Raw genomic sequence first — 144,179 nt, 5'->3', positions numbered from 1 at the left:
GATACTTTGTTGAACTCTTCTATTAGTTCCAGTAGTTTTCTTGTGCATTCTTTAGGGTTTTCTGTGTATAAGATCATGTCATCTGCAAATGGAGATACTTTTACTTCTTACCAATTTGGATGCCCTTTATTTCTTTTTCTAGACTAATTGCTCTGGCGAGGAGCTCCAGCACAATGTTAAATAAGAGTGATGATGAAAGGTATCCTTGTCTAGTTTCTGCTTTCAAAGGGAATGCTTTCAGACTGTCTCCCTTAAGACTGATGTTGGCTGTTGGCTTTGTATAAATGCCCTTTACTATGATGAGGACTTTCCCTTCTATTCCTATTTTGCTGAGAGTTTTTATCATCAATACATGTTGGACTTTGTCAAATGCCTCTTTTGCATCAGTCGATAAGATCTTGTGGTTCTTGTCTTTTGTTTTATTTATGTGATGGATTACATTGATTGTTTTTCTAATGTTGAACCACCCCAGCATACCGGGTATGAATCCCACTTGGTCATGGTGAATTATTTTTTTGATATGTTGTTGAATTGTATTGGCTAGAATTTTGTTGAGGATTTTTGCATCTAAGTTCATGAGGGATATAGTTCTGTAATTTTCTTTGTTTTGTGGTGTCTTTACGTGGTTTTGGTATCAGGGATATGCTGGCTTCACAGAATGAGTTTGAGTCTGGGATTATTCTATCCTTTTCTATGCTTTGAAATATCTTTAGTAGTAGTGGTGTTAAGTCTTCTGTGCTGCTTCTGAACTGTCTCTGCCTCCCCCTTCCTTTCAGTCCAATTCCTCAACTTTGCCTGTGATATTTGGGGCTCCTAGATTGCCATATATAATCAATTCATTTGTTTTTTTGGATCTTTGTTGTAAGAGGGACCACAGGAAGCGTCTGACTACTTGGCCATCTTGGCCTCACTTCCTCTAAAACTCAACAGATCCTTCGTTTACTTTTATAGCCCTTGGTCATTTGCTGCCTCAAACCCAATTATCACCATGAACCTGACTTTTTTTTTTTAATTGTACTTTAGATGAAGGTTTACGGAACAAGCTAGTTTCTCATTAAACAGTCAGTACACACATTGTTCCATGACATTGGTTAACAACCCCACAACATGTCAACGTCAACTCTCCCTTTCAACCTTGGGTTCCCGATTACCAGCTTTCCTGTTCCCTCCTCCCTCCTAGTCCCTGCCCCTGGGCTGGTGTGCCCCTTTAGTCTTGTTTTATTTTATGGGCCTGTCTAATCTTTGGCTGAAGTATGAACCTCAGGAGTGACTTCATTACTGAGCTGAAAGGGTGTCCAGGGCCATATTCTCAGAGTTTCTCCAGTCTCTGTCAGGACAGCAAGTCTGTTCTTTTTGAGTTAGAACTTTGTTCTACATCTTTCCCCAGCTCTGTCCAGAACCCTCTATTGTGATCCTTGTCAGAACATGAACCTGACTTAACATTCAAGGATTTTTTGTTTGTTTCTTCCCTCCTAGAAAATTAACCTAAACTTTGAAGTAAACTCTATTTTGTTCCAGCATTCCTCTTCCTACGTTATGCCAAAATTAGAGCATAGCATACATTTAAGATTTGCTCAGTTTTCAGAGAGTGGAGAAACCCTGAGAGTATGGCCCTGGGAAACCCTTTCAGATCAGTAATGAAGGCACTCCTAAGGTTCACCTTTCAGCCAAAGATTGATCGGGCCCATAAGACAAAATGAGACTAAAGGGGCACACCAGCCCTGGGGCAAGGACTAGAAGGCAGGAGGGGATAGAAAAGCTGGTAATAGGGAACCCAAGGTTGAGAAAGGAGAGTGTTGACATGTCATGGGGTTGTTAAACAGTGTCGTAAAATGATATGTGTATTAACTGTTTAATGACAAACGAGTTTGTTCTGTAAACCTTCATCTAAAGTACAATAAAAGTTAAAAAAAAAAAGCATTAAAGAAAAAGATTTGCTCAGTTTTCACTCCATGCTGCTTTTAAAAATAGTATTGTTAACTTATATTCAAATGAAACATCGCAGTTTACTTAGGGCTTTCCCTTCTCTTGCCTTTTTTGGTCCTCCCAGCAATCTCCTAACAACAAGCAGGTAAAACAAGATATCACTACCTTTGTTTTTATAAACGAAGTAACAGAGGCAGGGCTGGAGTAACTGCTTTTCCCAGAGCCATGGAGTAAATAAATGGTAGTGCAGAGCTGACATCTGGGTCTCCCGTTACTCCAGACACACAAGGCAGACAATTTTCAATACCTGTTTCTTCACTTCTGCTTTTAAAAAAATTGATCTTTAGAGAATCACTAAAGAGCTGTGGGATGGTTAAGTGTTCTGCTGCTAACTGAAAGGTTGGTGGCTCTAACCTGTGCAAAGGCTCTTCAGTAGAAAGCTGTGGTGATCTGCTTCCCTGAAGATTATATATAGCCTAGGAAACTATTTTTTTAGGAAACTATATGGGGCAGTCCTACTCTGTCACGTGGGGTTGCCATGAGTTGGAATTGACTTGATGGCATCCAACAATAACAGGGAATCTCTAATACAGTACCTGTTTTGAGATTGTAATTTTCAACATCATAATACCTTTCAACATTCCATATATAATAGACCCTTTATCTATCTATCCATCCATCCATCCATCCATCCATCCATCCATCCATCCATCCATCCATCCATCCATCCACACCCACCCATCCATCCACCCATCCATCCACCCATCTATCATCTATCCATCTATCATCTGTCTATCTATCTATCTATCTATCTATCTATCTATCTATCTATCTATCTATCTATCTATCTATCTATCTATCTATCTATCTATCTATCTATCTATCTATCTATCTATCTATCTATCTATCTATCTATCTATCTATCTATCTATCTATCTATCTATCTATCTATCTATCTATCTATCTATCTATCTATCTATCTATCTATCTATCTATCTATCTATCTATCTAGACTTTCTCTATAGAATCTGGTCTAGATAGATAAATAGATAGATAGTTAGATACAAAACAAAGAAACAAACAAACAAACCTGTTCCTGTTGAGTCGATTCTGACTCATAGTAACCCCATAGGACAGAGTAGAACTGCCCCATAGGGTTTCCAAGGAGCGGCTGGTGGATTCGGACTACTGACCTTTTGGTTAGCAGCCAAGCTCTTAACCACTGTGCCACTAGGGCTCCAGATAGATAAAAAAGTTAACTGATTTCAAATATTTTGTGCCTAGAATTCTAATTTTTCTTAGTGCTTGCCTATTTCTTCTCATTAACAGTATTTATTGTCCCCTATTAGATTTATTCCCCTTCTTTAGACCTACCTGTAGTAGAGCCAGGCCACAGAGAAGTTTCTAAGCCCGTTCATGGCACCAGGATGAAGGAAAGAACAGAGAATTGGAAATGGTCTGAGTTGTCCTACCTTGCAGTAATATTACCCCCATGTGAAAAGCTGATTCTATCTATATACCAGACTCTGACTAATCATATTTTTCTTCTTCCTCTTTGTGAATGCTGAGAGTTCAAAACTGTTCACTCCAACACTCTGCCACCTCCTGGTGTAGTGGGAGGGTTCAGCTCCTCCTTTATAGAATTCGAGAAAAGAGAGATAAGTGATTCCTTTCTAATGGCAAGCTATATTTCCTTCTGGGTATCTTGTCTTGGCATCTCTGTGATTCTCTATTTGCCTCTTATGCCATCTGCATTGAAATCAGCTTTCTAGTCCTGGACTCCAAAGGCTTCTCCACTTCACATTCACAGGCAGCTCTGTGAGTTAGGGAGAGCACCCTAACTAGCTGTCATGGATTGAATTATGTCCCCCGCCCCCAAAATGTGCGTATCAATTAGGCTGGGCCATGATTCCCAGAATTGTGTGATTTTCATATAATGTAAATCCTGCCTGTATTTGTTAATGATGGATGGGCGGCAGTTGTGTTAGTGAGGCAGGACTTAATTTGCAAGATTGCATTGTGTCTTGTAGCAATCTCTTGAGATATAAAAGAAAAAAAGCAAGCAGAGACACAGGGGGACCTCATACCACCAAGAAAGCAGCATCAGGAGCAGAGCGCATCCTTTGGGCCTAGAGTCCCTGCACCTGAGGAGCTCCTTGACCATGGCAAGATTGAGGACAAGGACCTTCCTTCAGAGTTGAGGTACAGAGAAAGCAAATCCCTGGAGCTAAAGCCCAGAATTTGGACTTTCAGCCTACTTTACTGTGAGGAAATAAATTTCTCTTTGTTAAAACCATCCACTTGTGGTATTTCTGTTATAGCAGCACTAGACTACCAAGACACTAGCTATGAGTATGCAATGTGGGGTCAAGGAACTTAATTTTCTGGGCTTGAGTTTTTCATTTGTAACATGATTTCCAACTTTCTCTCTGTAACTATAAGGAGAGCAATTGCTCTTCTCATCCTCATTTTCTGCCTTCTTGGTAAATGAGATAGTTGCCACTTTTTTCCCCTTCACTTTAGACTCTGATCCATGCTATTTCATCATCATGACTTAGCTTGCTCCTTCATCTCTGTTTTTCAGACCCACTCCTGCATCAGCCCTGGAAAACAATTTGTCTCATGGAGCACATTCTTTGGTTTCCCTTCTATACTGAGGCTTCCCTATTCATGGAAATATTAAATTTAAAAATTGGCACAAAGAAAAAAGTGAAACAAAAAAGTAAAGGACCAGAAAACATTATGGCAAATACGAACCAAAATCTACAATTTATTTTTAAATTATCTGGCTTAAATATGCCCTGTATATGTAGCAGGGATGTTATGGCAACTTGGAATGAAGCTCTAAGAGGTCAGGATATTGTATTTAACTCAAATAGTAAAATAGAAAAAAAATCTTAAAAGTTTGGAGAAGCGTGGTTTTAAACTTTTATAAATTTAATGTACAGAAATAGAAAAAATGAGACACCTCACTCCAAAGAAGTAGAAAATGTAGATTTCATTTCATGTAGCAAAACCTTGGAATAAGATTAGAGTACAAATAAGAAAGAAGGTGAAAATGGATTTTGAAAAATATCTGGCAGTGTCCGCCACACCTACAAAAATAACTTGATTGACTGCAAATTCTAAGGTGTAGGATGAAAATGTCAATACGATGATGATCTCCAACTAGATAAACTATTGGCTATAATGATCAGTTATTGTGTATCCAAATGCATTTTATGGGAGCTGTGAAATGTGTGGTTTATTTCCACTAATCATAATGAAGAGAACCACACACTATTTTGATGAATAGTCTTTATTGTGTTTTTGGTCTGTGATGAAGAAAGCAGCTATAAGACAGAAAAATATCCCTTAATTTGGTCTCTAGTACAGAAGACGATAGATTTTTTTCTCTCTAAATTCTGTTTAATACAGAAAGGAATCCAATAACATCAGCTCATAAACATTTGTTTTCTTTTTTCCCCCAGAATATGTCTTATATTTGTTCCCTGATTTGGACTTTATGCGTACTTCATTTTGACACTGGAACATGATATTTGATACAGAAACATCCACCAGAATAATATTATCCTCTCTGCAGAACCATGAAAAATCTCGTCCCAAAGCAAAACTCTTTGGAAATATACCATTTCCTACCCTATTCCCAACTGACAGAGCCTAAAAATATAGATTGCAAAACATAGGAAACAAAGATCTGCCTCCAAGCAAATACCTTGTATGCATTTATTTACATTCTGAATTTAAACTTCCCATTTATTTACAATAGAGCAAAGCTTTGGAAAGCAAAAACCCTTGACTCTCTGTTTCCCTTTAAATATACTCTGATTTTATTGGAAACTAGTGATACAGTATGATATTTTCCATGTAACAGTAGTAGCAGATTCTGTGATAAAATTTGGATTATTAGAATAATGGTTTCTTTGTATTCTCTACGTATCTTTTACACACAAAAAAACTGGAACAACTATTTAAACTTGGAAAGGGTATATGGAATTCAGGAGAAATAAGTAAAAATGGAAATTGGTGTTTCATTCATTCATTAATTCTTCAGAGTTTTATTTAGTTCTTTCTGTGTGTGAAGCATGGTGATAAGAATGATTGGAAAGAAAATGATGAAATAGATATACAGCCTGCCTTTCAAGTTGACGACAGCCTAATTAGGATTAGGACAGGTGGAGTGGGGGTGGGAGAGCAAAATAAAAACAAAAATTTGAGCCTAACTTGTATCTACCATCGTAAGTACAAACAGACGTATCTGACAAACTGGTGGGTTGGCTGGATGTCTGTGTTAGGAGGAACTGTGAGACCTTTTGGAAGTGAGCTTATTTTAGGAGGAAGCCAGACTCACCTGGTAGTGAAACCTTGGTTGTCCTGCAGGAGAAAATAATTTCAATGTGACAGATTCGTTTCTGGTTCAGCCTACCTTGTACTCATGTCCGTAATCTAGGAAGACAAGCCATGAGTAGGCAGCATACATGCTGCTTTTACTAAAAACTGAAGCCCATGAACTAATAATTTGGTGGCCCTATTTTTTTATATCCAAGGGTAATACCAAAGGGGCTTAAAGAATTTTCTCTCTGTTGTACATGGAACATCAGGCAGCTGGTACCTTAAGGGCCCCCAGGTAAACTCAGCTGGTAACTGGTGGGAACCAGAGAAGCAGCAGTGGTACAAAGGAGGAATAATGTATATTAGGGCCAGCAAGGAAATGTTGCATAGTACGTGCCTAGATTAGGGACATTCAGAAACAATTGGTGGTGGTGATAGTAGTCACATGCAAAACTCCTTTGGAGGCAAGTGTGTGTTGGTAGGAAATCGTAAATATCCTAAAAAAGCCATGGATAGAATGCTATGGAAGTTCCCTGAATAGAGAAAGTACCAGCTAAAAGGAGCAATGAAAACCTCATACAGAAGGTAATCTTGAGCTAGGACCTGAGGGATATTTAGAATTTGGGTATTCAGGATTAGAGACTTTGAGCATTGGATTAGATGTTCAGGTAAGTCAATGCAAGTGTTTCAGGAAGATACAAGGAGAATCAAGCAATTTGTTTCAGATGTGAAGGAGAAGAAGTGGGAGAAAATGCCAAAGAGTTAATTGGGGGAGAGGTTATAAATAGAAGGAGTTGTTAACATGGTCAAGTGTTCCAGGAAGAAAAGGAAAAAGACTGAGAGTAATATATTAAATTTCGTTAAAAGACCAAAAAACCAAAACCAAACCTGGTGCCATGGAGTTGATTCCAACTCATAGTGACCCTATAGGACAGAGTAGAACTGCCTTATAGGGTTTCCAAGGAGTGACTGGTGGATTCGAACAGCTGACCTTTTGGTTAGCAGCTGAGGTCTTAATCACTGCACTACCAGGGCTTCTAAGAAAAAAGAGAACTGGTGAAAACACTGCATTAAAAATTGAAAAGTACTGGTCAACGAAGAAGTGTAGGTAATGGATTTTTGAAGGAAAGTCTAATGGCTTTTATTTATTATCATTCTGAATAGTTATTTCTTGAATTTCAGAGTGGCAATGATGAAGAGTGACTAAGTGACAACTATAGATTAGGCAAGGATTTAGGCCAGTTGTCAAAGCCAATGTTCTTACCTCCAGATGACACTGTTTCTTTAAAAGCAGTGCTGTATTAGTTCTTGCCATTTAATAGTCCTTGTCCCACCTATCCAAATAGTGAGGTAGCATTTTAAGACCTAGCAGAAAGAGTGAAGGTGAGGCTCTAAGTTTAATTTAGTAGTAACTAAATTTAACTAAAGTTTTAAAAATAGCTGCTTGAGGGCATTCACCTTATTTAAATAAAGGGAGTTACAACCTGAAAGAAGCGCTGCTGGTGCAGTGGTTAACAGCTCGGCTGCTAGCCAGAAGGTCAGCATTTGGAATCCACCAGCTGCTCCTTGGAAACCCTAGGGGGCAGTTCTACTCTGTCCTGTAGGGTTGCTATGAATCAGAATTGACTTGATGGCAACAGGTTTACATCCTGAAATATTGTCCAGTTAACTTGAAATAATACTTTCTGAAGGGGGCCTACTCTAGTGTGAAGGAGACTTGGTTATACTTAGAAGATTCAAGTTCTAATCCCAGTTCTTTCACTATGTTGCCATAGTTTAAGTTTAGTTTTCCAATGCCTCTGGCTCGGTGTCTATTAAATATATGCTACTATCCACACCCAAACCAAAAAAACCTGTTGCTGTACAGTTGATTACAGCTCATAGCAACCCCAGAGGATAGGGTAGAACTGCCCTTAATGTTTTCGAGGCTGTGTGTGTGGAAGAGATGGAGGGAAGATAAAGCATTTTTTGGAACAAAGCAGAAAATTAATGATAATTAAATATTTATATCATTTTATGGAATTAGCATCCCATATGGTGGATAGTAAAGAGCCCTGGTGGTTAAGTGCTCAGCTGCTAACTGAAAGGTTGGCAGTTGGAACTGCCTAGTGCAAAAGGTCATTTGATTTCTTGACTGCTGCTTCCATGAGCTCTGACTAGGTGGAAAATGCCGGTAGCTGAGAGATTCTGCAGAGGCACCTTCCTTACATAATGTGGTCTCCTGTAGCCTGCTGTCCACTCCTCAGGCCACAGGAAGGGACTCTCAGGCCCCACCCCTATGTAGAATCTGTCATACGTTTTTATCTAGTATGTGGCAATTCACCGCCCAGGCCCACAGCTGCGTATGGGACGAAGTGATAGATTTCAGATTTGAAGAATAGAGAGTAGCATCCTGACTGCTAGGCCCAACTTTGTTTTCTTTCAGGCAATTTTGAAATAAATGAATTATTTGAGCATGCTGAACTTTGCTCAAATGGAAAAGTAGTATAGTTTTAGTGAATCTGACTATTGAACTTCCTTTTTCATTAATTTCCCTTTAAAATAAGCTTGTTGTTAAAAATAGATAGCATTTATAGTGAAGATTACATTTTTGTATTTTAGTCAGACGGTATTACTCATCAACCAGGTCAGCTGAAAAGCAAATAGGTTGATTCTAGTCTTCTGTATTCTAAAATGTTTTATTCATCAACCACATTGCAATTCTAGTAAGAGGCATTTTCTAAACAAGGTTATTTGTGATGCTGAGCTTTACGGGTGGCTTCCTGAGAACTTCTCAGACCAAGGTATATTTTATGTTTACTTGATGATGATAATGAAACAGACTTCTTTTCTCAAAACTCTGATTAAACACTTTCAAAATTTGACATTAAATAAACTTCCTAATTTATTCCATTTTTACTTCAATTGTGGATTCCACAATAGTTTAAATGTGAATAATATGACAGATATATTTAATAGTGATACTTTAACATTGAACTTCTCTTATATTTATGCCTAAAAAGCGTCTTAGATTCTTCCATGATTGTCTATCACACATTGAGCCTGATGCTAGGAAAAAATTTTGGATCGATATAGATGTTGGTCTAAGTTTATTCTCATGGAGATATTAATTCAAAGTTACATTCATCATCTTTGGCCTTGTGTATCTGATCTATGATGACTCAGTTTCATTGCTATTTACAGTTTTCAGTTCAGCTCAGTAGGGTATTATTTGGAAATGGTTGATGCTTTTTAAAATACTCTTAAAAATTTTTTATACGGGCACTTTGTAAAATGAATGTTCTTATCTAGTATGTAATTATACCATACAGCTGTCAAGTAGTACATTAAGTGACTGTTTAATAACACGGTAACAATATACTATTATGCACTTCTTGCTTACCTTATAGTTAGAGTGTAATTATTTATGTTTAAGGTGAAGAGCAGCACTTACTTTCATGCATAAGCAGCTTCGTAACGGAGCATAGAAGAGTTATTCTACAGTCACAGTACTAATCAGTGTATGGATCATTGTTAAACCTACAACCCAATTCACAGATCAATATGCCAATTAGGCTTCCAGGAAAATGAAGAGTTGGCCTAATTTCTCAGTTTCCTGATGTCCTAACTAAATTTTAGAAATCCATCCATATTAGTAGACATTAAAAGCTTTTGCAACTGTTATTGCTTTTTCCTTTCTTTATATATCTGATTACCCATTTTTTTTTTTTTTTTTTTTTACTACTCATGGTGTATTCAACTGTAATACAAGATGCACATGCCTGGAAGAAAAGCAAATTATTTTCATTAGGGCCAGCTAGGATGTGGCAACCAAATCAATAACAAATTTTAATGGAGCACCAATGATTTTCTTAATTGAACAAACTTTCACGGGTATTCTGTCTGTAATGTCAAGATAGGACTTGGAAAGCAGTAACTGCTCATAGATTCCTCCCTTTCCTTTAGCTCTTCCGTTCTTTTTCATGACTTTATATATGTAGTCAACTCTTGATTATCTATAAATACCAGATTGGATCTAATGAGAATCTTTGGGCTGCATCCTATACTGGGTGAATGTTGTCCCATCCCAAATTCAAGTCCAGAATGTGAATTTACCTGGAAATAGGGTCTTTGCAGATATAATTAGTTAAGAGAAGGTCATGTTGGATTAGGGTAATTCCTAAATTCAATGACTGGTGTTTTTATAAGAAGGCCATGTGAAGACAAAGACGGACACAAAAAGGGAAAAAGTTATGTGACTATGGAGGCAGAGATTGGAGTAACGGGTCTCTAAGCCAAGGAACAATAAAGATTGCTGGCAACCACCAGAACCTAAGAGAGAAGCAAGGCACGGGTTCTTCCTCAGAGCCCCCAGAAGGAACCGATCGTGCCAACATCTTGATTTCAGATTTCTAGTCTCCAGAACTGGGAGAGAATAAAAGCCACTTACTTTGAGGTTGTTATAATCTCATGCCCCTACTTTCTAACTATACTGTTGACCACCCACCAAGATAAGTTCTGGGCCACTGTCAATTGGGAAATATCAGCAGGAAGAGGAGTAAGGAAATTATAAATGCTTGGATGCGTATGAGTTTTGTGCTTGAGTTGAGCTGACCAAAACTACAAGTAGTGAGCTGCTAATCATTCTGAAATTCAAGCATAATCTGAATATTCTAGAGATACTTTAGAAAGAATTTCTGCATTGGCTGTGATGTTGAACTTCTGTTGTTGTTGTGTGCTGTCCAGTTGATTCCGACACATAACGACTCCCATAGGACAGCGTAGAACTGTCCTATAGGGTTTCCTAGGCTGTAATCTCTATGGAGTGACCTTGCTAGTATTTGCAATTCCAGTGGTATAGCTTTCAGCATCACAGCAACACGCAAGCCACCACAATATGACAAACTGACACACGGTATGGCAAATTAACAAGACAGGTTTCAGCAGAGCTTCCAGGAGAAAACAGACTAGGAAGATGGGCCTGGCAGTCTACTTCTGAAAAAGCTAGCCAGCGAAAACCTTATGAACAGCAGCAGAACATTGTCTGATATAGTGCCAGAAGATGAGTCCCTCAGGCTGGAAAGCACTCAAAATACTACTGGGGAAGAGCTGCCTCCTCAAAGTAGAGTCGACTTTAATGACATGAATGGAGAAAATCTTTTGGGACCTTCATCTGGTGATGCAATATGACTCAAAATGAGAAGAAACAGTTGCAAATATCCATTAATAATCAGAATAAGGAATCTATGAAGTAAGAATCTAGGAAAACTGGAAGTCGTCAAAAATGTAATGGAACACATAAAGATCTATATCCTAGGCATTAGTGAGCTGAAATGGACTGGTATTGGCCATTTTGAATTGGACAGTCATATAGTCTACTATGCTGTAAAAGAATAAAAAAAGAGGAATGGCAATGCATTGTCAAAAAGAACATTTCAAGCTCTATCCTGAAGTACAGTTCTGTCAATGTTAGGATAATATCCATACTCCTGCAAGGAAGGCCAGTTAATATGACTATTATTCAAATTTACACACCAACTACTAATGCCAAAGATGAAGAAATTGAAGATTTTTACCAACTTCTGCAGTCTGAAATTGATCAAATATGCAATCAAGATTCATTGATGACTATTGGTGATTGGAATGTGAGTTAGAAACTGGGAAGAAGTATTGGTAGTTGGAAAACATGGCCTTGATGATAGAAATGATGCTGGGGATCACATGACAGAATTTTGCAAGACTAATGAGTTTTTCATTGCAAATACCGTTTTCCAACAACATAAATGGTGACTATACATGGGGACCTTGCCAGATGGAATGCACAGGAATCAACTACATCTGTGGAAGGAGATGATGGAAAAGCTCAATATTATTAGTCAGAACAAGGCCAGGGGCCAACTGGGGAACAGACTATCAGTTGCTCACATGCAAGTTGAACTTGAAGCTGAAGAAAATTAAAACAAGTCCATGAGAGCCAAAGTGCAACCCTGAGTATATCCCACCTAAATTTAGAGACATCTTAAGCATACAGTTGATGCATTGAACACTATGACTGAAGATCAGATGAGTTGTAGAATGACATCAAGTTCATCATACATGAAGAAAGCAAAAGGTCATTAAAAAGACAGAAAAGAAAGAAAAGACAAAAAAGGATGTCAGAAGAAACTCTGAAACTTGGCCTTGAATGTAGAGTAGCTAAAGCGAATGGAAGAAATGACAAAGTAAAAGAGATGAACAGAAGATTTCAAAGGGCAGCTTGAGAAGACAAAATAAAGTGTTAGGATAAAATGTGCAAAGACCTAGAGTTAGGAAACCAAAAGGGAAGAACACACTTGGCATTTCTCAAGCTGAAAGGACTGAAGAAAAAATCCAAGCCTCGAGTTGCAATATTGAAGAATTTTATGAGAAAATATTGAATGACACAGGAAGCATCAAATAAAGATGGAAGAAAGGCACAGAGTTATTGCACAAAAAAAAAAAAAAAAAAAAGTTGGTCGACATTCAACCATTTCAAGAGGTAGCACGTGATCAAGAATCTATGGTATTTAAGGAAGAAGTCCAAGCTACCTTGAAGGCATTGGCTAAAAACAAGGCTCTGTGAATTGACAGAATAGAAATTGAAATATTTCAACAAACAGGTGTAATGCTGGAAACACTCACTCATCTTTTAGCGATGAGCTGCCGGTGTTTATAAGAGAAAAGCAGGAGGACAGGTGAATTAGGGTGAGAAGGGGTGATGATGACAAGATGATAGGAGATGATTATTTGTGGACTAGGACTAAGACAGAAGCCCTGGGGGCACAGTGGTTAAGAGCTTGGCTGCTAACCAAAAGGGCAGCAGTTTGAATCCACCAGCTGCTCCTTTGAAACCCTCTGGGGAAGTTCTACTCCATCCTATAGGGTTGCTGTGAGTTGGAATTGACTTGACAGCAATGGTTTTGGTTTTTTAGGACAATGACAATTGAGAGCAAAGGGCCCAGTTTCCTGAAGATAGGATGCAACTCTAGGAGTGCTCACTTGTCTATGCCAAGAAATTTGGAAGACGGTTACCCAGCCAACTGACTGGAAGAGATCCATATCTCTACCTTTCCCAAAGAAAGGTGATCCAACAGAATGTGAAGATTATTGAACAATATCATTAATATCACATGCAAGTAAAGTTTTACTGAAGATAATTAAAAAACGATTGCAGCAGTACATCTACGGGAAGCTGACAGAAATTCAAGCCAGGTTCGGAAGGGGACATAAACTCAAAACAAACCTGTTGCCATAGAATCCATTCTAACTCATAGCCACCCTATAGGACAGAGTAGAACTATCTCATAGAGTTTCCACGGAGTGCCTGATGGATTCAAACTGCCAACCTTTTGGTTAGTATCCATAGCACTTAAGTACTACGCCACCAGGTTTTCTAGAAGGGGACGTGGAACAAGGGATATCATTGCTGATGTCAGATGGATCATGGCTGAAAGCAGAGAATACCAGAAAGATGTTTATCTGTGTTTTATTAACTATGCAAAGGCATTTGACTGCGTGGATCATAAATTATGGATAATATTGCAAAGAACGGGAATTCCCAAACACTGAAATTGTACTCATGAGAAACCTGTATAGAGGCTAAAAAGCAGTCGTTTGGATAGAACAAGGTGATACTGCGTGGTTTAAAATCAGGAAAGGTATGTGTCAGGGTTAAATCATTTCACCATACTTATTCAATCTGTATGCTGAGCAAATAATATAAGAAGCTGGACTATATGAAGAACAGAGCATCAGGATTGGAGGAAGACTCATTAACAACCTGTGATATGAAGATGACCTAACCTTGCTTGCTGAAAGTGAAGATGGCTTGAAGTACTCACTGAGGAAGGTCAAAGGTCAATGTGCTGAGCCTTCAGCATGGGTTACATCTCAACATAAAACAAAAATCTTCACAACTGGACCAACAAGCAACATCAATGATAAATGGAGAAAAGATTGAAGTCAAGGATTTTGTTTTACTTCGATCCACAATTAACGCCCATGGAAACAGAAGTAGAGAAATCGAAAGATGTATTGCACTGGGCAAATTTGCAGCAAAAGACTTCTTTAAAGTGTTAAAAAGCAAAGATGTCATTTTGAGGACTAAGGTGGTCCTGATCCAAGTCATGGTATTTTCAATTGCCTCATATGCATGCAAAAGCTGGACAGTGAATAAGGAAGACCGAAAAAGAATTGATGCCTTTGAATTATGGTGTTGGTGAAGAATATTGAATATATCTTGGAATGCCAGAAATACCAACAATTCTGTCTTGGTAGAAGTACAGCCAGAATGCTCTCTAGAAGTGAGGATGGCTAGACTTTGTCTCTTGTACTATAGTCATGTTATCAGGGGAGATCATTCCCTGGTGAAGGATATCATGCTTGGTAAAGTAGAGGGTCAGTGAAAAAGAGGAAGTCCCTCAATGAAATAGATTGACACAGTGGCTGCAACAAAGGGCTCAAATATAGCAACCATTGTGAGGCTGGTGCAAGATTAGGCAGTGTTTTGTTCTGTTGTACATAGGGTCGCTATGAGTTGAACCGACTCTATGGCCCTTGGCAACAAATCTTTATGGGATCAGATCTTCAAGTGTTTTCTCTCATGGAGCAGCTGGTGGGTTAGAACCTACGACCTTTCATTTAGCAGCCGAGTGCTTAGTCATTGCACGACAGGGTTCCTTTGATATAAATAACAATATCTTATATTTGCATAGCTAGTTATACTTTTTCAAGATTCTTCCATATATTTTCCAATTTGATCTCATAACAATGAGGGGAAGTGCTACCTAGAAAGTATTATGATTTATTTCCACACATGAACAGCCTGAGGATCAGACAGATGAAATGACATGGCCAAGACTAACAGTAAACCAAAAAACCCCAACCCATTGCTGTCCAGTCAATTCCACATGGTGAGCCCATGTGTTACAGAGTAGAACTGCTCCATAGGGTTTCCAAGGCTGTGCCCTTTCAGAAGCAGATTGTCAGGCCTTTCTTCTGAGGCATCTTTGGGTGAATTCCAACTGTCAACCTTTGTCTAGTATTTGAGCACTTAACCATTTGCACCACCCAGGGACTCTGGTTCTGTGACTAGTAAGGCAGAACTAGGATTTGGCTCCAGGCAGTCTGACTTCCAGAATCTGTCTATACTTCCTGACAATGAGTTGTCTTCATTTGATTTAAATTTCCTTGCCTTCCAATTTTCCCAGCCCTTTGCTTCTCCTGCTTCAGTATGACTGCTAGCTTTTTGGTTTCTTCCCTTTTTTGTTCTCCTTTCCCGTTCTTCCTTACTCTGTCCAATGCAACAGTGTACTTACCATTGACAGGAGTCAGCCCCCTTGCCCCCTCCACCTTTCTCTCTTTGGCCAGACTCAATACTAGGTCACTGACCACTTCCTCAGCTGCTCTTTCTTACAAGCCAACCCCTGTGGGGGTAACTCACAAAATTGTATTGAGTGAATGCATTAAAAATTCAAGCTCTATAACCTTATCTGTACTTGCTCTTGCTTAATAAACTGTTTATCCAATCTCAATTACCCTCTTTCATCTCCCTCAGAACAAATGCACCTAAACTTTTCCACATTCCTTAAGTCCTCAACATCCCTTATGCCCCCTTCCAGCAGATGAACTCAGTTCTTATTTTATTGAGAAATAAGTGTGTTATTTAACCTCTCTCAGCCTTAAAATTTTCCTATCTCTTTACATTCTCTCTTTACTTTCCTGTCTCAGAAGAAGGATTCTTCTGTTTTAAGATTGACTTAACCTGTGCTTTTGGTCTATGCCCATGTAAGCTCTTTCTAGGAAGTTGTTTACCAATTATTCTTTGCTGATTTTCCACCTTCCAACCATCTGTTATTGCCAAATAGCAAAGTAACACATTGAGTCACCTTTACTCTGGGAACAAAACAGAGCAGAACCCTCTATACCTTAACCCTTGTGCACCTCATTGTCTTTCTCATCTTTTAACTTCACTTCCCTGGCAATCTTTTAAAATAGTAGTTACCCTCACTGTCGCTTCTTAACATCATTTCTCTTCATTCTCTGCCATAAAGCCAAGGACAATTGGCCTAAGGCCTTCACTCCATGTCTTCTTTTGCCTAGATCTCATTCCGATCTCTCTTTGGGCTTCAAAAACTGGGAATATTGGTCCTCATAAGTTGTCAGAAGTCCCAGCTCATCTTACTGCCCCAGATGCGTGGGTGAAGACAGAATAGAAAAGAGACACTCCAACGAATGCCAAAGGAAGGGCCACAAGAAGGATCTCTCAAATGTAGGCAGTCCACATAGAAGTAAAATCTTTTAAAATCTCCAAAGTCTTTTCCTCTGGTGCAGAAGAATAGCAGTATCTCGGCCTTCACACTAAGTGATGAAACCCAAAACAAAACCAAACCTGTTGCCATTGAGTCAATTCCAACTCCTAGCGACGCTACAGGGCAGAGTAGAACTGCCCTATAGGATTTCCAAGGAGCAGCAGGTGGATTCAAAGTGTGAACCTTTTGGAAACCTGAACTCTCTCTTTAGATAGGAAAGTACCACTGGTCCAAGGTTGTTCCAAACCTAACTAGCCCTAGACAATAATAGATCATCTGCCCAAGAATCTACTTTAATGTTCAGTGGATAACTGGGTAACTTTAGACTATGTCAGGTCCCCAAGTCTTGTTTTGGATAGGCTCATTATTTCTGAAAAAGCACAAGCAGGTAGTCCATTTGGAATTCTGAAGAATATAGGTATGAGTGAAAAGGGTAGGATAAAAAGCTCTCATTTTACCCAATACACTTTGCCCTTTTGGGGCCTTCTGAAGCACAGCTTAACCTCCATGTGTCCCTTACAATCAGGCTGAAGCTATCCTCCACCGGGATTTGCCTGAAAGAGCACCTTTGCTTGGCTTCCATTCTATTATTTCCTACTTCCCCCAGTTCCTTACTGATTTCTCCTGGGAGCACTTTCTCAATAAATCATTTCTACCTCGGTCCTCGTTTTAAGGTCTACTTCTGAGGAATCTGACCTAAATTGGAATATCAAAGTCATAGATATTTTTGAGTAATATTTTGGAAAAATTCCATGTTTTAGAGGGAGATTTTATAAAAAAAGAATCTAATAGTTCTTTTATCATATAATTTCAATTATTTAAAACCTATCGTTCTCTATTTGAAATGCTATGGGAAAATGAAAATGAAGGATAAAGTAATTTAGATATATTCTAAGTTTTGATGAATCCCATTTATAGGCAAAATCATTTAAATATTTAATCTACCATAAATGCAAATGTTTCAGTTTTTCCTAAATAGGGTTTATGAATCTATGAAGATATATATTTTTTCACTGTACTTTAGATGAAGGTTCATAGAAAAAACCAGCTTCTTATTAAACCGTTAGTGCACATATTGTTTTATGACATTGGTTACCAACACCACGACATGCCAACACTCTCTCCTCTCAACTTTATGTTCCCTATTACCAGCTTTCCTGTCCCCTCCTGCCTTCTAGTCCTTGCTCCTGGGCTGGTGTGCCTCACTAGTCTTGTTTTGTTTTATGGGCCTGTTTAATCTTTAGCTGAAAGGTGAACCTAGGGGTGACTTCATTACTGAGTCAAAAAGGTGTCTGTGGGCCATACGCTCGGGGTTTCTCCAGCCTCTTTGAGGCCAGTAAGTCTGGTCTTTTTTTTGTGTTAGAATTTTGTTCTGCATTTTTATAAAAATATTTTTTTAAAGCTGAAAAATTCCAGTAATATTACATGACAGTGTGTGCAACCAAGGCTGAGCTCAATTTCTTTATAAATATTTATGTTGTAGATTTATCATGGATAAACATCTAATTGATTTTGTGTATAGACACTACTTTCAAAAAACTTGCTAAAATTTATTAATTCTAATAATTTGCCTATGTATCTATCATGTTGACAACTATATCTGCAAATAATTTTGTTCCTTTTCAAACTTATACATTTTGTTTCTTTTTCTTATCTTACTACACTGATTTGGACTTTGAGTAGAAAGTTCAATATAGGTGGTGACAGTGGACATCTTTGTTCTTTTTCCAGGTCTTAAAGGAATACCTTCTAATGTTTCACCATTAAGTATACTTTCCTTTGTAGATACCTTTTATTAATGTAATAAAAAATAATGTTCCTTTTATTTCTAATGTGCTAAAAATTATAAAAATTGCAAACGGGTATTGATTTATTGAATTTTTTTGTACATGTATTGAGAAGGTCATTTTTTCCCCTCTCATTTTCTAATGTAATAAACTATATTAATAGATAGCCTAATGTTAAATTATTTATTTATTTAATTAACTTTTATTAAACTTCAAGTGAACGTTTACAAATCCAATCAGTCTGTCACATATAAGTTTACATACATCTTACTCCGTACTCCCATTTGCTCTCCCCCTATTGAGTCAGCCCTTTCAGTCTCTCCTTTCATGACAATTTTGCCAGCCTCCCTCTCTCTCTATCCTCCCATTCCCCCTCCAGACAAGAGATGCCAACACAGTCTCAGGTGTCCACCTGATATAATTAGCTCACTCTTCATCAGCATCTCTCTCCCACCCACTGACCAGTCCCTTTCATATCTGATGAGTTGTCTTCGGGGATGGTTCCTGTCCTGTGCCAACAGAAGGTCTGGGGACCATGGCCGCCGGGATTCCTCTAGTCTCAGTCAGACCATTAAGTTTGGTCTTTTTATGAGAATTTGGGGTCTGCATCCCACTGATCTCCTGCTCCCTCAGGAGTTCTCTGTTGTGCTCCCTGTCAGGGCAGTCATCAATTGTGGCCGGGCACCAACTAGTTCTTCTGGTCTCAGGATGATGTAGGTCTCTGGTTCATGTGGCCCTTTCTGTCTCTTGGGCTCTTAGTTGTCGTGTGACCTTGGTGTTCTTCATTTTCCTTTGCTCCAGGTGGGTTGAGACCAACTGATGCATCTTAGATGGCCGCTTATTAGCATTTAAGACCCCAGACGCCACATTTCAAAGTGGGATGCAGAATGTTTTCATAATAGAATTATTTTGCCAATTGACTTAGAAGTCCCCTCAAACCATGTTCCCCAGACCCCCGCCCTTGCTCCGCTGACCTCTGAAGCATTCATTTTATCCCGGAAACTTCTTTGCTTTTGGTCCAGTCCAATTGAGCTCACCTTCCATGTATTGAGTGTTGTCCTTCCCTTCACCTAAAACAGTTCTTATGTACTGATTAATCAATAAAAAACCCTCTCCCTCCCTCCCTCCCTCCCCCCTTCGTAACCACAAAAGTATGTGTTCTTCTCAGTTTTTACTATTTCTCAAGATCTTATAATAGTGGTCTTATACAATATTTGTCCTTTTGCCTCTGACTAATTTTGCTCAGCATAATGCCTTCCAGGTTCCTCCATGTTATGAAATGTTTCACAGATTCATCACTGTTCTTTATTGATGCGTAGTATTCCATTGTGTGAATATACCACAATTTATTTACCCATTCATCCGCTGATGGACACCTTGGTTGCTTCCAGGTTTTTGTTATTGTAAACAGAGCTGCAATAAACATGGGTGTGCATATATCTGTTTGTGTGAAGGCTCTTGTTTCTCTAGGGTATATTCCTAGGAGTGGGATTTCTGGGTTGTATGGTAGTTCTATTTCTAACTGTTTAAGATAACGCCAGATAGATTTCCAAAGTAGTTGTACCATTTTACATTCCCACCAGCAGTGTATAAGAGTTCCAATCTCTCCGAAGCCTCTCCAACATTTATTATTTTGTGTTTTTTAGATTAATGCCAGCCTTGTTGGTGTGAGATGGAATCTCATGGTAGTTTTAATTTGCATTTCTCTAATGGCTAATGATCGAGAGCATTTTCTCATGTATCTGTTGGCTGCCTGAATATCTTCTTTAGTGAAATGTGTGTTCATATCCTTTGCCCACTTCTTGATTGGGTTGTCTTTTTGTGGTTGAGTTTTGACAGAATCATGTAGATTTTAGAGATCAGGCGCTGGTTGGAGATGTCATAGCTGAAAATTCTTTCCCAGTCTGTAGGTGGTCTTTTTACTCTTTTGGTGAAGTCTTTAGATGAGCATAGGTGTTTGATTTTTAGGAGCTCCCAGTTATCGGGTTTCTCTTCATCATTTTTGGTAATGTTTTGTATTCTGTTTATGCCCTGTATTAGGGCTCCTAGGGTTGTCCCTATTTTTTCTTCCATGATCTTTATCGTTTTAGTCTTTATGTTTAGGTCTTTGATCCACTTGGAGTTAGTTTTTGTGCATGGTGTGAGGTATGGGTCCTGTTTCATTTTTTTGCAAATGGATATCCAGTTATGCCAGCACCATTTGTTAAAAAGACTATCTTTTCCCCAATTAACTGACTCTGGGCCTTTGTCAAATATCAGCTGCTCATACGTGGATGGATCTATGTCTGGGTTCTCAATTCTGTTCCATTGGTCTATGTGCCTGTTGTTGTACCAGTACCAGGCTGTTTTGACTACTGTGGCTGTGTAATAGGTTCTGAAATCAGGTAGAGTGAGGCCTCCCACTTTCTTCTTCTTTTTCAGTAATGCTTTGCTTATCCGGGGCTTCTTTCCCTTCCATATGAAATTGGTGATTTGTTTCTCTATCTCCTTAAAATATGACATTGGAATTTGGATCGGAAGTGTGTTATATGTATAGATGGCTTTTGGTAGAATAGACGTTTTTACTATGTTAAGTCTTCCTATCCATGAGCAAGGTATGTTTTTCCACTTAAGTATGTCCTGTTGAATTTCTTGTAGTAGAGCTTTGTAGTTTTCTTTGTATAGGTCTTTTACATCCTTGGTAAGATTTATTCCTAAGTATCTTATCTTCTTGGGGGCTACTGTGAATGGTATTGATTTGGTGATTTCCTCTTCGGTGTTCTTTTTGTTGATGTAGAGGAATCCAAGTGATTTTTGTATGTTTATTTTATAACCTGAGACTCTGCCAAACTCTTCTATTAGTTTCAGTAGTTTTCTGGAGGATTCCTTAGGGTTTTCTGTGTATAAGATCATGTGATCTGCAAATAGTGGTAACTTTACTTCCTCCTTGCCAATCCGGATACCTTTTATTTCTTTGTCTAGCCTAATTGCCCTGGCTAGGACTTCCAGCACGATGTTGAATAAGAGCGGTGATAAAAGGCATCCTTGTCTGGTTCCCGTTCTCAAGGGAAATGCTTTCAGATTCTCTCCATTTACAGTGATATTGGCTGTTGGCTTTGCATAGATGCCCTTTATTATGTTGAGGAATTTTCCTTCAATTCCTATTTTGTTAAGAGTTTTTATCATAAATGGGTGTTGGACTTTGTCAAATGCCTTTTCTGCATCAATTGATAAGATCATGTGGTTTTTGTCGTTTGTTTTATTTATGTGATGGATTACATTAATGGTTTTTCTGATATTAAACCAGCCTTGCATACCTGGTATAAATCCCACTTGATCAGGGTGAATTATTTTTTTGATGTGTTGTTGGATTCTATTGGCTAGAATTTTGTGGAGGATTTTTGCATCAATGTTCATGAGGGATATAAGTCTATAATTTTCTTTTTTTGTAATGTCTTTACCTGGTTTTGGTATCAGGGAGATGGTGGCTTCATAGAATGAGTTGGGTAGTATTCCGTCATTTTCTATGCTTTGGAATACCTTCAGAAGTAGTGGTGTTAACTCTTCTCTGAAAGTTTGGTAGAACTCTGCAGTGAAGCCGTCCGGGCCAGGGCTTTTTTTGTTGGGAGTTTTTTATTACTGTTTCAATCTCTTTTTTTGTTATGGGTCTATTTAGTTGTTCTACTTCTGAATGTGTTAGTTTAGGTAGGTAGTGTTTTTCCAGGAATTCATCCATTTCTTCTAGGTTTTCAAATTTGTTAGAGTACAATTTTTCGTAATAATCTGAAATGATTCTTTTAATTTCATTTGGTTCTGTTGTGATGTGGTCCTTCTCGTTTCTCATTCGGGTTATTTGTTTCCTTTCCTGTATTTCTTTAGTCAGTCTAGCCAATGGTTTATCAATTTTGTTAATTTTTTCAAAGAACCATCTTTTGGCTTTGTTAATTCTTTCAATTGTTTTTCTGTTCTCTAATTCATTTAGTTCAGCTCTAATTTTTATTATTTGTTTTCTTCTGGTGCCTGATGGATTCTTTTGTTGCTCAGTTTCTATATGTTCAAGTTGTAGGGACAGTTCTCTGATTTTGGCTCTTTCTTCTTTTTGTATGTGTGCATTTATCGATATAAATTGGCCTCTGAGCACTGCTTTTGCTGTGTCCCAGAGGTTTTGATAGGAAGTATTTTCATTCTCGTTGCATTCTATGAATTTCCTTATTCCCTCCTTGATGTCTTCTATAACCCAGTCTTTTTTCAGGAGGGTATTGTTCATTTTCCAAGTATTTGATTTCTTTTCCCTGGTTTTTCTGTTATTGATTTCCATTTTTATTGCCTTGTGGTCTGAGAAGATGCTTTGTAATATTTCGATGTTTTGGACTCTGCAAAGGTTTGTTTTATGACCTAATATGTGGTCTATTCTAGAGAATGTTCCATGTGCGCTAGAAAAAAAAGTATATTTTGTAGCAGTTGGGTGGAGAGTTCTGTAGAAGTCAATGAGGTCAAGTTGGTTGATTGTTGTAATTAGATCTTCCGTGTCTCTGTTGAGCTTCTTACTGGATGTCCTGTCCTTCTCCGAAAGTGGTGTGTTGAAGTCTCCTACTATAATTGTGGAGGTGTCTATCTCACTTTTCAATTCTGTTAAAATTTGATTTATGTATCTTGCAGCCCTGTCATTGGGTGCATAAATATTTAATATGATTATGTCTTCCTGATCAATTGTCCCTTTTATCATTATACAGTGTCCTTCTTTATCCTTTGTGGTGGATTTAAGTCTAAAGTCTATTTTGTCAGAAATTAATATTGCTACTCCTCTTCTTTTTTGCTGATTGTTTGCTTGATATATTTTTTTCCATCCTTTGAGTTTTAGTTTGTTTGTGTCTCTAAGTCTAAGGTGTGTCTCTTGTAGGCAGCATATAGATGGATCGTGTTTCTTTATCCAGTCTGTGACTCTCTGTCTCTTTATTGGTGCATTTAGTCCATTTACATTCAGTGTAATTATAGATAAATAAGTTTTTAGTGCTGTCATTTTGATGCCTTTTCATGTGTGTTGTTGACAATTTCATTTTTCCACATACTTTTTTGTGCTGAGAGGTTTTTCTTAGTAAATTGTGAGATCCTCATTTTCATAGTGTTTGACTTTATGTTAGTTGAGTTGTTACGTTTTTCTTGGCTTTTATCTTGAGTTATGGAGTTGTTATACCTTTTTGTAGTTACCTTATTATTTACCCCTATGTTTCTAAGTAAAAACCTAACTTATATTGTTCTATATCGCCTTGTATCACTCTCCATATGGTAGTTCAATGCCTCCTGTATTTAGTCCCTCTTTTTGATTATTGTGATCTTTTACCTATTGACTTCCATGATTCCCTGTTATGTGTATTTTTTTTTTAATTAATCTTAATTTGTTTGTTTTTGTGATTTCCCTATTTGAGTTGATATCAGGACGTTCTGTTTTGTGACCTTGTGTTGTGCTGGTACCTGATATTATTGGTTTTCTGACCAAACAATATCCTTTAGTATTTCTTGTAGCTTTGGTTTGGTTTTTGCAAATTCTCTAAACTTGTGTTTATCTGTAAATATATGAATTTCGCCTTCATATTTCAGAGAGAGTTTTGCTGGATATATGATCCTTGGCTGGCAGTTTTTCTCCTTCAGTGCTCTGTATATGTCATCCCACTCCCTTCTTGCCTGCATGGTTTCTGCTGAGTAGTCTGAACTTATTCTTATTGATTCTCCCTTGAAGGAAACCTTTCTTTTCTCCCTGGCTGCTTTTAAAATTTTCTGTTTATCTTTGGTTTTGGTGAGTTTGATGATAATATGTCTTGGTGTTTTTCTTTTTGGATCAATCTTAAATGGGGTTCGATGAGCATCTTGGATAGATGTCCTTTCGTCTTTCATGATGTCAGGGAAGTTTTGTGTCAGTAGTTCTTCAACTATTTTCTCTGTGTTTTCTGTCCCCCCTCCCTGTTCTGGGACTCCAATCACCCGCAGGCTATCCTTCTTGACAGAGTCCCACATGATTCTTAGGGTTTCTTCATTTTTTTAAATTCTTTCATCTGATTTTTTTTCAGCTATGTTGGTGTTGATTCCCTGGACCTCCAGATGTCCCAGTCTGCATTCTAATTGCTCGAGTCTGCTCCTCTGACTTCCTGTTGCATTGTCTAATTCTGTAATTTTATTGTTAATCTTTTGGATTTCTACATGGTGTCTCTCTATGGATTCTTGCAACTTATTAATTTTTCCACTATGTTCTTTTTGAGTTCTTCAACAGTTTTATCAGTGTGTTCTTTGGCTTTTTCTGCAGTTTGCCTTATTTCATTTGTGATGTCTTGAAGCATTCTGTAAATTAGGTTTTTGTATTCTGTATCTGATAATTCCAGGATTGTATCTTCATTTGGTAAAGATTTTGATTCTTTTGTTTGGGGGGTTGGAGAAGCTGTCATGGTCTGCTTCTTTAAGTGGTTTGATATGGACTGCTGTCTCCGAGCCATCACTGGGAAACTAGTTTTTCCAGAAAATCCGCTAAAAAAAAAATGCAGTCAGATCCCTATCAGAGTTCTCCCTCTGGCTCAGGCAATTCGGATGTTAATGAAGCCGCCTGACTGGTACGCTGGCTCCAGGCTCTGAAAACAATTGCTGCTTCCCCGTATTTGTTCGTTCTCCGTCTCTAAATCTGTGTTGTTCAGGGTTCGTAGATTGTTATGTATGTGATCGATTCACTTGTTTTTCCGAGTCTTTGTTGCAAGAGGGATCTGAGGTAGCGTCTACCCAGTCCGCCATCTTGGCCCCGCCTTCCGTTAAATTATTTTAATGGTTTAACTTTGTCTTGGTATATTATATATTTTACTTGCTGAATATTTACATTTGCTGGATTTTGCTTGCTAGTATTTTAGGACATTTTCTTGGTTTTAAAATATAAATATTAGGTTACTGGCAGAATTGGATAGAAAAAAAGAAGAAAACAAGTTGATTTAGCTAGTAAAGAGAGGAATTGCCTTAGGAGAAAGATTGTGATTCCCAGAAGGTCCAGTGCATATACAAAAGGTAGAAGGAGTAGCTTCTGCGTTTAATTGCCTTTAAAGAGATTACTTAAAAAGAGATATTTTAATTGTTACTAGATCCTGGAGGTTGTATAAATTAAAAATTTGTGTGTAAAAAGCAATCACAAAATCCCAATAGCATGCAATAACTACTTACTCTTCTTGGTCTATAGGTCTTCTGGGGTTTAGTTGATCTAGACTGGGCTTAGTCAGACAGCTTTACTTTATGCTGTAGGTCTGTGATTTAGCTGGGGCATCTCTGCTCCAAGTATGTACATTCAAGGCCCTGGACAGAAGGGGTTTTGGTTACCTGGGAGAAGCTTTTCTCATAATGATAGCAGAAGTGCATGAGAACAAGCAGATACCCCTTAGGTCTCTTAAGACCTAGGCTTGTAACTGGCACAGTGTCATTTCTACCCCGGTGCCATTGGCCATAACAAGTCACCTGGTCAAACTCAAAGATGCCTATAATGAAGCAATGGCAAGAAGAACTGGACCAATTACTCAGTCCAGCACAGTGATTTGTAGCAGTCAAGAGAGACTAGGATTGGGCAGAAATAGAAGTTGAATTTTGATGCAGTTGCCACAAAGTTCTTAATGGATCCCATAGGGAGCTCTGGAGCAGGTGGGCCCTTCAGAGTGTTCCCAATTTGAGGCAAGGATGCTGGGACTTTGTAGTCGTACAATGAGCAGTCATTGGATATTGGCTGCCTCCTGAGATGGGCCATAACTTGGAAGAAAGCTTCCTTCAGTTGAGGGCCATTCCTGTAGAAGTACTAAGCTGTGAGCCATAGGCAGGTAACATTCTTAGCACCTGGAGAAGTGAGTGCCTTTCTCTTGAGGGGAGATCTGGACAGTTGGTATCCCGTGGCATCCACTCTAGGAAACTAGATCTAGAAAATGTTTGGGAGGCACACTTTTGAAGGTGTAGGTCAATGGTTCTCTCATTATTGAAAATGCTTGAAAAGTTAAAAAAAAATTTTTATACCCAATCCTACAAAAACAGGACAGTGTTTTAAGTCTGCAGAGGTGTACCTAAGTGAAATTTGTGGAAGTCATCTATTCTTTTTTTTTTTTTTTTTTAAGATTCAGGAAAAAAAAAAAGATTAGTAATACAAGGTAAAAGGAAGGGATGCTAAATTTTCTTAGATGCTTGTTACAGTGACACAGCAGCCATCTCTCTACAGGTGTTGCTTCATCGTGTCTACTGTGGTTCCAAAGAAGATATTTTGCATTAGGGGGCTGTCATGTACTCCGGGGAGGGTTCTCCAGGTCTCTCTAGGGCCACATTTAGGGCTAACGAGAGGGAGCTAGGTTTCACTGTGGGAGACTATACGGTCACTCTGGTTTAGAGTGCTAGCTCTGTGCATCTCCCTTTTTTCCCCTCTCTGGCTCCACAGAGCACAGAGTACAGAAAGAGCCGTTTTCTTTCTCTCTTACAGTGTTCTCACCTAGAGCCACAAAAGAGGAACAGCCCTTTCAGAAGAGCTATTTTTTCCATTCTTATCCTCTCTCCCCCACTTTTCATTTCTTTTCGAGGGAGAAAGAATGAATTATATGATTCGTGAAATTGAGGAAAATACTGATCACAAATTGATTAGTCCCTCCTGGACCTAATTTTTCTTAGTCCTTTAATGCCTCAAAGGATGAATGGATGGCCATCCTCTTTTTTTTTTTCTTCCTGTTTCCATGTGCTTGGAACACCTGGATCATCAGGTCCACTTTCAAGAGGTAGGTCTGAAGGACCATTGCTTTTGAACTTACACTCAGGAGAATTCTTGGAAAACAGATGTACAATAGTTGCAACACTGCTGGCAACTGGCTCAGTGAAGGCCTATTTGCAGACCCAACTCTACATGAAAGTGGCTTGAGGGTTACATTTGGAGGTGGAAGGATAGGGAGACTGATTATGGCTGCAGGCCCATGCTAAATTCCATTTTGACCCCCATCTAGCTCCTACACTGACCTATCAATTGGCTTAAAAAAAAACCTGGGAAAGTCAAAGGGAAGGTATATGAGCGGCTCCTCAGAGACCAGAACACATGGTTTATTAGCTGATGAATGTTGAGCAATCTCATCCCTTGAGAGGTATTTTCTGCAGTGGCATAAATCTAGAACATTAATCTTCATTGTAGCTTGGGTAAAACATTCCTCCAGTGAATCCACCAATCTTTCTTTTAATTTCACATTCACCATTTTACTTTCTGAACATTAGTTTAACTTTACATGTACCTTGTTACCTTGAAGAAGGGCTTCTTGTACAGGAAAAGTCTGACCTTCTAGACAAAAATCAGATAGGAATTTCCCCAATTCTAATGAAAAATTTGGCCTATTTTCAACATTAAAAGCTGTGGAAATTCTGATCATCTCTGGGTCTACTGATAGGAGAGACTGAGAACAAGACTAAGCTAGAATTTCCTAACTTCATCGAGGTAATGTTGCCTTGAGAGACCTCTTGGAAACCACACTGGGTGGTATCACTGAACCATTTCCTTACCGTAATAAACCTCTTTCAATCTTTCCAGCTGTGGTAGCCCTTGGGTGAACTCTCGGAGTATAGAATTTGGATAATTTAATATACGGATTTCTCATATAGGCACTTTATCTTTCAAAGGCCCACACAAGCACCAAGTCTAGGGCAAACAAGCTAGGTTAGGGCAAACAGTTCAAATCACTTGTTAGTTGGCTTCCCAGCAAACCAGTCAGAAAGCAAGCAAGGGAACTTGATTAAGCAGTAACGGATGGTTAAACCATTTCACCTGCTGTAACACAACTGCTCTTTCTGTTTTTACACTGACAGAGCTGACGGATTAGGTTGAAAACATTTCAGGCATCTTTATAACTAGGCATTCACCAACTTCACCTTTCTCCCTCACTTCTAAGGCAATTTGGGCTGTTTGAAGACCCAATATCATACTGCCCCCAGAACTCTCCTGATATCTTCTAATCTCTTAGTCAATTAAGATACTTTGTTCTTTTAATGGGTAAAGAATAACCCATTAGTTCTTAGACTGCTTATACAATATTTTAGTAAAAGGTTGGCAGTGCGAATCCAGCAGCCACTCCTTCGAAATCCTATGGGGCAGCTCTACTCTGTCCTATAGGGTCGCTATGAGTCAGAATCGACTTGTTGAGTCAGCAACTGGTTATTCTCACATGTTCAAGCAGGAGTTCTGTTGACTATTATTACCTCTCTCATCCTTCCTTAGTGAGACTGACTCACCTGTAACCCTTGCGCCACAAAGGAGAAAGTTCTAAAGTTGCAGTGGAAGAATGTATGATTCACAAGAAGTACAACATTTGGGAATACAATGATTCCTTTAATTTAGGGAATAAAATGACTCTATAATTCAGTTATGGACTCGTGTTCTAAAGTGATGTAGGCTGATTACGCAATAGCTTCCTGATATGCCAGTCTAAAAACATAATGTTTTAGCATTCTTCTGTTCTTGTGATGTATGCATACCATAGAGTCAACTTCTCTTGATTTCTTCCCCTGTTCTCCCCAACTTTGTTTTGGGCTTCTCTATGTCTGTTCTGCACACTTACACTTGCCTCCTATTTAGACTTCCTTTTCCACTCTCTTCTAATTCATTTGACACATTGCTGCTAAAGTCATAATTCCAGCTCTTTGTGACTTTGAACAAATCACGTCGAGGTTAATAGCATAAACAACAATCATTTTATTATACTAACAAATTTTGTGAATTAGGAATTTTGACAGGGTTTATTGTGTTGACTTACCTCTGCTCTTCGATGTCTGGGGCCTCATCTGAGAATAACGACTAAGGGTTACTCAAATGGCTGGAGGCTTCCTTGTTCACATGTCTGGCTTCTTGGCAGGAAGCCTAAAAGGCCAGGCTCAGCTGGGACTGTTCATAGGAGCACCTACATTTACCTCTTCAGCGTGGTGTACTCATGGTGTACTTGGAGTTCTCACATGATGGTTGGCTTATTTCAGAGTGAGCATTCCAAAAGAATCAGATGGAGGTTACATGGCCTTTTATGACCTCCCTTGGAAGCCAAATAGTACTACTTCTGCCATACTCTGTGGGTTGAAGAAGTCACAACCCTGTCAAGACTTAAGGGGAGGGGACATAGATGCCATGTCTTTCTGGGAGGAGTGTCAAAGAATTTATGGTTCTTTTAACAAATCCACCACAGCAATTTTATAAAACATAAATCTGACCAACGGACTTCCCTGATTAAAATACATCTGTTTCTCCCTCAGCAGTAGAATAAATTCAAACCTTGACATGGATTAAAAATATTTACAATTAAGCTACAATCTCACTACAGACAAAAACCATAAAAAAATAGTACCAAATAAAAATAAACTCCGTATGGTAAAATGTCACAGACAAAGTTAAAAGGCAATAGATAAATACAGGGTAAGTCAATATGTAGAGAGTTCTTCAAAGTTAATAAGAAGAGGACAATATCTCACTAAATAAGTGGGCAAAGGATATGGAGAGATATTCCTCAGGAAAAGAATATACATATAATTAAATGTGCATATGAAAGGCTAACCATTCTCTCTGCTAATTGAAATGCAAATTAGAAAAGAAAAGATGCCTTTTTGCTTCAGCTTGTTTTAACTTAACATTGGGAAAGCTTTAAAGAGTTTTGCTGAAGCTCTGGGGGAAATGAGCATTTCCATACACTGCCTTTGATAGAACACGTTGGAATTAAATTTCTGGAGGACATTTTGTCCGTGTGTATCGAAAATCTGAGAAAATGTATGTGTTTCCATGATCTCATGATTTCAAATTCAGTAATTTATCCTCAGGAATACTTGCAGAGATGGACAAAGATATACATGCAAAGATGTTCCTTGCCACAGTTATTTTATAAAAGCAAAAACTGGTAATGTCTCTCTATGAGGAATTTGCCTAACACATTATGATGCCCTGGTGGCACGGTGATTAAAGCACTTGGCTGTTAACCAAAGGGTCAACTACATAAAAATTAATTCTAGAGATATGGAAGTATCTTGGATTGGATGTGGCACTACCATTATCACCTTCACTCTGCCCCTGACTTGCAATGTGACCTTGGTCAATTCATTTTACCTCTCGAGCTTAGATTTGGAAACCCAAATCTAAATCAAACCAGGAATCCCCACTGGTTTAGTCAATCTGGTTTCTTATTCAGTTTTAGAATCACAGAAGAAAAACTGAATTCCAGAACACTTAATTGTGCTCATGAGGAATCTTTACATAGATAGATCAAGAAGCAGTTGTTTGGACAGAACAAAGGGATAATGATTAGTTTAAAGTCAGGAAAGGTGTACGTCAGGGTTGTATTCTTTCATCATACCTATTTAATCTGTATGCTGAGCAAATAATACGAGAAGCTGGACTATAAGAAGAAGAACAGGGCATCAGGATTGGAGGAAGGCTTGTTAACAACCTGCGTTATGCAGATGACACAACCTTGTTTGCTGAAAGTGAAGAGGACCTGAAGCACTTACTAATGAAGATCAAAGACCACAGCCTTCAGTATGGATTACACCTCAACATAAAGAAAACAAAAATCCTCACAACTGGACCAATGAGCAAAATCGTGATAAATGGAGAAAAGATTGAAATTGTCAAGGATTTCATTTTACTTGGATCCACAATCAACACCCATGGAAGCAGCACCCAAGAAACCAAAATATGCATTGCATTGGGTAAATTTGCTGCAAAGGACCTCTTTAAAGTGTTGAAGAGCAAAGATGTCACCCTGAAGACTAAGGTGCACCTGACCCAAGCCATGGTATTTTCAGTTGCATCATATGCATGTGAAAGCTGGACAATGAATAAGGAAGAAGAGTTGGCCCCTTTGAATTGTGGTGTTGGAGAAGAACATTGAATATACCATGGACTGCCAAATGAACGAACAAATCTATGTTGGAAGAAGTACAGCCAGAATGCTCCTTAGAGGCAAGGATGGTGAGACTGCGTCTTACGTACTTTGGACATGTTGTCAGGAGGGATCAATCCCTGGAGAAGGACATCATGGTTGGCAGAGTACAGGGTCAGTGGAAAAGAGGAAGACCCTCAATGAGGTGGATTGACACAGTGGCTGCAACAATGAGCTCAAGCATAACAATGATTGTAACAGTGGCTCACGACTGGGCAGTGCTACCTCCTGAAATGGTTGAACATCAACCAATTCTTTTTGGTACAGTGACTGTCTGTATTTCTTCAATCTGTTTTTGATGCTTCCTGCGTCATTCAATATTTTACCCATAGAATCCTTCAAAAATGAAATTCGAGATTTGAAATTTTTCCTCAGTTCTTTGAGCTTGAGAAATGCTGAGCATGTTCTTCCTCGTTGATTTTCTAAGTCCAGGTCTTTGCACATTTCAGTATAAGACTCTTCTCTGTCTTCTCGAGCCACCTTTTGAAATCTGTTCAGCTCTTTAACTGCATCATTTCTTCCATTTGCTTTAGCTACTCTACGTTCAAGAGCAAGTTTCAGAGTATCTTCTGACATCCATTCTGGTCTTTTCTTTCTTTCCTGTCTTTTTAATGACCCTTGCTTTCTTCATGTATGATGCCCTTGATGTCTTTCCACAGCTTGTTAGTCTTTGGTCATTAGTGTTCAATGCGTCAAATCTATTTTTGAGGTGGCCTCTAAATTCAGGTGGGATATACTCAAGGTCATAGTTTGGCTCTAGTGGACTTGTTCTAATTTTCTTCAGCTTCAACTTGAACTTGCATATGAGAAATTGATGGTCTGTTCCGCTGTCAGTCCCTGGCCTTGCTTTAACTGATATTGAGCTTTTCCATCGTCTCTTTCCACACGATGTAGTCGATTTGATCCCTGCATATTTCATCCAGCGAGGTCCATGTGTATAGTCACCATTTATGTTGTTGAAAAAAAGTATTTGGTATGAATAAGTTGATGGTCTTGCAAAATTCTATTATGGGGTCTCTGACATTTTTCTATCACCAAGGTCGTAGTTTTCCAACTTCCAATCCTTCTTTTTTGTTTCCAACTTTTGCATTCCAATCATCAGTATTTATCAATGGATCTTGATTGAATGTTTGACCAATTTCAGACTTTAGAATTTGGTAAAATTCTTCAATGTCTTCATCTTTGGCATTAGTGGTTGGTGCGTAAGTTTAAATAGTCATATTAACTTGTCTTCCTTGACAGACAAGTGGTGGAATCTACTTCTACTACTCTAAAACCTAGAGTTAAATAGGTTGAGCTTTCCTAATGAATAGGTTGTATAGGCTGCTATGGGGAATAATAAAAGGCTGCCTTATTTTCATTAGCATCAAGTATCCTCCTTCAACACTAAATACACTATTAAAGACTTGCACTCAAATCTCAAGATAAACAACATATTTAATTGGTGGGTGTTGCTATTTTTTAAAAGTAATTGTTTTCGACCGGTTGTTCTCTCTCTGTGTAATTATCTTCTGATATTTGCTTATCATCTGCATGCTTTTCAGATATCATATTAAAATGTTGTCTCCTCAATGAGGCCTTCCCTAACCACCTGTTGGAAAAGAAATAGAAATAAAGGAACATGCCAATGTTCTTTTGGGTCTTGATTAGCTGATTTAATTATTGACCGTGACCTCCCTCGGTGGCACAAATGGTTAAGCACTGAGAAGATAATCAAAAAATTGGGGGTTAGAGTATACCCAGAGGTGCCTCAGAAGAAAGGTCTGGCAATCTATTTCCCAAAAATCTGCTATTGAAAACCCTAAGGAGTACAGTTCTATTCTGACACACTTAGGGTTTCCATGAGTTGAAATCCACTAGAAGGCAATTGGTATTTTTACTTTTTTATTGAGCAAAACAAATAATCTGAATGCATGCAGTTAGCCAGCACGTGGCTACAAAGCTTTAGTGGATTTTCAGCTCTATTAAATGGAATCACAGCTACATTTGTTACATTTCACCCTGCTTTTATTACAGGTGCCCCCTTCTGAGCCCAGAATAGGGCAAAAATTCAATTCTAGAGTAGAGTAGGGCAGATATTCAATTTGCATCAGTAGTTAAATTGAATTTATTCTCATGTCCTGCTTTTCGTAATTCTTTATCAGGCTTACTGTGACATTGTGTAATTTTATAATTCTTCATTAGTCCTTCTACAATTGCCCCTGACGTGTATCTAGACATATGATTAGTCACATTTTTTAACATTCCTCGGTAATATTAGATTAAGTTTTGTATCCCACATACTTAAAATAGCCAGATAGTTTTTCTCATATGACTTTATGTTAATTTTCTTCATTGAACTTTTTGTTTTCTGGTGTATTTTTTATTTGGCAAATACATGAAATACACAAATATGTGTATTACTCTCTATTAGGTGCTAACCTCAAGTGTCAATCAACAGATGCATGAATACAATTGTGAGTCTACGTTGAAGCTGTAAATTCCAAATCAAAAATAGAGATAACTACACCTGTAGAATGTTAGATATATTTAACTTATATTAAATATATATATATGTATATGCATTTAGATATATTTAAATTTGCTGATAATACATAACTCAAGGAGAACATTTGTTTGCCGGTACCAAGTAAGAAGAAATAGCTTTTAAACACTAATTACTGAATGGAGCATTTGATATACTCTCTGAAAATTAACACTGTGAAACTCTTAATATATTTGTGAAAGGTAAATATATTTTCATTTACCAACAACTATAATCAAGATAATAAGCTTTTCTGAAGCTCTTAGAAATATAGCAATTACTTGACTGTGCAACGTGAACAATCCCAGCATTTGCTGATTGCTTTTCCTTCCTTGGAGTAAGATTCATTCTTAGCTAAATAACTGATACTAAATAATTCACTTAGTTTCAAAGACCATGTCTGACAGAAAAGTGAGATATAATATTAAGTTTATTTAGCTTTTGGTAGAGCAGAACTGGGGCAAATGAGGGGAAAAATAAGGGGAAAAAGTCTTAAAATTTCTGGCTGGACTCTTATGAAGCTATTTTGGACCACTTTGCCACTGTATTTATTTTACTTTCTCTTCCCAGTGCTGATTGAAGATTTTGCTGTCTGCTTTTGAGTCCTGTGTTAGCCATGTTGGTGGTGAGGGAATTTTGCTGGCAAAAGTACAGCCTTTGTTTTGTTCCACTTGTATTTCTTCATGTCCATTCTCAGATGCTGTGACTGAATGACTAGAAAATTGGGCCTTTTGGAAAAATTTAGATCCACGCAAATAACATCTGCAATTGGAAAATTATTCTCTTCCGTGCTCATATGAGAAATAAGTGTAGAGAATTCAGGCTTTATACAGGCTTTTCAGAAACAGCAGTGTGTTTCGATATAAGTTGCAAGATAAGCACATATATAGATTTTCCACACTGTTAATACACGCTGGGCATAAAGGAGATGCCAATATAATAGTAGTATTTATTTGCTTTTTAAATATATTTGGATTTATAGCTTTACTAATGATTATAGAGTCATTTTATGGCAATAATTTACATATATATATATATATTTGTTGTTGTTAGGTACCGCCAGTTGGTTCCAACTCATAGTGACCCCATGTACAATGGAACGAAATATTGCCTAGTCCTGTGCCATCCTCACATTCCTTATTATGGCTTGAGCACATTGTTGCAGTCACTGTGTCAATCCACCTCATTGAGGGTCTTCCTCTTTTCAGCTGGCCCTCTACTTTACCAAGCATGATGTCCTTCTCCAGGGACTGATCCCTCCTCATAACTTGTCTAAAGTATGGGAGACGTAGTCTCACCATACTTGCTTCTAAGGAGGATTCTGGTGTACTTTTTTCAAGACATTTGTTCATTCTTTTGGCAGTCCTTTCAGTATTCTTCACCAACACCACAATTCAAAGGCGTCAATTCTTCTTCGGTCTTCCTTACTTATTGTCCAGCTTTCCCGTGCATATGAGGCAATTGAAAACACGATGGCTTGGGTCAGGTGCACCTTAGTCTTCAAGGTGACATCTTTGCTTTTCAACACTTTAAAGAGATCCTTTGCAGCAGATTTACCCATTGCAATGCATCTTTTGATTTCTTGACTGCTGCTTCCATGGGTGTTGATTGTGGATCCAAGTAAAAGGAAATCCTTGACAACTTCGATCTTTTCTCCATTTATCATGATGTTGCTTATTGGTCCAGTTGTGAGGACTTTTGTTTTCTTTATGTTGAGGTGCAATCCATACTGAAGGCTGTGGTCTTTGATCATCAATAAGTGCTTCAAGTCCCCTTTGCATTCAGCAACCAAGTTGTATCATCTGCATAATGCAGGTAGTTAAAGAGTCTTCCTCCAATCCTGATGCCCCGTTCTTCTTCATATAGTCCAGGTTCTCAGATTAATTGCTCAGCATACAGGTTGAATAGGTATGGTGAAAGGATACAACCCTGACACACACCTTTCCTGACTTTAAACCATGCAGTATTCTCTTGTTCTGTTCGAGTGACTGCCTCTTAATCTATGTACAGGTTCCTCATGGGCACAATTAAGTGTTCTTGAATTGCTATTCTCTGCAATGTTATCTATAACTTGTTATGTTCCACCTAGTTGAATGCCCTTGCATAGTCAATAAAACAAAGGTAAATATCTTTCTGGTATTCTCTGCTTCCAGCCAGGATCCATTTGACATCAGCAGTGATATCCCTCATTCCATGTCCTCTTCTGAATCCAGCTTGAATTTCTGGCAGTTTCCTGTCGATATACTGAGGCAGCTTCTTTTGAATGATCTTCAGCAAAATTTTACTTGTGTGTGATCTTAATGATATTGTTCGATAATTTCCACATTTGGTTGGATCACCTTTTGTGGAACTAGGCATAAACATGGATCTCTGTCAGTTGGTTAACCAGGTAGCTGTTTTCCAAATTTCTTGGCATAGAAGAGTGAGCACCTCCAGCTCTGCATCTGTTTGCTGAAATATTTCAATTAGTATTCCATCAATTCCTGAAGCCTTGTTTTTCCCCAATGCCTTCAGTGCAGCTTGGACTTCTTTGTTCACCACCGTAGTTTCCTGATTGTATGCTGTTTCCTGAAATGGTGGAATGTCAACCAATTCTTTTTGGTATAGTGACTTTCTGTATTCCTTCTATCTTCTTTGGATGCTTCCTGTGTCATTTAATATTTTCCCCATAGAATCCTTCAGTATTGCAACTTGAGGTTGGAATGTTTCCTTCAGTCCTTTCAGCTTTAGAAATGCTAAGTGTGTTCTTCCCTTTTGGTTTTCTAACTGCAGGTCTTTGCACATTTCATTATAATACTTTCCCTCCTTGAGCTGCTCTTCGAAATCTTTTGTTCAGTTCTTTTACTTCATTATTTCTTCCTTGTGCTTCGGCTACTTGATGTTCAAGGGCAAGTTTCAGAGTTTCTTCTGACATCTGTTTTGGTCTTTTCTTTCTTTCCTGTCTTTTTAAAGATCTCTTGCTTTCTTCATGTATGATGTCTTCATGGCATTCCACAACTCATCTGGTCTTCGGTCATTAGTATTCAACCCATCAAATCTATTCTTGAGATGGTCTCTAAACTCAGGTGGGATATACTCAAGGCCATATTTTTGCTCTCGTGAATTTGTCCTAATTTTTTTTCAGTTTCAACTTGAACTTGCATATGGGCAATCCATGGTCTGTTCTGCAGTTGGCCCCTGGCCATGTTCTGACTGATGGTATTGAGCTTTTCTGTCATCTCTTTCCAGAGATGTAATCAATTTGATTCTTGTGTATTCCTTCGGGTGATGTCCGTGTGTATAGTTGCTGTTTATGTTGGTGAAATAAGGTGTTTGCAAAGAAGAAGTTGTTGGTCTTGCAAAATTCTATCATAGCTCATCGGTTCTATCACCAAGGCCATATTATCCAACTACTGATTCTTCTTTGTTTCCAACTTTCGCATTCCAGTCACTGGTAATTATCACGTATCCAGATTGCATGTTCAATCGAATTGAACACGGTAAAGTTGGTAAAAGTCTTCAATTTCTTCATCTTTGGCCTTAATGGTTGGTGTATAAATTTGAATAATGGTCATATTAACTGGTCTTTCTTGTAGGCATATGGATATTATCCTATCACTGACAGCATTGTACTTCAGCACAGATCTTGAAATGTTCTTTCGACTATGAATGCAATGCCATTCCTCTTCAAGTTGTCATTCCAGATATAGTAGATGATATGTTTGTTGGATTCAAAATGACTAACACCAGTTCATTTCAACTCACTAATGCCTAGGATATAGATGTTCGTATGTTCCCTTTCATTTTTGATGATTTCCAATTTTCCTAGATTCATACTTTGTACATACCACATTCTGATTATTAATGGATGTTTGCAGCTATTTCTTCTCATTTTGAGTTGTGCCACTTCAGCAAATGAATGTCGCAAAAGCTTGACTCCATCCATGGCATTAAGGTCAACTGTACTTTGAGGAGGCAGCTCTTCCCCATTAGTATTTTGAGTGCCTTCCAACCTGAGGGACTCATCTTCTGGCACTATATCAGACAATATTCTGCTATTCATAAAGTTTTCACTGCCTAATTCTTTTCAGAAGGAGACCACTGGGTCCTTCTTCCTAGTCTGTCTTAGTTTGGAATCTCAGCTGAAACCTGTCTGCCATGAGTGATCCTGCTGGTATTTGAATACAGCATCACTGCAACAAGCAAGCCCCAACAGTATGACAAACTGACAGATGCATAGAGAATATATATGTGTGTGTATATATATATATATTTATATATATTTATAATATATATATATACAAAAAAAAAAAAAAAAAAGAACCCAAAAACCAAACCTGTTGAAGTCAATTCCAACTCATAGTGACTCTGCAGGACAGAGTGGAACTGTCCCATAGGGTTTCCAAGAAGTGCCTGTTGGATTCGAATGGCCAACCTTTTGGCTAGCAGCCATAGCTCTTAACCACTACGCCACCAGGGTTTCCATATATGTATATATATATATACGTTTAAAAACAAACCTGTTGCAGTTGAATCCATTCAGACTCAAAGCGACCCTATAGGACAGAGGAGAACTGCCCCACAGTGTTTCCAAGGCTGTCATCTTTACAGAAGCAAACTGCCACATCTTTCTCCCAGGGAGTGGCTGGTGGGTTTGAACAGCCAAACTTTCAGTTAGCAGCCAAGCGCTTTAAACACTGCATCACCAGGGATCCTAGTGTCACTATTAAGGCCTGAGAAAATATTGATCTTTATATTTATACACATTTCTGCTTGGCATCCATATAGAAATTAAAGAATTACCTGAAGAACAACTACCGATTCTTTATTTTGCCTCTAAAAAGTTAACTAAATTACTGGAAAAAAAGAGGGAGTCTGAATGGATTGTTTGTGTATTGAAGGGAGAAGTTACAAATACCTCCTTTGATGACTGGGAATGAAGAGAAACTTGACTTTTTCATAGAATTTTGGGGTTATCCATTGTGAAGTGAATAAAACAAAAAAAATTTAAATGTCAGTATGCTGTTGTGGAAATCATTTTGAAGAAAGACGATCTAAACTAAAAAGAAGAGAAAAACAACAGAACAAAACATTGCCAAACACAAAAATCTGTTATGTTTTCACTGCTTGAGGTAAAGAGACTAGCTTTTACACTTTTATTAATACAAAGCAATTATTTGGTTACACAAATAATTATCCCTATTTCTTTCTTTTTTTTAAATTTCTTTTTGTCTAAGCAATCTCAGATACAAACTAAAGAGCAGCTCAAAACAGAGAAAAACTGCGTTTGCTAGATTGTATTGAACCTTCATAGTAATCAGAGAAAGGGAAAGAGTAAGAAAGAGAAAAGGGAGAGTTAGAGGAACAAAGAAGAAAGAGAGAGAGACTGTCACAAAGGGAAGAATGGTAGGCAACAAGGTGTTCTTTCTTTCCAGGCTTCTAACTAGGAGCATCAATAAGTATTTCCTGGGAGTACATCTGAAGCATCAGAAGAAAGCTGTCACTGTCAGAATCTGATATTTATTGAAGGAGAGGAAAGGAATTTGGCGATCGGCCCATTGTATTAGAAGCCTCAGTCATTCAGTTAAGACAAGTGGTAACCTTTAAATGAAACTGCGATAATTTAGAAGCTGACATTTGATTTCCCCCTGTACCCAGTCTCCACCATAGTTTGCTGCCTCTAAACAAGCAGTGAATTGTGTTCAGCTGAAGGTCAGGGTGCAGAAAAAGTGTCTGCCAATTAAAGTAGAAACTGCATTCCAAAAGTTGGCAGGTAGTCCAGTTAATTGAATGGAAAATTGTTGAGAAAAGATTGAAACTGCTTTTATGAACAGAACATTGAAAGGCAACACCATGAAAGGCCACAATGTTTCTTAATTGACACATTAAATCCCCGTGGGACTTTGGTTTAGCCAGTATATTGGACAGTACTGTCAAAAGTCACCTTTCTTCATTAATATTTTTCTTTAATACTACTTTTTGATTTTGCCAGTACTTCAGTGTGGCAGTATTTGAGTGTTCTCATCAGGTATAAATGTTGGTGCCTCTATTCCTGTCTTCCTCTCTTTGTGTGCTCTAGGCGGCTACTCTGTTTCCACCTATACACTGCTGACTGTTGATCTGTTTACTGAGAAATCCTTGACTTGGGCCCTGGGCCCCTTCTCCTCTTGCCTCCTTAGGGACCGCCCCCATTTTCATCACTTTCCCCTGTCTCTTCAGGTTCTTCCTCATTGCTAGTTTCCTTTCATAAGCATTTAAATTTACTAAAATCTCTCCTGTATTAAAACAACAATAACACAAAACAAATTAAAAAAAAAAAATCTTCTTTTACCCTACTTTCAGCTACTACTCTGACTGACTTCTCCTTCCCAGCAAACTTTTTGAACGAGTTGACTCTGCTGTCTTTATACTTCCCACTCCCTTTTGCAGTGACTGCAGTGTGGCTTCAGAGGTCACCTCTCAACTAGAAGCAGGGTGTGCTTTGTGGTCGTGAACCCAGGATAACTGCACAGGGTTCTGTGCTCAGAAGGGGACACCTGCACTTGTAGTTTTATGCTCTGTGGAGGCCATCTTGAATTTTTTCCTAATTATCTTTGAATTTGTGTTTTGTAGGTGAAATATGATGGGACAATGGATTATGCTTTGGAAGGGGGGTTTGGTGTGGCCTCCCTGGGAGTGGCTCTTGGCAGCCTGCTCCTACTCTTGCTCAGCGACTGCTGCCACCCTCAGCCCAGGTGGCAACCAGGTGTCAGGGGCGGAGGCAGAGACTTAACTGGGGGTGCCCTGGGCCTTGCATGTGTGCCCTGGGCGCCACTTGAGGTAGCAGGCCAATTACCAGTTTCTGTTGGCCATCACAAGGAAACCCTAGTGGCCTAGTGTTTAAATGCTATGGATGCTAACCAAAAGGTCAGCAGTTCAAATCTGCCAGGCGCTCCTTGGAAACTCTATGGAGGCAGTTCTTCTCTGTCTATAGGGTCGCTATGAGTCGGAATCGACTCCACGGCAGTGGGTTTTGGTTTTATTGGCCACACAGTTTCCACTGCCAGCTGTGACAGATCATTCACCAATTTAACACTAATTGCCCTAGGCACTATTTTCTGTAGTTAAGCCCATGAGTAGCTGGTGACCAAAGGCTGTATTTGCTTTGCCCTCTGTCCTTTAGGATGGGATTAGGAAGCAGTTCTACTTGTTACTAGTTTCTTCCCATTAGTATTTACATTTACCAAGATCTCTCCTCTATTAAAACAACTACAACAAAAAGCAAACAAAAAAACTTCCTCTTGTCCTATTTCCAGCTAGTGGGCTGTCAGAACCTTGGTGAGTTGGGAGGAGGTTGTAGACGGCGACTTGGCAGCGGCCTGATGTCAGCCCTACATCCAGGTAACTGGTGCCTTCAGGCAGGGGTACTGCAATTCCATGGGGATTGCCTGGTGGCTATGGGATGAGGCTGCAGGCCCATTGAAAGGGGAGGTTAACTTTCCTGCCCCTGGCAGCTGCATGCTCATTATGCATAGAGTCAAACAAATTTTGTAATCGGCCTTGATTGGAAGCCGTTCCCCTCAATGTCACAGGTGCCCTATAGGCTGCTAAATTCAGTGGATCCTCATGCAGTTTGTCTTCCCTAACCTCTCAGGGGGAACCCTGGTGGCATAGTGGTTAAGTGCCACAGCTGCTAACCAAAAGGTCAGCAGTTCGAATCCACCAGGCCCTCCTTGGAAGCTCTGTGGGGGTGGTTCTACTCTGTCCTATAGGGTCGTTATGAGTCAGAACCGACTCAAGAGCAATGGTTTTTTTTTGGAACCTCTCAGGAGAAACCCTGGTGTCGTAGTGGTTAAAGTGCTAGGCTGCTAACCAAAAGGTTGGCAGTTGAACCCAACAGCTGCTTGGCGGGAGAACGATGTGGTAGTCTGCTTCTGTAAAGACTGTGGCCTTGGAAACCCTCTGGGGTAGTTCTACACTGTCCTATAGGGTTGCTATGAGTTGAAATCAACTGGATGGGCAGGGGGGTTGGTTTGGTTTAACCTCAGGAATTTTACCATCTTTGACCACTCCTTCCTCCCTAACCCTGTTCTACCCTGGGCTTCAGTTGCCACCACGGTGTCCCTGGTTCTTCTCCTCTGTCACTCTGTCGGTAGGATTTACAGAATTTCTGACCTCTTGCTTACCGGTTAGTGATTTTGGTTTTGGTCTGAAAATCTCTGCCGTTCACATTCACACACTTCTTTTTCCTAGTGTTCATTTCACTATGTGCTGACTGCCCAATCCACATCTTCCGCTCAGACCTGAGCACCGGCCCTGGCTATGCCACTGCATCCAGCAGGATAAGGTACTGACCGTGTTTTATTTTCCTTCCTGTCCCACAGGACACACACATTCTAATTTTTTAATCTTTCAAAAAAAAAATTATTGCGTTTTAGGTGAAAGTTTATAGTGCGAGTTAGTTTCTTACTCAAAAATTTATACACAAATTGTTTTGTGACATAGGTTCCAATCCCCACAATGTGTCAGCACTGTCTGCCTTTCCCTTTCCACCCTGGGTTCTCTGTGTTCATTCATCCAGTTTTCCTGTCCCTTCCTGCCTTCTCATCTTTGCTTTCAGGCAGGTATTACCCATTCGGTCTTGTATACGTGATTGAACTTAGAAACACATTCCGCATGTGTGTTATTTTTTGTTTTATAGGTCTTTCTAATCTTTGGCTGAAAGGTGGACTTCGGGAATGGCTTCAGTTTTGAGTTAGCAGGGTGTCCAGGGGCTATAGTTTCAGGGCTTCCTCCAGTTTCTGTCAGAATAGTAAGTCTGGTCTTTTTTTTGAAAATTTGAATTTTGTTCTACACTTTTTTTTCGCTCTATCTGTGACCCTCTACTGTGGTCTCTGTCAGAGTGGTCAGTGGTGGTAGCTGGGTACCATCTAGTTCTTCTGGAATCAGGCTAGTGGAGGCTGTGGTTCATGTGGTCCTTTAGACTAATATATTTCCTTGTGTCTTTGATTTTCTTTATTCTCCTTTGTTCTGAATGTGATGGGACTAATAGATATATCTTAGATGGCTGCTCACAAGCTTTAAAAACTCCAGATGCTACTCACCAAAGTAGGATGTAGAACATTTTCTTTATGAATTACGTTATGCCCATTGACCTAGATGTCCCCTGAGATCAAGGTCCCCAGCCTCAGCCCCAGTAACTCCGTTCCCCAAGGTGTTTGGATGTGTCTGTGAAGCTTCTATGACTTTGCCTTGGTCAAGTTTTGCTGACTTCCCCTCCGCTGTGTATTAGGACACACGTGTTCTTCCCAGGTAGCTGAGAAATTTATTTTTTCTAACAGCTGCTGCTTAGTCAGCACTTCCTAAAAGCTAGGCATGGTGTTTATATACTTTAATTCTAGGACTTACACTTATACATCAAAATATTACTATCTACATTTTATAGATGAAGAAATAGATCCTCAGAGAACTTAAGAAACACTCCTAGGGTCATATAACTACTAGATTGTTCTTCAAATATTGGTTAAATGAGGTAACTACTAGAATGTTCTTCCCTTCACTTTCTATAGTTTAATATTGAGCAGATGTTAACCTAAATATACCCCAGGGGGAAATGCATCCTTCTCTCATCAACATTATACCCTTTTTATCATCAGAGGGCTTGTCACTATTTGTAACTATGTATTTATGTCTTCTATGCTTGTTTTTACACAGCAGCATGTATTTCATTTTTTCCAGTGCCCTCCACTGCATCTAAAACACAGTGGATTCTCAGTAGCTGTTTGTTAAACAAGGAGATCTACACTGAAGCTCATTTCAAAGGGAAATATCTCTGTATTTTCCCCACTCTCTTCTTGTTTATGCTGTCTCCATTTGGAGGGCTGGACCGACACTGAAGAGGTACATTTGGAACATTTAGCAATAAAACCACTACAGTGCTTAAAAGCCTATGAATCCCAGTTGAGAGCTCTCTGCTTCTTTTGACCAGCTCTCTGCTAGTTAACTTACAGATCCACCAGGCGAGGCCTTGACACCATCACACTTGGTAGAGTGCTGCAGGGAGACTGGGCACTCCATGGAAGTTAGCACACTGAAATGCTCCTCGACTTGCTTTAGAAGTCAGCACTTTACAGAAAGGAATGGAGGGTTGAGAGGCGTGGCAGAGCTCCCACTTCAGTAAGATGGATGATGGTGCTGGGTTTTGCTGAGGTTAAGGTTGAAGGAAGTGCTGGACCACGACAGGTCACTGAGGATGAGGCAGGCTGCCTATGCATGTCCTGCTGCAAAAGCTCGAGGAGGAGTGATTTTAAAGAAATAGAGGCTTAGCTTCTGAAGCATGCAATCATGCCAGCAAGATTGCTAGTAGGTAAATATATTCTCAGAATCTTTTTGGTAATTGCTTTTCAATTTGTTACTATTTTTTTCACCCCAGTAACTTCAAACATTGGTAGCTTGTTTTATTTTTCAAATGCTCTTAACAAACATGGTGATGAGCCTTAACGGCATTTGTGATGACAGTGGAAGATCTTGCTACACAGTTTTATTAATGAGGCACAGAATGCCTTAAATCTTATGATTTAAATAGAAAAGTAGTTTGCCTCCTCCATTCCCTCCAAGGACTTTGACTTGGAAGGATTCTTGGAGTAAACAAGTTTGCCTTCATGCACAGACCACAAGGTTGGGTCCCCATTTGTGACTTGATATTTAGTTTTGATTAATTAAAAGAGCAGAGCTTTAACTTTGACTGTTGGCGATTTTTGCTTGCTCCAGTTCAGCCTGCGGTGTGTCAGGCACTCCTTGGTCCGTGGCTTGGAATGCTGCTGCAGACGGTTTTGAGGAAGCTGCCCAGCCTGCTGCCCTTTCTTTTGGGGCCCCAGTCTCCAGCTCAACAATGCAAGGTGAGCCAAGTATACCATCTCTGGAATCACTTCCTCGCTTGCCTTTTCAGTCCCTGAAAGTGCTGCTGCAGGAGTTGTGGTCATCGACCCAAGAAGCCCGTGATTCAGAGTGAAAAGTATCAAATGCTATTAGAGGGCTGCCTGTCTCACTGCCCAGCCCTCTCTACAGACAGAAGGGGGTTCCTGTCAAGTAAACTTGTTGAAAATTACCCATTGTTGAAAACAGAGATGCCAGTGATTTCCTAAGAGCTCCTGAAAACTGAATCCCATCCCTGGTCTGTGTCCCTGGCTTTATCACCTGCCCAGAGATCAAAGGAGTCAGGATTTAAGCAACTGACTCTCTTAGTATGCTATTACTATAAATCCTTTATTTGACTTCCTTCTGCCTAAGATTAAAGGCACCCGTCTGCTTCTAAAACCCTGTTATTTCAACTTTTAAATCATACCTGTCAGGATTTCTTAAAGCCTGCTGCATTAGAAATACCTAGGGACTTTGGGGACGCTTCCTGGCCTACTCCTATCTATCAAGACAGATTCAGAAGGAGTGGGGACTAGGAATTTTCATTTTTAACAAGTTTTCACAAGCTCCATGAACATTTGAAACCCACTAAGGTGAATAAGGCACAATGCGTGGCATAAGGTAGATGCCCAATAAGCAGTAACTCTTATATGTTAACCCATTGTTATGAAAACTAATAGGAAATCGGTGGGGGAAAAAAAATTAACCCTTTTTGAATCCTGCAGAGAATTCTGCTTGAGGGTGTGCTTTCTTTAAGCAAGACAGCTAGCTTACTGCCCCTAAATGAATTATTTGATGATAGAATTTAAAATTTCAAAAAAGAAAGGTAGCCGGCAAAACTTGCAATTGAGTGCTGAGGAAAACTAGCAAACACCAAAGGAACTTCTAAAATGACCGCAGGGGTTCTTACGTATTTTTTTAAGGGGAAACTGCAAAAATGTTCCTTTATCATACAAAGAAAATTACATGAAAGTGTAATCATAAAAACCGGTTTTTAAATGCTATCATTACATGAGGAAATTATTCAACACACTTTCTCTTGTTCTGTGTATTATTATATTTTCAAAAGGCATATAATAGAGAAGATCAGGGGGTGGGGTAGCATAGAGGATAAAAGAAATGAGCATAAAGGCATAGAATAGTAAAAGTTTAGTCTCTCCCATTTCTTGGAGTTCATTGGAAGTTAGACGTCACAGGGTTAAAAGAGATATCCAGTAGTGTCTATTAAGGAGACTATTCCCCCAGTTTAGTTACAAAAAGTAGAATATTTCTTAAAATAAAAAACATGAGAGAGGTTGTTTTGAAAATTATTTTTGTTTTTGTCCCTCTATGTGTGTGCCATGGCACAGTGGTTAAGAGCTTGGCTGCTAACCAAAGGTCGGCAGTTCAAATCCATCAGCCTCTCCTTGGAAACCCTATTGGGCAGTTCCATTCTGTCCTATTGGGTCACTATGAATGGGATAAACTCGACCGCCACAGGTTTGGTTTGGTTTTGGTTTAAGTGTGTGCCTCGGTTTACTTACTTCCTTAAAATGTATTATCTGGCTTTTATGGTTATGTTAAAGAGGATAAAATGTTCTACAGAGCTAAATGACTGTGTTGGTGGCTTGGGTATTTCAGTATTTCTCTCCTTTATACCTGTAGAAGTATTTGCTTTTTTCCATGCTTTTGTGGAAAAGAAGAATTGGGTTGTAGAGATAGGTGGCCTCTCTGGTGATATGCGCCTTAAGACTCAAATGACAAGGCCTACCAGGAGAACCTTCAAATGAGGCTTTTCACCATCACGAAACATTAGAATTTTTTATACCAAGTTTCTAAATTCTTGAGACTTTGTAAAATATGTGCCTCTTTTTGAATTAAACCTTGTTAAAGTGATGCTAAAAATCATAATTTGTGCTGGCGCTGTTTAAATGTTGGATTATAAACAACCATTTAGTTTTTCACCCTATTTTTTCTTTTATCAATGCTTACTGAAATTCTATTGAAAGCTTAATATGAAATATATAAAAACCTGTTTTCTCTTTGTTACAAATGATATTAAGAGACTTAGCGAAAGGAAAAATGAAAATTCAATGGTTAAAAATATTGTTTATATTATCAATGGATTTAATTTGCTGATGATTTTTAGTGTGTTTCCCATTAACAGCAGTAACAAAGAGACCTCTGGGCTCAAAGAAAAATATACTGAAAATTAAAATCTCAGGACAAGAATGCTTAAATGATAAAAAAAAAAAAAATTATAAAAATCCATAATACACTAAAAATGTCATTTTTTAATCTAATTGACATTATCCTGAGGATATTGTGAAAGTATTTCATGCCATTAAAACAAAGTAGGTAAATAGTTTCTCCAGCCGGGAATCTGATTCCCTGAATATTCTAGAAATATTTTAGGTCTTGTTGATGTTATGTTGTTAGTTGCTGTCAAGTCCGTTCTAACTCAAAGCGACTATATGTATAACAGAACAAAATGCTGCCCAGTCCTGTGCCATGCTCACAGTCGTTGCTATGTTTGAATCCATAGCTGAAGCCACTGTGTCAATCCATCTTGTTGAGGTCCTAGGCAAACATAATTTTGACATTTGTGGTTTTAACAAGGTTTAAGACAACCTGGAGATTCACAGCATTGAGTAATTTGTTAATCTGCTGAGGCATAAAACTCTTTCTGGTACCAGTCAGTTAGTGGGTTAACCTAGCCCAGCATTCACATTTCATTCAGGTTGAGTTATCTACTCATTGTATTTATGCAGATGTGAGCCTTGGGAAGTCTTGCAGTATTTTAGTTCATGAAAAATAGTCTGAAATGAATGCCTGTGGGTAATATAAACATCACCATCTATGCCTTACACTTAAAAGGGCACGTGACACTGTTCATCAATTTTTGTAGGTATTGTAGATTTAGGTAAGTTCATGGTTAATACTACCATAGTAACGGTATAATGTAAAGTGGGGTAGAATTTATTTGGTGGCAAAATTTATTTTAAAAGCTTTATACATGACTCATTATTAGAGTCAGTTAAATTGTTCAGTTATAATTTACTACCTTAAAGGAGAAAATTACATGTTGTAAAGGTTGTTCATGCTTACATCTGGGAACCGGAAAATGTCTTTGAAGATATTTATCATAATATGTGTCAGGGGCTTTAACAACTTTCCATAAGGAAGTAGCAGCATATTTGAATAAAGCAGAAACTCAAACTTTCAAGAACTATTTTTTTTCCTATAAGGGTGTTTATAAACACTGTGATGCTTCCTGGTGGAAGGCGGGGCATTGCGATGTTGTGGTGAATAACCCCAGGTTAAAAAAAAAAAATATATATGTATATATTTTTTTACCCCAGGTTACTGAAGTTTTAAGATATAGTACCTTAAACCATTTCTGAGAGGAATTTCTATCATCTGGCATTTGTGGTAATTACTGAGATCTTCACACCAGCCATTCCTGGACAGGTCTGGATTACCCAATAAACAAGGTGATCGAAACTCATGTTTTGTATTTACTTTAGTACTTTGACCTTTAAATACCTGTTTGATACACATATATTTTTTTCTTTTAGAAAGTTGTGTGCCATCCACTTAATTCTGACTCATAGCATAAAACTCATACAGTAGAACTGTCCCCATAGAGTTTCTAAGGCTGTAATCTTTATGGAAGCATATTGTCACATCTTTCTCCTGTGGAGCGGCTATTGGGTTTAAGCCACTGACCTTCTGGTTAACAGCCAAGTGTGTAACCACTGTGCCACCAGGGCTTTTTTCTTCCCTTTTTAGGAAGTTACTTCTCCCAAATAAATTGATTGAATTGAAACATTTTTGCTCGTTTCACATAGGACTAGCAGATCAGCACAAAATGGTGCCATTCCCTCGTCTACATAGCAGGGATATGGCCAATAAAGAATTGGATATTGGTGGAAATCTGTAATAGACTGCTGCTACAGGGACTCCCACCCTTGAGGAAATGAGTCCATCCCATGTCCTGCTGTGCAAAAACCATTCTTAGAGGACCTTTAGTCAAGAGTTAACTGTGGCTTTATTTTAATGATGATTTGCTTTATCTTCATCTTCGCCTTTCTTTATCTTGATTATTTCATCTGTCAAAGCCCTTAATATGGTCATGTCACACTACATATATTCAATAAATTTTTTTTGAATGAATGAGTGATACTAGAAGGTCTAGATTTTGGAAGTTCAGATTAAAGGTGAGAGAGGGACCTCTACAATGGGTAAATGATGGTCTGTTAGTTAATATTGAGTTTGCCTTTTGAGTAGTTTAAAACTTTTTTTCTCTAGGTGGAGGAAAAAAAAAACCCCATCTTTTTGTAGAGTACTTTCTTTATTGGATTATATAAGCCTCTCTTTGTATGACATGATTGGTAGCTTTTTTTATTCTTTATTGATTTCCCAAGACTCTTAAGCTGGAAGGCACTAAATGAAAACAATTGAAACAGCACAGTTCAAACTTGCTTTCTGGAACACAGACTCTGAAAGTTTAAGATGATGTATGCTTCTGAGGACAATGTCTCACATGCATGTTTGTATTATCAAGACCAGTTTAATTGCTGAGTTCTTTATGACCCAGAGGGCTTTCCTTCAATCACATCTGTATGAAATATACCACTGCTGTTGAAAGATTACAGCTATTTGCTTGAAACATTTCCTTTACAGTCAAGGGAAAGAGCTGAGAGAAGCTGGAGCAGACTGAGCTGCTTTGGAGCAGTTACTTCGGGCAGGTTCTATCAGACATAGAAGGGGAGCTAGGGGACAGTGCCAACTTCAGGAAACATTCAAAAGAAAACATTTAAGGTCTTTTCAACTTATGTTTTCTCCACTCTCTAAAGGTATAGGATTTTTACCCTGATCTTTGGCTCTCTACCCACCTCTCCTCTTCAACTCCAAACAGCTCTGTCTTTGACCTCTACCCACAGCTGCTTTTTTGGGGAAAAGCTCAAATAGCTTTCACTCATTTTAGCTTCCTTTTAAACCTTTCGTTCTCTGCTCTGCCCTTCTCTTGCCTTCTAAATAAAGCTTTCAGCAAGATATATAAAGAAAAGGAAGCAAATTTGGAATTCAAATAGACTCTAAGTTCAAATTTTGACTTTTTTTTCTCTTATTAGCTCTGTAGGCAAGTAGTATCAAGACCCATAGTTACTGGACGAAGTTCTGCTGTTATTTATATACATAGCAGCAATAGCTGGAAGAAGTTATCAACTCAGTGTATTCCTAGAATCTTGGTTGCAGCTACTTATAAATACACTGAATGCCCAATCTTGTTTGCAGCTACTTAGAGACACACCAGATGTCCAGAAGAGTGCAAACAATTCTTACATATCCCCTTAGGGTCACCTCTTAGAGCTAGTTTCCCTTCATGTGGGCCCTGGACCCCCTCATGCCTCTTTGTCTCTCATCCTCCTTCGTTTTCGTGCCTTCTCCTCAACTAAGTTCTGTTCCCTCTAGCCAAAGCTCATTTAAAAAAAAAAAAAAATTTTTTTTTTTTTTTTTACCTCTAAGAAAATCCAGGTACCGTGAATCTTCACATTCTTCAGCGTAGAGCAACTATAAAAGAAGTACAGTATTCTCTTACTACTATTGATCTCTTTCACAGGCTTGTTTTGATGTATTACTATACATAAGGAACCTCTACCCTCCAGAAGCAAGGATGGGAAGTGACTGAAGAGATAAAGGAAACAGAGAACAGCAGACCCAATAGTGCATTTGGACTGGGGGTAAGGAGATGGGATAAGACAGATGTGTGAAGGGGTACCAAGCCTGGTCCTGCCACATGTATAAAGCACCCACATTCAAGAGATAGTCTAAAAGAAAAAAAACATACCTCATGGCCACCTTTGCAAGTCAGGTATTAGCAAAGGAATCTAATTAAACAAAACTTCTACTAAAGGATTAGAGTAGGGAGTGTAATGGGAAGAAGGAGGGACAGGGCAATTTGCTCTGTATCAGTGCAATCATGTGAGTGCCAAGTGTGAGCAGGGTGGTGAACAAGACAGACAGCGCTCTGCCTTTTTGAAGGCTATAATCCAGAAGACTCAAGGAATCTTTAATCAGTATGGTGTGTGTCTACTGGGTGAAGACATTTAAGTGTATTGTGTCTGTCTTAGTCATCTAGTGCTGCTATAACAGAAATACCACAAGTGGATGGCTTTAACAAAGAGAAGTTTATTCTCTCACAGTGCAGTAGGCTAGAAGTCTGAATTCAGGGCGCCAGCTCCAGGGGAAGGCTTTCTCTCTCTCGGTTCTAGAGGAAGGTCCTTGTTATCAGTCTTCCCTTGGTCTGGGAGCATCTCAGCACAGGAACCTCGGGTCCAAAGGATGCACTCTGCTCCCACCACTGCTTTCTTGGTGGTATGAGGTCCCCCTGTCTCTCTGCTTGCTTTGCTTTTTTATATCTCAAAGAGATTGGCTTAAGACACTATCTAATCTTGTAAATCTCATCAATATAACTGCTGCTAATCCATCTCATTTCATCATAGTGATAGGATTTACAACACATAGGGAAATCACATCAGATGATAAAATAGTAGACAATCATAAAATCATACAGTGGAATCATGATCTAGCCAAGTTGACAGATATTTTGTGGGGACACAATTCAATCCATGACAGTGTTCTACAACAGCTGGGTCATTTTGGAGTTCATGTAGGAAATCTCTATGTCCTTTACTATTAATCCTGAATTACCAGACAAAAATAGGTGTCAGATTTTTTCTAAGTTTTATTTAATTAAGATATTCTACTTTTTAATTTTTAATTAGGATATGTGCTTAGCCTTTATCATTTATAGTGACTTTGATATAATTTCCTATGCTGGACTTAGAGCGACAATTTTCCTAGGCAATATTTGTTGAGTATGATAAAATTGAAGGTCCCTTTCATAAATTACTTATCTGTGGCTTGTGCTTTTTCTTTCTTATTGTAAAATGTTTTCACTTACTCTCAATTTTTTCTTCTTTTTTCCTTTTTTTAAAAAAGATGATCAGTAGCATATCTTTATGCAACTAAGGAAGTTATTCTTTGAACAGTCAGGAAGTGTCAGAAGATACAGACTTTAGTGTACAAAAGTGGTCAAATTGCCTTAGGAACATGAGAAAAGACATTGTGAAGCATTCTATCTGAGGTCTATGACTATAGTTTTCAAAGATTGCTGTAAGATCTCTGTCTCTCTCTGGAATACAAGCACTGTAATCCATCCCACCCCACTTTTGCCCCTATCTCCTCAGGAATAGGAGTTTCCAAAGAGGTATTCTTCACAAAGCAAAATCTTCTATAATGATTGGCACTTTACATAAAAATAGGGAATCTGTGCTTATTCCTTTATTAATGGAGGAAATGTAGTTTAAACCCCAATTTCTACAACAGCTTGGGAATGCTTAATTTTCCCTAATGATGAAAAAACAAAAGTTTTAGGTGAGCGCTTAGAAAATTGATATGATCATAAAAAAATCTGAATAATTATCACTTTCAAGAGTTCTTCATAAAGAATAATAAAACCATAACTATGAAAGACTTCTGCCATGGTGTTGATTTAGATATTTATTATCACCTATTTGGGTTGATGTGCCAACTACCATGCTAGCTGATATATACAAAAAGATGAGGAAATTGTTCCCATCCATGAGAAGCTAAAAAGACAGGTATTAAAAAGAAAAATAAAAACAATTAGATAAAAATACGGCATCTGTTGTAACATGACATGGATAAAATGATGAAAGAGAATAGATTTTAAAAGTGCTTATGTATAGTCATGGGGTAGCTTAGACACTGAATGCCTGGGTCAATGCATACTACTTTAAAAGAGAGCACATCAAATGGTATATGAAGCATTTAAGAGGAATTCTGCATAGGAAATGACAAAGGAAAGTCAAAGATGTTAACGTGCTGGCTCATGCAGGATCATTTGTCAAACCATTCAGTTGTAAACATGTTGGGCAGGGTATGAAATGCCAAAGAAAGATGCTAATGTTAATCTAAGGACATTTTGGAGGAGACAAAATCTGATAAATGAACTGGAGTTCACCAGCACATATCCTTTAAGGAAACACTGGAGTGGAAAATGCCACTAATATTTCTTGCAGCAGTAGTGGAAACTTTCTTGAAATGGTAGACACACTCAACTGGATTTGGATCCCAGCTCTGCTGCTTATTTTCTCTGCAACTTGCTTAACTTCTCTGAAACTCAGTTTCCATGCCTCTGCTTACCACCCACTTCATAGAACTTTTGTGGGTATTTGTTCATTCACAAGTCTACTGGGCATCATGCTAAATGCTTCACTTAATCTAATTCAATCTTCAATATCATTATTAAGCAGATATTATTATCCTAATTTTACAGGTGAGGACACGAAAGTAATTTGCCCAAGAACAACTGCCTACTAAGTTGTAGAGGCAGGAATGGAATCCCAGTCTATCTTGCTCCAAAATCCAAGCTTGTAATAGCTATGTCCTCATTTGACAAACTTATAATGCATAGAGGCATTCAAAAAACTGCTAGTTCTATTAAATTAATCATCCAAATTTTATTTAGCACCTACTGTATTCTAGGCTTTCCTCCAAAAATAAAGGTAAACAAGAACATATGAATGGAGATTTCAGTGTGATTGAAAAAATGATGTGATCTGCTATTTGTCAGAATAGAGAATGATAGACTGAAAGGTCAGACCTCATCTCTCATGGAAGTAATTTTGAAACACTTGGTAATTTTGCTGATGGTTATAAAAAAAAAATTTTTCAAGAAATCAAATTAAGGAATAATTTTTCAGGCCTAAAATCCCACTTATACAACATTAAAAAAGATTCTATGAATATATAGCTATAAATATGCAAGCTACAATATGTGGAGTTTGTAGGTTTATTTCAAACAATGAGAATTCTAAAGATGAGTTCTAGAAAGAATAGAGTTTGTTATATCTACATTATCTATGTCTACATGTATATCTGTTGTTGTTGTTAGCTGCCATTGAGTCTGCCCCTGACTCATGGTGACCCTATGCACAACAGGATCAAATACAATAGGATCAAATTGTTGTAATTTATAGGGTTTTCAATGGCAGATTTTTTGCAAGTAGAGAGCCAGGGCTTTCTTCTTAATCTGACTTAGTCTGAAAGCTCCACTGAAACCTGTTTAGCATCACAGAAACACTCAAGCCACCACTGACAGATGACTGGTGGTGGCCCTTGAAGTGGATTGCCTGGGAATTGAACCCAGGTCTCCTGCATGGAAAGAGAATTCTACCACTGAAGTATTACTACCATCTTTCTATACCTCTGTCTCTACCTAAACCTATATCTATCATCTATATCATCCGTATCTCTCTAAGACAGTGTCAGAATTATGTAGGAAAAAGTTGTGAAGACCTGTTAACATATATCTGAGTTTAAGATAAAAATAGCAGTGCTAATAAAGAATTTTGGGTGTTACAGTTGAAGGATAAACAGGAGTGGGTCAACCAAGTAATAGTTGAAAGGGTGGTCCAAGAAAAGGGAACAGCATAGAGGGAACAGCATGTTTTGTAAAAGGCATGAAAATGTGAAATTAGCATAGCAAATGCAGGCAACTACAATAAATTTGCTATCACTAGAATATGAAGAACAAGGCACTTGTTAGGAAGTGAGCTGCAGAGGCAGAGAGTATATTGTAATTTCATTAGAGGAGATTTACACTGCTGGAATTTTCTTCATTGCATAGACATTGCACTGCAAAGTAGCAAATAGCAACAGAAATAGCCAGAAGCATAGACATAGAAGCATTAACATTGATGCTGGGACTATACTGGAACAATACAGACAAGAAGAGGATAGTGATAGAAAAAGACATCAAAACACACACACAAATGACAAACGAAGAGGATTCATATAAACACTAGTTTGGTTATTATCCTCAAAACTCCTGGTTAAGATCTTTGCTCCTTACTATGGATGGACTGATGATTAACACAATGTTCCTATCATAGTTACGAGTATGTAATATTTTCAATTACATGTGCATATATATACACACATATATCTATTTGTTGAGCATCTACTATATTAGAGACACTAATACTAGGATCTTGGTTTACTATGATGAATAAAAAATGGATCCTGAAATTTTAAATACAGGTGAGGAGCAACAAATGGACCAGGTGAACCCAAAAAAGGCGTGTAATTGCCTGTTTGGCTCTAAAGCATGTGGTTTTGTTCCTTACCTTTCTAGCTCTTCCTGTCCTGACTCATGGCTTTCATGCTCCTTTGATTTTAGCAATCTACAACTCCAGGTGAGAGATGGTTTCCCTTACCAGTTCAGCCTGCAGGATCTTACTTGGAAAGTGGTCCCTAGTTGTCCATTGTGGGGGTGGGGGGGCAGACAAATGACTAAATAAGTTTCAAACTTATTTAACACTCCCAAATAAGGACATGAGGTTTTGATGAAAGCCCTTATTATATTTAGCATGAATTTCCTAAATGCTACCTTAATATAAATTATACTGCATTTTCTCAGATATATAATTACAAGGATTCCGTTTGTAACTTGTTCAGGTGAGACTGAAAAAATGAATTATGCACCCAAATCCTAGATGATATAAATCTAGAGAAAGGATGAAGGCATTTTTCCCTTTTAATAATGAGCAACATAGCTCACATGGATCAATTTTAATTGAAGAGCTGGAATAATAAACCAATTAGCAAAGTCAGCTATTTAAGAGTCAGACATATTCATTTTTTCTGCCTTTACTTGCATTGCTTTTTAAAATACTGAAAATTGTTGCTATCTCATTTAAAAGTAGATTTTTCAACCAGATGAATAAGAATTGATATCCAGTAAAAAATAATCTAAAATGTATGTCATTTTGATGATTAGATTATTTTAAACATTGAACTGATAATTTAATGTTTTAAATTTTTGGTCATAACATTGATAAATATTTTACATATACATCTGGCAGTGGTTTTTTTATATATACTGAAAATGTTTGCTTAGTTTGAAAATAGAAGAAAAGTCACTTCAGGAGAAAGCAATGTTACATAATATGGTTAGAAAAAACATCCTCTGGCTTAAATGATATTTTTTGTATTAACGGAAGAAAACATTAACACAGCTCATTCCGAAACTAAGAAACAGCTGGATTCTTAAGGTAGAACATAACACATCTGTTCTACAGCTTTGCTGCAGGATTATATTACTCAATATGATGACTTTCCAGATAAAACTTCCCAATTGATTTATCCTTCTAAATATATTAGATTTTCTTTTCAGAGAATATTCTAGAAAAGCTTTATTTTCAAATTCTTCCAAAGTCATCACTTGATTGTTAGTGATCAATCATTCCATGTGTTTTTCTTTTACCAAATAATATTTTAATTTTCTCTAAAAAAATGTAGCAACTTGTCACAGATAACTTTAATCATTTAAACATGTTTGATTAAGCACACAAGAAGATGGCCATTGTTGTGAGGCACATGTCACAGGAAAAAAAGTGGCCTTGTGTTCAAATGGGATGTGTATACTGATTGCAGATGGTTTTTTTTTTTTTTACTGCAATCGGTTTCCAGATTAATCATACTAAAATCCTAGTTCACTGTGCCACATATCCACTCAAAAACAGGCAAAGACTGTCTTTGATTATAAATAAGAAAGACCAAAGAAGAACTGACGCCTTTGAATTATGGTGTTGGTGAAGAGTATTGATTATACCATGGACTACCAGAAGAGCAAACAAATCTGTCTTGGAAGAAGCACAGTCAGAATGCTCCTTAGAAGGATGGTGAGACTTCATCTCACATACTTTTTTTTTTTTTTTAATTTTAATTGTGCTTTAAGTGAAAGTTTACAAATCCAGTCAGTCTCTCACACAAAAACTTATACACACTTTGCTACATACTCCCAATTGCTCTCCCCCTAGTGAGACAGCCCACTCCCTCCCTCCACTCTCTCTTTTCGTGTCCATTTTGACAGCTTCTAACCCCCTGTACCCCCTCATCTCCCCTCCAGAGGATCAAGTGTCCACCTGATCCAAGAAGCTCACTCCTCACCAGCAGCCCTCTCCAACCCATTGTCCAGTCCAATCCCTGTCTGAAGAGTTGGCTTCGGGAATGGTTCCTGTCTTGGGCCAACAGAAGGTCTGGTGGCCATGACCACCGGGGTCCTTCCAGTCTCAGTCAGACCATTAAGTCTGGTCTTATGAGAATTTGGGGTCTGCATCCCACTGCTGTCCTGCTCCCTCAGGGGTTCTCTGTTGCGTTCTCTGTCAGGGCAGTCATCGGTTGTAGCTGGGCACCATCTAAATTTTCTGGTCTCAGGCTGATGTAGTCTCTGGTTTATGTGGTCCTCTCTGTCTCTTGGGCTCCTAATTACCTTGTGTCCTTGGTGTTCTTCATTCTCCTTTGATCCAGGTGGGTTGAGACCAATTGATGCATCTTAGATGGCTGCTTCATACCGTTTAAGACCCTAGACACCACTCTTCAAAGTGGGATGCAGAATGTTTTCTTAATAGATTTTATTATGCCAATTGACTTAGATGTCCCCTGAAACCATGGTCCCTAAGCCCCTGCCCCTGCTATGCTGGCCTTCGAAGCATTCAGTTTATTCCAGAACCTTCTTTGCTTTTCATTTAGTCCAGTTGTGCTGACTTCTCCTGTGCTGTGTGTTGTCTTTCTCATCACCTAAAGTAGTTCTTATCTACTATCTAATTAGTGGGTACCCCTCTCCCACCCTCCCTCCCTCCCCCCTCTCATAACAATCAAAGAATATTTTCTTCTCTATTTAAACTATTTCTTGAGTTCTTATAATAGTGGTCTTATACAATATTTGTTCTTTTGCAACTGACTAATTTCACTCAGCATAATACCTTCCAGTTCCTCCATGTTATGAAATGTTTCATAGATTTCTTACGGTTTTTTATCGATGCGTAGTATTCCATTGTGTGAATGTACCGTAATTTATTTATCCATTCATCCATTGATAGGCACCTTGGTTGCTTCCATCTTTTTGCTATTGTAAACAGTACTGCAATGAACATGGGTGTGCATATATCTGTTCATGTAAAGGCTCTTATTTTGTCTCACATACTTGAATCTGTTATCAGGAGGGACCAGTCTGTAGAGAAGGACACCATGCTTGGTAAAGTAGAGGGTTAGTGAAAAAGAGGAAGACTCTCAACGAGATGGGTTGACACAGTGACTGCAACAATGAGCTCAAAAGCAACAACAATTGCAAGGATGGCCCAGAAGTTTCCTTCTGTTGTATATAGTGTCACTATGAGTTGGAACCGACTCGATGGCACCTAACAACAACATCTTTTGATTATTGGATACATCCACATTCTTTTATGTGACATTCAAGATTTTCTGAAACCTAGTTCCAACATAGCTTTCCTGTCAATGTTCACTATCTAGGGACAAACATAAATGTTTGCTGTGGTAGTACATCATAGAAGGTGGGGATTGAAGTGAGTTGAGACCTGGCTCAAGATTCACAAGCAGGACAGGAGCAAGGCAGGAAACAGATCCTACACTAATGAATTGTTCTGGAGGTGGAGTAACTAGGTAGCCTTTGAGAATGCCCAGCCATCTTGGTCATAGTTCTGGAACCAGTTGGTGGAAGATTCAGTTGGGAAGAACCTCTGTGCAGAAAAGACTCCAGTGGTAAATACCAGAGAACTGAGGATGAGGGATTAGAACTGGTTCAAGCTACTAGTTTGAGAGTAATATCAGGTTCTAGTCTATAGGAGGAAGTGTTGGACAATGTAGCTAATCAGAGATAAAGAGAAGAGGCAAGAGACACCCCCCAAAGGAGGTAAAGGACAGAACAGGTGCTTGGGTTTCAACCTGAAGGCTAGGATCAGAATCTTACTGGTAGAAACAGAGCAGTAGTATAGGATCCCAGTGATCATGAAAAGTTACTGGATTTTTGGGTCTGGCTTCTGCATTGGCTTAATTTTAAGTTCCATCAGTAGAAGGGCTTAATGCGATCCAATACAAAAGCCTACTGACAAGCAAAATTTATAGCCACCAAACTTTTTAAGACTAAAAGAGCCAATGAATCGACAAGCACTTACTAAGGTCTTACATACAATGATACGTGGAAAGAAGTTTTAATGTACCGTATCTATACTTGAGTAAATTCTTGCCTTAGTCAACACTGGCTCAGGGACTAGGGTAGGACTGAACACTCCAGAGACGAATTTTCAGAAAAATCAGATGTGGAAAAACAAGAACATCAGAGGAAGGAGAAATGACCAGAAGCTGAGGTTTCCCACCTTACTTCCTACTCTTCCCAAATGCCAACTGACTGTGAGATAACATTTGCCTGTTGTTCCTAGAAGATTCTCTGTACATGCATTCTCCTTTTCCCCATACCTCTATCCATTTTGCGTGGTACTTTCTCTAAATAAAATGTCCTTCCTAATGGTTAACAACTGGATTTAATTCCACAACATAAATTAAGCAAATCCTTCATGCAAAGCATTCTGCTACAGAGATGAAGGGACTCTGTACCTGTTCTTGACAAGCCGTCTAAATTCGACTTGTCTCTAAAATCTACCTCCTGGATCACTTACTGTTTGTCCTTGAGCTTTTTTAACCAGAATGACTTCAGGCATTTTATAGTTTTAGGTATGTGTTGATATTAAACTCGCAACCACGCCCCTTCCCTGCCACTGGAGTGGAACTTACTTAAGTATAGATGTTGTTGCGGGTGCCGTCGAGTCGGTTCCAACTCATAGCGACCCTATGCACAATAGAACAAAATACTGCCCAGTCCTGAGCCACTCTTACAATCGTTGATATGCTTGAGCTCATTGTTGCAGCCACTGTGTCAATCCACCTCATTAAGGGTCTTCCTCTTTTCCGCTGACCCTGTACTTTGCCAAGCATGACGTCCTCCTCCAGGGATTGATCCCTCCTGACAACATGTCCAAAGTATGTAACACGCAGTCTCACCATCCTTGCCTCTAAGGAGCATTCTGGTTGTACTTCTAATACAGATTTGTTCGTTCTTTTGACAGTCCATGGTATATTCAATATTCTTCCCTAACACCACAATTCAAAGGTGTCAGTTCTTCTTCGGTCTTCCTTATTCCTTGTCCAGCTTTCACATGCATATGATGTGATTGAAAATACCATAGCTTGGGTCAGGCGCACCTTACTCTTCAAGGTGACATCTTTGCTCTTCAACACTTTAAAGAGGTCCCTTGCAGCAGATTTACCCAATGCAATGCATCTTTTGATTTCTTGACTGCTGCTTCCATGGGTGTTGATTGTGGATCCAAGTAAAATGAAATCCTTGACAACTTCAATCTTTTCTCCGTTTATCACAATGTTGCTCATTGGTCCAGTTGTGAGGATTTTTTTGTGTTGAGGTGCAATCCATACTGAAGGCTGTGGTCTTTGATCTTCATTAGTAAATTCTTCAAATCCTCTTCACTTTCAGCAAGCAAGGTTGTGTCATCTGCATAATGCAGGTTGTTAATGAGTCTTCCTCCAATCCTGATGCCCTGTACTTTTTCATATAGTCCAGCTTCTCATATTATTTACTCAGCATACAGATTGACTAGGTATGGTGAAAGAATACAACCCCGATGCACACCTTTCCTGACTTTAAACCAATGAGTATCCCCTTGTTCTGTCCGAACAACTGCAAAGTTTCTCATTAGCACAATTAAGTGCTATTTGGAGCCCTGGTTGCACAGTGGTTAAGAATTCGGCTGCTAACCAAAATGTCAGCAGTTTGAATCCACCAACGGCTCCTTGGAAACCCTACGGGGGAGTTCTACCCTGTCCTATAGGGTCACTATGAGTTGGAATCAACTCGACAGCTAAGTATAGATATTGTGCATTAAAACATCTTTCCCAAGTATCATTGTATGTAAGACCTTAGTAAGTGCTTGTTGATTTATTAGCTCTTTTAGTCTTCAAGTTTGGTGGCTATAAATTTTGCTTGTCCCTAGAGTTTTGCATTATTAGATTGTGTTAATATCTATTGAATTTTGTCAGATATTTTAAAAGCCAATTAAGAGAGTTACATTTTAGAGAAAAGTTCCTTTAACTGTGAAAACAGAGGCTCTGTAGTAAACAGTTCTACCTTCAAGATGATATTTATTTATGTCTTTATAATTAATGTAGGGGATGCCTTAATTTTATGATCTAATTGGCACGAGTTTGCTTTCTAGGCCTAACAGTCTACTTAAAACCTGCGGCCCTACAAAGTTGAGAATTACCTAGTCTTTGCATGTGTAATTAAATAGCATGATCTTAATACAGTGTTAATTTGATTTTTTGTTGTTTTGTTTTATTGCCTGTAACATTATTTATTGCCTGTAATGTTAAACTCATGAGTTAGCTTACATTAAAATTTTTAACAATTATTATAATTAGATATTAAAGGAGGCCTGCACAGTCATTAATGAATTATAAAAGAGTTTAAGAAAGAAATGGAGACTCAGATAAACACCTTGGTGAGCTATGGAAAAATTATAATTGGGGAAATATAATCCAACTAGAAGCTGGCTGTATGGGATTCAGTACATAATGCAAAACAATTATGCTGGCCTTCTGAAAAATTATACTTTTTTTTTTCAAATTTAGAATTTTTCCTTAATAATTAATTGTCCTGGTAGTTGAGGCTAGATATTACCAGTACTATTGAATTTGGGTGAGATACTTTCCTTGATAACAAAATATGACTAGTTTTTTAGGTACAATATAATCTTTGAATAGACTTTTCATGGTGTGAAAGCAGTCTGAAAAAATTGTATGACAAAGTTATTCCTATTGGTTGCTGTTATATATAGAATATTGGATAAAACAATCTTCATTGAAACGATGCTCTTTCAGTCCCTTCCACCATAGCTGTGTATATTGTATCTCTCTATACTTTTCTGCAAACTCCAATAAAGGCTCAGGCATAGCACTATTTGAAGGTAATTCATGATACTTGATTTTTACAATAGCTCAGTAAAGATGTCTCCATATTTTTGTGATGAATCCTAGACCAACATGTATATAGCCCCATTTGTCTTTTCAGATGAAGCCTTATTTTTTGAAAATCTCATTTGGACTTTATTCCACAAAAAGTGCTGCTTCAATTTGCATTCTTTTTTATGCAGATAAGTATAGCTGCATATGCTTTATAACAATTATTTCTTTTTGAAATAAAATTGCTCTTCCAGACTCCTATTGTGCCTCTTTCTTTTTTTCTTCTCTCTGTTTATCTAGCAGCTGAGTGGAGGAAGGGATGCTTCTTTTCTCATTTGAGACAGTACTTTGTATTTATTGGGTACTTAAGCGCTCAACTGCTAATCAAAAGGTCGATGGTTTGAACCCCACCAGTGGCTCCATGGCAGAAAGATGTGGCAGTCTGCTTCTGTAAAGATTACAGCCTTGGAAACCCTGTGGGGGCAGTTCTACTCTGTCATATAGGGTCACTATGAGTTGGAATTGACTTGATGGCAGCAGGTTTGGTATTTTTTAAAAATCTTATATTCAGGAGTGTATGGACCATCAACTGCCTGCTATATGCTAGAAAAAGGCAACCCAAATGTGAGGCATGTACAGAATAGGAAGTACTATAATGCGTCATGTTGTTAGGTGCTATGCGGTCAATGTGACCCCATGTGACAAGGAGAACTGTCTCACAGGGTTTTCTAGGTTATAATCTTTATAGGAGCAGATTCCCAGGTCTTTCTCCCACAGAGCTGCTGGGTGGGTTTGAACTGCTAACCTTTGGGTTAGCAGCCAATTACTGAAGTACTTGTGCAACCACGGTTCCTTGGAAGTCAGTGCGTCATTACCTTTAAACCATTACCCATTGCCTTTGAGTGACTGGGACTCATAACGACCCTATATGACAGACTAGAACTGCCCCATAGGGTTTCCAAGGAGCAGCTGGTGGATTCAAACTGCAAACTTTTGGTTAACAGCATTAACTCTTAATCACTGTGCCACAAGGGCATGTCGTTGTTGTTGCTAGGTGCTGTCAAGTTGGTTCCAACTCATAGAGACCCTACATACAACAGAACGAAACACTGCCCAGTCCTGCACCATCACCATGATCAGTGCTAGAGACTATTGTTGCAGTCAATGTGTCAATCCATTTCATTGAGGGTCTTCCTCTTTTTTCACTGACCCTACACTTTACCAAGCATGATGTCCTTCCCCAGGGACTGGTCCCTCTGATAACATGTCCAAAGTATGTGAGATGAAGTCTCATCATCCTCGCTTCTAAAGAGCATTCTGGCTGTACTTCTTCCAAGACAGATTTGTTCATTCTTTTGGCAGTCCATGGTATATTCAATATTCTTCATCAACACCACAAATCAAAGGCGTCAATTCTCCCTCAGTCTTCCTTATTCATTGCCCAGCTTTCCTGTGCATATAAGGTGATTGAAAACACCACAGCTTGGGTCAGGCGCACCTTAGTCCTCAAAGTGACGTCTTTGCTTTTTAACTCTTTGAAGAAGCCTTTTGCAGCAGATTTGCCCAGTGCAATGCGTTGTTTGATTTATTGACTGTGGCTTCCACGGGCATTGATTGTGGATTCAGGTAAAATGAAATCCTTGACAACTTCAGTATTTTTATAGATATAATAACTACTATTTATTGAATGCTTTCTATGTGGCAGGAACTGTACTACATTTTCTCATTTAATTTTCATATCAATCATTTAGGTGTTATCCATATTTCACAGATATAGACCCTGAGGCTAAAGTCAAGCGACTTGAGTAAGGTCACAGTGCCAGCAAAAAGCACAGTTATAGGGCTTTAGAAATTGCAAAGCTATTTTAAGTTCCTTCTTTAAGGAGGGATGGTCTTTTCTCCAACCCTCAAGATCACACCAGGGTAATTGACTCTTAGACTTTGAAAAAGAGATACCTTGCCTGATCTTTCACATCAATGTATCTTCCAACCTCAAGTCTGACTCTTCACCCGTTACAAAGCTTAGGTGCTTCTCTCTCTTGCTTTTCCTATGCTGGCTACTCATGCCCGTGGATTCATCATGTTCTTTTCCCTTTGTGGCTTTCTCTGCCTTTCGCCTTGCTTTTGGCTTCCCCTTTCCTTCTGTTCTCTTTAATATCTTTGTCTCTAGAGAATTTTTGTTTGCATTTATGTTATCCTACCACAAAAGAATCCCTTCTTACTTATCTCTAAACATAAATATGAGAAATCCAACCCTGGTTTTGATGCAGTGGGTGAAGTCATGATTTGAGGGAGTCCAGTAGAACAACTTTATACAGAATGAAAAAAATTCTTTTGTAATTTGAGAAATCACTGCCTAGTTTTAGTCTCAAATGTTAAGGTTTCCTATGCTCATTTACTTGATGGAAATAAAAAATATCTTAAAAATAAGTTTAAAAGAATTGATGATTATATCACTAGTTCAAAGTCAGCATGCTTTAAACCAAATTCATGATCTTCCCCTACCCCACCAACATGCTTCCCCTTTCCTGTATAGACGGCTTCACTAGCTTCATACCTACCTGCATTAGAAAACCAAACCAAACCCACTGCCGTTGAGTCAATTCTGACTCGTAATTACCCTATAGGCAGAGTAGAACTGCCCCATAGAGTTTCCAAGGAGCGCCTGGCAGATTGGAACTGCTGACCTCTTGGTTAGCAGCCATAGCACTTAACCACTACACTACCTGGATTAGAAGCATCAGTAATTATCACTTTCTTTTTGTCCTTCACCCTAACGTTTAAGGTTTCTGTATCCCAAACTTAACTCCCTTTTTCATTCTTAACCCCATTTGTGCTACTCTGTCTTGGTGCAGCATTGTTCTTTCTTTCTCTAACTATTATAATTATCCCTTAAATGACCTTTGTCTCAAACTGTTGCTTCTTCAAATAACCCTCCATAGTTATACTTTCAAAATTGACTCGATAGAGCATATCACTCCCTTACAGAATTGCTTTATGTAGCTCACTGTCTTAGGCTGGGTTCTCTAGAGAAGGAAAACCAGTAGAGCATATAAATAAATAAATATATGTATATATATATATAGAGAGAGAGAGAGAGAGATTTAAATCAAGGAAATGGTTCATGTAGTTATAGAGGCTGAAATGTCCCAAGTCTGTGGGTTAGGATAGAGGCTTCTGCTGATTCACATAGCTGCAGGAGCTGCTAAACCCAAGATCTGCACATGAGAAAGCAGGGCTCTTCCTCACAGGCTGCAAAGATCAACAAATCCCAAGATCGGCAGGCAAGACTGCAGGTAAGCTACTAGCTCAAGTCCCGAGAAATGGAGGTCAGATGAATAGGAACCAGCTGCAAGATCCAGCAAAAGCAAAAAGTCCTGAGCCTTGCCAGAATGTCTGCTTATATTCAATGCAGGCCACATCTCCAAGGCAACACCCTTTCAACTGATGGGCTACTCAGAGCAGATCCCATCATGGGAGTGATCACATATCAAATCTCAACAGGGAAGTGATCATAACATTATACGACTGCCAAAACACTGAGAGTCATGGCCCAGCCAAGTTGACACACAATCTCAACCATCACACTCTCTTTTGCCTACAGAGCAATTAAAGTACAAACTCAAACATGGCTTACAAGGTCCTTTCCAGCCATGCCCAGTCTACCTTCTCAGCACCATCTTCCTTTTTATTTCTCATACACCATATGTTCTGGCCTACATTGAACTTTCTATCATTCCAACAAGCACTTTTATCCCTCTCATTCTCCATTTAACAACTACCTACCCACAATGACCTAAGATATCCATAAGCTCAAAAAAGGGCAGAGAACTAATGAAATCAAGTGATAAGCTCCCAAACACATGTAGCGAGGTCCCTGAACTTGTTATTAGTTGTTGAGTTGCGTCAGACTCATGGTGACCTTATGTACAACAGAACCAAGCATTGCCTGATCCTGTGCCATCTTCATGATCCATTGGTACTTTTGAGTTCATTGTTGCAGCTATTGTGTCAATCCATCTTATTAAAGGTTTTTCTCTTTTTCGATGACCCTCTGCTTTACCAAACATGATGTCCTTTTTTGGTGACTGGTCTTTCCTGAAGATGTGCCTAAAGTAAGCAAGTTGAAGTCTTACCATTCTCACTCTAAGGAGCATTCTGGTTATGTTTCTTCCAAGACTGGTTTGTTCATTCTTTTGCAGTCCATCATATTCAATATTCTTTGCCAACACCACCGTTTGAACTGGAAGAGTGGTCAGCAAAACCTTCATTACATAATGTTTGTGAATAAAATTTAAAACTCTCATGGACAGGCTAGACTTTAGATCCTTTAAGCAATATTCCACTTGTTTTGAGCCTGATGAATTTGCCAGCCCTTGCCAGCAGACTCTCCTTACGTGTCCTTGTCCTCCCCTCCATGACTACCGGCAGAAGTCCTGCTTTAAACCAGAGATAATTCCCTCTCTCTCCATTCCCTTGTTTTATTCCTTGTGGCTATGTTCCACCTTCCACATCAGAATTCTTGGATATATATGCTAACCAGGACTGAGTCCAAGTTCTCTAAGTTTGTAAAGGACATTTGGTTTAATAAGATAACTTAAATCGGTTTCTTGAGGCTTGAAAGTTTTCTTTGTTAAAAGTTATCCCTCACACTTTTAACGCTACCTCTTATCGCTTCTCCTTCCATCACCCCTGCTCTCTCAAAACTAGGGCCCTATCTATGGCAAAGTAATTGCAGGAACAGAATGGAGCCCTGAAATACCTCCCTGCTTCCCTCCCAGCAGCCTTTCTGTCTAGATAATTGCAGTAGAACTTGCCGAATGAGTACAGATGAAATTGTATATAAGACCCTATCACAACAATAGCACTTCAGATGCTTGTCAAACTTGGGCATATTCTTCTTATTCCTTTTTGCTGACTTCTGCATTTATATGTATTTTGGTAATTTGAATAGAAATTTGTTTAGGGGTGTTTACAGTGTCCGAACGCCAGATGTTTATTTATTCATGGGCATGCTATCCAATTCAAAATGCCATTGCTGTTTTCTTTACACCTCCAAAAGAAACCAATTATCTCATCTTAACTTTTTTTCTTTTAATGCTATTTTCAGTCACCGGGAGGAATGCAAAGCCTGTGCTAGTGAATATTCTAGTTTAAGCCTTCTCTTCAATCTTTGAAGGTTTTGCTCACCACTAAGGTAGTTTTTCCTGCTCTGCCCCCTTAAATCCATTTTCACATCGTTCTTTAATGGCAGTTTTATATTTTAAGGGCAGGAGTCATGGTATCATTCTTCACCCGAGTCTAGTAACTATCAGGTAGAGATAATACCCCAGGCAAAGGTTATGGCTCATTTATCTTTACATCTATGGTGCTGAGCACTAGCTTCTGATACATGGTGGGCTTTAAAAATTGTGGGCGAAATTCATGGATCAGAGGCATTCCAGAAAGGGTGTAAATATTTGCACTTGCATCAACAGTTCAAATGTGCTTTACTGATTCATCACCAGTAAACACCGAGTTTTCCCATTTTAAAAGTCTTCCTGCTTTGATACAGGAAAAAAAAAAAAAAAAAGACAGATTACATTATTCCTGTAAAGGTATAACAATTATTCGTATGTTAAATGCCCATTTACATTTATTCTTTATAAGCTGTCTAATGGGTTTTGGGTATTCATTGCCTTTGATACATTTTCCATATCTAATATTGATTTATAAAAGCCTTTATATGTTAAAATGTTATTGCTTTGTTGTATCTGGTATCTATTCCTGTTTCTTTTTCCTCAAGTCTCTAGGTGCTTACAGTGGGAACTATTTCTACTATCTGCAATTTCGCTCACCTCCAGTTTTCTTCTTTCCTGTACCTTATATTTTGCTTCCGTTAATTTTCTTCTTGCATGTCCATAGTCTATGCCCTCAGCATACTCATTTCATCTGTTAGAGCACAGACAGAACATACTTTCATCACTTTTATGCAAACATGTAGTCAATTTTTATTAATAGTACTCCACACAAGGCAATCTTCATTAATTCAGATTATACTTCTGAAATTATGTTATTTCAGACAGTGATTGGATGGGGTAGAGGAAAAACTCACATTTACTGTCTACAATACTACCAAGAACTATGCTCTGTTTCACCTTATTTCACTTAAATTTTCTACAAATAGCATGAATTCAGCAGTATTATTCCTGTTTTTCCAACGTGAAACCTGAGATTCACAATGTTAGATAATTTCTGGAAAGTCACACACTTTAAAGAAACCCATTCAGTTCCCAATGCAGACATTTATAATTTTTGTTATACTCCCTCCTTGTACTTTAAATGATCAAATGTCAATTTTCTCAATTAATAGTGAGAAAAAGATTGTTCAGAGTATATTTAAATTGCTTTAGACATATAAACAATTTTCTATGGTTTGTGGGCATTTCTAAAGTCCATTTTTTCATAGAATGATGCCAGTACAAGTATTACTTTATTGATTAAATCAAGGTGCCCAAAGGACTTATAAAATGTAGTTTAATTACAGGCCTTTGCTGTATCTGAAAATATTAATACTACTTTGCTTGAAAATATCCTGAATCCCTCTTTCCTCAATTTAGGCTGGCTCTACCCTCTTGTCTGAATAAGTGAGCTCTCACCATGCCACTTGACCACTATAGGTAGCCCTGCTCAGAGTTGAAACATAAGGAAGCCAAGTATATTTTGGGGGTAGGTTTAAATTCAAATTCCATTTCCCAATCTGATATGAAATAATTGTAAAGTCTAGAAAAATGCTTAATAGAATATGTCCCATGCTGTTTGGACTACGTTCAATTTTACTTAACTAGATGGCCTGGATGCTACACTCCTCAGTAAATGGGCAGATATTTCCTCAGGTTTTTCTCAACACATTTTATTATCTGGATTCACTGAGAGATGAAGCCTACAGGAATTTAATTTCTCCCCATCTCTAAACCCATGCTCTGTGAAAATAATCTATGGTATTTCCTTAAACTCATTTGAGTCTTTTGAAACTATTTTCAATCAGCTTAAGGCACAGCACAATTAAACAAACTTAACATTGCTACATCAATAAAAATACATGATTATAGTCCTATTTAGAAATAATCCTCTTCACTAAAATGTAAATCAGAATCCCTGAGGATAAAATAGAACTTCAGGTACTATAGGATTAGTTTAGTTAGTTGAGGTTTTAATAATTCTTAGTCCTGGGCACACAGAAGCACAAGTATATTCTAATTTTCTATAAGGAAACTTGTTTATACTAGGTGTTTTTCCACTGTTCTTAGAGGTTGATATGCTTCCCTGGAAAACTAATGAAAAGAAACTAATGAAAGAATCCTAGTGCTAGAAAGACATTTGAATTTTAGTGAGCTATTCAGTAATATGTGTTTGCTTATTCAATGTTTTAATACTTGTTTTTCCTTTAACACTGAAATGTAAGTGTTACATGCAAATATTTAAATGGTTCACAATCTTTCCCTTTTCTCCTTAATACATGTAAATGATGCTGTATCTCAGCACCCATTAAATGATACTTATGGCATTCAAAGTTATTTAAAGTCCCTCCAAAAACAGGCTATCACATTTTGCCCCATTTTATTTTATGGAAGCATAAAATGGAGCTAATAAAGCTCACAGGTTGAGTCTGGACAAATGCACATAAACCATGACAGATGTTATCATAGTTAAAATGCTCGCATTGCTGGTGGCAAGCTTACCTCATTCTAATCTTCTTTTTTAAATCAACACGTGCTAATATAATGACCCTCAGCATAACTATATATATATATATATTTTTTTTTATATATATAGCTAGGACCTATAAAAAAAAAATTTCTTTTTTTTTTGGGGGGATTATATCTGAAAAGCTATTTTATGTCAAATCTCTCACCTGGACAACGGCAATAGCCTTCTAACTGATCTTCCAACATCTATTTTTGTTCCCAAAGATCATTTCCCATACATCAGATAGAATGAACTTTGGAAAATATCCATCAGATCAAACCTTCTCCTTGCTTGAAATCCTCCAATAGATCGCAGTTAGAATATTCTTCAAACTCCTTGCAACCACCTATTAGGCCACACAGGATCCAGTTTGTGTCCACAACCCAAACTTCTTTTCCAGTGACTCCCTCTCACTAACTCTGCCCTGCCCACTCTGACTTTTTGGATCTTCCTGTAAATAGGCCAAAACCCAGCCCATTCCTAGCTTTTTAAAGTTGCTGATGAATCTGTCTTTGAATCCACACATGACTCACTCCTTCAATTCATTTAAGTTTATACTCAAATGTTATTCCCTCAGGGAAGCTTTCCCTGACCACCCATAGAAAACAATTCTTGCTTCCCCATTATATTCTTCCTTCTTAAACCAAACAAACAAACCTACTGCTGTTGAGTAGATTCCAAATCAAAGCGACCCCCTAGGACAGAGTAGAATTGCCCTATAGGGTTTCCAAGGCTGTGAATCCTTATGGAAGCAGACTGGGACATTTTGCTCCTGCAGAGTAGCTGATGGGTTCGAACCACCAACTTTTGGTTAGCAGCCCAGAGCTTTAACCACTGTGCCACCAGGGCTCCTCCTTCCCTCTTACCCTGATTTATTTCTCTATCTAACATTATTTATTGTTAGTTATTGTCTGAAGCTATATCATATTATTGTTTGCTCGCTTATTGTCTGCTTCCTACTAGAATGTAATTACCTTGAGGGTGGGGGGGGCGGTGGGTAACCACTCTATGTCCAGAGCCCAGAACAGTATATAGTGTAGATTGGGGGCTCAGAAATTATCTGGTGAATGAACGGGTCATTCCCATTGAAATAAAATAAACAATGTTGCACTCTCCTGAATCACAAATTGATATTCTGGGCCCCATTTTTTTACTTCTTTAGGGTACTCTCTCACCCAAATTATCCTCTTATATGCTCTTATTCAGTTTCTATTTGAAAGTTTTTTTATCCATTGTCAGATAGTCTCAGTTAGAATCATTTTTCAAGAACTTGCTTTCTAAGACTATTGTTTTTTTAACTTTAAAATAGAAATAGTAATAAAAATTACCTTAATGCTATTGTGAAAATTTATTGTGGGTATTTCTTTATTCTTATGCTACTCAACCTCTCAACAGCATCTGACAGGATGGTAGTGGTGAAGATGATGAGGTGTAATTGGATTCTGAATACGATATGAACGTAAAAACAATGGAATTCCTTGATCATTGTGGGAGGTGAGAGAAGGAGAGCTCAGACCTTTTGTTTTTACTTTTATGTCCAAATATGTCTGGACTATTGTCTTAGTTACCTGCTGTTGCCATTACAAAAAGTATCATAAGTGGGTAGGCTTTAAAAAGAAAGAACAGGAATTTATTATATCACAGTTTTGGAGGTTAGAAGCCCAAATCAGTCTCTAGCAGAGGGTCCTTCCTTGTTGTTAGTCCCAGGAGTTCCTTGGCATCTGTCTTCTCCCTGTGTATATGTATGTCTCTCTGTGTCTATTCTGCTTTTTTTTTTTTTTTTTTAAATAACATATCGTTGAGAAGGGATTAGGTTTAGAACCCATCCCACTCTGGTATGACCTCACTAACATAACAAAAGAAAACCCCTATTTCCAAATTGGGTAATTATTTACAGGTACAGGGCTTAGACTTCAGTCTAACTTTTTTGGGGGACACAATTCAATCCATAACAATTATATTCTTTCTCTTCTGCTTTGTTGCCACCTATCAAATCCAAGTGCTTTTCTTGTCTAGGGTATAACCATCCTCCTAGCTGTTCTCCCTTTGCCTTGTTCTGTTATGTTGGCCTTGGTCTATAATATTTAAGGTATAACAGTTTAGGTGCTTTTACTGCTTCTAGACTCCCCTTCCTCCAGTCTATCTGCCTGTTCTTATCAAAGGAATCTTCTTAAAACAGTAGTTTTTGTCATATTACTTCATGCTCAGCAGCCCACCCTTTTATCAATTTCAAACACTTAGGTCTGGCTTGTAAGTCCTTTACCACAGATAGTGCTTCAGATGAGTCTGTAAAAGTAACTCAGATGAGAATAGATCCCATTTATCTGGAGATGCACTCAATTTCCTAGTTTGCACTCTGTTAAATTTATAACACTGCCACTAGACATTTGGTACTAATTTTTCGATTTTTCTTTTTGGGTTGTAAAGAGACTGTCATTCACTATGTTCTAAATTGATGAACTTTTCACAACTGTGAGCTGTGTGGACTTTTCAAAGTTATCTGAACAAATTAAAACACTGTTGTCTACAGTGAAAAAGGTAGGGAAAAAGACTGAATCAATCTTGGATGTATATTTTATATGGCAATTTTAAAAAATAAATTTATGTTTCACACGGGCAAATCAATCATTATTTTTGCGTTGGAGACCTGAACTTTAATTTTTTTTTTTCATATCCCTTGTTGTTGTTAGTTGCCTTCAAGTTGGCTCTGACTCATGTACAACAGAACAAAACACTGCTCAGTCCTGTTTGAGTCCATTGTTGTGGCTACTGTGTCAATCCCTCTCATTGAGGCTTTTCCTACTTTTTGCTATGAATAAAATTGTCAAAAAATAGGAAAAAGTTGAAGAAAATAAAGCTCTACATTATGCTTAAATTAATTAAACCAGAATTTATGATTTTTTCATTTTGTTCATATTTTCATGCTTCAGTATTTTAATATATCCATATTATTCAATTTTTTTCAAAAATGCATTTTTGAGTTATATTTTATTCTGTGATATATAGAGAATGGATTTTAAAATTTTATTTATTTAGTTTTCTCCTTTGAAAAAATTCATTTGCCTATAAGTCTGAGTCTGAAGAAAGAACTACTCTTTCTGGTAGAAGGATTATTGTTTCTGCCCAGTGCTTAAAACAGTTGATTAGTCTTCATTATCCTTTTGAATTAAGCCTAAGAAAGAGATGCTTTTTTGTAGTTTTCTCAGCAGGTGAACTACTCAGATGTTTTACAGTCTTCAATGCTGGTAAAAGTGAGATGGGCTAAGTATTCGTGCTCTTCTTCAATATTTGTTGAGCACCTATTATGGCCTCATGCCTACTTTAATTCTACGGAAAACAAAAATGATGCAATTCATCCCAACTCTCCAAAGTCATAGATGAAAGTGACTAAATAAATCATAAACCTAATAATAACAATAGATAAATAATGCAGACAATAAGTGCAGAGAGGGAATCTTTGTTTTCTGGAATGAGCTTTGAAGAATAGGTAAGGCGGAAGGCTCCTGTGATGATGGTTCCAGACACTTCAGTGCATCTTTTATGGGAAGTTTCCTATAGGGTCTCTGTGAGTTGGAATCCACTCGATGGCAATGGGTTTTTTTTTTGGTCTTCCCAAATATGGCATTTACCCTTTCTGGGGAATGGCTCCATCATATAGTTATATGTAGTTCCCGACTTATGACGTATTCAAGTTACCATCGACCGTCCTTTTTTTTTAAATACATCTCATCACTAATAATATATTGCAATGTGTAATTTGCTGATGTTATCATTCTCAGATGTTCACTCACAGATGTTCAATTTTATGATTTGCTGTTCAAAACACTGCCAGATTTAGAAAAATACTGACAATAAAAGGTAACAATAATGAACACTAAAAAAAAAAAATAATAACCCAAAACAAGGTATTCAACTTATGTCAGAACCGACTTACTAGGAAGTTATGAGAAAGGACCCTGTCTTAAGTCGGGGACTAACTGTAGTTATCCAAGTGAGAAACCACTTTTCTACCCTAATTGATTCTATGTCTCCTTGGTAATATCCTTTCTTTGTATCTGTGTTGTCAATGCCTTTGTTCTGACATTTACATTTTTATAAAACAGAGACCTGGTATGTCACTATACTACTAAAAATTCTTCAGCAACCATTGACTCCCACTGTGTGTGTGTGTATGTTAATTTCTTTTCAGTAAAATGGAAGCTGAGTTCAATGCATATTATGCTTCACTCTGGAATAGCCTTCTCTCAGCTCTGAGAAACCACTTGCAGTTTCCCAAACATGCCATGGGCTCTCTTAACTCTGTGCATTTGCAAACACCTTCCTGTTAAATCTAGATAACTCTTATTCATATTTTAAAATTCAGCTCAGATGTCCTTTCCTCCTAATCAATCTGGTTTAGTTAGTCATCAGTTTTGTGTTCTCATGTTACTTATTTCCTGTTATAGTCTGTTCACACTGCCTCTCCCATTGGTTCCATCTGTGGAGTCTTTGTCTTTCATGTGTTTTTCAGTGCCTAGCTGAAAGACTGAGTTTTTGTTTGCTTTCTTTTTCCATTTTTATCTTTTCTGTTTCAAAATTATACATTCTGTTTCTCTTATTACTTATTCTTGCAATATCCTCATATTCTCTAAGTATTATAACTTTATCCTAATTAAAATATTATATCGTAATCATTCTCTCAAAGAAAACATGGATCATAGAATACATACACTCCAATCATCAGCTCCTGACTTTGGACTATTACTACTCAGTATTCGTTCTTTTCCTCTTCAACCCCAAAGTTGGATATCGCTTTGCCTTAAAAAAAAAAAAAATTCAGAGAGTGTGTTATTGAGGATTATGTACATATTTACCAGTTATTTTGGTCATCATTCCCTCATGCATCTCACACTTCTTTTTGGTGTCATTTTTCTTCTTCCAGGGGTGTTCCTTAATAGTTCTTTATTGTAGATCTGCTGAGAGTAAACACTTTCAGTTCTTCATCACCTTATTCTAATCAATACATCACAAGTGATCTACTTGGTTACAACAGCTGTTCTATCTGTATCACAGTAGTACCAACCACATATGGTTGATGTGAATGTTCAAAAGCATCATACATCTTAAGTACCTGGTGCATAGTTTTTGGGTGATATTTTTGTTATTAAAAATATGAAGAAGTGTCCTTTACATTTATTGACTTCTATTTAAAATGTTTTACCTTTAATAGTATATGGGAATTCTCTCCAAGGTAGATTTTTTTTCTCCCCAGACATTCCTATGTTGCCTGGAAACAACCACTGGCTTCTTAGAATAAAAAATAAAGTCAACAATAGTTTCTAGACAACAGAGGCTTGCTAATACTTGGATGAAAACACTTGCCTAAAAATTAATCCCATCTCTGCTATCAGTTATGAGGTGCTTTAACAAACACATGTGTAATGATTGTTTATTGTCATTTGAGAGAGTGCACTCACTTCACAAGAGCAGAAAGAATCTGCAATTAATTAGCAATTGATCGCAACAGCATGTCATCCTATACAATTTATACAACACCTGCCCTGATTATTTTTGAATCCATGAAGGAGAATAAGCACAGAAAATTGGCATTTGAAAAACAAGCAACCTAATTAAAAGACTATCAGGGACAGCAAATGGAATAGAAACAAATCAGGAAAAATACTGTTTGCTAAGTGACGGATTATTAACACAAAGCCAAAATGCTAGTGCCTAAAATAACTTTATTTTTCAAATATATGTTCAAGGCATAGCTTTTGTCAGAGGCTCGATTCAGCAAGTTTAGCTATTCTTTTTAGTTGCTTAGGGGTACCTTTGGAAGATCAGATCCCATCTCTGTCTTCCGTAAATCTAGAGTGTGTCAGGAAGGCATGACAGGATATTAAGCAATTAACATAAAGACAGAAGCTATAAGCAGGACTGGGTTCTTCAAGAAAAGCTTCATATCAGTGATGGCCCTTAAGTTTCCTTTTAAACGAATAGGAAAGAGATAAATATAAAGTGGATGGTGACTACATATTATTGTCATCTTGCATTTTTGTAATAGATACTATCTGATATTTGTGTGTATTTATAAGGATGGAGGAAACTATAATTCTATCAGGGATTTCAAAGCTTCTAGGATATGGTAATATTTCCTACCGATAAATCTCTTAATTTGGAAACTTTGTTCTAGGCCTTTTAAGGAATTTCTGATGAAGTAGTTTCAAACTTTTAGATTTATATATTGTAGAAGGTAAAGACAAAGCCAGCTATACAATAATATCTATGGAAATCCTGAAAGTTTAAATCTCATTTAGTTTCTTGGACAACTTTCTCTTTATTTTGAGCAGTGTTCCACACTCATAGTTCATGCATATCCATAGTCACATCTCCCAAAACATCTTGGGCCAAACATGACATTAAGTGAAATTCAAAAACTGAGGCTCAGAAAAAAATGTGAAAAACATCAAGAAAACCAAACCCACTGCCATCGAGTCAATTGCAACTCATAGCAACCCTATAGGACAGGGTAGAACTGCCCCTTAGAGTTTCCAAGGAGCACCTGGCGGATTTGAACTGCCGACCTTTTGGTTAGCAGCTGTAGCGCTTAACCCACTACACCACCAGGGCTTCCAAAAACATCAAGAGAGGCTTTTATTTCTTATGTTGTTATGGAATAGAGAAAGAATAGGTGGGTTGCTTCATGTCAATGGTATAATTCTGATTAATAATAAAGAGAATAGATAATTTTTTTTTCTGTCTTTTCTAACAAGGTTTAGTATTTTTGGAAGGGAATACTTTTTATGAGAGATGAACTAGCCTATGCTTGAACAAATCCATCGATGGTAAGCTCGCAGCCTCTTGAAGTGGTTCATTCACCTTTAAGGAAAAAAACATTGTAGAAGAAGGCAGTGAATGAGGCTAAAAATGTGTGAAAAATGTAAAGAAGAGTAGGAAGAGAAGAGGAGAGGAAAGAGCTGAACGGTTATGCTTTTCTAAAAGAAGCAGCTTTCATTAACATAGGCTTGGAGTTTAATGTTAATCTTAATCAAGAATCTAGAACAAAGTAGTACAGAGATACACTTTATGAAATTAAATGTAAGATTCTAAATTTGCTTCCAAGTACAAACTTCACAAATAAAGAATTTTGGCAGTATCATAAATGTGGGAGAAAAATGTGGAGTTGAAATTGAGAGTAAGATCAATATGAGTTAACAATATGGTTTGTCTGAAAAAAGCTAATGATGCAATCTTTGCTTTAAAATTGTCTTCTGGGAGATAATTTTCCTTGTTAGAAAATACAGAAGTGTAACAAAATTTCTATTTTCTTTCTTCTTCTTTATTGTTGATCAGAATTATACCACTGACCTCAAGTAGTTCTTCTGTCTCTTCTCTGTTTGCTTTATTGCTAAACAAAATCACATTAAGCAGTTACCATCACATTGATCCCGACTCCTGGTAACCCCATGAGTGTCAGGGTAGAACTGTGCCCCATAAGGTCTTCAATGATTGATTTTTTTGGAAGCTGACAACTAGGTCTTTCTCCTAGGCATTCTCTGGGCGGACTAGAACTGCCAACGTTTCAGTTAGCAGATGAATGCATTAACTGTTTGCACCACTCAGGGACTCCACAACCATATTAAAAAAAAAAATTAGACTACATTAAATGAAAGGTAGTGTCTAGAATTGGGGAGTGATAGTCTCCCTGTCATCTGTTCTCACAGTAAAATGTTTAGGCCACGCTTTGAGTATGGCACTCAGCTATGGAAACCAAATTATCAAAGCTTATATGAACAAACCTAAAAGCATCTCAGAGAATAGCTAGGGAGATAAAAGGACTTAAAATCCTGCCCTATGAAAGATGATGGACAGAAAGAGAAGATACTGGAAAAACACGATATTGAATATAAACACCTGATACTTTGTCATGTGGGAAAGGGTTTAAATTTGATTCTAATGACCCAGTGGAAGCAAAAAGGAGAGTTTTTTTTTTTTTTTCTCAACTTGAGGAGAAAATCATAAAATTCCAAGTTATCTAAGAATCAATAGGATTCTTCAGGAGAAAGGATCTTCCCATCATTGGACATATTTTTGCATAGGCTGGACTGTCACTCACCAGGAATGTGGTAGAGGTGATTTAAGCATGAAAAGTGTGGTCAGAAGTGATGAGGAATTTGATCCTTTTAACCTTGAAATTCTGGAGATGGTGAACAACTTCATATTTTAATGCTTTTTTTTTTAATTGAACTACTACTTTTCAATTAATATGACTACTTTCTTTAGTAAATCACATGATTATTACATAATTTATTCTAAGAGCACTGCCATTCTAAATAGGACAATTTCCTGTTTAGTGATATGGTGACTTTAACAACCCAAACTAATTCTGGGGTAATGTTTGCTGAAACCAAAGGAGATAGCCACTTGCACTGGGACCACTTAATAAAATTTGAGGCCAAGGTTGGGGAAATTCATTCTGTCTATATCACTGGTTCTTAACAATGGTGATTTTGTCCCCACCCCAAGAGAAGTTTGGAAATATCTTGAAATATTTTTGGTGGTTACAGCTAGAGGGAGTGCTGGTGGCATCTAGCAGTTAGAGGCCAGGAATGTTAGACTAAATGTCCTACAATGTGCAGGGTAGCTTCTCATAACAAAGAATTATCAGGCCCAAAATATCAATAGTATTGAGACTGAGAAACCTTTGTCTATATAAACCCAAACCCAAACCCATTGCCTTCGAGTCGATTACAATTTATAGCAACCCTATAGGACAGAGTTGAACTTCCCCATAGGGTTTCCAAGCCTGTAAATCTTTACGGAAGCAGACTGCCATGTCTTTCTTCTATGGTGGGTCAAAACTGTTGACCTTTTGGTTAGCAGCCAAGTATTTAACCACTGCACCACCAGGGCATCTCTTACCTATACAAGAGGGCCTCCCCCCTACCCATTTTATTTTCTTTCTTTATCCATAAATCTTCTTTTTTATCTGTTGGGTATTTATCTATCCAATCATCCATCCATCCATCCACCCACCCACCCATCCATCCATCCATCCATCCACCCCCCACCCCCCACCCCCCACCCCCCACCCATCCACCCATCCAACCACCCACCCACCCATCCATCCACCCATCCACCCACACACCCTGACAGGAAACACAAGGTTGTCTGGCAAGTCTGCCCATCTTCCTCTCAGCCAATGGAGAGAAAGAACTTTACTCTGAAGTGTAAACAAATCCTCTCTAGGGAAAGGAGGGGAACTCTAGTACTAAACCACCTTGAAAGGTAAACAAATGGCTCTGGGGAGAGTTAAGACTTTATATCTCTCCAGAGGTCTCTATTTTTAGGGTTGCTATTCAATCATCCTTCAATCCTCTAGCAATCTGCTCAGAAAGCCTTGACCATGCAGAAATGTGAAAATATCTATGGAGCATTGCTTTCCTACATTAACCAGTAGTTAACTCCCTGTCTAGCCCTCCCTCATTTAATTCTCTCCTTTTCCTCCAATCATCTCTTTCTAAGAAGTGGGCATTATCTTAGCTGCCTTTCTCATAGCAGTTAGAGTCATAGAGAGTCAGAGAGGAGGGTGATGCTTGCATCAGCTTCTGAACTCTTTTTTTTTTTAATAATGGTAGATATGTGTGTGTATATATACATATAACACCAAACCCCTTGCCGTCGAGTTGACCCTATAGGGCAGAGTTGAGCTGGCCCATAGAGTTTCCCAGGAGCACCTGGTGGATTCAAACTGCAAACCTTTTGGTTAGCAGCCATAGTGCTTAACCACTATACCATTAGGGTTTCCATAATATATATAAACATGAAAAAAAAAAATTTGCCATTTCAACATTCTTCACATGTACAATTCAGTAACATTAATTATTTTATCATATTTTTCAACCATCACCGTTATCTGTGTCCAAATTTTTCCATCACCCTTAACAGAAGCTCAGTGTGCCCTAAGCAATAAGTTCCTCTTTTCCCCCTCCCTCTTGTGCACCCCTGGTAACCACTAATTAACTTTGGTTTCTATATACTTACCTCTTCTAGATATTTTATGTCAGTTGGGTCATACAATATTTGTCCTTTTGTGACTGACTTATTTCACTCAGCATAATATTCTGAACTCTTGAATTTACTTAAAAACAAATAAAATCCTCCAAACTAATTTCATTGTTTTATAGAAGTCTGTGTGGCTAGCCTACTTTATTTGGCTTGTCACGAAATACAGTGATTTTCACAGATTATGTTTTAATGCACTTTGGACAATAGATATATTCCTGGAAATATATGCAAAAATTCAATTTTTGTAAACAGAATTACATCATAAATGCATGAAGGGAGCACTATGTTTAAAGGAATTTTATGATGAATCCTTTTGTAAAGTGTTTTCCAATGTGAGTAATAAATTCACATTACTTTTCTTTTACTTTTTTGTATAAGATAGAATCAATCTTTAAAAGGCAAATTGTGCATGAATATATTATTATAATTGTGAGGGTAGGCCTTTTGTGGGAATATCATAGAATTTTTGAACCAACAGAACAAATTACAGATTTAGGAAGGGAAAAGGATAAGAGAACATTATTTCTGGCAAGGTTGGCTGATTTTTCTTTCAAGTTTTATTATTTATCTAAATATTGACGTTCAGATCCAAAATTGATGAGTAAAATGCATTAAGCCAAAATTGAAATCTTAAAAAAATTCATGGAAGTTTGAATTGAGCAATGTCTTTGGAATCGCAAGATACATGACAGAGAAGCAGGCATGGTGTGGCACACTGCAGGTGGTACAAATGGTTAAGTGCTGGGGTTGATGGCAAACAACAACAAACATTAACTGAACCGAATTAAGAAAAAAATATTTGAATAAATTTTCTAAGCTAACACTTATATGTCCATTTGTATTATTTTCTGTGTTGACCTACATTTAACTTATTTTATGGAAGCACAAGGGAGTCCCTGGGTGGAACAGTTGGCTAAACACCTGACTACTTGCTGGAAGGTTGGCAGTTGGAGCCCATTCAGACATACCTCGGAAGTAAGGCCTGGTGATTTGCCTCCGAAAAGTTACAGCCTTGAAAACCCTATGGAGCGATTCTACTCTGCACACACAGTGTCTCCATTAGTTGGAATTGACTCGACAGCAAGTAACGTCAACAACAACATGGAAGCACATAGAAACAAACTCAAAGAAACTTCTGAATTATTTTCTGTTTGTCTATCTCTTGGATGCTCTTAATTTTGCACACTGAAAGCTATCCTATATCCTGTGATTATTTTAATTGATTCAGAACTAATAATATTTGCAATTAAAACAAAAGTCCTCCAACTTTGGGCCATTGTGCCACTCTTGAAGAGAGTCTCATTGTTCATCATGTCATTGCTCCAATCTGCCCTGCTCACCACTGTGTGTTTGCTTTTAGGGCTTGTGAAGCTTAGCTACAGCGATTTCTGAAGGATTCAGGGCATGTGGGGGTTTATTTTAGACAGTCTCTTCCCAAGTCCTCTGGATTGTTTTGGAAAAAGAAATCTAAAATATATGACTTTTATTTTTTTTAACACATACGTTCTTAAAATACAAACTTTATTTCGTTTCACTCCCTATATTACAACCATGGTTTTTTTCCTGACAGGATTCTTCATTTTAAGCAAATAGCTGTAAGGTTAATCATTTATTAAATCACCCGAGGCTGGGAACATCTGTACCTATCAGAGAACTACCTGCTTTGTTGGAACTTTTAGAGGGTTCTAATAATTTTCTTTCTTGACATTAAGCTGTTTCTAGGCACATATACAGAATTATGTGTAATTTTTAGTGTAAAATACAGGCAGACAACTTGCATGTGTTAAAAAAAAAAATTAATTCCCACAATAACCTAGTGAAATAGATATCCTTATCTCAGGAGGAAACAGAGATGTTACCTAACTGATCGTGAACATTGCTCACTTAGGGCTGGGAAGTTCAGGGACAGCACAAAAAGCCTGGGTTGGCATCTTGGCCATTGTGAGCCCTGGACATCCTCCGGGTACAAGCCTCAAAGGGGCCAAGGGGTGCATGTGGGCATAAGGATGGTGACGTCCATGGTGGGACTGGAGAGAAAACAAGACCCTCTGTGTAAATCAAGACTGGAACAGATGCAGTAGAAGTCAGTTTTCTACAACTAGCTTAGCCACAGGAGAGGGGAATGAGGGAGATATGTGTACATGAGGTAATACTTCTGGTATTTACATTCAGAAGTCTAAGGATGAGCTAATTACACTGCTTTAGGAAGAAAAAAATTTTATGCAGGAGTTGCATTTTTTTTTTTTTTTCTGTCTGTAGATAACCAAACTGGGGCAAGTGACTTTAAATTTAAATTTTGCCTAGACTCAAGGAAAACCTTCTAAACATCAAAGTGTGATAAGGCCACTCATTTATTTGTTCAGTCATTCAATCAACAATATTTATGAGCATCCAGTATATTTCTGGTAGTGTTTTAAGAACCAGAGGTACATTGGTGAATAAAGCTGTCAAGGTCCCTGAGGCTCCTGGGACTGACACTGGTTTATGTATGTGTGCACACCTGTGTGTGCCTGTGGAGAGACAACAAACAAATGTACAGCTGAGCAGGAGAAATGATCAGAACTATATAGTTAAAGAACCTTGGGTTGTATAATAAAGAATGACCCTGGGCTACTATTGACTGGCTGAGAAATGGTATTTAATTCAAGATCTGAATGATAAGGAAATAGCAAAAATGGAGTTTGAGGTGGTGCATGTGGGGGCCCTTAGTACAAGGACTCCAAAGCCAGACAAAACAAGGTTGGTGAGTTTGGGAAACCTGGGGCTGGTGGAGGTTGGGTGGTAAAGTGGTAGGAGAGAAGTTTGCAGAGAAAGAGACAAGGACCGACCCTTGTAGGGCTTGGATTTTATTCCAAGTGTGATAAGAAACCTCTGGAAGCTTTTAAGCAGGACTCTGAAAGATTGCAGTTTGTTCAGTCTCCTTACCTAGAAAATTCTATGTAGTCTATCTTTTTGCAGTGTTGAGGAAAATAATAGCCAGCCACATATTAAATTCTCAATAAATATAATGCATATTTATTCATAATTGTGCCTATATTTTTAAACAGCAATATCCCATAGAGGCTATAAAGCTGGTATCCTGGAGATTTAGACTAGTAAAAATGCTAACTACTTTTTATTGGATGCCTACTGTATGCTTTATATTACCTAATTTAATCTGTATACCCTCTTTCTGCAGAGAAAGAGGGTGAGAAACTTGCTCAAGGTCACACAGCTAAGAGAGGCAGAGCCAGAATTTCTTGGCTTTCCTGGCTCTGAAGATAACACTCTTTCTTCTATGCCATGCTGCCATGTGGGCAAGATGTGCCTTGCATTCTCTTGATAACACGTGGTTGTAGAAGATGACCTCTTTCCAAAGGTCTACTGGCTTTTATTGAGCCTGGATTTTATGTGCAATTTGGCACATAAAACAGAAATCACAAAAAAGTCTACAGTAATTTATTTTGAGCATAGCCATGTTTGACTGAATGAGCCTGGAAAGTCATATTTATAATTCAGGGATTCTGTCCTCTACATATCTCCATTTCCTGTGTAGGCACTGAGAGGAACATAATAATAATAATAATAATAATAATAATAATAATAATAATAATAAAATAGTAACTGATGAGAAAGTAGTGTTATTATTGTAATTGCTATTATTAAATGGTGTACTGGGAGATGGATGCAGTAATAAAAAGAACATTTCTTCAGCTCCCTAAATGGATGCATACTGTAAGAAAGAACTTTTCCAAGGCGGCACCAGCACATGGAAGATGACTTAATGAAGGGCTTTGTAGTGGGGAGTTGAAGCAGGCCTAAGGCAGGGAGATTGTGTACTGAGAGCTTTCATCAACTGGAGAAGCCAGCAGAGGCCATGAGCATGCTACTTAGCTACTCCTGATGCAGGTGACATGAGCTTTCTCTACGGCTAAGCTTTTATCTTCACCACTGCCTTTCTGTGGGGAATGTGAGAGCCCTTGATGCTACTGGGCTTTGCTTTGACAGTATTTGGAAGGTTATTGAGTTTCTGTCATCTTTAGAGATGGAGAGATACTGGCAAAGAAAAATAAGGCAGATGGCTGTAGTTAATATGAAAAAAAAAAGATTTACTCTGGTCAGCCACTGCTTCTCTATCATTAAATCAGTTGCAGTAAACTGCTTTACTGTGATTCCTATTTCTTGTCTGAATTATAAATATCTTTCCAATGAAACAATTCCATTAGTTACTATAACTATTTCTAGTTAAGCTTACTGTAAACTTCTGAAGCTTTTTAAGCATCTGGCAGGTACAATGCATAAAGTAAAAATTTGATCTATATGCACAAATGTGTCTTCTCTTCTTATCCATCTTCTTTCTCTCTCCCATTAGTATAGTATCAGCAGTTGGATTTAGAAGATTCTGAGTGGTTTATGCTTTTTTAAGTGCTTCCTATTGTCTTAGTTGTCTAGTGCTGCTATAACAGAAATATTACAAATGGATGGCTTTAGCAAAGAGAAATTTATTTTCTCACAGTCTAGGAGGCTAGAAGTCCAAATTCAGGGTGCCAGCTCCAGGGGAGGGCTTTCTCTGCCTGTTGGCTCTGGGGGAAGGTCCTTGTCATCAATGTCATCAATCTTCCCTGGTCAAGGAGTTTCTCAGCACAGGGACCCTGGGTCCAAAGGACACGCTATTCTCCTGGCTCTTGTTTCTTGGTGGTGGAGGTCCCCATGCCTCTCTGCTTACCTCTTTTATATTCAAAAGAGATTGGTTTAAGGCACAACTTAATCTTGTAGATTGAGTCCTGCCTTATTAGCATAACTGCCTCTAATCTGCCTCATTAACATCATAAAGGTAGAATTTATAACACATAGGAAAATCACATCAGATGACAAAATGGTGGACAATCACACAATACTTGAGAGTCATGGCCTAGCCAAATTGACACATTTTTGGGTGACAGAATGCAGTCCATGACACCTATATACCAAACACTATTCTAGGTTTTTTAGGGAACAAAAATACAAAGATCCCTGCCCTCATTGAGTGGTGGTGGGTGCACTTGTATGGTGATTGATGGTAAACAGTAAACATAATAAAGTAGTAAATGATATGGTTCTCTAGAAGGTAATAGTTGCTATTGGAAAAAGAAAAAGATGAGTAAAGACTTGAAAGAGGTGTGGTTATGCTGCTTGGTATGTTTAAATAGTTATATATATCTTTATTTCAAAATGACTATATGTTCATGTTCAAGGTAAAAGGAAATGCTTACTCTCTATGCCATAGAAAAATGGGTGAATTTGTATGACTGTTTCTGCAGAAGTTATTAAAGCAGTCTTCACAGGAGATCGTTTTCCTCTTGGCCAACTGCATGCCTCAAATAAATTACTTGTAATGATCAGATGTCACAAAAAGGGGTGCTGGTTTCTCTACTGCAGGATAGACACATCTTGATGCTCCCCCTTTTGTTCTGAGTATTGTATATTAGCTCTTATTAAAACAAATAGTGAAAACAAACACAAAAACCCAACAACCTCCTATTCCCAAACTTTGATGAGAGGAACTGAAACTTAGAAACATGTAACTTTAAGGCAGTAGAACTCCTTGGAGATTGTTCACTCAAACCCTGTTGTGTCACATCTGGATGTTCTGACTCCTGACCAGTGCTCTTTATTAGGGCTGATCTTCTACCTGTAGAAGGAAGGACATGGTCCTCAGAGGGGAACTCTAACATGCCTGAAAGATGTGCCCTAAACAGATCTTGGGTCTTTAGTTGCCAGGGTGCTCAGAAAAAAGAGCAGCAAAGCCAAACACCTTATTTTCCAACACACAACTTCTTGAGAGACTGAGGGATAATTTGTTAACTGCTTAGAGACCAAACCTGAGCTCCAAAGAGACCTATCACTATAATAAACAAGCCTGCACTTCTTACAAAAGTTCTCAGATTGAGGTTACCCACTGTCAAAACACTTTCTCTCTGAGGGACTTGCCCAGAGTGTGATCCTCAGAGCAGCAGTGATGACACCACCTGGGGGTGTGTTAGAAGTCCAGGATCTCTGGCTGACCCCAGACTTATTGAGTGGGATTCTGAATTTTATCAGGATCCTCAGGTGATTCATGTGGACAGTAAAGACTGAGAAGCACTGGACTAGGGAAATTTTTCCAGAAGCTCTCTTGACCAGGGCACAGCAGCCTCTTGCTCTGAATGTTAACTTTGAATCTGAAATGAAGCTTCACGTCAGCAGTCTCCCCTATCCGTGTTCTGTCAAAACCTTACTAACTGTGTCTTTCAGTTTGTTGTACTGTGGGGGCTTGTGTGTTGCTGTGATGCTGGAAGCTATGCCAACGGTAGTCAGATACCAGCAGGGTCACCCATGGAGGACAGGTTTCAGCTGAGCTTCCAGACTGAGACAGACTAGGAAGAAGGACCCTGCAGCCCTCTTCTGAAAAGCATTAGCCAGTGAAAACCTTATGAATACCAGCAGAACATTGTCTGATACAGTGCTGGAAGATGAGCCCCCCAGGTTGGAAGGCACTCAAAAGATGACTGGGGAAGAGCTGCCTCCTCAAAGTAGAGTCAACCTTAATGATGTGGATGAAGTAAAGTTTTCTGGACCTTCATTTGCTGATGTGGCAAGACTCAAAATGAGAAGAAACAGCTGCAAACATCCATTAATAATTGGAACCTGGAATGTACAAAGTATGAATCTAGGAAAATTGGAAATCATCAAAAATGAAATGGAACGCATAAACATCAATATCCTGGGCATTAGTGAGCTGAAATGGACTGCTATTGGCCATTTTGAATCGGACAATCATATAGTCTACTATGCTAGGAATGACAACTCGAAGAGGAATGGTGTTGCATTCATAGTCAAAAAGAACGTTTCAAGATCTATCCTGAAGTACAACGCTGTCAGTGATAGGATAATATCCATATGCCTACAAGGAAGACCAGTTAATATGACTATTATTCAAATTTACACACCAACCACTAGGGCCAAAGATGAAGAATAGAAGATTTTTTCAGCTGCTGTGGTCTGAAATTGATCGAACATGCAATCAAGATGCATTGATAATAACTGGCGATTGGAACGTGAAAGTTGGAAACAAAGAAGAAGGGTCAGTAGTTGGAAAATATGGCCTTGGTGATAGAAATAATGCCAGAGATCGAATGATAGAATCTTTTAAGACCAACGACTTCTTCACTGCAAATACCTTCTTTCACCAACATAAACGGCGACTATACACATGGACCTCGCCAGACGGAACACACAGAAATCAAATTGACTATATCTGTGGAAAGAGACGATGGAAAAGCTCAATATCATCATTCAGAACAAGGCCAGGGGCCGACTGGGGAACAGACCATCAACTGCTCAAATGCAAGTTCAAGCTGAAACTGAAGAAAATCAGAGCGAGTCCATGAGAGCCAAAATATGACCTTGAGTATATCCTGCCTGAATTTAGAGACCATCTCAAGAACAGATTTGACGCATTGAACACTAGCAACTGAAGACCAGACGAGTTGTGGAATGACATCAAGGACATCATACATGAAGAAAGCAAGAGGTCATTGAAAAGAGAGGAAAGAAAGAAAAGACCAAGATGGATGTCAGAGGAGACTCTGAAACTTGCTCTTGAGCATCGAGCAGCTAAAGCAGAAGGAAGAATTGGTAAAGTAAAAGAACTGAACAGAAGATTTCAAAGGGCATCTCGAGAACACAAAGTATTATAATGACATGTGCAAAGAGCTGGAGATGGAAAACCAAAAGGGAAGAACACGCTCGGCGTTTCTCATGCTGAAAGAACTGAAGAAAAAATTGAAGCCTCCAGTTGCAATAGTGAAGGATTCCAAGGGGAAAATATTAAATGACGCAGGAAGCATCAAAAGAAGATGGAAGGAATACATAGAGTCACAATACCGAAAAGAATTAGTCAATATTCAACCATTTCAAGAGGTGGCATATGATCAGGACTTATGGTACTGAAGGAAGAAGTCCAAGCTGCTTTGAAGGCAGTGGCAAAAAACAAGGCTCCAGGAATTGATGGAATATCAATTGAGATGTTTCAACAAACAGATGTAACACTGGAGGTGCTCACTTGTCTATGCCAAGAAATATGGAAGACAGCTTCCTGGCCAACTGACTAGAAAAGATCCATATTTATGCCTATTCCCAAGACAGGTGATCCAACCGAATGTGGAAATTATAGAACAATATCATTAGTATCACACGCAAGCAAAATTTTGCTGAAGATCATTCAAAAATGGCTGCAGCAGTGTATCGACAGGGAACTGCCAGAAATTCAGGCTGGTTTCTGAAGAGGACATGGAACCAAGGATATCATTGCTGATGTCAGATGGATCCTGGCTGAAAGCAGAGAATACCAGAAAGAGGTTTACCTGTGTTTTATTGACTATGCAAAGGCATTCGATTGTGTGGATCATAACAAACTATGGATAACACTGCAAAGAATGGGAATTCCAGAACACTTAATTGTGCTCATTAGGAACCTTTACATAGATCAAGAGGCAGTTGTTCAGACAGAACAAGGGGATACTGATTGGTTTAAAGTCAGGAAAGGTGTGCGTCAGGGTTGTATTCTTTCACCATACCTATTTAATCTCTATACTGAACAAATAATATGAGAAACTGAACTATATGAAGAAGAATGGGGCATCAAGATTTGAGGAAGACTCATTAACAACCTGCGTTATGCAGATGACACAACCTTGGTTGCTGAAAGTGAAGAGGACTTGAAGTACTTACTGATGAAGATCAAAGACCACAGCCTTCAGTACGGATTACACCTCAACATAAAGAAAACAAAAATCCTCACAACTGGGCCATTACACTGTAGTTTAAATGCATCAATTCTTCTTTAATCCTCTTTATTCATCATCCAGCTTTCCCATACATTTGAGGCTGTTGAAAATATCATGGCTTGAGTCAGGCACACATTAGTCCTCAAAGTGATACCTTTGCTTTTTTAACTCTTTAAAGAGGTCTTTTACAGCAGATTTGCCCAATGATATATGTCCTTTGATTTCTTGACTGCTGCTTCCATGGGCATTGATTGTGGATCCCAGTAAAATGAAATCCTTGACAACTTCAATCTTTTCTCCATTTATCATAATGTTGTCCATTGATCCAATTTTGAGGATTTTTCTTACCTTTCTGTTGAGGCTCTAGTTTTTGATCTTCATCAGTAAGTGCTTGAAGTCTTATTTACTTTCAGTAAGGTTGTATCATCTGCATATCGCAAGTTGTTAATGAGCTTTCCTCCAATCCTGATGCCTATTCTGCTTCATTTAGTCCAGTTTCTCAGATTATTTGCTCAGCATACAGAATGCATAAGTACGGTGAAAGGATACAACCCTGACACACACCTATCTTGATTTTAAACCACGCAGTGTCCCTCTTGATCTGGGTTTTTTTTTTTTGTTAGTTTGTTCCGTTCAGATGACTGCCTCTTGGTCAGTATACAGGTTCTGCAAAGCACAATTAAGTGTTCTGGAATTCCCATTCTTCATAATGTTATCGTAATTTGTTATGATCCACACAGTCGAACGCCTTTGGATAGTCAACAAAGCACAGGTGAACATCCTTCTGGTATTCTCTGCTTTCAGCCAAGATGCATCTAACATCCACCATGATATCCCTTGTTCCATGCCCTCTTCTGAATCTGGCTTGAAGTTCTGGCAGTTCCCTGTTGATGTACTGCTGCACCCATTTTTGAATTATCTTCAGGAAAAGCTTACTTACATGTGATATTAATAATATTGTTTGATGATTTCTGCATTCTGTAGGATCATCTTTCTTTGAAATCGGCACAAATATGGATCTCTTCCAGTCAGTTGGGCAGGTAGTTGTTTTCCAAATTTCTTGGCATAGATAAGTGAGTGCTTCCAGCATTGCACTCATTTGTTGAAACATTTCAACTGGTATTCTGTCAATTCCTGGAGCCTTGTTTTTCACCATTTTTTGTCTTCAATGCAGCTTGGACGTCTTCCATCAATAAATAGCGTTGGTTCTTGATCATATGCCACCTCCTCAAATGGTTGAATGTCAACCAGTTCTTTTTGGTACAGTGACTATTTATTCCTTTCACCTTCTTTGGATGCTTCCTGCATCATTCATCATTTTTCCAGTAGATCCTTCAGTATTGCAACTCGAGGCTTGAATTTTGTCTTCAGTTCTTTCATTTCTAGAAAAGCTGAGCGTGTTCTTCTTTTTTTGTTTTCTAACTCCAGGTCTTTTCACATTTCATTATAGTACTTTACTTTGTCTTCTTGTGCCATCCTTTGAAATCTTCTGTTCTGCCTCTTTACTTCATTTCTTCCCTTTGCTTTAGCTACTACTCTACGTTCAAGAGCAAGTTTCAAAATATCTTCTGACATCCATTTTGGTCTTTTCTTTCTTACCTGTCTTTTTAATGACCTTTTGTTTTTTTCATGTATGATGTCCTCCATGTTATCCCACAACTTGTCTGGTCTTCCATCAGTAGTGTTCAATGCATCAAATCTATTCTTGAGATGGTCTCCAAGTTCAGGTGGGATATACTCAAGGTTGTACTTTGGCTCTGGTGAATTGTTTTAATTTTTGTCAGCTTTAATGTGAACTTGCATGTGAGCAGTTGATGGCCTGTTCTGCAGTCAGCCTCTGACCTTGTCCTGACTGATGATTTTGAGCATCTTCATTGTCTTTTTTCACAGATGTAGTCAATTTGATTCCTGTGTATTCCATCTGGCTAGGTCCATATGTGTAGTCACTGTTTACATTTTTGAAAAAAGGTATTTCTGATGAGTAGGTCATTGGTCTTGAAAAATTCTATCATGCAATCTCACCATGTTTCTATCACCATGGCCATATTTTTCCAACTACTGATCCTTCTTCTTTGTTTCCAACTTTTGCATTCCAATCACCAGTAATTATCAATCATCTTGATTGCATGTTTAATCATTTTAGACTGCAGAAGTTGGTAAAAATCTTGGACAAAACCCTGAGAATATTGTCCCTGGATACTGTTTTAACTCAGTACTGAAGTTTTTCCTGAAGTTCACCCTTCAGCCAAGGATTAGACAGGCTTATAAACAAACAATAAAACATGTAGTGCAAACATGTATATGAGACTAAATGGGGACACCAGCCCAAAAGCAAAGACAAAAAGGCAGGGAGGCTTTACGAATGGAAATGGGAGACCCGAGGTCAAAAAAGGGGGAGTGTAGACACATCTCAGGGTTGGCTACCAATGTCGCAAAATAATACGTGTATCGAGTATTTAATAAGAACCTAATTTGCTCTGTAAATTTCCACCTAAAGCACAATTAAAAAAAAAAAGAAGTTGATAAAAATTTTCAATTTCTTCATCTTTGGCATTAATGGTTTGTACTTAAATTTGAATAATAGTTGTATTAATTGGTATCGCTTGTAGGCATTATGTATGTTATCGTATCACTGACGGCATTGTATTTCAGGATAGACCTTGACTTGTTTTTTTTGACAATGAATGTGATACTGTTCCTCTTCAATTTGTCATTTCTGGCAGAGTAGACTGTATTATTGTCCAATTCAAAATGGCCAACACCAGTCCATTTCAGCTCACTAGTGCCTAGGATATCGATCTTTATGTGTTCCATGTCATTTTTTAAAACTTCCAATTTTCCCAGATTCACACTTCCTACATCCCTTGTTCCGATTATTAATGGATGTCTGCAGCTGTTTCTTCTCATTTGAGTCATGTCACATCAGCAAATGAAGGTCTGGAAAGCCTTACTCGATCTATATTGTTAAGGTCTTCCTTAGTCATCTTTTGAGTACCTTCCAACCTGAGGGGCTCATCTTCCGGCACTGTATCAGACAACGTTCTGCTGCTATTCATAAGGTTTTCACTGGCTTTTTTAAGAAGTAGATTCCAGGTCCTTCTTCCTATTCTTAGTCTGAAAGCTCAGCTGAAACCTGTCCACCATGGGTAAATCTGCTGGTATTTGAAATACCAGTGGCATAGCTTCCAGCATCACAGCAACATACAAGCCACCACTGCATGACACAAATATGGGTGTTTTCAATTATTCATAAAGACTTAAAGGATATGAAAGTTTTGTAAAGGGCAGGAAGTTCAGTGTTAGAAGGGCCAGATGCAATAATGCCTTATGTTTGCACAGAGCTTTTCTCCAAAGAGATCAGTAGTTTGCTCCATATCCCTGCCAACCTTCTGACCTAAGGACTTTTTTGTTAATAAGGAAAAGATTAAAGAATTGAAGAGAAAAAAATGCATTCCTGTATTTAAATGATCGAATGAAATGGTGACTGCAGCTGAGTCCTCAGTTAAAAACCTTAGCAGTCAAATGTGAACCAGCCAAGATTAGGAGGCTTAACTCTCTCAAGCAAATCTGTAAGCGGTGGATCAAGGTCCGCTCTGTATCAGGGATGATTGTAGGTGATGTTTAATGAGCAGATGATATGTCTTCCTGAAACAGATTCAAAAGCCTTTGAAATGTAAATTACCATTCACTTGCCTCTTTAAATCTCAGCCTTTCTATGTGATTGTGTGCTTCAGACTCAGGTGCCAGAAAGAAGAAGACATTCTAGCAGCAGAAGGAAGATTGCAGGGCTCTGTGAAGCCTTGGACTGCTGAGGAAACGACATAAACCATGAACAGCAGCGCAAGCTCATTCTTTTCTTTGAGACATGCACAGAGAGAGTGTCTTGGGGAAAGACACAGGAATCTGGTGCCCTTCAGTTCTTATGATTTCTGAACCACATTTAAGTCCTTAATAATTAAGCCAAGGAAGAAAAGGTCAGGTGTGTTCTCCAATAAGGATGAAAAGGCACCTCTGAAACTCCACTTGGCAATAAAGTACCCAGGAGGGGCCCCAAATCCTATTGATGTTTCACTGTACCATCACTGGAAAAACTCATGGTGGAGACCTGGGGAGCATCCTACCAAGGAAAACAGCGTTTTACCTAGAGGCTCCTGTGTTTGTTCAGGATTTGAGAGTAGATGCAGAAGTGGCTTCAGGTCATCTAAGGATGATCCCGGAGTCAACACTGAGCTCCAGGTTAGAGGAATGAATGTCAGTTTTCTGATGCATCTCCTCAGGGGTTGTCTGTGTCCAGGGTAGCTCAGAGCAGCCCTGACTTTCAGTGGCCTCTCTGAAGCTGAATAGAAGCTTAGAGGAAAGAAGGGAGGGAGTAGGGAAGGGGCACCTGAACCCAGTGGCCAGATCTCCTATGTATCCTTTGGGGTCTTCTTGTTCTCCTGATTCTCTCCAGAGCTGGCACTATATATTTGCACTGGCCCAAACAGGCCTACAAATTATGTTCCTAAGACATGTCAGTGCTACCAAAGTTATTTGAGAAAAGGGGTTAGCAGCATGAGAATTTCAGTTTTCATTTGTTGGAATCCAAATGGCTGCCCAGATTGCAGTTTCTTGTTTACACCATTACTGTGAGGATAGGATCCTATCATGTCCTCTATAGATGATACTTCACTGTCAGTTATTCAGAAATGCTGATAATTAATACTATTGAGTCTAGTATCATCACATATTGGAATACATTTATTTTGTCCATAGGTTTCCATTCTTATGGCATTGGGAAGGGAAGGGAAAGGATGAGACAGGTAAAGGGAGCAAAAAAGTTGTATGTTCTGGAGTGATTTGAAATTTCTCTTGGCTGTTAAATGATCACAGTTGGGGCAATCATCCAAATGTTGATGTTCTTCTGTGAAATACTTTCCTGGATTGTCCTGTTTGTAGATCTCTGTCATGTGACTCCTCTCTGGAGACTGTCTGTTGAGATCATCTTGGGGATACCTTGTTCCTTTCGGTGGCCCCTTTTTCCCATATATGGTCCATGGGAAACAAGCACATTCCTCTGATGTTGGTGGGAGTGCAGTTCCTTCCCATTGCCATCCTAACCCTCTGTCCTCTTCTCTGCAGGGAAAACTGCAGTAATCCACCTGCCTAATAACAGTCAGTCACAACCTGTGACCCACAAACTTCAGCTCTCTACATAGATGTCAGAAGCCACCTTCCTTGGCGGTAGGTCTGGAAAATGACCTCCTCTCCTTTGCTATTAATAGATGGGAAGACTTAAAGTGCATGATGGCTAAGCATTCCAAAACTAGTTCTCAGTATCCTCTCATGTTCTGCATAGATGATATTTCACTGATAATTACTCAGAAATGCTGATAAAACATGAAAAGTCAAATTTAGTATTGTATTGCACTTAAATATAGATACATTTTTTTTCTTTAGTATGTGGTTACTCAGTGAACATTACACAGTGATGCTTGATGAATACTCACCAAATATGTAGAGGATATAGCGAAAGAACTTTTCCTTCTTTACTTCTGTCCAGAGTGCCAAATGCACTCGACATCCTAAGTCATTTGTTGGGCATAATGGAAGGTTTTTCTGGGGTATTTATCTATCCAGTTTCTGATGCCCACATACTTGATATAGTCATTGTCTAAAATTTTATTCATTAATTTGGTCCATAGCTACTCATACTTAGTGTTACATTGTACAAACTTACATTTTCTATTCTAGATCATGAAAAATAACTCAAAGTTCTTATATCATAAATAGTTACTTGAGAGAAAAGTATAGAGGATCAAAAATGGAATGGTCTGAATCCTTAAACAGAAGTTCTTTTGACCCTGTCCTTGATGATAGAAAGAACCATATGTCAGATCTGTTAAGTCAGCTGTTGTCAAAATGTTGTTCCCCAACCAGCAGCATCAATGTTACCTGGGAACTTGTGAGAAATGCACATTCTCAGGTCCCACCCCAGACCTCTAGAATCAGATATTCTTGGGGGTGGGGCCCAGAAATCTGTGCGTTAACAAGTCCTCCAGATGATTCTGATACAGTTCAAGGTGAAGAACCACTGGCCTGAGCATTCATTGATGACCAATGTTGAATTAACAACACTTTTTCCTTGAACTCTTAAACTTGGACATGGCCCAATCCCACAGCAGAACTGTGGAGTCGTAACCATCATCTAATTCTCAAGAAATGCATGGTTCTGGTCCATAAGGGCAGTTGCTTTTTGTTGATTTATTGAAAAGAGTTTAGTTTGAGTGGTTGAGTTTAACCCACCTGTAGGCGAGGCCTCTAAATAAAAAAAAATATAACATACTCTAAAAAAAAAAAAAAGACACGTTTTTTTCCCCTAACTACATAGCTGGATTTGCACTGCACATATGCCATCCCTAATCAAACAGATGGTATTTGCCTCTGGAGCTTCATTAACTGTTATTTGTTGCAGGTATTTTCACAAGGGGGTTTCCTGGGCCTGTAAGAAAACGCAGGTTTTGACAACTGTTCAATAAACTCGATTTACAAATACACAAAGTTACAAACTGAGAACATAATTTATTAACTTTCACCAGGTTTTATTTATTAACTTTGACCAGGTTTTTCCAAATCTTTCCTGGGTGGTAAAAAGCAATTTATCAAACCTCTTTTCAAGGGGAATTCAAATTATCCTTCACAAACTTTGCCTGGTTAGTCTAAGTGAGAATTGTTTTAAAATAAATACTTTTACAAGTGACCTAGGGGATACTTGCAGAAGCCTGGTATAATCAGGATTCGTTCAGAAACATCAAGATGGGAACCTACCATTATTAAATGATTGTTTTCTTTCAAGATGCTTTTCATTCTTAGGGGAGAAACACTTCATTTTATACTCTAATATTTCTATAAGTTTTACTGGAGTTCTTTCCTCAGGTCACATCATAGAAGGATATTAAATAGGTTTTATGACTCTGGCCTTCTGGGTCCTCACATTGTCCCAGAGTCACAAAGTAACCTGAAGTGTTTTCTTCTTATTGATTTATTTATTTGTTTTGGAGGGAGGAAGATGGATAACTGTACGAACTATAGACTTCGGTTATCTTCAGTAGTAAGCACTGACTCCTTTTGTTTTTCTTGTCTGTGCTTAATGGTTTGGAGCAATCTTGCAGTTGTCAGGGATTGTCATTTTCAGAAAAGTCAAAGGCCATGCATGAAAGATTAAACGAACTTCCTCAAGAGTCGGTTTCTAAGATATGGAAATGAGCAGAACTTCTCGAACCGAAAATGTTTGAACTGATTCCACTTATTGTAATTTCAGATACATGGAAACTCATTGGAGAGCTTTCTGATACTTAATGGGTTGTAATGCTTTTTGTTGTTGGTGTTGTTGCTATTATTGTTATTCTTGTTTTTGTTAGAGGCTTGTATAATTTCTACATGCTTAAGAGCCAGAAGATCTTTTGACTCAAGATTAAAACAATGAGCATTGCTTAGTCACTGCAATGGATGTAGCAAGTAGTTTGCAATGGTATATGTGAGACTTTCACTAGTGAAGAGCAAAATGAAGTTATTGAAATGTGTGACTTTAGGGGAGAAAGTAAAAAAACAATGTCTCCTTGACAATTTGAGAATGGGCATATTTGTCAAAGGCAGATGAATGGAAAAGACTTGATTATTACTTCAATCATTATACTGCTGGAATGGTCTTGTTGCTACTTAGGACAGTTAATTATTCTAGGAATCTGTCTAGATATATTTGGTGAAAACTATGTTCCCAAAGGAGCCCTGGTGGCACAGTGGTTAAGCACTCAGCTGCTAACCAAAAGGTGGGTGGTTTGAACCCACCAGCCACTCTATGGAGAAAGACGTGGCTCCATAAAGATTTACAGCCTTGGAAACCCTACGGGGAAGTTCTACTCTGTCCTTAAAAACCAAAAGTCTATTGCTGTTGAGTCGATTCCGACTCATAGTGACCCTATAGGACAGAGTGGAACTGCCCCATAGAGTTTCCAAGGAGTGCCTGGTGGATATGAACTGCCAACCTTTTGGTTAGCAGCTGTAGCTCTTAACCATTACGCCACCAGAGTTTCCACTCTGTCCTTATAGGGTTGCTTTTAGTTGCAATTGACTTGATGGCATACAACAACAACATATTCCTAAATCTGATTAGGATTAGACCTGGCCTTAATTTGAGAGTTAACATTGAGGTAACCTCTGTGGAGATGGATCTCTGAAGGCTGCATTGTGCCCAGATTGGGAACTGTATCAGCAATCTTTGCACCCATTTTCTACAAGTCAACTAGTCTATGCACAAAAACAAGCACACACAGTTTTGAGATAACAAAGCCATCAATTTATTGCTTCTCAACTCCAAGTTTACCCCTCAATACAGGCTCTCTGATAGTGGAGAGAAATCCTTGAGGTATCTCTCCATCACAGTGCATACAATATCAAGCTTTATAATTAAAGGGCACTGAAGGGTCATGACAGGAAGAAGGGGTTTTGCCTTTTCCTGTTGCTCCACAGGGCGGTGGGGGTCGTGGTGTCGGTGGTTTGGTATGGAAGTGAAAACATCTAGTGGAGCTCTTTCCCAGCAAGAGGCCCACAATGTGGGGTTCCTTAGCAACCTCGAAGCCTAGTCCTGGCGATAACATTTTGTGCCCCTTTTGACTTGGGAACTGGTACCCAAAGGTTTCCTGCCTGCCCCAGCTCCCAAAGCCTTCCCACCTGCACTGGCTCCTAGATCCTCTCTGTGGCCTAAGGGTTTTAAACCCGTGTGCATGCACATGCCACTGGTTGCTGGTTCCCTGCTCCCCACCTGCACTTGGAGGGTTGCGTCCTGCTGCCCAGTGGCCTCAGACCACCTCTGGGCTGGCAAAACCATTGAACTTCTCTGCTATCCAGTAGGTGAAATGGAACCTTCTCCATAGAGGTCTGAACCCCTTCCAAGTTTGTTCTTCCTTGAGCACTCTCCCTCAGCCCAAGGGTACCATATAGAGTTTCCTTGTATTTTATAGTTACTCTTCCATCATAGTTTAATCTTTACATTCAACTTACCCTGTTTAATCCACCATGTAGTTTCTGTTTCCTGCTTGGACCCAGGCCAAATCTCAGTTGTTCACATGGGCATAAAAAAGTGACTTCTAGGTAGCATCTGATTTGAAATGAGAGATGCTTTTATGGAAATATGATGAGCATGATGTCTATTTTGGTTCACTAGACATTTCAAGTGATGATGCTAGAGATGGTTTGCAGGTGGGTTCTCCATGGGACAATTCTATGGGACTAGTACCTCTCTGGGTGTGTCTTGTAGAGAGGGCTAATGGAGTTTCAAAAGCAATACCTGGAATGATGTGACAACTGTGAATGATAAAGAACAGGACAAGATAGTTATTCATCCAGTAAGTACTTAGTGAGTGCCTATTAGGTGCCAGGTACTGCTAGGTACTGAAGATACCACAGGAAAAACAACAAACAAAAATCCCTGCATTTGTTTTTACTTGGATCTTTGCTTCACATTATCTTTTGCTACCTGACACTTCAAGTTGATGCTTCTCATTTTGTACTAGATATTCTTGTTATTGACGGACTGAGGCATTTCCCATAACTGGTTACATAGGTACTAGAAGGCGGGGCAGGGCTGGGGCTATGAATTATATGCAACCAGCCATTTTGAAGATAAATTTAAGAAAAAACACCTTACTTTTGAACAAACATTTCAAAGAGATTTTACCACTTTCAAATGAACAGCAACAGGTGAGTGGAAAATTAGTCTTAGGTGTTGTGTGAAATTGACTTTGAATTTCTCATTAATTAAGAGTCCTCAGTGACCTGGTTGTTCTAATCACACTGGCTAGAAAATTTGATCTTTGGTCAAATGAAACAAGCAGCTATAAGAAACTCAAATGAGGCCTGGTATGGTCTCTGAAAGAATTAATGTTACAATTACCTTCTGTCCACAGGGAGACTCAGGGAAGGTGGGCTTCACTTCTTGGATTCTTGCAGTATTGTCAGGTGAAAGTACTGCAACCATCTGGAGGTCTGCCTTTTTAGATAAACAAACCCAAAACCAAACCTACTGCCGTCGAGTCGATTCCGACTCATAGAGACCCTATAGGACAAGAGTACAGCTGCCGCACAGAGTTTCCAAGGAGTGCCTGGCGGGTTTGAACTGCCAGCCTCTTGGTTAGTAGCCATGGCACTTAACCACTATGCCACCAGAGTTTCCTTTTTAGATATGAGGGGGACAAAATCTGTAGTCAGGTCTCTAGGTGGCATAAATGGTTAAGTGCTCAACTTCTAGTCAAAAGGTTGGTGGTTCCAACCCACCGAGAGGCGCTCATGGAAGACAGGCCGGCCAGTCTGCTTCAGAAAGTTCACAACCTTGAAGATGCTATGGAGCGATTCCACTCTGCGCACATGGAGTCAGCGTGCATTGGAATCGACTTGGTGGCAACTCACAATAACAACGGCATCATAACTGTAGTCTGTGGTTTGATGACACAGCATTTTAACAGGGTCCTGTGTGATGACTAGTTATTTATTGGTGTTTAAATCGTTGGCTATATACTTCTGTTAGAGAGGTTCACGTGCCTCGATGGAAGATAATCAGGGCTTTTTTTTTTTTAAAGAAAGAAATGGAAGAATATTTTAAGGTTCTTTTGTTTGTAATTCAAATGGCCTGAGGTGGAGGGTGCACTGCTGTTCTAGACTTTTCATTTCTTTATTTTTACACCCCCATCTGGGCAGGTACAGTCCCACGTCTGCTGTTTTGCCTTCTGTCTTTTTCACTTCACTTTCCTCAGTGTAGGAAGAAGGAGAGTTGTCAATGAAGAGGAGATCCTCTCTGGATAGTAGGGAAGCAGAGATCTTTTTTTATTTTTTTCCCCTGCAACTCAGCTTTCCTACAGATAAATCTCAGCTAAAATAATTACTACCTCTTTTTCCTGCACTTTTTGAAGTTTAATGATACTTGATGCTTGCGGAAACACTGTGATTCTTTGAATGAGGTAATGATAGTTAAAATCATGTCTACCTTTCATGGAATGTACATGAAAAATATCTATTTCCTTGAACTGATATTTTCATGTTCAAATTCCATGATTCAGAATTTAATCCAAAATACCTTTTTAAATGATACCACAGAGCCAGCAAATTTAAAAGTGTGCAGCGTTTAAATGAGTAGCAGTATTTCAATAGGGTTGTTGTAAGATGCTTGAACTGTGAAATCATTTCATATTGTGAATTTGATTAATGAGCCTATTTGGCATTTAAAAGTGAAAATTCATACTATGTAGCTTGTTTTGCTGTAAGAATAATTAAAGAAAATTTAAAGAATAATTTTATTAACTTTTAATGTTAGAACCATAATTTACCTATTATTAAAACAAAAAACAAAAAACCAAACCCATAGCTACTGACTCATAGAGATCCTATAGGACAGAGTAGAACTACCCCACAGGGTTTCCAAAGAGGGCTGGTGCACTTGAACTGCCAACATTTTGGTTAGCAGAGGAACTCTTAACCACTGTGCCAGCAGGGCTCCTAATTTACCTATATATAAAAAAAAAATATATATAGTAATATTATATTCTCAAATGGTGCTGGGTTTTTTTTTTTTTTTTTTAATATTATGTTTGGGAGCCCTAGTGGCGCAGTGGTTAAGTGCGTGGCTGCTAAACAAGAGGTCAGCTATTAGAACCCACTAACTGCTCCTTAGGAGAAAGATGTGACAATCTGCTTCTGTAAAGATTTATAGCCTTGGAAACCCTGTGGGGGCAGTTCTACTCTTTTTGTCGCATCGCTTTAAGTTGGCATGGACTCGAAGGCAATGGGTGGGGGTGGGTGGATCTTATCTTCCATTTTTACCTTCCTTTTAGTTGGGCTTGAGTGCAGAGCTTGACATATTATACAGGGTCAGTAAAGGGGAAGCTACTCTTCCTTCCCTGTTTTCCTCCAAATGACAGTCTTGATATGCAGAGCTCAGGAAGTGCATCATGCAATGCAGTTATTTGGAGAATAGAATAGGATAACCATGCCTCTGGAATAGCAGGACTTAAAGGGTCAGGGTCAGAAAAACGTCTATTCTATTGAGGCAATATACTGCAGAGAACAGAGGACTCATCCTAGAGACCTTGATTCTAGTTTCAGCTTTGCTAGTAACCCACTGTGTGAACTCAGGAAAGTCAATTAACCTCTTTGAGCCTCAGTTTCATCATCTGTAAAGTGAAGGGATTGAATTAGGTGACCTCTTAGCTGCTTCCAGTGATCAAATATGATTCCATTTCTTTTGGGGATTTAGTTTTCATGTCTGTGAGATTAATATTAGCCATGTGCAAACCAAGGGAAAGGCATGTTCACACTATTTGCTAGCCTCAGATTTGGTAGTCAAACTAGTCATATTCCAGGCTCTGTAATTTTTATATATCAAAATAGAAGACCTTGCTTCACAACTCTGACACTCAAAGTAGCAGCCAAGTAGCACAGATTGCTTCTCTAGAAATTAGGTGAAGAAAACAGATGATTTCAGCTGTTTATCTTGGCTTCTGGGACAAGGCAGTTGTATCTGGTAGCATTAAAAAAAAATTGCTCTTAATTTCTTCAACTGGAAAGAGATTTGGTCAGAACAGCAGTGAGAGGATGTTTTCTTGAATCCAGTTCAACACCACATATTGAGCCTCAAGGTCCACAAACTACTTTACCCATAAACCTGAAATCCCAAAGTCTCTAAAAAACCAGAATTCATTCAGTGGCAAAGCCTGACCTGCACTGATACGAGGCTCTGCACATTTTTTTTTTTTTTATCCCATTTACTGAAGATACTGCAGTGTGTGTGGTTATGGAGTGCCACCCCAGAATCTGCAAGGAATGTTCTGTGAGATGCGGTTCATGGGCTGTAACACCATTCTGAGCTCTGAAAAGTTCTGAATTCCAAAATGCATCTGGTACCAAGGGTTTGGTTAAAGGATGTTGGACATGTATGTGGCAAGATTGACGGTAGGTAGGAGGGTGGCGAAGAGGAACTGGGTGAAATGCAAAGGTAAATAGTGCAAAGTCACTGTTCTCAAGTAGTTCCAGACGTAATCACTAATACAATGTGATTTTAGAAGAGATGTGGATAATATGTAAGGGTGCTCAGAGAAGGAACAATTATTTCAGCTGGGATTTCAGGGCATATCCTAAAGGAGGGGATATTTGAATTGAATCTGGGAGGATGAGGATGAGTAGGTGTTTCCCTTTCACAGGGAAAGGCATTCTAAACATCAAGAAGAGACATTCTTGGTGTACTGAAGGTCCCACAGCTTCTCTGTGGCTGAATTAGAGAATCCACACAGAGAATGTTAGCAGGGGTAAGTGTCTGAAAATATGGCTGTAATTATTATTCTGTAACTCGTATGCCATCTTAAAAACCACCCATAGATCCCCACTTAAGCTGTATTTTACAGAGCCAGACCCTGAGAAGGGTATGCATATATAAATGCTTTGTTTAGGAAGCACTCCCAGAGAGACCTGTAAGGGTGTGGGGGCAGCTGGAAAGGTTAGGACAAGAAGCCTGGCAATGGAAACTTCTTCTCAGGCAAAGTTCCAGTAGTGGCTTCCACTTGATCTTTCAGAAAGATGCTAGAGTGAAAGGTAAGCCTTAGATAATCCTGCACATGTCAGTGGTTGGCTAAAGACCTGAGAATGTGGGGTGGAATGGTGATGCAAATTTTCCAGCAAAAGCAAGTGCTGAAGGAGAGGTGGTGGGTGAAGTGCACTAAAATGGTGAACAAAGAACTGAGAGGATAGAGCAGAGCACCCAAATTTGCTTCCACAATGCCACTCACTGACTCTTTATTGCAACGCAGGCTTTGCACTGAGTACTTCAGATAATCTTCTCATTTACTTCTCTCAACATTCCCACAAGGTTGGATGTATTTCCTATTTTACAGAAGAGAATTCTGAAGCTCGAAAGGTCAACTAGATTGGCTAGTCTAGTTAGTTGAGGTCTGTGTCCACCTGGTCACAAATCCCCCACCCATCACACTGGTGGTGGTATCTGTGGACAGCAGGGCTCTTTAGGTCTTCAGGGCTCCCTGTCTACCTCCACTTTCCACCTGAGCAGCTCTATGTCATCTCTAGAAATTTATGTAGAATTTCTCTGAAGAAATTTTGCTGAAGTTTAAAAAGTCTAGAAACTTCTGCAAATAATGGCAAGCCAATAAAAGTATTTAAGGAAAAGGAGAGTTTGATGTTTGAATTTTAGTTCTAATTGATGTACTCCAGGGCTCCTGAAAAGTTTTTCATATTACAACAAAGCAGAATAGCCTCTCTTATTTAAGTTTGCCTCTATTAAGATGATCAAATCAGGATCAATGCTTATTTTGCCACTACTTTTGTTGCATTTTATTTTTAACTTGGAATTCCTTTAGAGCTTTTTTGGAACAAAATTCAGTTTTAAATTGTCTGTTAAATAGAAGGGGCCCTGGTGGCTCAGTAGTTAAGAATTTGGCTACTAACCAAAAGGCCAGCAGTTTGAATCCACCAGCCATTCTTTGAAAATCCTATGGGGCAGTTCTGTTCTGTCCTATAGGGTTGCTGTGAGTTGGAATTTATTTGAAAATGGGTTGGATAGAAAGAAATAATTGATTCATTTAATTGCCAAAAGTTCTGAATAGTGCCCAGATAAATTCTAGTTCTGTTCTGAATAGTGCCTAGATAAATTCTAGTTCTGTTCATTTCTGGTAGTTTTTTGACTAGTCTACAGTAGGATAGCCAGAATGGACCCCACATTCTGAATTATGAATGCAGCTAGGCTTTTGGAGGTAAAGGGGCACATAAATCAAAGTACTAAGAACATTTCTTACATTCTCTGTCTCTTCCCTGCTTTCTCCCTTCCTTTTTCTCTCTCTCGTGCACACACACACAGAAGTCAAAGAGCTCAATTTTATTTGTTCATTCATTTAACAAATATTTATCGGAAGTCTATTATATAAAAAAAGCAGGCAACAAACGAAACAGCTAGGATTTCTGCTTTCATGGCATTCACAGTCTGGGAGAGAAGAATGAATTATTATGGTTATACCTCATTGCTGTTGTTGCAAACAAAACAAAACGTAAGCCCTGGCATTTGAGAGTGGGGCAAAAGAGATGTTTCTCTAGGACTTAGTCATTTTACATGTTTAGCTGCTAAACAAATAAATCTCCTAAGAACTGAATTCAACAAGCATTTATGGGGCACCTTACTATCTAAAAAAAAAAAAAATTTTTTTTTTTTTTTACTATCTGCTCAGCAGTGTGAGCACTGTTAAAATGAGGTACAGCAATTTTTTGTTGAATACAATATGTATGAAAAGCAAAAACCCTATGAAAAATATTTTTGAGTAGTGATGATCTCTTAAAATTCCATTAAATGCAAAAATTGAATTCACAAATGAATCTTTAAAAAGAAAAAAATTCCCATAGACACCATAAATTGTACAAGATTTTTTTACATTGTTATTACAGGATGGGCCTTTATTCTTGAAAATGAACAAACAAACAAAAAAAACACTTTGGGAAGAGTAGTGGCTTCTAGTGGCTTCTTTATCCGTGTGCTGTTACTCCTGTTAGAGTTATTTCAGAAATATTACTTTATCATCTGCAAAGAACAAGAGTTAGCTGTATCGCAAGAGTTTCCACTTTAAATACTCATGATCTTTTAGCTATACTTCATTCTATCACTTCTCTCTAGAGAGAGGAGAGACTAGTCTCTCTTGTTGTGTTTTATCAGTTGTATAATTATTGATGAACCAAGAGGAAATAAACATTACTGAAAAATAAATCTGTTTCTCTGTCTTTCCCCCAGATTGCCTCTCAGATTCATCGCCAGCAACAGCACGCTTGACTGCAAGAATCGTGATGTTCCTGCCAAGTTTGCTGGACCGGCTCTACCATGACACCCTGAGGAGGAACTTGGATTCCAAACCATTGAACAGTTGGGACAAACTATTTTCACTACTATGTTTAACAGAAAAGAATACGAGCTTAAAAGAGCTTGAAATATATTCTCAGAGTCTATGTCATCTTTTCTAACTTCTCCAACCAAAAGAAGATCTTTTGTGCTCATTGGTATTGCCATCCTCTTCCCTGTCCCACCCACCATGAGCTCCCATGCCCTTTACACCATATTATGCTGGGCAAATCCTGGCTTCTCTTACCATTTGGCACTGCCAACCCAGGTATTGAATTTGTTTTCTCTTCACCTGTTTAATGCCAACCTATCCTCAAAGTGATAAATCAAATTTTACCTAAATAACTGAACTTGTTCTGCTATTTCCAGGGCACACCCAATTCTCATCTTTATAAACAGACAAATTTAACATTTTCCCAAAGTTTTTCCTGTAAGTCAGTTTTATTTTTTTCAATTATATAAGGGCAGAAGTCATTTTTATTCTTTGAGTTTATATCTTAACAACACAGGTACTTCATCTGTGTGACATGCCATTGTGTGAATTCATTCAACCTATGGAAAAAAAATTCTTTCTAGTTTTCAGTCAGGTTGTGTATAAGGCATGTATGCATGGGTGCACGTGTGCGTGCGCACACACACACACACACACACACCCCAATGCTATAAAATAAGGCATAGCTCTTGTTCGCCAGGATTTTATACTATAGACAAGGAAAGAAACATAATATGTGTAACAAGACTGTCATATAGGTACAGAATTTATTTATTCATTTACTCATTACTAGCATTTCTCAGTTGGTCAACAATGCACTTACAGCCCCTATAGTTATGGAACTTATTGTCTATAGAGCTGGGGGTGTCAGAATAGTTGCAGAGAATCCAATGAGGCAGGATGGGTCTCTCTCTGGCTCTCCTTGAAAGAAGAAAAATAAGAAAATGAGCAATTATGAAAGGGATCGAGTTCTATTTCCTACACCAAAATCAGAGACTGGCTGTATAAATATTTTTCATAGAGAAAAAGTTGAGAATATAAAAGATCTGGTGCTAGCAGCTACCTCCAGAAGGGAATGCAAAGAAATTACAGTAACGGGAGGTATGGGAGCAAAAATAGAAAGAGGGAGATAGCAGCAACATGAAAAGTGTCTTTAAGACTCAGCTTCTGTATTAGAGACTTTTCAGTGTTGGCAGGCTAAATTCAGAAGCAGCGAAGCCCAAAATTCTCACACATTTGCAGGAGAATAGTTATCTCAATCCTCACTTCCCTTGTATTTTCTTCCCATTGCAAAGTGGTTTCTGCCTCCACTATTTTACAGAAATTGTTCTTCATAAAGTCAGCAATGACATCCTAATTGTCAAATGAGTATTTTCAGTACTTCTGCTATTGGACTTCTCTATTGAATTTGATTCTGCTGATCTTGGTTTTCTTTTTGAATCGGAGTCATTCCTTGGATTCTGTGATACTGTATACTCTATTTCTCCTCATGGACCCTTAATTTAATTCTTATTATGTCTGTCCTTCTTTTATCAACCAGTATATTCTCTCCATCTATGTGCTTTTCTAGGCTTATCTCATCTGCTGTCGTGGTTTTAAGTACTACCCATATGCTTATTGTTGATGAATTCTTTCTTACATTCTCACTGTTCACTTGATGCCTTCATCTGAATGTCTTATAATTCCTTCAAACTCATCATAACCCAAACAGAACTCTATATTTGCCCTGTAAAATGGTTTCTCTTTCAGTCTTTATTTTGACTGGTGTTAACATTCCACTTTGTTCTTCTAACCAAAACTTAGGAGCAATTTTTGAAGCTTTCTCTCCTTTACTGGCTGCATCCAATAATTCCTAAGTATTTTTCAAATATGTCCCCCACTTTGTTTCTCTAGTCCTTGTTCTAGTTTGCTTAAACTTTTGCACTGAATTCCTAGCTGTTCTCAGGGCATCCAGTCTTTATTTACAGTCAACACCATTTTATGAACTGTGAGATGAATACTCATTTCCCTTCTTAAGACCTTCAGTATCTTTTCACTGTCCACAGGGTCTTTCTTTTTACTGTGGAATAAATGGTCCTCCAGAACTCAGCCCCACCTACTTCCAGTCACCTCATCTGTCTGATCAGCACCTGCTAAGCAGCGTGTGGCTGACTATGTGATTCTACAAGCTTGGTGTCTGAAATGTCCTCACCACTTCACTTCCTTGACTAATTCCTGCTTATTATGTCTACTGGGGACTAGCCCTGAGTTTTTGATAGTCGTGACCCTCTGGAAATCTGGAGTTATTTAATAGAACATGAAAGAAGTCAGGGGGCATTTTTTTGCCCTGTAGAACAGTTTCTTTGAGAAGATTCTGTGAGAAGATTATTAGTAGACACATGCTGTTCCACACGCCCTATATCCGGGCAAAGACTGGATTCAAGTCATGTAGAGAGAAATATTCACAAATATTCCATCAGAAAGCTTCCCCATTTATACCCCAATAACTGTCCCTTCTCATTATCATGATAATGTGTTTACTGAAAACGGGTAGAAGGAGAGGTTTCTGTTACTATCTTTCCTAGGATATTGTCTTGTCGGTTTCTAATCCAGATGGACCTCAGGCAAGTTTTGTGGTGCCCCCTCCTCCATGCCAAACGTTTAAGTCCTAAATTAGATTTTATATACTGGAAGTGTACATTCTTGCTTTCCCACCTTAATCACTGGCCACAAGGAGCTGAGATTAAATGAGTGACTTCAGATCTCAAAAGATCAATTAGCTGAAAATGAGGGAAACATGCAGCCCTCCATTTATAGCTCTTCAGCTGTAAGGTCCCTGGGCAGAGACCAGGAAATAGGTGATAGGTAAAATGTTTTACCAAGTTATTAGAATTCTTTATAATTAATATTAGGCTCCAGTATATTTATTCCTATGAATCGATGTCTCCCAGAATAGTTTCATGGGTTCTCAGACTAAGTTTTGTTTACCAATCCTTATCCCAGCTGGTATTTTGAGAACAACTCTATTATTGCACTTAAAATATTTAATTGCCTTTCTTTGTTTATACCTCTATCTCTTCTCCTAGCATGAGCTTCTTGAGGACAGAAACAATGTCATATTTATTTCTATTACCCCCAAATCTAGAACTGTGCCTAGTAGATGCTTAATAAAATGTCTGAGTGAATTAAAAAAAAAAAATTGTTGGTTGCGATGAAGTTTAGGTTTTAAAGAATCTAATGATTCCCAATATCTACGTAGGAATAAATAGACTCAATCTATGTATCTATATCTATAGCTATATTTTCTGATAATGAAGTTCTTACTGTCATATTGAGGCAAGAGTTTCTGTATTTCAGCTATTCTCAGGGGTCCTGAGAACGGGGAAGTAAATCTTCTAGAAGTATTCCATGAAGTTAACAACTTAGGAGAATTCAGTAAAGATTGAATGGGCTAGGATGCTGCATGATGCATATGACAGTGAGCTGACTCCCAGCATACGTGAGGTTCCTCTGAGAAGGTGAAACTGGAAATCGACACCCAATGAATTAGATCAGAAGTACACAAATCAGCTAAGGAGACACTAGAATGACTCCTAAGAGAGTGAAAGACATGACTGAAACCTGACTGAAGATATATCTGAAGGGAGTTGATACCAAGCAAAGGAAGAGCAGGACTGAAATGGAAATGTAAAAATGGTAAATCATGGCCCATACCATGGTAGTGATCTGATAATCTCTTCAGAGAAAGAGGGTGTTGGGCTGGGAGCAAACCTCTCAGGGAAAAATGGCAGGGATATCTCTTTTGTGAAGATGAGTGTTTCAGGCTGTCTTAGTCTGATGCTATTATAATTTCACACATAATAAAATATAAGGTGCTATGACATTTGGTAATATGGGCAGTTCACAAATGAAGAGACAAATTGTGATATCAGGGAGAGGAACATGTCACGAAGGAGGCATGATGGGGTTGATCATTAGAAATTAGGTAAGATTTTTGTACTAAGTGGTACAGAACCAAACCCAAAACCCACTGCCGTCGAGTCAATTCCGACTCATAGCGACCCTATAGGACAGAGTAGAACTGACCAATAGAGTTTCCGAGGAGTGCCTGGTGGATTCAAACTGCTGACCTCTTGGTTAGCAGCCATAGCACTTAACCACTACACCACCAGGGTTTCCAAGTGGTACAGAAAGATAGGGAAAATGGCATGAATGGAGAAGGCAGGGCCACAAGTGGTCCAGACCAGCAGGACCATACTTGTAACAAGTGGGAGGATGGTACTAATGATCAGATGGTACACTTAGTGTGTGGGGAGATTTATACACTGGTCAAAGGTGTTTGATCATTATTATTTACATTACAGGGGACATTGCAGGTAACTGAGGCCGGGATCAGAGCTAAGATCTAAGAAGTCCAGATGTGGTTAGGTACAGAATAAAATGGGAAATGGAATTAGGGAAAGCTACTAAGGGCCATGGGTTTTTGCAATAGAGCCAGTGAGAAATGATTAAGGTATAAAATAAACAATGGACAAGAAAGAGTGTTGAGTAAAAGGAGACCAGAAAAAAGCATCAACAAATGACGACAGATCTTTATCACCACTCAACTGTTCCAGCTTCACTTTGGATCAATAGAATACCTGTGAATGACAACTCTGAACCCGAGAAGCACTAGTTGCAGCAGTGTGTAGGAATAAAATTCCGGATGAGTGCACTTTGCCTTCAAGAGTCCTGAATTTCCGTTACCGTTTATGTCACTCATGAGAGGGTCATATCACTGAAGTATTCATTCTAGACAGTGACAATGCCTTGAATTTCAAGAAAACGCCTGTTTTCTTTCTCCGAGTTCAGGAGAACAACTGCTTGTAGTTTTTTTCCTCACTCAGTAGGATGTACCGATCATCAGAGGTCCATCACAAGAACACCAGGCACTTCAGCAGAACACAAACATGAAAATACACAGAAGGTTTTGGGCTGTGGGGAGTGACCCACCCAGCATGACAGCTTGGAGAAAATTGCACCATCACAGCACTGAAATCTACTTTTTCTGGAAGATTTTCCTGAGTCCAACAACATCCAAATCTGACAGTGAATTTCGCTCCAACGAGAACACAGCGCTAAGGCTGAGAGAGAGTGAAACTGGATCTCAAACATCAGCATGTTATTCATTAAAGCATAAATTTGTGTGTGATAGTAACATGTATGGGATTGTATCATTTTCCAGGAGGCTAAGTGTTTTACATGTGAAGTGTTGGACACGAAGAGGCTAAACATTTGTTTTTCAAATTGAATTTCATTTTTGCCTGGCTCTGCAGTGGGTCTATAACCAGTTGCTACTGAGCCTATTCCAACTCATGGTGACCCTATGTGTGTCAAAGTAGAACTGTGCTCCATAGAGTTTTCAATGACTGATTTTTCAGAGGTAGACTACCAGGCTTTTCTTCTGAGGCACCTATGGGTGGATTCAAGCCTCCAGCCTTTCAGGTAGCAGCTGAGTGCTTTAACTATTTGTACCACCCAGGAACTCCCGTTGGTCTATAGACAGAACTCCAGCAATCAGCATCTCAGCTCAGAAGCAGTTTAATTGCATCCCCTTTGAGCATGTAATATCTGCCGGAAGGCTGGAGTGAATCCAGGCTTCTAGTATGTCCAGATTTTTTTTTTTTAAGAATATTTTTAATATTTAAAAATTTACTGGAAGCTAAGTTAAAGAAGGAAACCCTGGTAGTGTAGTGATTAAGTGCTACGGCTGCTAACCAACAGTTCAGCAGTTCAAATCCACCAGGTGCTCCTTGGAAACTCTATGGGGCAGTTCTACTCTGTCCTATAGGGTCGCTGTGAGTCAGAATTGACTCGACGGCAGTGGGGTGGGGTGGAGTAAGTTAAAGAAAGAAATGTTGAAGGCAAGGAAACTTATCAAACTAGTTTGTCCATCATAAAATCTCCAAAAGATAAGAAGAGAAAGGACATTTTTAACTGTTTTTTATAAAATGTTAGCAGAAAGATAATTTTAATAACTCTCTTACCTGTTTCATTTATGCCTACCATCTCCTCAGTTAGGGTCACAGACATTTATTTCACTATTGGAGATGAAATTTAACTAAAAAATCTCTGGGAATAGTAGCTAGGTGATGAATTCCTATCATGAATGATCCGGTTTGGATGAGGGAGGGAAGCGGAAGTCGGCAGAAGAAGAGACAAGAGTAATGGAATCCAAATGGGGAGAGCTATGTTAGAAAGTGCTTTGAAAGGGGTGGCATACGATGCTGAGAGTGAAAACAGCTGACTGTCTAGGGCCATCCCTGGGTGCACATTATTAATTTTCTTTGACATTAATGATTTATAAGGTAAGCCTTCAGGACTTAAACGTACTGGAGAGATCCTGAGAAAAACGGGCTTTTACTCATCCAGGTCTCTTCCTGCAATGTCTGTGTGTGTTGCTTGCAGGTCATGTTGCTAGGTTAGCAGACAGAGAACAAATTTAGGATTTAGTTTTGCAAGTTTGTACATAGAGTTTCTTGGGCTTCATTCAGGAAGAATTTCATATTGAATTCTTGCTTTAAATTAGGAGACACTGGCCCCTGGGACTTAAAATTGCTCTGCATCCTCATGGTTCCTCTGAAGAAACAAGAGAGTCATTTACTGTCACAAGAGCTCACTCTAGAAATGACAAGTCCAAAGCAGCAGCCTGGATAGTTGTCTGTGACCCTTCAAGGGATGCAGGTTTGGCCCCATGTCATTCGTCATTCTCTTAATGTATATCCTCTGATTTGGGGATAGAAAGGTGAGCCTCAAATTTAGCTGCTGACCTCATTCTTGGCTTGGCATCGCTAGTAAAAGCTAAAGATTTCTGGGTGCACTTCACCCCTTTCTTAAAGGAATACTAAAAGAAGAGTGAAAGGGGGCAGGATTTGTTCAGAGTTTCGCAGGGAATGGTATTTCCTTTATTCTTTTTTTTTTTTAATTTATAGTGATAATAGTACTTTTCTGCATTTGAACTCCTCCCGTGGCTCTGACAAGGCTCCATTTTAAGTGCTTATTGGGGTTTGGAAATCTACAAGCATTGGCCCATTGTCATGCCAAAGTAGGAGCTCCTTAGACAAAAGATCTGAGTTGTTTTTCTGCAAATGAAACGTCAGCTTGGAGGTTCCTCTCCACTTGTCTGAAATTGTCACAGGGGAAGTCAGTACTGCACGTGTGGAATGTAGACAGAGTAATCAGGAACCTCCATGCAGAAATTTGACTTATATGCACCTATACTAGACTGTTATTATGGAGAAACTTAGTTCCCTGTAAACTCTTACTGATGGTACTGAAGAAAGGTCCAAGCTGCACTGAAGGCATTGGTGAAAAAGTAGGCTTCAGGAATTGACGGAATACCAACTGAATTATTTCAACAAATGAATGCAGTGTTGGAAGAGCTCACAAGTCTATGACAAGAAATTTGGAAGACAGCTACCTCGCCAACCAACAGGGAGAGATTCATACTTGCACCCGTTCCAAAGAAAGGTGATGCAACAGAATTCAGAAATTATCAAACAATATCATTAATACCACACACGTAAAATTCTGCTGAAGATAATTCAAAATGGTTGTAGCAGTACATCGACAGGGTACTACCAGAAATTCAAGTGGATTCAGAAGAGGATGTGGAATGTGGGGTATCATTGCTGATGTCAGATGGATCTTGGCTGAAAGCAGAAAATACCAGAAAGATGTTTCACTGTGTTTTATTGACTATGCAAAGGGATTCAACTGTGTGGATTATTACAAATTATGAATAAAATTGTAAAATAAGGGGGAAATTCCAAAACGCTTAACTGTGCTCATGAAAGGGTTGTGCTTAGATCATGAAGCAGTTGTTCAAACAGAATAAGGAGATACTGTGTGGTTTAAAGTCAAGAAAGGTGTGTGTTAGAGTTGTATCCCTTCACCACACTTAATGTGTGTGCTGAGAAAATAATTTGGGAATCTGGACTATATGAGGAAGAACACAGCATCAGAATTGGAGGAAGACTCATTAACAACCTGTGTTATGCAGATGACAGAACCTTGTTTGCTGAAAATGAAGAGGACTTGAAGCACTTACAGATGAAGATCAAAGACTACAGCCTTCAGTATGGATTATAACTCACATAAAGATAACAAAACGCCTCACAATTGGACCAGTAAGCAACATTATGATACACGGGGAAAAGATTGAAGTTGTCAAGGATTTCATTTTACTTGGATCCACAATCAATGCCCATGGAAGCAGCAGTCAAGAAATCAAAGGATGCATTGCATTGGGCAAATCTGTTGCAAAGGATCTCTTTAAAGTGTTAAAGCAAGGATGTCACTTTAAGGGCTAAGGTTTGCCTGACTCAAGCCATGGTGTTTTCAGTTGTCTCAAATGCCTGTGAAAGCTGGACAATGAAAAAGGAAGACTGAAGAAGAATTGATGCGTTTGAATTATTGTGTTGGTGAAGAATATTGAATGTACCGTGGATTGCCAAAATAACCAACCAATCTGTCTTGGAAGAGGTGCAGCCAGAATGCATGTTAGAAGCAAGGATGGTGAGACTTTGACTCATATATTTTAGACGTATTATCAAGAAAACCTACTCCCTGGAGAAGGACATCATTCTTGGTAAACTAGAAGATCAGCACAAAAGAGGAAGACCCTCAATGAAATGGATTGACACAGTGTCTGTAACAATGGACTCAAGCATAACAATGATTGTGAGGATGGCATAAGACTGAGCAGTGTTTCATTCTGTTGTACACAGGGTCTCTATGAGTCAAAACCTACTCTATGGCACCGAAAAGCAACAACAAACTCATAAAAATTATTTTAAAAATTTCTGTGTGTGGAAAAAGCAAAATTTTGGCCTTATAATAATATCAAAGATAATTTGAACATGTATTTGGGAGGCTTTCAAAAAATTAATTTTTGAGATATAACCAGAAATATCTACCAGAGATGAGAGGATGAGGGAGATCAACTGTCACTTGGTCCTGGTGGAATAAAAGAATGATCCAGAGCTGATTTTAGAGTCTATGAAAGAAATGGATCATTTTGATGAAAACTCCTGGAATGTGTATGAAATTGAACAGCAAAGTAGGAGAAAATAGAGCTGGTCAAGTGTTTGTTTTTCTCAAAGCTGGAAAAACACATTTGAAAGTTTTGTAACCAATTGTAGGCCTGGACTAATTTAATGTGGATGGTAGTGGTTATTCCTCTGTTCTCTGGGAAAAGTCCTTCCATTCCCTTGGATTAGTTACCTACTCTAAATATAGTTACCATTTTAGAGTGGATTTTTGTTTGGGAATATTTAGCCAATTATTAATCAGTTGCCAGGGCTTTAGGACTATTAATGCAGTAAATTTGCTAACCACTGTATCCCCAGACCCAGAACAACACCTGGCACATATCAGGCATTCAATAAATATTTGTTGAACAAAATGAATTAAATTGGCAGAAAGAGGCAACTACATCTTTAGTGTGTATAAGTTTAATCTTCCCAATAATACATTGGGAAGGGGAGGAGTAGGGTTTCTGAGCATTCAGAAATGCATAAAGACATTTTTAAAGAAAGAGAGAAATCTATAGACAGAGAAATTAGGAGGATTGAAGGATGGAGAAAGCCACAAAGACAATTTTGCCCTGGGGTTAGGGAGTTGTTCTTTAAATTCTATACAAGACACAGTTGACCTAGAGAATAGGTTAGAGCAGAGGTTTCTAAATTTTCTTGGCTCCGAGTTTCCTTAATGTCACAGTGATTTTTTTTCATAGTGCCCCTTGTCCAAAAGAAACGCCAAATAGTTCCATTTATTAAGTGGATAGATAAGGCTGGTGCCATGCTCACTACAACTAATGGTGATCTTATGTACAATGGAAAGAAACGCTACCTCATCCTGTGTCGTCCTCACAATTGCTGGTATGTCTGAATCCATCATTGTGGCTATTGTACCAACCCATCTCACTGACTTTCTCCCTCTTTGGCCTTCTATTTCACCAAACATGTAGTCCTCCTCCAGTGATTGATTGCTCTTAATGATGTGTCCAAAGCAAGCAACTTAGACAATGTTCTGTTGTGATCCATAAGATTTTCCTTGGCTAAATTTTGGAAGTAGATCATCAGGCCTTTCTTTGTAGTCTGTCTTAGTCGAGAAGTGCTGCTGAAACCTGTCCACCATGGGTGACCCTGCTGGAATTTGAAATACGAGTGCCATAACTTCTAGCACCTCATGTCACAGTCCCACAAACTGACAGACGGGTGGTTAATGTAGTAAGTAGCTATGTCTAAACAACTTAATGAGTATCCAAGTTTTAAGAACTTAAGGGCTATTTGAATAAATAAAACACGTAAGTTGAAAGAAAAAATAACATTTCTATTTCATTCTGAAATAGCCACAATTACTTACTGATAGGATGTGTATGCCTGTTAAGTGTTGCATATCTTCTCAAATTTTGGTATTATCGATACCCTCATTTTCCTTCCCACACTGACTTTCATGCAGTACTTGGTTTTTAGTCTAACAACTGCTGAAAATCCAGCAATTTCATTTCAAAATGATGTTTCAAAAGGAATGTAGTGATCTAATGTTAAAATAGTTCACCCTTGTGTCTGACAGGTATCAGTGGTTTGTGCACGTCCCTCAAAAATTTTAAATATCCCACAGCACATCGTGAGTTTGCCACGACATGCCAGTCCCTTGATGCACGATTTGTAAACCACAGAGTTATCGAGATGAAAAATATAACTGATAATAATACTGCCATGATCCAATTACTTCAAAACAAAGACGATAATGTAAGGGGGCAGAGAAAATAGACTAATGGGAACAGAACAACCAGAAAGGTAATATTGAGAAGGTTCGTGCATTGTGAAGAATGTAACCAATGTCGCTGAACATTTTGTGTAGAAATTGTTAAATGGGAACCTAAACTGCTGTGTAAACCTTTTCCAAAAACACAATAAAATATGTTATGAATTGAATTGTGTTCCCCCAAAATGTGTGTCAACTTGTCTAGGCCATAATTCCAAGTATTGTGTGATTGTCCATCATTTTGTCGTCTGTTGCGACTTTCCTGTGTGTTGTAAATCCTACCTCTATGATGTTAATGAGGTGGGATTAGCAGCTTTTATGCTAATGAGGCAGGGCTCAATGTGCAAGAGTAGATTGTCTTAAGTCAATCTTTCTTGAGATCTGAAAGAAAGAAGCGAGCAGAGAGACAGGGGGACCTCATACCACCCAGAAAGTTGTTGTTTTTGTTAGGTGCTGGTGGGTTCCATAACAAATGAAGCACTTACTGATGAAGATCAAAGACCACAGCCTTCAGTATGGATTACACCTCAATGTAAAGAAAACAAAAATCCTTACAACTGAACCAAGAAGCCACATCATGATGAACAGAGAAAAGATAGAGATTGTCAAAGGATTACATTTTACTGGGATCCACAATCAGCACCCATGGAAACAGTAGTCAAGAAATCAAAAAATGCATTGAATTGGGGAAACTGGCTGCAAAAGACCTCTTGAAAGTGTTGAAAAGCAAAGATATCACCTAGAGGACTAAGGTGCACCTGACCCAAGCCATGGTGTTTTCAATCACCTCATACGCATGTGAACGCTGGACAATGAATAAGGAAGATAGAAGAATAATTGATGCCTTTGAATTGTGGTGTTGGCGAAGAATATTGAATATACCATGGACTGCCAAAAGAACAAACAAATCTGTCTTGGAAGAAGTACATCCAGAATGCTTCTTAGGAGCGAGGTTGGCAAGTTTACATCTCACATACTTTGGACGTGTTATCAGGAGGGATCAGTCTCCGGGGAATAACATCATGCTTGGTACAGTGGAGGGTCAGTGGAAAAGAGGAAGACCCCCAATGAAATGGATTGACACAGTGGCTACAACAATAGGCTCAAACAAAGCAACAATTGTGAGGATTGCGCAGGACCAGGTAATGTTTTGTTCTGTTGTGCATACAGTCTCTATGAGTCAGAATCAACTCGATGGAACTTAACAACAACAGCAACAAAATCTTGTTAATGTAGACATTGAGCTGTGGGGTTTGGGTTTTCGATAGTAGTGATAAAAGCAGTAGCTAGCATATTGAAACTTCTTTCTTGCCAGCCACTGTTCTAAGCACTTGCATGCATTATATTTTTAAATATTCTCAATAACCCTAAAACCCATTGAAGTTGAGTAGATTCAGACTCACCGTAACCCTACGGGACAGAACAGACCTGCCCCATAGGGTTTCCAAAGAGCGCCAGGTGAATTCAAACTGCTGACCTATGAGGTAGGAATTATTATTCCTCCTTTTTGTGGAAAAAGGACTTAGAAAGAAGACAGAAATTAAACTTGCTTATGGTCATTTCTTATGGTCACAGAAACCCTGGTGGTGTAGTGGTTAAGTGCTGTGGCTGTTAACCAAAAGGTCGGCAGTTCAAATCCACCAGGCGCTCCTAGGAAACTCTATGGAGCAGTTCTACTCTGTCCTATAGGGTCGCTGTGAGTTGGAATCGACTTGACAGCAATGGGTTTGGTTTTTGGGTTTTGTTTGAGTGGGGCAAGTCAGAGGGCATGCTCTTTTTGTTTCCTTTTTTTGCTTGTATGTTTTTTAATAGTGAAAAATACAGCAAGTGTATAGCATATGGTGAGAGCAATTTGTGGGTTTGTGCACTGAGTATTTTTTTTTCAAAGTGCTCTTTAAGCATTCATCTTACTCGTGCGGTGGCCCTCTAATAGTCTGAAGGCCTCACTACGCAGATCCTGATACGGGGGCTCCTCTGGTTTGACTTTGGTTTGGACACAAATTGTTGTAGCTTTCCTGTTTACTAATTCTGGTAGTCAATGATAACCTACCATGAAGTCCCCATCCCTTACCTGCCAGTGACTCCAGGAGAACTCCTCAAGGGCACCAAAGCCTCTGGACATGGAGAACAGGCCTTCATATGGCGGCACAGGAATAGCGCAGTCTAATAGTTTGTGCTATGTTGGCTGCTTAGTTATTGAGTCATGTTACAGGCTCTGACTTCATTAGAAAAAAAATGTTAAAATGATTTACATTGTGGCTAGCCTATTATTATTTTTTACTTTAGATGGCAGTATTATATACTTTCTTCTTTGTTTCCAGCTTTCACATGCCAATCACCAGTAGTTATTAAAGCATATTAATTGCATGGTTGATCAACTTCAGACTGCAGAAGTTGGTAAACCTTTTCAATTTCTAAATCTTTGGCCTTAGTGGTTGGTGTGTAAATTTGAACAATAGTCATAATAATTTATCTTCCTTGTAAACATATGGACATTATCCTATCACCGACAGCATTGTATTTCAAGACAGATTTTTTTTTGACAATGAATGCAATGCTGTTCCTCTTCAATTTACCATTCCCTGTATAGTAGGCCATATGACTGTACTATTCTAAATGGCCAATACCAGTTCATTTCAGCTCACTAATGCCTAGGATATCGTTCTGCGTGCATTCTATTTCATTTATGATAACTTCCAATTTTCCTAGATTTATACTTAGTACACACTATGTTCTGATTACTAATGGATGTTTGCAGCTGTTTCTTCTCATTTTGAGTATTGCCACATGAGCAAATGAAGGTCCCGAAAGCTTTACTCCACCCGTGTCATTAAGATCGACTCTACTTTGATGAGGCAGCTCTTCCCCAGTCATATTTTGAGTGCCTTCCAATCCGAGGGGCTCATCTTTCAGCACTTTATCAGACAATGCCCTGTCACTACTCATAAGGTTTTCACTGGCCAATTTTTTTCAGATTGCCAAGTTCTTCTTCTAGTCCAAGTAAAGTATTATAATGGAGTTAGAAAATCAAAGGGAAGAATACGCTTGGCATTTCTCAAGCTGAAAGAACAGAAAACAAAATTCAAGCCTCAAGTTTCGATATTGAATGATTCTGTGGGCAAGATATTGAACAACGCAGGAAGAATCAAGGAAAGATGGAAAGAATACACAGAGTCACTGTACCAAAAGGGATTGGTAGGTGTTCAACCATTTCAGGAAGTAGCATATAATCAAGAACCAATGGCACTGAAGGATGAAGTTCAAGCTGCCCTGAAGGCATTGGCGAAAAACAAGGCCCTAGGAATTGACAGAATATGAACTGAGATGTTTCAACAAGCAGATGCAACGCTGGAAGTGCTCATTGGTCTATGCCAAGGAATTTGGAAAACAGGTACTTGGCCAACCTAGTATAAAAGATCCATATTTGTGCCCATTCCAAAGAGAAGTGGTCCAACAGAATGCAGAAATTATTGAACAATACCGTTAACATCACACGCAAGTAAAGTTTCACTGAAGATCATTCAAAAGTAGTTGCAGCAGTACATCGACAGGGAAATACTAGAAATTCAAGCCAGATTCAGAAGAGGACATGGAATGAGAGATATCATTGCTAATGTTGGATAGATCCTGGCTGAAAGTAGAGAATACCAGAAAGATGTCTACTTGTGCTTTATTGACTATGCAAAGGCATTCAACTGTGTGGATCATAACAAATCATAGATAACATTGTGAGGAATGGGAATTCCAGAAGACTTAATTGCACTCATGAGAAACCTATGCATAGACCAAGAGGCAGTCATTTGAACAGAGCAAGGGGATATTGCATGGTTTAAAATCAGGAAAGGTGTTTGTGAGAGTTGCGTCCTTTCACCATACATATTCAATGTATGCTGAGCAAATAATAGGAGAAGCTGGACTATGTGGAAGAAGACTCACTAACAACCTTCCTTTGGTATGCGGATTACACAGCCTTGCTTGCTGAAACTGAGGAGGACTTGAAGCACTTACTAATGAAGATCAAAGACTACAGCCTTCAGTATGAATTACACTCCAACATGAAGAAAACAAAAATCCTCACAACTGGACCAATAAGCAACATCATGATAAATGGAGAAAATACTGAAGTTGTCAGGGATTTCATTTTACTTGGATCCACAATCAATGCCCATAGAAGCTGCAGTCAGGAAATCTAATGGTGCATTGCCTTGGGCAAATCTGTTGCAAAAGACATTTTTAAAGTGTTACAAAGCAAAGATGTCACTCTGAGGACTAAGGTTTGTTTTTTGGTTTTGTCACTCTGAGGACTAAGGTACGCCTGATTCAGGCCATGATATTTTCAATAGCCTCAAAGGCATGGAAGTGCTGGACAATGAATAAGGAAGACAGAAGAAGAGCTGATGCCTTTGAATTATGGTGTTGGTAAAGAATACTGAATATACCATGGTGAGGTGGATTAATTACTTTTGTGTGTGGCCTTTTGGAAACCCTGGTGATGTAGTTGTTAACAGCTATGGCTGCTAACCAAAAGTTTGGCAGTTGGAATCCACCAGGCGCTCCTTGGGAACTCTATGGGACACTTCTACTCTTACCTATAGGTTTGTTATGAGTTGGAATTGACTGGATGACAATGGTGTTTTTTTTTTTTCCTCTAGCCAAGGTCTTGTAACTCCCACCCAGGTGATTGGGCGGGACTGTGTGTTAGGGTAATTGTGGCCCACCAATGGAATTGGTCAGTTTTACCTTAAAAGAGAGCCAATTCCAGAGCAGAGAGGAGGATCCTATAAGCATCAAGGAAGAACAGCCAGGAGTGGAGGGTGAGTCCTTTGAACCTGGGATCTCTGCACAGAGAAGCTCCAGAAAGTAGGATACAGACAGAGAGAGAGAGACAGAGAGAAAGAGCAAGACAGTGAGAAGTGGTGGCAGCAAAGACCCAGCAGCAGAGACCCGGCAGCATGACATGGTGTGGTGGGCCACTGAGAGAGAAAGCTGAGTGCGTTTGGGGAGACGTTTAGGGGCAGGGAGAGGAATGCCTGAGAGCACAGCTGGGGAGAGGTTGTCGTGATGGAACAACAATATCCTGAGTGTTCTGAGCCTGAACTGTAACTGTTACTTCCCTAATAAACCCCATAATTGTGAGTATGGTCTATGAGTTCTGTGTGGCCATTGCAATGAATTATGGAACCCAGTAGAGAGTGCTGTTCGAGGGATGATTGGTATCAAAATTTGTAAAGACGGCAGATAGAGGAGGCATGTCTGACCTCCACCTCATGGGAGTCAGCCTTGTGCTAGTGATCTTGGTTCTCCTTCTTCCTCGTGGGGTTAGAGGAGGTCAGACACTGCCCCCAAGCCGTTTTTACACATGGACTGCCAGAAAAACAAAGAAGTACAGCCAGAATGTTCCTTAGAAGTGAAGAAGTTTATGTACTTTGAACATGTTACCAGTTCCTGGAGAAGGGCATCGTGCTTGATAAAGTAGAGGGTCAGTGAAAAAGAGAAAGACCCTCAATGAGATGGATTTACACAATGGCTCCAACACTGGACTCAAACACAGCAATGATTGTGAGAATGGTGCAGGATCGGGTGGTGTTTTGTTCTGTTGTACGTAGAGTCTGTATGAGTTGGAAACAACTTGAGACATGTAACAACAACAACAATTACACACGTACTCCTCACTATCTCATTGTTCAACATTTAACAATTACAATAGTGAAAAATCTACTATCTGACTATTTTGACCATTAATGACATACATCTGAGAGTAATGCTGGATGTAATGGTTAAGGTTATGCGTGAACTTGGCTGGGCCATGATCCTCAGTAGTTTGGCAATTATGTAATGATGTAATTTGGCAGTTATGTAATGATGTAATCATCCTCTATCTTGTGATCTGATGTGGGCATCCTCCATTTTCACATAATGTTGATTTTCACATAATGACCTGGTATTCTAACCTAACCATGTTAATAAGTGAGGATTGGGTGTATTGTGAAATGACAACAGATTTTGCAGTAATAATTATTGGATTGAGATCAAACTCTTCCATCTCCAAGCTGTGTTACCTCAGGTAAGTTGGCTAGCATTTCTGAACTTCATGTTCTTTGTTAGTAAGTTTATAGTGAATATGTACTTTATAGAATTGTTATGAAGTTCCAATGAGGTAATGTTAAAGTGTATTAAAGAGTTTTTTAAGACACTAAAGTATTATACAAATATTCGTTATTATTATTGTTATGATATAATTCTGTAAAAATGTTACATGCAATTACTAGATAGTCCTGTAATTCTATTTCATGTTACTTCATGCTAAATGTTTAGTCACTGAAACAAAAAATTATATGACTCATTCTCTAATTGTGGGAGTGTTATAATTTAACGCCCTGGCAACTCTTTTACAATAAGGTAAACATTCCCAAGTCTAAATGCACACTGGATTGACAATTATTTCTCCAAGCTATGTTTTGAGTTGGTAATTTAATTTTACACAGGCTCTTAACAGCAGGATTTACATTATATATGTCAGCTTAAACACATGGCTATCGACACACTCACACCATCACAGAAATGCCCACAGTGAAAATGCATCTTAAGAAAGCTCCCTTATTCCAAGGGACTTTCACCAGAACCAGTGTTCTCAAAGGAGAGTCAGATTCTTTGATCCCTTTCAGTCCTTCAGGATGTAGAACTTTCGTTTACATCAAAATAAATTCTGAAAGTTAAATAAGGGAAAAAAGTAAATGTCTTTGGTCCTTCCAAATTACCAAATGCCAATGAATTTATTAAACATTTTAGAAAGGTCAAGTTATTATTTCCATTTATCAAATCAAATCAAGTTCTTCAGCTTATCTAATAGATTGTGGTCATGGATCTGAAGACTTTAGAACATATCATTTGCCAGTTAAGGGTTTATTTCAGAATTTACTTCTTATTAAGTGTAAAAGGACACTTGATTTGCTATGCCCTCCCTGATCCAGCCTTCCATTTAAAGCTAATTATAACATTTATATGACAATTATCAGATATGTCTTGGGATTGCTAAAATAATAATCATTCCTTTGTACAGAGTGATTTATTTTGTTTTTATAAAGAAAGAAAGATTCATTAGGATAGGGTAGAAGTGTAGTAAGGGCATTGTGATAGGAACTAAACCTGAAATTCACTAGAGCCTGGGTCAGTTTTCTCGGCATGTGTCTTTTTTTGTACTGTATGGCACCATTTCTATGAACTTCTCAGTGTTCTTTTGTTCCTGAAGAACAGTTTCCTGGACTCTACTTATACGTCTCCCATCATGGCTTCTTTAAGTGGGATTCTCTGACCTAGGAGTTCACATCACATAACAAGGAAACAGCCACCACTGATTGGCCTTTATGCTGTTTGTCCCAATTTCAAATTCTTGGGAGAAAGAATGTCATTGGCCCAGCTTGGTCTCTTCATTACTAGTTGTTATGTAAACTTCCCAATAGGCTACGACTCTGAACAAAGGTCCTGGTGCAAACATGATTTCAGGGACAGATGGTGATAGTTGTCAGAGAAGGGAGGTTGGGCAGAATAATCAATCCAAAATTACAATAACATAAAAAGATTTTAATTATAGAAATACTTCATTATTATCTCAGAAATATTAGCATGCAAAAACTCAGGTATAAAAAAATCTGGAAGGATTATATGCATGTATAAACCCTGAGAAACATTCAAGAGGAGAAAGCTCTTTATGATTGCCTGTGATTTTAGTTTGCACTGTGTGAATTTGGTATTTATAGTAGACCTCACTGAAGACCATTGGAATTTGCAAAACTCAGCCTCAGTATGGTCCATTGCTGATTAAGTTCATAATTCTTTGTTGCAAGAATTCGGATTAAACACAGTGTAATTCTCTGGGTGTAAACTATAAAGTAGATGCATTTTTGAAAGCATAAGCACCTGATTAACTATGTTTTAGCATCACTGCAGCCAATGCACTTTTAAGGACTTGAGTTTGTTTTATCAAATATGTGTGCAACTCTGTAATATATATGGCATTATGCCACAGATTATCAAAATATGCATATTTAAGAGCACAAATGTTAAAGCAATTATGCAAATTTTAAAATCATTTCACATAAATTGGACCAGGATCATTTCAGACAGTAGTTATAAAAGGAAGAGAAAAATCAATTGTAGTTTTTTTTTTTTTAACTTAAAAAATGCATCTATTTATACATGGCAGATTTATCACATGTGTTTCTATCGTCTCTTCCCTGCAATACTACTTAAAGTACGGTCAGGAAAATTTTTAAGAAAAGGGCAGATATGAGAGAGATAAAGCTACAAACTTAATTGCTTTCAAGTGGAATACTATTGAGAAGTGAGCCTATTTCCTGCACAGAACCCTAAAAAGATTCTGGGAGCACTGGTTATGCCGTGGAGGCTAAAGTGAGACTGGAGACTAAAAACAGGGGGAAGGAGGAAAGTCTGCATAAGGGAGTTAAACCCCCAGATTTTCTTCCTTCACTGGAGACCAGGTGGCTCTCCCCCAAGCAGGATACCAGTAGTTAATTTTCAGAGGAAACTGACCTTGAGAGGCACTGTACACCAGACACAGCAAAATATGGGAGTAGTAAATATTAAGCAAACTAAAAGAAATACATACAGTGTAGGGGAAAAAAGGCATTTAAGCAAAAACCACAGCTTGCTGTAATTGATATTCTCAAAATGAAATGTTGCATCCGTTACAAACGAAAAACAAAAGCAAAAAGTAAGATGTTCATATAAAGAATCAAAGAATAAGAAAGAGTTTCAGGAAATTAAATCATTTAGAAAATTCCAATAAATGTTGAGGAAATTTCTGGGAAAATAGAATCAAAAGATAAATGGAAAAGAGAAGAAAAGGGCTAAGAGAATCAAATGATCAGTCTAGGAGTTCCAGCATCTAGCTAATGCCAAAACAAACAAAACAAAAACCAAACGAAACCCATTGCCTTCGAGTTGATTCCAACTCATATTGACCCTGTAGGACAGAGTGGAACTGCCCCACAGGTTTTTCGAGGAGTGGCTGGTGGATCTGAACTGCTGATCTTTTGGTTAGCAGACGCACTCTTAACCACTGCACCAGCAGAGTTCAATCTAGCTAATAGATATTACATAAAAAGAGAGCAGAGAAAACAGGCTAGGAAATCACTCAAGAAGTGGATTATGAAAAATTTATTGAAGTACAAGCGTCTCCAGGTTAAAGAACACTGCAAGAGCCCAGCAATAAAGATCCTGCAACAAAATACATTTTTGTGAACTTTCAGAATATCTGGGCAAAACAGGGTCCCAACACTTTTCAGAGATAGAATTAAAAAAAAAAAAAAGGAAACATGGTTACCTACAAAAGACCTGAAATGAGAATAGCACCAGAATTCTCAAAAGCAAAAGCAACACTGAGGTGAGAATGTGTTGGAGCGATACCTCAGTATTTTAAAGGAAAATAGTTTTCAACTTAGAATTCTACACCTGGCCAAATTTTATGCAAATATTTGTATACAATAAATACATCTCAAGAATGCAAAGAATCATTCTTGATTCTTGTGCTCTTTTAAACAAAGTTACTAGAGGAAAGATTTCAGCAAAATGAGAAAAAACTAGATGACAACATGGACCTCAGGGAAATGAGGTCCAATTTTTGAAGGAAAGTCATAAGTTTTTGGCTGGGCAGAAGGTTTAAAGAGCAATCAGACTAAACTAAAGCAAGTATATGAAGAACTCTGAGAGAGAAAGGTCTTCAAAGAAAACACTATAGCCCAAGTGTTTAACCATTTGGAAATTGCTTAAGTACTTGGATTTTGCTATTTGTAACTGAAATGCAATATTCATCTTGCCAGATTGTTGTAGGAATTAAGAAACATGTATGTAAAGGCCCCGGAATAGAGTAGTGTCATTTACTGAGATAAGGAATGCAAGAAAGGGCCAGTTTGGGCAGGGAAGGTTGGGCAAATAGAGTAAAATACGAGCTGCATTCAACTTTTCTACAAATTTTATTGAGACCTATTGGACTACAACCCCAAGCACAATGGTTTCTTTCCTTCCTCCCTTCTTGCATTCCTCTGTCCCTTACCCTTCTTTTCATCTTATTTTTAGTTTGAAAATGGTACATTTTAAATTCGGTAACCTAGAATCTTTACGGTTTTACAACTCTTAATACTGTGGCATTTCCCTATACGTCCGAAATGGTTTTTGGCATCCTATTTTTAATTAGTCTCATGGTTTGAGTCCCAGGCTTTTGGCAGAGCAGTGGTGAGATGATACCAAGAGTAGTGTGGTTAGCGAGAGAAATACAGAGGGAGAACACAGGAACTGATGAAGAAGATGAGGAGAGCAAATTGAGAAATTCAGGAAGTTGAATGAAAATCAGAACAATATGTTTTTAACTGCATATACAGGAATGGGAGGAAACCGTGGTGGCGTAGAGGCTAAGAGGTACGGCAGTCAACCAAAAGGTCAGTATTTGAATGCACCAAGGCGCTCCTTGGAAACCCTATAGGGCAAGCAGTTCTACTTTGTCCTGTAGGGTCACGAGTCAGGATCTACTCGATGGCCATGGGTATACACAAGTATAAGAATGGGATTAAGGCTTGGTGGGAAAGTTTGAAATCTTAGCTTGTGACATTTCCTTAAAGCTATCAAAACCCTTCATGCTTTCATTAGAATTTCTATAAATCTCTTCAGGACCCCCTCCCCCCCTACAAAAACAAAACATTGCCCTTGAGTCAATTCTGACTCATAGTGATCACTGGGACACTGTAGCACAGAGTATAACTGCCCCATAGGGTTTCCAAGGCTGCAATCTGTACAAAAGAGATTGCAACATCGTTCTCCTGAGGAGCAGCTGGTGGGTTGAAACTACAGACATTTTGATTAGCAGCCGAGCGCTCAACCACTTCACCACCAGGGCTCCTTTCTTCAGGACCAGAAATACGAATTAACTACAAATGTACTGAGAAGCAGTTGGGGAAAATTTGCTGTAACAAACAACTTCACCATATACCAGAGAAAAACTTTTAGAGGTAAATGACAATTATTCTTTCATTACTGCTACTCACAATCTGTCATCAGCCTGATTTTATATGTATCCATTGTTCTGTGGTTAAGAGCTTGGCTGCTAACCAAAATGCTGGCAGTTCAAATCCACCAGCCACTCCTTGGAAACACTATGGGGCAGCTCTACTCTGTCCTATAGGGCCATTATGAGTTGAAATAGACTCAATGGCAATGAATTTGGTTTTGGTGTATTGTTCTATAGTTCATACTTCAGGCTGAAATAATAAAGTAAATCAGTTATTTAACACACTTTACCAGATACTATATTTTTCAGTAAGCTCTCCATTGAGGAAACACAACTTAGATAAAACAATTTCTTCCAAAGTATTATTTATGCCACTACTTTGATGAAAAGGACAACATGGGAGAAATCCACTGGTGCCATAAGAAACTGAGAGCAAAGGGCCTGTGGGCTGAGTAACTACTCTCCTTATGACAACATTATGATACATTGCATTGGCTGTCTCGGTTGATAACATTGACTATATGAGAATTAAGTGCTAGTGACATGTTACTTAAATACACTTACGGTTAGACATGTGAGAGACAATAGTACCTGCATCAACCTTTACCTGCAAAGCCACGGCTCCACTGAAGGGGCAGAGTCATATTTGTGACACTGATTCCTTGACATCAGCTGAGTGCACACAGTGAATTCTGAAGGTTTTTCTTCTCTTCCTTTTGGCATCCTTCCCCATCTGTCCTGGTATCCCTGTCTTCCTTTTCCTGTCTTAATTCTACCTCCTTTTTTTCTTTTTCTCCAAGAAAACCTCTAGAGCATGTCCAGTTCTCTATGTGATCTGCACACCATGTTTAGTGCTGAGTTAAAGCTTGCCTTCATGTAAGCAGTAAGGAAATTACACTTGCGAGATTGCAGGTTTTGAATCAAATTACACAGTGAGTGCCATTTCTTAAAGCAAAGCTTGAGGGGCTTTTGTGAATAAGTTCGTCTGAGTCAACAGCTAAACAGTTATTTGGCGTGCGCTGAAAACTCTTGCTTTCTTTTCTTGTTCAGGGAAAGGGCTATTAAAGAGATTAATAAACACTGGTAAACGTTATCCTACTCCCAAGATTTATTCAATGATTCTCCATTCCCCCTGGCTGAGCTGGCAGCTTTTGTATTTACTTTTCTAAGTGTGTGATGCACAAGAAGGCACTACCTAGTAGAGTGAAAGATGAGAATTTGGCTAAAAGGAGTTTACTCTAATTATAGACTGTAATTATAGGAAGTGAAAGGATAGATTGGAACAAAAGAGTAAATATACAAGAAGAGATTATAAAGGGAAACATGGCAAAAGTTGGAAATGGGTTCAAGAAGGATTGGATTTGAAAAAGAATAGAAGCACATACTTCTCTTAAAAGGATGATATGAAAGAATAGTTGGACTTGCAGATAAATTTTAAAGTGTGGAGTAACTGTTTTGAAGAAATTTATATTGATGGCTCCTATCTATGGCACCTTTCCCCTCCCCCAATCATCATTGTTACTCCATAAACCTATTTTCTTCATAGCATCTACTACTAGCTTAAATGATCTCGTTCTGAATATTTCTTTAGTTATCTAATATCTGGCAGCCCCTCTAGAATGTAAACTCCATCGGATTAAGAAACTTGGCTGTTTTGTTCATACTGCATTCCTACCATGTACATGGCATATATTAATGAGCTTTGTAAATATTTAGGTGAATGGACATTGTCAATGACCTTTCACATGAGAGCAAGGAAGAGCATGTTAGAAGACTAAAAATGGTTTAGAACATACACGTTCCCATTAGTAAATACTAATATTCGTGGTATTAATTATAGTTACCACTAGGCAAAGTGATTTGCATATACTAAGTCTAATATTCACAATCACCTATGAGAAAACTGTTACTATGCCCAGTTTAGGATTAGAAAATTGGAGCTTAGAATGCTGAAGTTAAGAAGCTGCTAATTAGTTTGGCCATGTGTTGATTTTTATTTGGCCAGCAATAACTAAACAAATTTTTGACCAGTATTTATGATTTAGTTTTTATTAAAAATAAATTTTTAAAGTATCCACTTACATGGTAAAATAATTTTCTTCATATTGTCCAGGAAACGTAGAAGTTGGAGTAGTGAAGATAACAGTCTCCCAGACTGCAGATGAATTAGCAAGGGTTGGATTTAGTCAGGGATTGTAGGGGTGGGATGTGTGTGTGTGAGAGAGAAGGGCAAAGTCTCACGTATCATTGCAAAGAGCTATAGTGACTCACTTTGGGACCCAGATCAGGTAGAAAGACAAGTAAACTAGGAAAAATCCAGTAGACTGTTGCTATTTGAAAATATTTCAATGGGAAGAAGTGAGCAAGAAAGGTTCATTCATTGTTTCCTCATGTCTCATCAATTTTCCAGCCTGACTTCAGTCCCTATTTCCCTACGGCAACAATGGTTTCCATTGTTCCCATTATGTCATTATGAAGATATGTCCTTCTTATTAGTTATCTTCATACAGAATCTATCTTTAGCATTAAACACTGTTGATTGTATCTTTGTAGAATCTTCTCTTCATTTATGTGTTGCTGCATTCTATGGTGGCATAGTGGTTAAGAGATATGGCTGCTAACCAAAAGGTCAGCGGTTGGAAACCACCAGGTGCTCCTTGGAAACTCTATGGGGGGCAGTTCTACTCTGTGCTGTAGGGTTGCTCTGAGTCAGAATTGACTCAACAGCAGTGGGTTGTTTTTTTTTTTTTTTTTTGGCCTTCTGTTGATTACCTCCTATTTCTGACCACTCTTTTTTACCTTAGCTTCTCTTTCATCTCCTCTTAAGATGTAGGAATTCCACAAGAGTTAGTTATTTCTTCTGACTTTGTACTCATTTGCTGAGAGTTTTCTATTTTTAAGATTTTCCCAAGTCAGACATGATCCCTCCAATGTCCATGTGCCATTAAACATCTCCTTATTGATGTCCTGCTAATAATTCAAACTCAATATATCCAAACTCAAATGCATTTCTTTCTTGACTTCCCTTCCCTCCTGTGACCTCAAAGTTGACATCCTTTTGGTCACATAGAACAGAACCTTTAGGGTTATGCTTGACTTTTTTCTCTACTTCCTTTTTTTTGTCCTTATCCAATCTCTCATTGAGAACTCTTAAGTCCTCTTTTGAAATGTTTCTCAAATGAATTTCTTCTCTTCTGCTTTTTTTAATCATGTATTACTGCTTTCGCTCCAAACTAATCTCTTTGCTTCCAAAGTTTTCCCTCTGTTATTCTATATTTCCTTGCTTTCCCCCCGCCCCCCCATCTTTCTTCCATACAATGACCTTAAATTGTTCCCCATTGTCTACCAAATAAAGTCAAAATTCATTATCATTGTATTCAGGGCCTTAATCTAATTTCCTACGGCTTTCCATTCCAGCTCCACTTTTTACTATACGTTGTGTTCTAGACTCTATTTTTATATAATCACTGTTCTTTTTTTTTTTTTTTTAATCTGAGCATTTACTCTTTAGCTTCTGTTCATCGTTTTTCTCCTGACTTTCACTGTGAAACACTGCACATGCTTCCGGACCCAGCTCAATTATTACTTCTTCCATGAAGTCCCCCCGACCCATTTCCTACCAATGACATCACTACCCTTTCCAGATGCCAAGGCATTTTCATTTGTACATTTCCTGGTGCTTATATTAGAGAGATATGCAGTTTAGTAGTGAAAAGGAAGGCAGGTTCAGTGGCCAGAATTACTAGCTGTGTGGCTGCTGACAAATCACTTAATCCTCCTCTTTGTTCCTTTACCTATTTTATAAAATAGGTACTTTTACTCATTTTATAAAATGAGATTATTAACACCTACTTTACTGAGTAAATAGTATATATAAAGCTCTTAGAAAAAATGTCAAGGTCATAGTAAGTGTTCAACCAATGTTATTTTATCATCATCATCATCATCATTGCTCCTTGGAAACTGAGGGAAGGCAAGTCAAGGAAGAAATGCATTTAAGTTTGGATATATTGAGTTGGAATTATTAGCATATTAGCATAGTGGTTAAGTGCTACAGCTGCTAACCAAAGGGTCAGGAGTTCGAATCCACCAGGCGTTCCTTGGAAACTCTATGGGGCAGTTCTACTCTATCCTATAGGGTTGCTATGAGTTGGAATCGACTCGACGGCACAGGGTTTGGTTTTTGGTTTTTGTATTATGATCATTTGAATAAATGAGCATCTGCATTTTCCAGTGGACTTTGAGCTCCTTGATGTGGAGTACATATGTCTTCTTTATTTTTTATCCTAGCCTAATAAAGACAAGAGACAAACAAACACTAAAGAAAATTTCAATAGAAATAATAAAAGTGAGGATATCGAACAGTAGCTAACCTGAAACAGATCTATGTGACTTTTTTAAACAGAAGCCCTGGTAGCACAGTGATTAAGAGCTCAGTAGCTAACCAAAGGTGGGCAGTCTGAATCCACCAGCCACTCCTTGGAAACCCTATGGGGCAGTTCTTTCTACTCTCTCCTATAGGGTTGCTTTGATTCGGAATTGACAGCAACAGGGTTGGTTTTTTTGTTTTAGCTGATGACTTTGATGACAAGTAAAATGAATTTACATCCCACTAGCTGAAACTGGGGACCCTGGTGGTGCAATGATTAAGAGCTCAGCTGCTAACCAAAATGTTGGCAGTTTGAATCCATCAGTCAGTCCTTGGGAGCTGTATGGGGCAGCTCTATTCTGTCCTCTAGGATCTCTATGGGCTGAAACTGAGAGATGGTGGTGTGGGTAGACCAGAAGCAAGCTTGGTTTTAAGGAGAAAACACCTGGATCAGGAATTTTTATTTGATAAATGTCTTCAATTACCCCCATCCCTCACAATAAAAAAGTTTATAGAGTTGAACATGTTAAAGTTGTCTTAACTTGGGTTACAAAATATGCCTCAAAGAAGCCACAAAGTAACTTTCCTTTAAAGTACAAGATTTTGCATGTTTGGGTGCTTCATAGTGACATAATGAAAATAGCATAAAAAAAAAAAACCAAACCCACTGCCGTCGAGTCGATTCCGACTCACAGCGGCCCTATAGGACAGAGTAGGACTGCCCCACAGAGTTTCCAAGGAGCGCCTGGCGGATTTGAATTGCCGACCCTTTGGTTAGCAGCCGTAGCACTTAACCACTATGCCACCAAGGTTTCCAAAACAGCATGGTCTATGAAAATTCGTAACAAAATGAGAACCTGTGTTTTGAATGTGCTCTTAGAATTTCTTTCTTGCCATCTTGTCCTAGATATTAGGTTTGCAGATATTTGAATTGTACCATTATGCTTTAAACAGTTTGTGATTCTGTCAGAAGTCTTATTCGTGAGGTTATTAATTCAAGTATGTTGTCAATATTTTTGCATTATTATTAAAATTAATGAGTCTTAGCTTATCAGGGGTGATGTTTTATAAATGTATAGTCAGGTATCAATGAGAGAGTTAACTATAAATGGAAATCAATCTTTTAATATGAATTAATAAGCTGAAGAAATTGATTTTTCATTGCTTTTTCTACTTCATTACACACGCTAATGCTTTAAATGAAAAGCTATCTCATGCTCTTTAACATATGATCAAATCATTTGTCAAGTCAGGTCACATATAAAAAACGTCCTTTGAAATCTTCATTAGTCTTGTTTAAATGTAATTTTGGCCAGACTTACCACTTTAAATTTTTTCATTCTATATTTGAGTTCTGGCTTAGTAATTCAAAGTCCTTTAAGCAACAGAAAACTCAGCTCACATCTGGCTAATGGCTTTTTTCTTGTTTTTGTTGAAGGTGGTCCTTGGGGACAGCTGTGAAGTACCCCTAAGATCTTGTAAATATGAGTAATGAGATTGTCCTCTGAAAACTAAATTACAGAATCAATAGATAGTGGATCAGAGCAGAGATATGTAGTCACCTGGAAAAAAAAAATAGATTTGCTGCAGGCCAGAGCCAGACTTGACTGAATACATAAATAAATCTAAAGGAAAAACAACAGTTAAAGCAGATGTTATTCAGCAATGAAATTAAGAAAAGTTGACCCAGGGTAGCAAACATTCGCTATGTCCATTCTAAATACAGGAAGGACTCCTTGGCTGATGGCTTTAAAGGCAAGCATACCTCTACCTCGGACATCCATGTGTCAGGCCATTATTTGAATTTTATACCTCGAAAGGACCCTTCCCATCAGAATTTGACTTTCCATGAAGGGCTGCCTTTGGGGGAGAAAGAGCTCATTATGCTGATGTTTGAGTGTGTCAGCGTATTCCTGTTTATTAATTAATGAATTAGCATTTTTATTTTAAACATCATTCCCTGACTATTAGGTGAATAAAGCCCACCCCCTTGCAAGATGGATTAACTCTCAATGTGCTGCTATTTAGGTTTTTAAGCTTATGTCTGATGGCTAGAACCAGTTGCTTGGTGATTTTGCCACAAAAAATGCAACTCTGAGACCTGAGGTAGAGAGAGAGAGAGACCGTCACCTGCTTTTCTTTCCTGGTGAGACTCAATTCACTATTTTCTTTGAAACTTCTCCATGTAAAATCACAGTGGAACTTCTTAAATTCTTTTCTTATTGTTGTTCTGACTTGGAAAACGTTACTCAAAACTTGAACTAAACTCTGTTGTATTATTTTTTTGCTGTAGTCAATTCTTTATCCAGGCAATGGATCAGTGGTTTATTCAATATGTAATAATGAGGTGGGTTAATAACAGACTGTTATAGTAGTTTTCACTTTCACCTAAGAGTATTTTGTGCGTATGTGGAGAGGCAATCAATAAAAGTGAAGAGCCTCTGTCGATAAAAGCTGTTAGAATGATAGCCTTTTACTTTTGGTTAGTATTGTAGAATTTTAAAAGCAATTTCACATTAATTCTCTCCTGATCTTTTCAATAACTGTGTGAAGCAAGTAGAGAAGGTATTATTATTTTCAATTTGTAGATTAGGAAATTGTGGCACAGAGAATTTAAATGACTAGCCAGGCACATGACTAAGAAATGACAGCCAGCACAATCAGATATGCCTCTGAACACTAATCCAATGCTTTTCCAATTATGCTATTCTGCTTCGAAGATAAAATTAAAGACAAATTTTTAAAAATCTTTCAAATGTTTCCAAAAGCTAAAGGTTGAATAAACCTCATTTTTACAAAATGCCCCTCTATTTGACTAAATTGTGATGAGAGAAAAAAATACAGTTAATCCATTTTGAAATATTTATCGTGTACCTACCATGTATCAGACACTGAACTAGGTACTGGAGGTATATGGGGGTACAAGGTAGAAAGGGTACCAGTCTTATAAAACTGTCAGTTTAATGAAGAAGACAGTTGTTATACACATAATCAAACAAATGACCATGTAAGTGTGATTATGAGACTTTGAGAGACTTTCCCTAGCAAGTGATATTTAAACTGAGGCCCTTTTGAGATGAAGTTCTCCAAACACAAGGTGGGTGCAACAAGGGAGAAATCTTTGTCTAAAAATCCTATCAAATATAACTTAATCACCTTAAACAAAAACAGAGAAAATAGAATTATTCTTACCACAAGTTTTGTTCATGTCCTGATTCTGGCACAAGAGAGATGGAGGGTGGGAAGAAAAAGAAAAAAGATGGTGTTTTAAATGAGACGATCCTTGATAATTAATTACCAAGTCTTCTTGGTATTCATTATCATAGTTTAACAAAATCTTTGAATATAAAAGCACCACAAGATTCAGGGATGCCTTATAAGATATTGTGTCGCAGTAAAAATGATTAGAGGTCCAAACTTGATTGTCTTAATAAGCTACTTAATCATTCATGACAGACAAGAGAAGCCACAAAGGACCACAATTCTAAGGCTTTCAGTTTTCAGCTTTAAAAAGCTCATTAGTAAGGCAGGAAGTTGAAAAACAGGGTATAAAACTATTTTATTCAGAGGTCTCAGTTATTGTTCATCTACACTGGTAGAGTCACTTTGTATCAACTTCTCATTAGCATAAGGAACATTTTGAAGGAGTCCCCATACAGAGATAATACGCATCATTATGTGAAAACGAAATTAGAAAGAGATTACTTTAAAAATCAAATTTTGACAAGGAGAGACTAAGTACCTTTCATTGTAAATAGCAGTAAATAGAGCCCAGACCTTGATTAACTAGAAGATTGAGGAATGTGTTATTCTGGTCACTTATTAAAAATATTTCTAAAATAAACTAACCTTATCATAAATATCTTTTTAAGACTGTATTCTTTCCAACTACAAAACTAATACTTGCTGGTTTTAGAAAGCTGGAAAATAAAAATAAGGTTTCATAGAAGAAACAATAATATCCAGTGTATGAATTAAAGTAATTCAACAATAAGAAAGACCAAAGGAGAATTAATGCATTTCAAATTATGATGTTGGTGAAGAATATTGAACTTACAATGGACTGCTAGAAGAACAAATAAATCTGTCTTGGAAGACGTACAGCCAGAATGTTCCTTAGAAGTGAGGATGGAGAGACTTCGTCTCATTTACTTTGGGCATGTTACAGGGAGAGACCAGTCCCTGGAGAAGAATATCATGCTTGGTAAAGTAGAGGGTCAATAAAAAAGACGAAGATGGTCAATGAAATGGATTGACACAGTGGCTGCAACAATGGGCTCAATCAGAGCAACAATTGTGAGGATGGTGCAGGACTGGGCAGTGTACCTAGGCTCACTATGTGTTGGAGCTGACTCAGAGGCACCTACCCCCCCGCCACACACACCCCCAACAATGAGGTACCAGTTTAATATATTTTCTCTAGGTCTTTTAAGAATGTATACAAATACTTAAATATGTGAAAACAATTTGACAGAATCCTGTATATAATATTTCAGATTTTATTTTACCAGTTATATTATGAACATTTTCACAAAATTTTAAATATTTTCGATATAATCTTTTTTTATTTCTGCATGCTGTTTTACCATATAGCTGTGCTACACATTATTTAACCATTTTCTTATGCCAGGTATCTTGAATGCACTTTTTTGTTGGCATTCATAAATAATGCTTCAGTGAACATTCTTGCATAAGGTCTTGTTATCTTTTTTAATAAAAGGAAATTACTGATTTAAAGAGCATGAATGCTTAAAAATGTATTTATATGGCATAGTGAATGACCACTTGCATTCAATTTTGTTAAAATGAAAGCAAATAAATCTAAACTGCTACAAGTGTTGTTGTTGTTAGTAGGAGCCGTCGAGTTGGTTCTGACTCATAGCGACCCTATGTACAACACAAGGAAACACTGCCTCATCCTGTGCCATCCTCACAATCCTTGCTATTTTTGAGCCCATTGTTGCAGCCACTGTCAATTCATCTTGTTGAGGGCCTCCCTCCTTTTTGCTGCTCCTGTACCTTACCAAGCAATTTTATAATTGAATGAACAATATTGAATGAAAGTGCCCATTTCACTACATCATATAAACCTTGAAAATTATTCATTAAATAATTGGATCAGTATGGTGGGCTGAAGAGATATGTTTGCATTTTTCCCCACCTGTAATCCTTACATTTACAGAACATTTATTTGGAACAACAACAACAACAACAACAAAAACCTATAATATCACTGGCAAAAAAGAAAGGAAGCTATCAACAGACAAGACATTTTCAGGAATTCCTGAAAGTAAGAAAGAAGATAGCATTGGGATCTCAGGAAAATGAAAGAAGAGAAAAATCATGGCCCGAAACAAATGCAGGGAAAAACTTAAAGAAGTGGAAGCAATTCCAGTAATACTTCGAGATTAGAGTCAACACATACAAAGACAAGTTCTGGATATGGAGGAATTATCAACTTAATTAAAAGATTGTTTATCTATTTGAACTCCTATTCCTTTAGACCTGCTTGCTAAAGGTAATATGTCCGGAGAGAGCTCCTAGAGGAGATGCTTGAGTCTGAGAGAGAGAACAGACACGTACATCTTCTCAGAAAGGAAAGCATTTCAGCGTTCTCCATGCCCATTCTGAGTCAAGGACTTTTTATTTTAGGCTTCATAGGTTGGTCTACAGCTTATCTACGCCCTCCAAAGACATGCTCAACACAGAGAAAATACTCATCCCTCCATTCAGGGGGAGACCTATTGAATAACCAGAGTATTACAAGTGCCGAATATAGACCTTTTGATGTTCACTACCAGCCCACAAGATTCCACTCATCTGCTTTCAATAATTTTCTTTCTGTTCTTCAGATTAGATTATTTCTATGGACCTCTCTTCAAATTTATAGCCTCTTTCTTCCGTCATCCCCATTCTGCCATTAATCTCATTCAGTGCATTTTTAAATTTCACATATTATAATCTAAATTTTCCATTTTGTTCCTTTTTATATTTTGTATTGTCTGCTAAGATTTTCACCATTTCATTCATTTTGAGAGTCTTTTTCTTTATCTCCTTGAGCACAGTTGCTTTATAGTTGCTATTGTAGTTTCTTTGAAGTCCTTCTCTGATAATTACAACATTTGCATCATTCCAGGCTTGGCACCTCTTGATCATGACTTCCCTTGAGAATGGATCACATTTTCCTTGTTCTTTGTATGTTGAATAATTTTGGATTTTATCATGGACGTTGTGATTTTTATATTGTGTAGATTCTGCACTCTGTTATAGTTCTGTGAAGGTTGCTGACGTTTTTGTTTTAGTCAGATGTTAACCTAGTTAGATTTTTACTGTATGCTCCATTTCCCACTCTGTGGTTCAACCTAAGTTCAGTTCTTTAATCTTTTGCTCAGCTGTTTGAATCTCTGCCGTATATGAATAATCATGGGACAAACTGAAACTTTTGGGGTATTCAAACACAGAGTTAAGGCATCCCTTTATCCAGCTTTCACCCCTCCAGGACTCAGATTCTACCTCCTACCCCACTGTTCAGTGACGGCCATGGCTGCCCTCGCTTGCTGTTTAATTTCTTCCTGTTTGCATTCTTTTTTAAAAAAAAAATTTTTACTGTGCTTTAGACGAAGGTTTACAGAGCAAATTAGTTTCTCCTTAAACAATTAATACACATATTGTTTTGTGACATTGGTTGCCAACCACATGACATGTCAACACTCTCCCCTTCTCTACTTTGGGTTCCCCATTACCAGCTTTTCTGTCCCCTCCTGCCTTCTAGGTGTGCCCATTAAATCTCGTTTTGTTCTATTGGCCTGTCTAACCTTTGGCTAAAGGGTGAACCACAAGAGTGACTACAGAACTGAGTTAAAAGAGTGCACGGGGGCTATACTCTGGGGGTTTCTCCAGTTTCTGTCAGACCAGTAAGTCTGGTCTTTTTTTGTGAGTTAGAATTTTGTTCTACATTTTTCTCCAGCTCTGTCTGAGACCCTCTATTGTGATCTCTGTCAGAGAAGTCAGTGGTGGTAGCCAGGAACCATCTAGTTGTGCTGGATTCAGCCTGGTGGAGGCTGTGATAGTCATGGTCCATTAGTCCTTTGGACTAATATTTCCCTTGTGTCTTCAATTTTCTTCATCCTCCCTTGCTGCAGATGGGGTGGGACTAGTGGAGTATCTTAGATGGCTGCTCATAGGCTTTTAAGGCCCCAGATGCTGCTCACCAAAGTAGAATGTTTTCTTTATAAACTATGTTATGCCAATTGAGCTAGATGTCCCCTGAGACCATGGTCCCAAGCCCTCAGTGAAGTAATTTGGTGCCTAAGGGAATTTGGATGTGTTGGGTTCTGGGTCTACGAAGCTTCTATGACTATGCCTTGGTCAAGTTGTGCTGACTTCTTACTCCTCACCAAAGTTACCACTTACCTATTGTCTAGTTAGTGTTTTTCCTCCCAAACCCTCCCCTCCTGAGTAACCATCAAAGACTGTTTCTTTCTGTGTGTAAATCTTTTCATAAATTTTTATAATATTGGTCTCATGCAGTATTTGTCCTTTTGTGATTGACTTATTTCACTCAGCATAATTCTCTCTAGATTCATCCATGTTGTGAGATGTTTCAAAGATTCAACGTTGTTCTTTATCATTGTATAGTTCTCCATTGTGTGTGTGTACCATAGTTTGTTTACCCATTCATCTGTGGATGGGCATTTAGTTTGTTTGCATCTTTTTGCTATTGTGAATAACGCTGCAGTGAACATGGGTGTGCATATGTCTATTTGTGTGACAGCTCTTATTTCTCTAGGATTCTTACCTATTTGGAGCCAGCCCGTGGGGGCAGGGTGAGCCCTGGCAGCAGTGAGATGGTATCTCTCTGGCTGGGTGAAGCACCCGTGGCCCATTGGAAAGTGGAGGAGGCCACTTAGAGGGGAGAAAGGAGGGGGGTGGAAAAGCATGTATCCCTGGTTATTGGGTGTTCTGTCTCCTGTTGGGAGTTCCATAAAGTTGTCTTCCCGCACTCCCCGTCTGCCACACTTGGTGGCTGAGATCCAAGATGGCATTAGCTAGTAGGGGACCTCCACTCTGTAGCTCTTCTCTTTCTCTGTTCTCTGTCAGTTTCTCATTCCATTCAGTGCTTGACTGAGTTCTTTTTCCCTTTATTTGATGCTTAGGGTTCCATTATTGATGTTTGTATCTATTTTACTTAGTTTTTCAGGTCTTTGCTATAGAGGGACAGCTTGGTGCTTTTGTCTAAAGCGTCATGTTGGCTCTTCCTCTCCTCTTTTATTTCTTAGGATACATAGATACCACTATTTCTTTCAGAGTTTAACTGCCTACACTGGCCCTTCCACCTTCATGGCAAAGAACTGTCCCCCCCCCCCCCCACACACACAAAAGAAGAAAATTCACTCTGGTTGCTTCTCTAATTTTGACTTCCTTCCATAGTAGACTAGCTTTTATTTATTCTTTAGACTTCTAATGCAATTATTTTGTATTCTTTCTAGAATTTATAATTGTTATCAGTGGAATGATTGGCCTAGACATAGGTTATATCACTATAACAGTAACAAAATTCTGTTCCTTAGTTTTTATCTCTAGCATAATGGCATGACAATTTTTGCATGCTTGCTACTTTTCAATATCTCTTTTAATTAAGTTTATTGTAAAAGGTGGTTAATTGAATTGGATACTAAAAAATGATATAAGAGAATGAGTTATATATTGACATGGAATTATCTCTACAAAATGTTATTGAGTAACAAAAGCAACTATCATTTATTTCAAAATAAAAAAAAATTATTGGTATATGTGTATCTTTTAATTTTAGAATAAATGTAATGCCATGTTTGATAAATACTTTCTGATTATTCATCTCTTTCTCATTGTTCTTGTATATGCAGGCATATTATTTTCTTCTAAATGAATTTTAAGAGGATGTTGTTATGTGACCATTGTTCCATTCTTCACATTTTAAAAAATGTAATTGGATACTGTCATTATCTTTCTTAACACTCTTCAATAGTGTCCTTTAAAATTCATAATAATGATAAAATAATCATAGATAATATTTGTAGAACTGTTTCTAAAGGGTAGACCCCATGTCAGCATCTTATTTCATCTAGTCCTCTCAAGCTAAGTTATAAAAATGTCCAACCTGCACTGAAGGCACTGGAGAAAAACAAGGCTTCAGGAATTGACAGAATACCAACTAAACTGTTTTAACAAAAGGATGCAGTACTGGAAGTGCCCTCTCATCTATGCCAAGAAATTTAGAAGACTGCTACTTGGCCAACTGACTTAAAGAAATCCATATTTGTGCCCATTCTAAAGAAAAGTGATCCAACCAAATGAGGAAATTATTGAACAATATCATTAATATCACATGCAAGTAACATTACGTTGAAGATAATTCAGAAACGGTTGCAGCAGTACATCGACAGAGAATTGCTGGGAATTCAAGCCAGATTCAGAAGAGGATGTGGAATGACAGATAGCATTCCTGATGTCAGATGGATCTCAGATGAAAGCAGAGAATACCAGAAAGATGTTTACCTGTGTTTTATTGACTATGCAAAGGCATATGATTGTGTGGATCATTACAAATTACTGATAACATTGTGAAGAATCGGAATTCCAAGACACTTAATTGTGCTTCTGTGGAAACTGTGCATGGACCAAGAGGCAGTTGTTCGAACAGAACAAGGGGATATTGCGTGGTTTAAAACCAGGAAAGCTGTGCATCAGGGTTGTATCCTTTTGCTATACTTGTTCAATCTACAGATTGAGCAAAAAATCTGAGAGGCTGAACAATATGAAGATGACCACAGCATCAGGATTGGAGTTAGACTCATTAACAACTTTCAGTATGGATTACATCACAACATAAAATCCTCACAACTGGACCAATAAGCAGCATCGTGATAAATGGAGAAGATATTTAAGTTGTCAAGGATTTCATTTTACTTGGATTCACAATCAACACCCATGGAAGGAGCAGTCAAGAAGTCAATTTGCATTTCATTGGGCAAATCTGCTGCAAAAGACCTCTTTAAAGTGTTGAGAAGCAAAGATGTCACTTTGAGGACTAAGGTACACCTGACACAAGCCATGGTGTTTTCAATCACCTCATATGCATGTGAAAGATGTACAATGCATGAGGAAGACCGAAGAAGAATTGATGCCTTTGAATTATGGTATTGGTAAAGAATATTGAATATACCAAGAACTGCCAGAAGAACCAACAAAACTGCTTGGAAGAAGTGCAGCCGGAATGCTCCTTAGAAGTAATGATAGTGAGACTTAGTCTTGCTTACTTTGTACATGTTGTCAGGGGGGACCAGTCCCAGAAGTAGGACATCATACTTGGTGAAGTAGGGCATCATACTTGGTAAGGTAGAGAGTTAGCAAAAAAGAGAAAGATCTTCAACCAATATGGATTGACACAGTGGTTGCAACAGTGGACTCAAACACATCAAGGACTGTGAGAATGGTGCAGGACTGGGCAGTGTTTTGTTCTGTTGTGCATGGGGTAGCTATGAGTCCGAACCCACTCAAGACAACAACAACAGAGCCTGACTGCTTTAATATCCTCTGGAGCTGCACTCAATATCTGGTAGCCCTAGATAAATTAAAATTGTGGAGTTATAGGGACACTAAAGTGCTCCTGCCTTTGTTGTTCTCTGACCCAGAGACTCCTCACTGTATCTCAGGAGGACTTCACCTAAAGGATATATGAGCTTCCCTCTTCTCCTCTTCCCAGATGTTTTTCATGCCCTCTTCTCCTTCTGGAAACCCTGGTGGTGTAGTGGTTAAGAGTTACGTCTGCTAACCAGAAGGTCAGCAGTTCAAACCCACCAGGTGCTCCTTGGAAACTCTATGGGGCAGTTCTAATCTGTCCTATAGAGTCACTACGAGTCAGAATCGACTCGATGGCAATGGGTTTTTCTTCTGGTAACTCACTGTGCCAGTTGTTTTCCTCTGGCAGAACTTCTACTGTGTGGGATCGCCCCTTGTATGAGGCTGTCATTGTGTCAGCCCCAATAAATAGCTTATTCTTTCTCTCCCATTAGGTTATACACTTAATGAAGACAGGGAAGTGTCTTTTACAAAGTTATATCTCCAGAGCTTATCACATCTCTTTGCAATTAAGGGACTTAGAAATATTTAATTAGAAATATGTATTTGAATTAAAAAAAAATCCATGTCACTAAGACTTATGCTGTAATTATATTAAACATAGACACATATTTGGGAAATTTTGATATTTTTCCTTATTCTGTCTTCCTATCTGAGAACATAGTTTCTTTCCTCTTAGCCAAATTTATGTCTATGCTTTTCAGTAGATTTTGTAGTTTCCTTTATTTTGACTCCATGCATTTCTTATTAAGATTAATCTAAGATTTCTGATATTTTTCATTGTCTCTGTGATAATCTTTTAGTATGTGTCTTTTCCATCTGATTGTGGATAATTTTAATTTATTTTTTGTTAAATACAGTGTAGTGAAAATTATTCAAACTTCCACTGAGTCCTTGCTTTCCATCAGATTTTGAGTTTCCAGATTTCCCTTATAACTCTGAAAGTGTTTGGATCAAATATCAACTGAGTCTGAGTAAGAATGTCATAGCAGGATATGCAAGGGCAAGAATTTTAATCAAAGTAAAAAATATTCTGGGTATTAATATTTTGAATAAATCCCCTATCCAAATTGGTTTTGATGATTTTTATTTTTTCCCTGCAAGTAGCGTTTTGAATAATAAAAGTATCTGCTGGCTGGCCATTTCAGTTCTGGTTAATCAAAATTTGGCTGAAATGAATTTGTAGGATTTGGACCAGAGATCATTCCAACTGACAAATAAATGTAAATATAGAAGACAGTTCTTTATTTACACATACCTAATTAACAAATTGGGTATGTGTGGCCCACAAATTTCATGCAGTCTCTCTGGGGCTTTATTTTACCAGTTCTGCTGCAGTTCATATGATACTATTAGAACATTAATTAAACAATGCATTCCGAATTTGCTCATGTAGGGCTCTTTTTAACAAACCTTGGTGGAATAACAGAAACCTTGGTGGTGTAGAGGTTAAGTGCTATGGCTGCTAACCAAGAGGTTGGCAATTCAAATCCAGCAGGTGCTCCTTGAAAACTCTATGGGGCAGTTCTACTCTGTCCTATAGGGGGTTGCTATGAGTTGGAATTGACTCCATGGCAATGGGTTTTGTTTTGTTTTGTTTTGGTGGTGTAATGGTTAACAGCTTGGCTGTTAACCGAAAGGTCAGCTCTTGGAACCCACCAGCGGCTCTGAGGGAGAAAAGACCTGGCAATATGCTCCCATAAAGATTACAGCCCAGGAAACCTATAGAACAGTTCTACTCTGTCATATAGGGTCACTATGAGTCTTTTTATGAGTCAGAACAGACTCGGAGGTGCACAGCAACAACAGGCCTCTTTCTATGTCTTCTCCTATCGCTACTCTTAATCAAGGACTTTTTACCTCCTTTTTTTCTTTATTCTCTTTTATTTTTACTGCAGTAGCAAGTTCTTCCTCCAGGACATTTTATTCTACTACAAAATAAAAGCCCACATCAAAAATACAAAATAAAAGCCCACATCAATTTACCCCTAAATATTTAATATCTTATTAGTTTTCAAAAAAAAAAAAAAAAAATCAGACTCCTTAGTATCCATATAGTCTGAACCAAGGTATTTTCTTATTTTATTTTCTGTTTTCAAATACGTCTCCTAGGATTTCTGGAGGGCGGACACAATCATTTTTAAAACACTAACTATAGGGCAGATGAGTTATCTTATTTAATCCTTACAGTTACTCTTTAAAGCATCATTTCTATTTCATAGAAGAGAAAATGAAGGCTCAAGGAAGTTAAGTGACTTCCTCAACTTCATATGTTTAACATTCTTTATGAACGTTGGAATTTATTTTCACTTAGATTCAAAGTTTGAAAACCTACAAATTAGAGCTTCATATGGGTTAGCAAGCATACTCTTAAAAATACACACATTCCTGTTAAGAGGTTAAGAGATATTAAATACTAATGTATGAATTAATGCAGGAGGATTGCTGTCCTTTCATAAAATTGAATGTATGTTGAGAGATGGATCATTATTTAATTTTTCAGCATTAAATACTTTGGGAACTGGAGAATTAGGGTAACATGATGGCACTGGACATTGGAAAGAGGTTGGAGAGATATATGAAAAAGGGCATTGTGAGTAGCAAAAAACCAAATTGACTGCTTCAAATTTTTTTTTGCTGGGAATAACTCTGTATCAGGAATACAAAGACATTTTCTCCTCTTTCTTTTCCTTCTGATACTATCTGCCCTCAACTGCTGGCATTCAAGACTCTATTGAGTTCTTTAGTATTACAACCCTACGGCCTTTTTCAATCCAGTCTTAAAACTCAAGCAATATTTATGTTATTTTCACATTCTAAAAATTTTACTTGAACAAATTAGAAGGTTACATTGAACAGCTGAGAAGAGCCTATATAGTACTAACACCTCCTTGACTCATGACATTTATTTTTACTTGTGCATATAATTTTTAGAGACTCTCTTTTCTCCAGATCCGGTATAAATTATTCTATGTACTACCTTGTGACTTAATTGTATGACTCAGAACATTAAATGAGCGTTTATACCCCAGGCCCTACAGTGCTATGGTTCTTTGATATTATTGCTAGGATGCAAGTCTGTTTTAGTCCAATGACAGTCACAAGCTTCATGACAGACATCGCAGTATTTACAGAATCTACAACTCTGTCCAAAATGCATGTGGAATCAAATTGAAGAGGCCAGTTAATGTCAAAGCCAAATGACAGATGTCTCTCAAGCCGTTGCCTTGTGCTCAAATCGATGGTAGATTCAAAGCCAGCTCAGCATTTCCCAGAGCCCAGTGTTCATCAGGGCTCTGTCAGTACAGTTTGATTAATATCTTCAAAGGAAAGGTGGAGGCAA

The 144,179-nt window shown here is 38.3% G+C and overlaps 1 long non-coding RNA gene across 1 annotated transcript; it reads left to right on the top strand.

The window, feature by feature from the left end:
- Window positions 1-43,893: 43,893 nt before the first annotated feature.
- On the top strand, window positions 43,894-104,419 carry LOC126082902 (uncharacterized). The gene is made up of 8 exons (XR_007518680.1): window positions 43,894-44,120; window positions 44,525-44,652; window positions 48,013-48,144; window positions 50,274-50,394; window positions 54,876-54,936; window positions 91,869-92,370; window positions 93,253-93,354; window positions 103,940-104,419. It is a non-coding gene; the product is annotated as an uncharacterized LOC126082902 (long non-coding RNA).
- Window positions 104,420-144,179: the final 39,760 nt, after the last annotated feature.

This window comes from Elephas maximus, chromosome 1, assembly GCF_024166365.1.
Source record: "Elephas maximus indicus isolate mEleMax1 chromosome 1, mEleMax1 primary haplotype, whole genome shotgun sequence".
Lineage (NCBI taxonomy): Eukaryota > Metazoa > Chordata > Mammalia > Proboscidea > Elephantidae > Elephas > Elephas maximus.
The sequence above is the reverse complement of the archived record's forward strand: the minus strand, read 5'-3'. Positions and strand labels throughout refer to the sequence as shown.